At 35.5% G+C, this 140,578-nt stretch overlaps 16 protein-coding genes, 1 long non-coding RNA gene and 1 pseudogene across 22 annotated transcripts; 11 read left to right on the top strand and 7 right to left on the bottom strand.

Moving 5' to 3' along the window:
- Positions 1–6,452: 6,452 nt before the first annotated feature.
- Positions 6,453–14,000, top strand: LOC132621514 (U-box domain-containing protein 5-like). 2 transcript variants are annotated; one of them, XM_060335812.1, is made up of 6 exons: positions 6,453–6,906; positions 7,858–7,920; positions 10,031–10,216; positions 10,624–10,731; positions 11,172–12,316; positions 12,752–14,000. In XM_060335812.1, the coding sequence occupies exons 2-6, from the start codon at positions 7,867–7,869 to the stop codon at positions 13,500–13,502; spliced, it is 2,244 nt and encodes a 747-aa protein (XP_060191795.1). In that variant the 5' UTR covers positions 6,453–6,906; positions 7,858–7,866; the 3' UTR covers positions 13,503–14,000. The 2 variants fall into 2 exon arrangements, with proteins under 2 accessions (XP_060191795.1, XP_060191796.1); XM_060335813.1 differs by having other exon boundaries at positions 7,855–7,920.
- Positions 14,001–18,609: 4,609 nt separating this feature from the next.
- On the bottom strand, positions 18,610–19,839 carry LOC132624660 (uncharacterized). The gene has a single exon (XM_060339403.1). The coding sequence runs from the start codon at positions 19,837–19,839 to the stop codon at positions 18,610–18,612; it is 1,230 nt and encodes a 409-aa protein (XP_060195386.1).
- Positions 19,840–22,476: 2,637 nt separating this feature from the next.
- On the bottom strand, positions 22,477–25,444 carry LOC132623286 (tubby-like F-box protein 5). Of its 2 annotated transcripts, none has more exons than XM_060338021.1 (5): positions 25,139–25,444; positions 24,198–24,565; positions 24,020–24,107; positions 23,561–23,690; positions 22,477–23,436 (listed from the first exon to the last, which is right to left on the bottom strand). In XM_060338021.1, exons 2-5 carry the CDS (start codon positions 24,534–24,536, stop codon positions 22,767–22,769), a joined length of 1,227 nt encoding a protein of 408 aa, XP_060194004.1. In that variant the 5' UTR covers positions 24,537–24,565; positions 25,139–25,444; the 3' UTR covers positions 22,477–22,766. The 2 variants fall into 2 exon arrangements, with proteins under 2 accessions (XP_060194004.1, XP_060194005.1); XM_060338022.1 differs by having other exon boundaries at positions 24,198–24,560.
- An 8,984-nt stretch (positions 25,445–34,428) lies between these two features.
- LOC132623823 (laccase-11-like) lies at positions 34,429–37,016 on the top strand. Its single transcript, XM_060338637.1, has 6 exons — positions 34,429–34,583; positions 34,692–34,843; positions 34,942–35,186; positions 35,293–35,421; positions 35,556–36,479; positions 36,567–37,016. The coding sequence occupies exons 1-6, from the start codon at positions 34,485–34,487 to the stop codon at positions 36,695–36,697; spliced, it is 1,680 nt and encodes a 559-aa protein (XP_060194620.1). The 5' UTR covers positions 34,429–34,484; the 3' UTR covers positions 36,698–37,016.
- Positions 37,017–45,228: 8,212 nt separating this feature from the next.
- On the top strand, positions 45,229–47,739 carry LOC132624949 (laccase-11-like; annotated as a pseudogene).
- An 859-nt stretch (positions 47,740–48,598) lies between these two features.
- Positions 48,599–56,379, top strand: LOC132622340 (putative glucose-6-phosphate 1-epimerase). The gene is made up of 10 exons (XM_060336945.1): positions 48,599–48,820; positions 49,081–49,167; positions 49,744–49,854; positions 50,105–50,156; positions 50,446–50,583; positions 51,094–51,192; positions 51,502–51,599; positions 55,455–55,562; positions 55,670–55,751; positions 56,012–56,379. Exons 1-10 carry the CDS (start codon positions 48,753–48,755, stop codon positions 56,075–56,077), a joined length of 909 nt encoding a protein of 302 aa, XP_060192928.1. The 5' UTR covers positions 48,599–48,752; the 3' UTR covers positions 56,078–56,379.
- On the bottom strand, positions 51,806–55,448 carry LOC132622342 (uncharacterized). Its single transcript, XR_009575865.1, has 3 exons — positions 54,748–55,448; positions 53,565–53,631; positions 51,806–52,629 (listed from the first exon to the last, which is right to left on the bottom strand). It is a non-coding gene; the product is annotated as an uncharacterized LOC132622342 (long non-coding RNA).
- A 129-nt stretch (positions 56,380–56,508) lies between the features above and the next one.
- On the bottom strand, positions 56,509–57,515 carry LOC132622341 (syntaxin-112). Its single transcript, XM_060336946.1, has one exon. The coding sequence runs from the start codon at positions 57,508–57,510 to the stop codon at positions 56,611–56,613; it is 900 nt and encodes a 299-aa protein (XP_060192929.1). The 5' UTR covers positions 57,511–57,515; the 3' UTR covers positions 56,509–56,610.
- Positions 57,516–58,912: 1,397 nt separating this feature from the next.
- LOC132622616 (uncharacterized) lies at positions 58,913–62,468 on the bottom strand. Of its 2 annotated transcripts, none has more exons than XM_060337245.1 (4): positions 61,825–62,468; positions 61,584–61,686; positions 59,580–59,788; positions 58,913–59,426 (listed from the first exon to the last, which is right to left on the bottom strand). In XM_060337245.1, the coding sequence occupies exons 1-4, from the start codon at positions 62,370–62,372 to the stop codon at positions 59,135–59,137; spliced, it is 1,152 nt and encodes a 383-aa protein (XP_060193228.1). In that variant the 5' UTR covers positions 62,373–62,468; the 3' UTR covers positions 58,913–59,134. The 2 variants fall into 2 exon arrangements, with proteins under 2 accessions (XP_060193228.1, XP_060193227.1); XM_060337244.1 differs by having other exon boundaries at positions 61,783–62,467.
- Positions 62,469–63,389: 921 nt separating this feature from the next.
- LOC132624659 (pheophytinase, chloroplastic-like) lies at positions 63,390–66,260 on the bottom strand. The gene is made up of 6 exons (XM_060339402.1): positions 66,225–66,260; positions 66,062–66,143; positions 65,789–65,921; positions 64,821–65,100; positions 64,253–64,344; positions 63,390–63,781 (listed from the first exon to the last, which is right to left on the bottom strand). The coding sequence occupies exons 1-6, from the start codon at positions 66,258–66,260 to the stop codon at positions 63,484–63,486; spliced, it is 921 nt and encodes a 306-aa protein (XP_060195385.1). The 3' UTR covers positions 63,390–63,483.
- Positions 66,261–67,160: 900 nt separating this feature from the next.
- Positions 67,161–71,139, top strand: LOC132624658 (uncharacterized). Its single transcript, XM_060339401.1, has 10 exons — positions 67,161–68,462; positions 68,570–68,683; positions 69,253–69,430; positions 69,521–69,702; positions 69,816–69,952; positions 70,022–70,117; positions 70,200–70,269; positions 70,360–70,434; positions 70,509–70,554; positions 70,717–71,139. The coding sequence occupies exons 1-10, from the start codon at positions 67,161–67,163 to the stop codon at positions 70,779–70,781; spliced, it is 2,265 nt and encodes a 754-aa protein (XP_060195384.1). The 3' UTR covers positions 70,782–71,139.
- A 2,952-nt stretch (positions 71,140–74,091) lies between these two features.
- LOC132622558 (soluble inorganic pyrophosphatase 4-like) lies at positions 74,092–78,152 on the top strand. 2 transcript variants are annotated; one of them, XM_060337172.1, is made up of 9 exons: positions 74,092–74,249; positions 74,835–74,970; positions 75,162–75,190; positions 75,623–75,688; positions 76,317–76,424; positions 76,532–76,597; positions 77,310–77,430; positions 77,675–77,756; positions 77,856–78,152. In XM_060337172.1, exons 2-9 carry the CDS (start codon positions 74,841–74,843, stop codon positions 77,896–77,898), a joined length of 645 nt encoding a protein of 214 aa, XP_060193155.1. In that variant the 5' UTR covers positions 74,092–74,249; positions 74,835–74,840; the 3' UTR covers positions 77,899–78,152. The 2 variants fall into 2 exon arrangements, with proteins under 2 accessions (XP_060193155.1, XP_060193156.1); XM_060337173.1 differs by lacking the exon at positions 74,092–74,249 and adding an exon at positions 74,270–74,321.
- A 1,538-nt stretch (positions 78,153–79,690) lies between these two features.
- On the top strand, positions 79,691–84,112 carry LOC132622778 (gamma carbonic anhydrase 1, mitochondrial-like). The gene is made up of 5 exons (XM_060337442.1): positions 79,691–79,982; positions 81,519–81,662; positions 82,845–82,970; positions 83,062–83,213; positions 83,581–84,112. Exons 1-5 carry the CDS (start codon positions 79,868–79,870, stop codon positions 83,842–83,844), a joined length of 801 nt encoding a protein of 266 aa, XP_060193425.1. The 5' UTR covers positions 79,691–79,867; the 3' UTR covers positions 83,845–84,112.
- A 7,935-nt stretch (positions 84,113–92,047) lies between these two features.
- On the top strand, positions 92,048–100,716 carry LOC132625195 (auxilin-like protein 1). Its single transcript, XM_060340023.1, has 8 exons — positions 92,048–92,724; positions 93,683–97,151; positions 97,221–97,287; positions 97,462–97,532; positions 97,616–97,681; positions 97,764–97,853; positions 98,542–98,718; positions 100,457–100,716. Exons 1-8 carry the CDS (start codon positions 92,351–92,353, stop codon positions 100,490–100,492), a joined length of 4,350 nt encoding a protein of 1,449 aa, XP_060196006.1. The 5' UTR covers positions 92,048–92,350; the 3' UTR covers positions 100,493–100,716.
- Positions 100,717–100,870: 154 nt separating this feature from the next.
- On the bottom strand, positions 100,871–102,774 carry LOC132625196 (dihydroflavonol 4-reductase). The gene is made up of 6 exons (XM_060340024.1): positions 102,554–102,774; positions 102,204–102,373; positions 101,902–102,096; positions 101,660–101,819; positions 101,353–101,545; positions 100,871–101,271 (listed from the first exon to the last, which is right to left on the bottom strand). The coding sequence occupies exons 1-6, from the start codon at positions 102,696–102,698 to the stop codon at positions 100,995–100,997; spliced, it is 1,140 nt and encodes a 379-aa protein (XP_060196007.1). The 5' UTR covers positions 102,699–102,774; the 3' UTR covers positions 100,871–100,994.
- Positions 102,775–105,630: 2,856 nt separating this feature from the next.
- LOC132622224 (uncharacterized) lies at positions 105,631–106,448 on the top strand. Its single transcript, XM_060336789.1, has one exon. It carries the CDS (start codon positions 105,846–105,848, stop codon positions 106,224–106,226), a length of 381 nt encoding a protein of 126 aa, XP_060192772.1. The 5' UTR covers positions 105,631–105,845; the 3' UTR covers positions 106,227–106,448.
- A 2,027-nt stretch (positions 106,449–108,475) lies between these two features.
- On the top strand, positions 108,476–109,183 carry LOC132622105 (uncharacterized). Its single transcript, XM_060336639.1, has one exon. The coding sequence runs from the start codon at positions 108,611–108,613 to the stop codon at positions 108,995–108,997; it is 387 nt and encodes a 128-aa protein (XP_060192622.1). The 5' UTR covers positions 108,476–108,610; the 3' UTR covers positions 108,998–109,183.
- A 13,515-nt stretch (positions 109,184–122,698) lies between these two features.
- On the top strand, positions 122,699–127,047 carry LOC132621207 (uncharacterized). 2 transcript variants are annotated; one of them, XM_060335383.1, is made up of 4 exons: positions 122,699–123,244; positions 123,724–124,558; positions 124,917–125,354; positions 125,929–126,718. In XM_060335383.1, exons 2-4 carry the CDS (start codon positions 123,745–123,747, stop codon positions 126,084–126,086), a joined length of 1,410 nt encoding a protein of 469 aa, XP_060191366.1. In that variant the 5' UTR covers positions 122,699–123,244; positions 123,724–123,744; the 3' UTR covers positions 126,087–126,718. The 2 variants fall into 2 exon arrangements, with proteins under 2 accessions (XP_060191366.1, XP_060191365.1); XM_060335382.1 differs by having other exon boundaries at positions 122,739–123,244; positions 126,653–127,047.
- The last annotated feature ends 13,531 nt before the right edge of the window (positions 127,048–140,578 follow it).

Genomic DNA, 140,578 nt, shown 5'->3' with positions numbered 1-140,578 from the left:
ATATTTTGCCAGTCTCACTTTTATAATAAAAATTATTATTAACAACATTTATAAATTTTTATTTTTAAGTGGATTACTATGCATTTCTTCAAGTCAGTTTAAATAGCATAATTATGTTTTTCCTTTAAAATCTCAATAATATTTATAACCTATTTTTCTTAAGAGTTAAGCATTATATTTAATCTGAATTAATTAACCTAAGTTTGGCCGGACAACCGTAGTTAGCGGATTCTAAAGGATGCCTAACCCCTTCCCTTTAGGATAATATAGAGCCCTTACCTAGAATCACATTGGTTAAACAGACTATTAATGGAGGTTTAGTTTTAACTTTACCTTAGTTAATATTTAGGTGGCCTAATTCACCGTTAAATTAATTAGGTGGCGACTCCTTAAAACAAAATAAATAGGAATCACCAATATGTTGTACTTTAATTTAACCCGGTTGAAATGGGGTATAACAACATTAACAAAATCAAGCAATATAAAAAAAAAAAAAAAAAAGTGAATCCCATATTAAAAAAATAAACAATGTCAAAAAAAAAAAAAAAACGTGCAGACTTTGTATTTGTAGCAAACACTAATATAATAAAGTTTTAGATACGGAGCACAAACTACAATGTTATATTAATCGTGTTTTGAACATAGTATGTATATATATATATATATATATATATATATATATATATATATATATATATATATATATATATATATATATATAAATATATTATATGCATAAAAATAGTGCAAACTAATAATGTCCAAAAGGATGGGCCCCATACTAAACAACACCAAGCAATATAAAAAATGGACCCCATATGAACAAAATCAAGCAATATACAAAAAAAAAAAAAAGTGAACCCCATATTAAAAAAAATAATGTCAAGAAAAAAGAGTAGACTTTGTATTCGTAGTAAACACTAATTTCCAAAGTATCTCATTAAGTCAATAATGATGTATTCATTGCCACGTGTGTATCAATCCATTAGTGGGAGCAAATGGAATTGTTTTTCTTCAAAAAGTTAAGTAGTCAAACCATACAGTTTTTTTTTTTTTTTTTTTTTTTTTATATTAGCCTGAGATCTAATCTAAATATTAAACTGTTGTATTTGCTATTCCGCTATTTCATTTATTTGTTATGTTCACTAAAATAAATATACTTAAAATATTTATATTTTAAAATAAGATAGAATAATGTGAAAAGAGATTAATGTCGTAAAAAAAAATCAAATAGAGATCAACTAATGAATAAGGTAAATTAGTCAAATTATAATTCTAATCAACGTTTTCTTAAAAAACATGCAAAAGACAACATGACAAGTAAAATGAGCTAAACCGAGAATATTTACCAAAAATTAAAAAATATTATTTCGTCATTTAAATAGAAAATCAATTTCTACTTTGTTTCGTTTTAAACATGTAAATTAATTTAATAATTTGAATTAGAATTATCCAAATCAAAATTTGATAAAAAATAACAAGTATTTTACACCTTTAAATTAATCGAATTAAAATTGAAAGTATCAACTGATGCTTAAATATTGCTATTGTTTTATCTCAAAGAGAGGAAAATAGTTTCCTTTTAAATAAGTTTTTTATTTTATAAAATATTAATAAATTTGCCGATTTTGTATTCGTAGCAAACATTAATATAATATAGATACGAAACACAAATTATAATGTTATATTAATCGTGTTTTAAACATAATATATAGTGTATATATATATAATCACTATGAAAAAATAACTATATATACATAGATGCACTATAATCTAAAGTGTTGGGCCCGTGCGCACGGCCTAGGCCATCTAGCAGAGAAAGAGGAAACAAAATAATGGTCAAACTTTAACTTATACCACTAGAATGTAAAGGTAAAAGCTCTATTATAAAAATTATTTTGTTTTCTTAAACGACATTTACTAGGAATTAAAAAAAAATGACGTCGATTTGCCATCTTTTTGGTTATGGTATTAATTAATACCCACAAATCACAATCTCCACACCATTTGCTCATGACAAAGTCAGTCGCCTTTTGTGATTTGTGGTCATCAAAATCTAAACACGCCCCTACCATCTATATATAATATAAAGCTATACAATCCTATGTGGCACCTCTCTATGGCCTAGAATATCATTTATCTTTTTTCTCCTTTTTTTGAAATTTTCCCCCTCATTTTGTACTATTAAAAAATCAATAAAAGTTACTCTATTAATTCTCTTAATTGCACCTCTTAATCAATACTCTTAATTACATCTTTCCCTCTTCTTCCATAACTGTTCAAGAAGAAATCCTTATAGATCTAAATAACTCAGAATTGAGAGCATTGATATGTGATAATGTTATGCCAATTCCTTTCTTTGTCTTACGAACTTTTTGCTTGTATAGAGATTCTTTGTTTCAGAAGTTTCGCAATTGCTGTTGTTGTAATGTGACGGCTTGAACATTTTGCTTTTACCAAAATATACAACATGCTAAGGTATCTTCTTTTTCTTAAATTTAGATATTTATACGGCTTGATTTCTCTTCATATACATATACATCATATATGTGCTCCTTTTGAGTTTTTGCTTTTTATTTCTTATTTCCTTATTACTCCTATTAATGTATGAGATTGTTTTTTTGTTTATCTTTATTTTTTCGTGCATGATCGTGAGGATGATAAATTGTCCACAGATATAAATGTTATAATGAAAATTCTATCATCATGTAAATATTTGTTGATGCTTTAATTTAAGGTAATGTTCATATTTGCAAATTCTTATCTAGATATAATTTTTGTAATATGTTTACTGAATTTAATTTGTAATAAATTATTACAGATTGTACTGAAAATGGCTGAAAAATCATAACAAGAAGAATGTAACTATTCCAATGCATCTACTCTCGGTGGTTAATGTTAGGGAATTGAGAAAGCTCCTTGTTATAGTGATCTCTACATATGCGGTGTTTTTTCTTTCCCTTCCTTTTTTTTGGTCCAACGGTATTTTTTTTTCAAATATTGATCCAGTTTCATTGCTTAAGAAAACTTTTTATTGTTAATCAAATTCTTTTATATTAAATTTTATCTCCTCAATGTAGAACTAATAATATTTCTTATTATTTATATCGAAATTAAGAGTTTCAATTCAAATATTGACCCGGTTTGTTAACCATATTCTTTTATATAAACTTTTATCTTCTCAGTGTACAAGTTAAAAAACAATAATTATTTATATGGCAATTAATAAGAGTTCCAGGATGAAGTTTTATACAATTTCAAATTTGATTTTAGTTTTACTTTTTATTCTTTAGTGGAGTACTAATTCAATCGTCGTTAACTACCTAAAATTTGAATGTATTTCTTTGGTAATACACGGGGTATATATATACTACGTAAATTTCAACCATATAATCTACACGCATATATATATATATATATATATATATAAGCTAGACATTAGAAATGTGATGTGACACCTCTATTAGGTCAAGAAACTAGTTTACCTCTTTTCTCCTTTTTTTTTTTTGCAGTTTTTTTTCTAAATATATGTTTAATTATTTCTTCTTTCTTAAAATGAAGAATATAACACCTTCAGCAATAATAATAGTGCAATTACAATTTCGTAAATAATCTCCTGAAATTTTAGGTTCACACAATTAATGAAATAAATGATCTCTTTAACTGTAGCCAATTAACCGGTTGGTATGGAATTATTCATATTCCTTTTGTCCATATTTTTTTAGACTTGATCTAACTAAACCTATTCAACTTTTATACACGAGTATATATAAACTTGTAATTTATTCTTCATGTATTTATTTATTTTTAAGCTTTTTTTTTCCTACCGGTTCTTCCATAAAGGTCTCAAGGCCTCATTTCTGGCCTATATTACGACACTATGTTGTCGTGTAATTGCCTTTTTTTTAAAAAATAATTGTTGATTAGAATACACTAATATATATATATATATATATATATATATATATATATATATATATATATATATATATATATAATGAATGATGATAATGATAAATATGCAGATACTGTGCAATATAAGGAGGACAAAATTGCAAGTCGAGTGGATCATGAACTTCTCAGGTTAATGGCAGGTTATTGAATCATTTGGTTAATTGCAGGTTATTGAAACATTTGGTTATTTTAGAAATAGAGAAGGGTTCGAGGCTAGCAAACACGTGTTATATTCTTATTCGCCCCCACCCCCCTTCCCTTTTTTTTTTTGGTTAACCCCTTTTGTTTTTCTTTTCAGAAAGTCTACTGTTTTATGCTTATTATCATGGTAGTTCTTTTTTTTTTTTTTTTTTTTTTTTTGTTGTTGTTGTTGTTGTTGTTAGGTTTCATTTGCTTGATAGAAACAATATTTTAAATTACATGTAGGCTTAATGCATATACCTTTAATTTACTTATTTACGATAATTTTTTAAATTCAATTTTGTATATATTTGTAAGAAATAATATTAATAACCGCGCGAAGCGCGGACATATTCACTAGTTACCAATAAACAGAACAAACAAATTAAGAATAAAGTACTAAATCCTGTCCTTTTCTCTTTTACTTTCCGCCACTATAGAAAAAGGATAATAGACCGTGGAAAATAAAAGAGAGTTATGGATTCTGTTTATGAATAAAAAAATAATAATTAAAGAGAGATAAATGAAATCTTACTCCCACATTAGTAGTTTGAAAGTCGTGTAGCGTCTTCACTCCTCTAGAGACTATGAGCCTGTTTGGATGGGCTTATGCCTATAAACTGCAAACAGCTTATAAGCTAAAAAAAAAATAAGTTGGAGTAGTTTAACTTATTTTTTTTGGCTTATAAGTTGTTTTCAGCTTATAAGCTGCTTTAGATAAGCTAAGTCAAATGGGTCCAATTATTTTTTTGAGCTTATTTTAAGCATAAAATGACTTTAAACTGGCCAGCCAAACACTCAAAAAAAACTGAAAACAGCTTATAAGCCAATCCAAATGGGCTCTATATGTCAGCGAATAGAGAATTAGAGAGACTAGACATTGATAAGGTTATTAGAAATATCTAAAGTAAATAGAGTAATCTTTATTTTTGTAACGAGATAATTAATCTATGTTTTCTAAAAAGGATAAAGTAATCTATGAATTACACAAAGGGGAAAGGAAATCTATTTTTGCTCCAAAAAAAGAAAAGAAACTATCAATTTTCTTGGACTATTTGAATTTGCACAGAATGATCTTTTTAGATCATTTTTTAAATTATATTGTCAGCTTGGTAGGCTAAATTTTGGCTTTAAAAATAGATGGATGAAGTTTTATTCTTTTTAGCAAACAAATTTAGCTTACTTATTTGCTAATCGTTGACATAATTTAAATGCACCTCATAAAATGTCATTTGTGAAAATTATGGATATATCATGAATAATAAAGATAGAAATATTACATTGATCGTGCTTAAATAAGTTTACATCGTCCATCAAAGAAGGCCAAAAAATACAGCTGGAAGCAGACCCCATACACTTTGGAATTTACTGCGAGATTACGATATCGAGCCTCGTATTGAACTTCTGGGCCTTATTATTTGGCTCCCAGTGGTCACATCAGTATTTCCTGTTTTAGAGGTTAAAACGACAGCGAATTGCAAACGAGATTGAATTTTATAATCAACTTGAGGCTATTGGCTAATGCAAGGAAGGTAAATAGAAAATGACTTGTGTCTTTACCCTCAAAGTATACTCCCTGTTGGCTGCTCTGCCTTTTCCATTACTTAATTCTTACTTCTTCTACACTTTTGCTTGTCTTCATATTTTATGTACGTAACATTAGACCAATTCTATTATATTCCTTAAAGAATTAAGGGTCGTTTGGTTTAAAATATACAGAAGACTTATATAGGTACACATTACCATGGCAATTTTAGCTACTTTTTTAAGAGTTGTTAAAGTGATAACTTTTTTCACTCACAAAATTTAAAAAAAAATTCAAGTGAAATGTATGTCCTGAAACAACGTTCAACTTCTAAATACCATTTTTCAACTTCAACTTAAATACTACATTTTTTCGAATATTATTCAATTCATGTCCAAACGCCAACTAATATTACTCCATAATTTTTGTATAACCAATACGTAAGTATATAGAGTTTAATACCAAAAAAATATTGTACTTCTTACTTTTATACGAGAATCTATGAATTACTATATACAAATATGATGGGATAAGAATATGTGTATTACATGATAAGAGTATCTAAAGTCAAAATGAGCTTTAATTAGACACTTCCAATTCATTTAATATTGTTCATCTCATAACAAAATATGCATTATTATTCATCAAAGTACTTGTATAATTATTTTACTGCTTAAACAATCCATCCATTATGTCACTGTAAACGAAACATCCCTTAGTGACAGTTTTAGTATATACTAAAATAAATAAATAAATAAAAAGCAGTGGTGGTTAAGCTTTCATAGACTTGACAAAGGTGAAAGATTGTCAGTTTGTGTAAAGTGCGGTCTTCTTTGGAGTTCTTAGATTATTATGTGTTGACTCTAGACAGAATTGCCTCTCTCCGTGATCTTTCCCAAGGCATTCAAGAAAGTCTCCGACCAACTTCCTTCCACGCCTGCTTTTATCTACAACATAATCATCATAAATTCATATTACCGCAGATTGTCTCCTTAATGTTTGGTTTATCAAAAGCAAATAATTACGAGTATGATGATGATGTTCCAGTCTTGAGGAGAGAGAATTGAGTTTTCTTTTTTGACCATTTCACTTGACCGCCAAGTTTTGAACTCTTGCTAGTAATTTGAAGGCGAACTTCAGTTTTCTTAGTTTCTTTAGCGTGTCCAGTTGAAAGAAACAATTGCAACTTTACAGAATTTCGGTTTTCATCTTAAACAGAGCAGGGGTTTTGCTTTACGCTCCTCTAGGTAATGATATCTGCATCTTATTTGTTTAGTTTCTTTCTTATGAATTTTAAGTCTCAATTGCTTGTTAAGTATTATAGTCTTTTTACTCTTTGCCTTTTCAATGTCAAATTCCCTGTTTTAGGGTTTTCCTCTATGCATTTTCTCAATCATTTGAAAGTTGAATGGAGAGGAGAAATTGGGTATTCATGCGGTAGCATGTTTGAACCTTTATAGCCTGAGATCATAGTAAAGTTTTCATTCTTTCTCCCTTTTCTGCCCAATCCCACCTTTTCTTGCTTGGTCTTTCTTTACTTTTAAGATGAAGACAATAGATGGCTCAACCATCTTCATGAAGCCTTACTAGTGCACTTGCTAAGATTGATGTTGTTGAATGACAGATCTGCCTTTTGAATGTGCGAATAGCTAATCTTTTACTTGATCGGACTATGTCTCAACCCGACAACACGTCCCTCCATTCTTTTTATGGCCCTAACACATGGAAATAGTTTTTTGCTTATTGGATGGCCGTGAGATTTGAACCTAATAACTCTTGCCAGCAGCTGTTTAATTGTGTGACTATCTCATTTAAAATTATCTAAAAGCTTAGAGAGAGCACCACTTTTGATTAAATTATATTATGTCTCAACAATTTTCTTCTTGGTTTTTCCTCTTTCCCAAATTAGTTTAAGTTCAGGATACTGCAATTGTCTCCTCTAAAATAGATTACTTAATGTGTAAACTCAAGGCTGTTGTAGTCAATTTATGCTAATGAAGCCATGAATTCATGATATCAAATCATTGCCAAATTGTATGACTGAAGGATTTTCTTGGATATTACTCTTTCTCATGAATTTTTTCCTTCCTTTCGTATGGATTTTCTTGTCTTGGTTTTTCCTCTGTTATATGCTGAGTAGCTACTAGTATTTACCACTCAAAATTAAAAATTAAGTTTTTTCTGCTCTTTTTTAGCAGAATTTCCTTATGGGGAGTGATGCTGCTTCAGTTGTTGAGATACCATCTCCTCGTGACATTAAGGTTAGAAAGCTGTGCTCTTTCATCTGTTTTCTTCTTTAGCTCCTGATATTTAATTAATTTACTCTAGAGTCATTCTTCTAATCACAAATGAGATGTCTCAAAACTTCCGGATTTGACCTCATCTCTGAAGCAACATTCCTCTTAATCATGGTGCCTTCACATTAAGAATGAGTAAGAGCAGTCACTAGTCCTTTTTTCGCTATATATAAAGAGAAAGGAAAAAAAAGCTTTATGGTAATGTAGTTTTGCACGTCTCAGCTCTAGCTCCTAATGGACTATAAAAGAGTTATTTAATTCTTGGAGTTTCAAGAATCTTCATTGAGAATGCTATAATTCAAATCTGAAATTTATCCGAAATTAAAAGTGGTTGACTCATTTGCACCTGTCAAATTTCATGGTTTCCTTTTCATTATCGAGTATCATTGTGCTATTTATTTTCAGCTATACAATCCTTTTTACAACAACAACAACAACAACAACCCAGTGAAGTCCCACACCGTGGGGTCTGGGGAGGGTAGAGTCTACGCAGACCTGACTCCTACCAAGGTAGGACGGCTGTTTCCGAAAGACTCTTGGCTCAATAGCAAGCATAAAAGAGATCAGATAAGGCCAAGAAAATTCAAAGCGATATGGAAATGAAAATAACGAAAGCGACTAAGCCATGGTGAAGCAGTTTGCAAAGGGGCAGTAGCTATCACAGATAAAATAAGATAATCAAAGTACATAATAACAGATAGTAAAAGAAATCAAAGCATAAGAACTTATATCGCGATAATGTGACTACTAATATGAAAGGATAAACGATACTATCTACTAGCTTTCTACCCTAATCTGAGTCCTCCATACCCTCCTATCTAAGGTCATGTTGCTGTAACTGCGCCATGTCCTGTCTAATCACCTCTCCCCAATAATTTTTGGCCTACCCCTACCTCTTCTGAAACCATCCATGGCCAACCTCTCACACCTCCGCACTGGGACATCTGTGTCTCTCCTCTTCACATGTCCAAACCATCTCAGTCTCGCTTCCCGCATCTTGTCTTCCACCGAGGCCACTCCCACCTTGTCCCAGATAGCCTCATTCCTAATCCTGTCACTTTTGGTGTGCCCACACATCCATCTCAACATTCTCATCTCGGCAACTTTCATCTTTTGAACGTGAGAGATCTTAATTGGCCAACACTCCGCCTCGTACAACATAGTCGGTCTAACCACCACTTTGTAGAACTTGCCCTTAAGTTGTGGTGGCACCTTCTTATCACATAGCACTCCGGAAGCGAGCCTCCATTTCATCCACCCTGCCCCAATACGATGTGTGACATCATCGTCAATCTCCCCACTGCCTTGCATAATAGACCCAAGATACTTGAAATTACTTTTCTTCTGGATGACCTGGGTACCAAGCCTCACTTTCACGCCAGCCTCTTGAAGTGCTTCACTGAACTTGCACTCCAAGTACTCTGTTTTGGTCCTACTCAGCTTGAACCCTTTGGACTCTAGAGTCTGTCGCCAATCCTCCAGCTTAGCGTTAACTCCGCTACGAGTCTCGTCGGTCAGGACTATGTCATCCGCAAAAAGCATACACCATGGCACCTCACCTTGAATATGCCGCGTCAGTTCATCCATCACCAAGGCAAATAAAAACGGACTAAGAGCTGATCCTTGATGCAACCCCATCACAACTGGGAAGTGCTCTGAATCTCCTCTTACTGTCCTTACCCTGGCCTTGGCTCCTTCATACATGTCTTTGATTACCCTAATGTACGCCACAAGTACACCTTTAGCCTCCAAGCATCTCCATAGGATCTCCCTTGGGACTTTGTTGTAAGCCTTTTCTAGGTCGATGAATACCATGTGTAAGTCACTCTTCCTCTCCCTATACTGCTCCACCAGTCTCCTTACAAGATGGATGGCTTTTGTAGTTGAGCGTCCCGGCATGAATCCAAACTGGTTCTCTGAAATAGATACACGCCTCCTCACCCTCATCTCCACCACCCTTTCCCACACTTTCATAGTATGGCTTAGCAGCTTGATGCCTCTATAGTTGTTGCAACTCTGGATATCGCCCTGGATTTTATGACTAAATTTTTCCTCTATTTTATGATGACTACAGGTGCATCGCCTAATGTGCATGGAACTAATTAAATTTGTAAGTAGAGTTTCAATGTTACTTCCAGCCATCGAAAAAGCCCGTCCTGGATGCAACTCAGGAATACAGGTACTTTGCCAGTTAACCAGAGCACTTGACAAAGCCAAGGACATCCTTCAGCATTGCAGTGAATCCAGTAAATTATACTTGGTATGTATCTTATCTTAGAAAACTAGTTATGTCTTAACTCTTCTTTTGTGAAACATATCTCCCATTAACATTCCTTGTAGAAACTTAGTTGAAAAGAGTGTTTAACATTGACCAGCGGGTGATATCATCGACCACCAACATTTATTGGTTTTTCCAGTTTATCAAAAAAATTACACTTCTATAGGTAATTGCAGCTTAAATATATCGTAGGTAGGGAGGGAAAATCCATGTAGTTCCAACTTCTAGCACACTTGATCAGTTTACGCAATTAAGTGTAAAAATGTAAATGCTGCAAGTGCAATCCTTCTTTAAGTTATCAACCTACCTGTTGTAATAAACTAATAATTAGTGTGTTCATTCACATTATGGAATATTAATCTTGATAAAAATTTGCGCCATATGTTCAGGCACTAACTGGAGGTGTTATACTTTCAAGATGTAAGAAATCAAGAAACTTGCTTGAGCAAAGCTTGAAGTCTGTGCAGAATATGGTTCCTGTAATGTTGGCTACAGAGGTGAGTCAGAAACTTCCTTCTGAGAGATTTATCTGTGTTTATTTGCTTTAATTTCCTGTCCATCTTGATGGCAAAGAGATTGTTGATGTGTCTTGATTATTACTTTTACATCCAAGTCTGTGGTGGTGAGTGCTCTTTAATTGAAAATAATTTTTCTGTTTCGGATTAACTGACAATGTCTGCACTGTGTTTATTAGGCTATCCATTTACTGTTGCCAAAGCTTTTTGTTTCTTAATCCTTCGAGCTCATTCAATTTAGTCCCTTCATCTCTTTGATTTCTTTCAATATGAAGCTTTGTTTCCAATCAAAGAGAAGGAAGAAAGATCATTCTTTGACTATGGTTTCTCTCTTTCCCTTTTTTTCCTCTACCTGGTCGGTTTCTATTTCCATGTGATTGATGGCTTTGGCAATGCACTTCAATTTACACTATTGGCTGCAGATATCGCAACTGGTTGATGACCTGAGGGCTGGGATATTCAGCTTGGACCCATCTGAAGCGGAGGCAAGTAAGGTGTTAAGCGAACTACTTCATCAGTATACATCTACAACACATTCAGGGGAAGAACATGTCTTTCAGGCTATTCGAATTGCAATGCGGAGCCTGCGTATCACATCTCCAAAAGATCTTTTGATAGAGAAAAGATCCATAAAAAAACAGCTGGAGAAAGTTGGGGAGGATAGTCCAGCAAAAAGGAAAATCTTATTGTTCTTTCTCAATCTTCTCAACAAAAATGGCAAATGTATTGTGGCAGAGCACGCAGAGAATGGATCTCTGCGGCATGAAGACTCCCTCGCATTGGAAAATCAATTTGAAGTGGAATCTCGTCTGACATTTCATCATAATGATGCTCAAAGGGATATCTTTAACTGCTCTCTAGTCCCAGATGAGTTCAAATGTCCTTTATCGTCGAGACTAATGTATGATCCCGTTGTCATTGCTTCTGGACAAACATATGAAAGATATTGGATTGCAAAATGGTTTACTGAAGGTAATGATACATGTCCAAGAACTAAACAGAAATTGGTCCATTTGTCGTTAACCCCAAACAACACAATGAGGGACCTAATATCAAGGTGGACTACAGCACATGGAGTTAGCGTTCTTGACCCTAGTGTACAAGCAGCAGTAGGTCACTCATGGGAATCATCTTCCACTTCAATTGCTAGCTTAAGCAACTCAATGATGGATCTATCTCTACCTATAGACTTCAGCAATTTATCACTGGGATATTCAGAAGCTGGTCCTGGATCACACTCTTCGCATGCTAAGACACGAAATGACTTCAGTGTCGTGTCACTGGAAAGCAGTGGCAATTTTCATAAAGTTCAATCTGATGAAAGCTTTAATGAAATAGAACTGGACCGTTTAGCGAGGCTCAATTCGCTTTCTTGGGAGTCTCAATGCAACTTGGTTGGAAATATCAGAAACATGTTGAAACAAAATGGTGAAGCTCGTGATTGGATGTTGTCGGAGAAATTTATTCAAAAACTTATTAGATTCTTGGAAGATGCACATAAATTTCATTATCAGGATGCTCAATTATTGGGATGCCAGTCATTATTAGCAGTTCTTGATGAATGCGGGTATTTGCTCTCTCTCTCTCTGTATGTGTCTGTGATTCTTTATTGTAGATTGTCCCCCACCTAAGCGGATTAGTAAAAGAGTAACTGCTCAAACTCAAAGAACCTCTGTGGCGACAACTTAATCTAACAAATCTCTGAGGAGAAGAAATCCATGTAACAAAATTTTGAAATCCTTTCAAGTAATTACAATTTCTGATGAAATGTGAGTTTGTCGACTTCTTCCCCTTCGATAGAATTTCTTGTTTTTCCCCTCAAAATCCAGTTTTGATTTCAATGAATTATATTGATATGCTCAATGTTATAATGCTTCTGTGCCTTTTTGAAATACTAGAATGTGAGGTCTTCTATATTTGATGGTATAGTTTCTATCATTATGGTTTTTATTATCTTATTCGTCTTCCACATACTGATCCTTCTATGATTCGTTCATCTCAGAAGCAGTTTGCCATACTTGAACGATGATGCATTTGCGCTTTTGACCTTATTGCTTAGTTCGGAGGTTTCTAAAGAAGCTCTTGTTATATTCGAGGTACTGTCCCGCGACCATAACTGCCACCATAAATTTGCCGCGTCTGGTGCACTCAGTATGATCCTGGAGATTCTTGATGCCCAGAGTAGAGAATTGCAGGAACCAGCCATCAAAATATTATGTAACATGTCAGGAAGTTGCAAAATAGGTTCCTGGATTGCACCTTCAGAGTTGGTTCCTAAGTTGGTTCCTTTTCTTGAGGATACAGCTCTGGCAAGATCTTGTGTTATCATTTTGGATAATTTGTGCATCAAAGAAGATGCTAGAATTGCTATAGCTGAAACTGCTGGATGCATTACGTCAATTGTGAAACTGCTGCAGTGTGACAATCGCAAGGACCAGGAGCATGCAGTGGCTCTTCTTCTTTCTTTATGCTCCCAACGGGCTCAATATTGTCAACTGGTGATGGATGAGGAGGTCTTTTTTTCTGAACTTCTTGCTGTATCTGTTAATGGAAACAACAAAGCAAAGGGAATGGCTTTGGAGTTGCTGAGACTGCTGAAGAGTGATATTGGAGAATCTTATGAATCGGATATTGACATTCCTAAAACCCCCGCCGTTGACTCTACTCAGCAGAAATCTTACTCCAAAGCAACGGGAATTTTTGGAAAAATTTTCAAAAAACGCAGTTCACCTGCTAACAAACGGATAAAATAGAAATAATGCTGTCTGGTTTTACCTCTTTTAGCTATTGATATCGTAGAATGAAACAGTTTGAAGATGCCACTTAGCTGAATTTTCCATTTCAGTAGTGTCAACTATGGCTGTTGGCTTGCACTGATTTGTTGTAGATAGTAAGACATATTTTTGCATGGTAGGATGTGTACTATTTCACAGGTTCGTATTATCGTATAGATTTTGTTAATGAGACAGCTTAAATGGAGCGGCATAGACAGAAAGGATTCATGCCGTAGCCGAGAATGCTTGGGGATAGAAGGTGTAATTATTGTTGTATCTAGTTTTTGTTTGTATCTAAATGATCATATTCAGGTGTATAGTATTTTATTCGTCTGTATAAATACAATAACTTTTCAATGAATCTCACTTTCCAGTATGACCATTTAGCACCATAGCACAGTTAATGCTAGCTGTTATGTACCTGACAGACTCTTTGCCACTTTGTATTAGTTAATAAAACATCATGTCTTCTATTTCTCTGTTGGGTTTTATTTTATCAATTTTGCTCCTAATTTATACTAGAAGAGTTTGTTGAATTCTAGAAATATGCCACTACAATTATCCTTTTGTGTCCATAACGCCTCAAAATTGAATTATGGTATATAGCCTACTTTGGGAAAGATTGAGAAAAGGAGATCATCATTGTCGTGTAAGTAATTTATGTTTAATAAGCAAAGCAATATGGCCATTTTTCTACTGGACATTGTTTCCTACTGTTTAGACTTGAACACCATCATGATGAATGAGATTTGCGAACATATCACTCCAATAGACCTACAAATAGAGGAAATAAAGAAGGAAATAAATGTTTGGATATATACAAGACTTGTAGTTCGTATATTAATTGAGTCCACTAGACTTTCCCTAATAGTTGAAGAAACACATCTGTGGGCGGAGATGATGTATGTTAGGCAAATGGTTTGCTGTTTGAAAAACGGTATTAGATTATTTAGATGTGGATGTACATTCGATTAGTTAACATGAACATTTAGAAGAAAAACAAGAGGGTATAACGAAACACATGAGCATTATTGAATATTGATTAGAAGTAGCAACAATAATAGGTAGGAAAAGACGTTTTCCGCTATTGTACTTTTCTGTTATTCCAATTTTGACATAACATGCATATTACATGTGTGTCATATTTGTTTTTTGTTCAATTTGACGAGTGAGTTAGTTCTGGACATTGACGAATAATTTGGGATTTCTAGGTTAAAGTTGCTTCCGAGTTTGCTATAGTTGTTTGTATTTCCATTTTGTTTTGGCTCTATCTTAGTAGAAAAGTAAACTTATTGCCTGGAAAGGCAGAAAAAAAAAAGGGAATAATTCCCAGTCTCTTTTTTGTTTTTTCCCCTTCTCCTCAAACCTCAATGCAAAATTCACACACAACATAACATGTGAAATTTGCTTGTGTTTTGTTTCTTTTGTCCTTTAAAAGAAATATTTATTTCAAAAATCTTTTTTGAACTTTAAAAACGATTTTGTGGAAATTTTCTTTTTTAAAAAGTGAGGATATAAGAAAAACATGTATATAAACACATTTTGCTTTCACCAAACTTTTTGTCATAGTTTCTGGATCAATAATGTTGTCTTTGAAGTTGCTCAAACAAGGTGATGACAAGCTATTTGCATGTACTTCAGAAATAAAATTGCATGCAGATTTAAATGGCCATAATAGCCTGGTAAATTGTGCAAGTTCTCCCTTGACATAGTAGCAACTTTTACATGATTCAAGAAAATGTGGAAGTTCCGAACATATTTGATGTTGTAGTACGTCTATTGTCAAAGAACTTCGAGATAGTAAAAAGAGAAGAAAGGACTTCGAAATCTTCGCAAAACAAAGAACATGTGTACACGCGTTGCCAAATACTAGCTAGTATTATTATTATTTTTTTTTTTGTTTCAATTTATGCTTTTATTACTGATTTTTCATCAATCAAGATACATTCTTTATGGAAATAATTGGCACCCCAATACTAATTTATTATTGCTCCACTACTTCTTGCTCCTCTGCTCTATCTCTTGGCTCTTTCTTTCTTGATATCACCAAAAGCCCAAGCAACCGAACTACACAAAATCTTTTTTCTTTGATTCTGTTTGCCTCCTTGCTCCTTTCTTCGCATCCTTCCCTTATGTCTGTCCTTCATCTTCCTCTTGCCTTCAGAATCCTGAAGTTTGCCATTTGAGCCTTATCCATTCTCAATGCTCCTCTTGCTTGTCTTGGAATTTCTTGCATTGAAGAATATAGATTAGCAATCAAACTATACTGTGCATTGCTTCCAAATTTAGCTAAAGAATCAGCTGCTGTGTTTGCTTCCCTAAAACAGTGCTGGATTTTGATGTTTCTCTTATCGATGATCCTCTTCATAGCTAACACTTCCTTTGAAAGTTCCCAAGGGATATTATATGTGCCATCTAGCCACTTCACCACCAGCATTGAATCGACTTCAATGATGCTGTTGTTGATATCATTATGATCAATCCAGCTGATTCCAAAATTTGCAGCCTGGATTTCTGCACTGTTGTTGGAACAAAATTGTACAGATTTAGAGAAAGCCATGATGATATTTCCTCTAGAGTCTCTGGCAATTCCTCCTATTCCTGCTTTGTTGCTATGTGTCATGCTACTTCCATCAGTGTTAATCTTGATGACATTTTCTGTAGGTTTGCTCCAAATAATAGGCATGCTTGTTAAAACAGCTCTATGTGCTTCCATAGTATCACACAATCTATCCCAACTATGACACAAGTCAACTTTGTACCCTTTCTTTTTAATGATACACATTACATGCTGAGCCACTTCATACTTGATTTTGGCCACAGAGTTCTTCTTGTTTCCATATTTCCAAGAACTCCAAGCTTTCCATAATTCCCAACAAATAAAGATAGGAATGCATTGGTATGCCACTCTTAGCATAGAGTTCTTTGTATTGAAATTCCACCATGTTATAAATCTGGCATGGATGCTCTGATTTTGCGTAATGATTCCCAAAGAATCACCAAAGAATTTCTAGATTTTTTTTGCTATTTCCCCTTCAATAAAGACATGGTTGATGGTTTCCTCCTTAGTTTGAGTACAACAGATGCACCTAGGATCAGCATTTCTTGAGAAGTTCTTGATTCTATCATACATAGGCATCTTGTTCTTGATAATTCTCCAACTGATAAATGCCATTTTGAATGGGATTCCCTTATTCCATATGCACTTCCATATAGGAGCTTCAGGTAGTCTCTTCCTTAGAACTTGAAATGCACTGGCACAGGTGAAATTTCCAGAAGAATTAACAGTCCAAATGGCCTGGTCCTTCTTGTTTCTCTGCCCAATTTCTACCCTCTGAATGATGTAGCAAACTTCAGGTGGCAGCAACTTTGATATGTAGTCCATATCCCAATTGTTTCCTTCTAGACAGTCTGACACCATGAGAGTACCTGGGTTATTTCCAGATTGGTGATGCATAGCTAGAGGACCAATGCCTGTCCAATTATCCCACCAAAAGGATATTTTAGCTTCATTTATCCTCCATAATATATGAGGTTCTATATCAGCTTTGCTTCTTAATAATTCCTTCCAGACAAAAGATTGACAACCTTGAATTTTCCTGGCCACTACATGACTTCTTTGACAATACTTGGCCATCATAAACTGAGACCATAGATTATCTTCAGCTCTTATTCTCCACCATCTTTTGGAAGCAAACACTTTACATATGTCCTCAATGCTTTTGAAACCTGTACCCCCCTCATGTTGAGGGTAGCACATATTTGCCCAAGAACTCCAATGGTACCTCTTTTTGTTATCAGTCTGCCCCCAGAAGAAATTTGCAAAGTATCTTTCCATTTGTTTTATGATGGCCTTAGGAGGGGACATTGCTGCAAGAATATGCAGGGTTTGAGACTGAAGTACATGTTTAATGATGATTGCTCTGCCCCCAGAGGATAGCAAGTTGCCTTGCCATCCTTGAGCTTTGTTCATGACACTCTTTACAATATCAGCAAAATAAGACAGTCTTTTCCTTCCAGGAAATATTGGACAGCCTAGATACTTCATAGGAAAGAATTGGTGCTTGTAGCCAGTAATTCTACTAATCATCCTTCTCCTATTTTCAGAAGAGTTAGTAGCAGTCAAAAAGAAACTTTTCTCAATGTTGATCTCTTGTCCAGACTCCTTTTCATATTGTTTCAACACCTTGATGATCATTTTAATAGTTCTCTTATTTCCTGAGGAGAATATAACAATATCATCTGCATAACATAAATGATTGATTAGAGGACCCTTTTGCTGCATAGTGTAGCCAATATATCTCTCATTGTTGTGCAGTTGGTTCATAGCCTTAGAAAATGTTTCAGCAGGCAAAACAAATAAGCCTGGTGATAGAGGATCACCCTGCTTAAGACCTCTGGTAGAATGAAAGAAGCCATGCCTCATGCCATTGATCATAACTGAGTACCAAACATTAGCTATGAGCCTATGTATGAGATCAATAAATATCTCAGAGAAACCCATTTGCCTGATAACAGTTTTGAGAAATAACCAAGACACCTTGTCATATGCCTTGGCCATGTCCAACTTCATTACCATGTTCCCATATTTGTTGTTCTTTTTGATGTCCTGTACCAACTCTTGTGTGAGTAAAACATTCTCAGTAATCAACCTGCCTTTGATGAAGCCAGTTTGATTTTGAGAGATCATTCTAGGCAAGATGTTAGTAAGTCTGTTGGAGATGATCTTGGAGAGGATCTTGTTTGAGAAGTTGCTCAAACTGATTGGTCTCATCTGAGAGAAGTTGTTTGGATATTCCACCTTTGGAAGCAATATTAAACAAGTGTGAGTATAAAACTTGGTGAGCTTGGCCCCTCTGAAGAAGTCTGTAACCATGTTGTATACATCATATTTGATGATCTCCCAAGTAGTTTGGTAGAATTTTCCACAGTACCCATCAGGCCCAGGAGCACTATCAGGGTCTAGGGACATAATAGCCTGATAAGTTTCCTCCGTACTAGGGATTTTAGTAAGGATCTCATTATCTTTAGCTGTAACATTCTTCTCAATGTTCTCCACTATTCTGAATTCAGATTGCTGCTCAGGCTAAGAAAACAATTTGCTAAAATGTCTAGTGGCAGCATCAGCAATTTTATCATCCCCTTGAATCCATTGATCCTGCTCATTTTTATTTCTGTACAGCTGTGCTTTTTTCCTTTTTTGTCTAATGACACTGTGAAAGTATCTAGTGTTACTGTCTCCCTCCTCTTGCCATTTGATCCTGGCTTTTTGCCTCAGCATAGAAGTCTCCTTATTAACCCAATAAATTTGCTCAACATACTTAGAATGAAGAAGACTTCTGTTTAGATCAGTGTTGTAAGTAGTATACCGGGCTTCAGCCTTTTCCACTTGTTCTTCCAGCTCTTTCACTTTCTCAAACACATTACAAATGCTGTTTTTTGACCAGTGGCTTAGGCAGTTGCTCAGCCTTTTTAATTTTTGTTGTAGAATCCACATGGGATTACCCCTCACATCAGAATGCCAGGAATTTTTCACCATATCCATGAAATCATCTTGTTCAGTCCAGAAATTTAAGAATTTGAAATATTTAGTCCTTGGAGGTTCCTTACTGTCACATTTCATAAGAAGTACCCTGTGATCTGAACCTGTTCTTGGGAGATGCCTGGTATTGACAATAGGGAATTTCTGAGACCAATGATCATTATACATGACTCTATCCAGCCTCATCAGGATCCTTCCTCTCAATCTTCTGGCATTAGTCCAAGTGAATTTATCCCCAGAATATCCAGCATCCATCATGTTGCAATCATCCATACAACCAACAAACTCCAAACTTCTGCTTAGTCTATGTTGTCTTCCCCCTTGCTTCTCCTCAGCTTCTATGATGTTATTGAAATCCCCCATTATAGACCATGGTTTGTTTATATGACTATTCAAGGTCCTCAAGTTTTCCCACAGTCTCTTCCTCTTCCTAGAGGAAGTTTTAGCATAGACTATTGTTACAACAAAACCTTCATTGTGACTACTATGCTGAATTTCCAGAGTGAGCTGTTGATTGTGATCACTGATCACCTTACATTTGAAATCATCATCCCATAAGCACCATATCTTGCCATTCTTGTTTGTGACAGCATTAGTAAATCCCAGCTTTCTTTTGTATTTCTGTATTTTGTTCTTGTTGATGACAGCATTGTGAACAAAAGGTTCTTGAAGTGCCACAAAAGTGGCCTTGTGAATATGAGTGATTTTTTTGAGTCTATCAAAGGCTCCTCTAGAGCCTATCCCTCTTATATTCCATATGATTGTATTAATCATAGGAACTGTTCAAAGGTGTTTCTTTGATCCTCTTCCCTTGCCTCTGGTGACCATTGCAGGGGTTGAAGTATTTGATGTTTGTTGTTGCTTTTTTTTTTTTGGAACTTCAGTTCCTCTGGGGGATATATTCCCTTTCTCCACAACTTCCATGACCTGGTTCTGCACCTCACATTCAAGAATAATTTCTGGTGCAAATGCATTGATTAGGCTATCAGCAACTTCTTCATCTGATAGGCTATCAACATTTTCTTGTTCACTTTTTCTGTCTTTTTTGTCATCACTAGAGTCAGTTTCTGATTTCTCCTGAGGTTCCTTGTTTACATCAATGTCACCATGTTTCCCATTTATCTTTTTCTTCTGATTAGTACCTGGGACCATATCTGCAGATATAGTATTCTCACTGGTTTGCTCTTGTTCTTCCTCCTCTACAGGTTGCCCAGTATCATCAGCTATGCTCTGAAATGCATTCTGAATTCTGAGTGGAGGATTGACAGGTACACTTATCTCATGTGTACTGTTTTCCTCCTGTTCACTGGTGGTGATAACTACCACAGTTTTAGGAGTCTGATTTTCCTTTATGTTGCCTTGTTGCTCCTCAAGTGTTCCTGCTCCCTTGGTATTTCCAATCTTCTCTATAATAGTATCATTCTTCTGAGCCAGTACTTCATCAGCAATTTGTTGTTCCTTGCTAGCAATTTGGTTACTGTCATGGTCATTGCTATTTCCCTTGGCTTGGTCTTTTTCCACTTTTTCCTTTTCCTCCATCTGATTCTTATCTTCATTCTTATGATTTCCTCTGCCTTTATTTCTTACTACTTTTAAAGCATTCCTTCTTCTTCTTTGCTTTATCTTCTCCCTGTGCTTTTCCCCTCTGGTCTTAGCCGCCTGAGTTTCCACTGCTATTTCCTCTATCTGTCTATTGTTTACTTCTACTTCAAAAGTGCCCTTTCCATTAGTGTCTCCATTTTTACTAGTCTCAGCTTGATCTACCACTTCCCGAGTCTCTTCATTCTTATTGTCATCATCTTTTTTCTTTTTAGCAAATCTACATTGCACTAGAGAGTGTCCTAGCTTCCTGCAGTGGGTGCAAAATCTTGGTACACTCTCATACTCTATTTTTTGGTAGAAACCTTTGAGAGGGTGTGATTCATCCTCCAAACCTACCCAAATTTTATCAATTTGTGGTTTCGTTAAGTCTACTTCAACCCGGACTTTAGCCATACTAGGTCGTGTTCTACTACATGTAGCAGCATCCATAATCAAAGGGGTTCCTATCGGTGCTAGTATTTGTCTCACATAGTTCCATGCGTGACAATGAAAAGGGAGTTTAGGAAGAAGTACCCAAATTGGAGCCATTGGTGAGTCTTCTTCCGGCGTGAAATCTGGGTGCCACATTTGGAGCCACATCTGTGCTCCATTGATTTCAATTGATCTCTTGAAGTACGTTCTTTTACAATCTTCCTCGTTGGTGAAATCTATGAACACAGAATTGTGGTCATATGCCCCAATTACAGTTGTTTCCTTCAAAGTAATTTTTTCCAGAAACATAGATCGAACTACATCGATCTGTGGTCGCCCCTTAGGAATTTTTCAATTAAAGTGAATTTACACTCGTTAGCCATGACTCCGTAGTAGTCTTTGGATTTGAAAATGACCGCAGCTACCCCGTTGTGTTGAGTTCTTCTGGTTTTTACCGATGGGCATCCGAGCCTCTTGTTTGTCGGTGGTGGTGGTTTTGGTGTTGAAATTGTGGTCGCATAGGTTGGTTTTTGCATGGGATCTTCACAATTTGTTGTCGTCCCAGTGATAGGGATCTGTTCCCCCGCCGCACGCGCCATTTGGTGGCCGCCGGGAGGTTCCATTCAGCCGCGCGTGGGGTTCACGCGGTAGTTTTGTTGAGAGAGAAGCTGTCGTTTTTTGTTATATCATTTTGTCCATTACCTATTTTTTACTTCTCAAACTAATCTACCTCCTCCTTTTCTTCACTAGCTAGTATTATTGACAATAGAGCTTTGGGACAAAAGTCACCCAACTTTTTTTTTTTTTTTCATTAAGGACAAAGTCACCAAACTATGTATCCAAGCTAGAAGTGGTCCAAAATATCAGCTTCAACCAGATGCCAATTCACCACAAAAAATCTGAAATTCCAATGCATCTTTGGAATATATGATCACCAAGGTTCCGGCAGGTCCAAGGATGAACTGTCTCAAACTAAAGAGACAACATCCTCTCTATTTTGAGAGTCTCTCTAACTCTCTCAATCAACAATAATTAGACGAATGGAACGACAAGTTAACGAGACATTTGGGCATATAGCTGCACAACCTAGGAAAAAATAGTTGTAAATAGTAGGAGGGATATGCTCTAAAAATAGTTCAATCCGAGGGATTCATAGTAATTAAGTAGGTGATTAATCTGTCAATTTCTCCACCATTTTTCTTATATCTAACCAGGGAGTACATCTGCCAATCGAACGGTAGGAACAAGCCAATTAATTGATTATGGATTTATGATGACCCAAGACTCGTCATTGAAGTAATGAAAACTTGTGTCTTCCAGAGTACAAATGTAAATGCAGCTTTGGAGACTCAGAAAATACAGAAAGTAGAATCAAGGGTCTGGATTGAGAACTTATGCTCATGAAAAAAGATTGTATGGGTCATATATAGATCAACAAAATTTTCTTAATTAGCTGGAATAAAGCTGAATGATAATTTACAAGCTTAAGGATAATTTTAGATCAAGGAAACAGTAAGCATGAGAAATCCTACTATGAGAGAAACTACACCGGGCACAACTGACATTCTCATTTTTATAAAGGGCCGTGCAGTGAGAACTTTCTCAGAGATTGAACATGAACTCGGAACATTTTGAAGCAGCCCAAAAAGAGGAAAGGAAGTTTATCCTGATTTACAATCTGCATGAAATCATTCGCATGCCGGTTTGGTGTCAAAGCTGCTCAAGCAGATTGCAAAAGCTTGGAAAGCAGAAAGTGGATAGCGGTAGTCCATGGTGAAGATGTCTTTTCCAATTTTGCCGAACTGTAAAATTACTTTTTCTTGTTCTGCGACTGGTATATTGTGAGACGGATCAACTGCTGCCACTAGCTGAAAATTTTTCACAGAAGCCACAGTTACACGGCCTTTAAAATTTAAGCACCAGCACTGCAATTGTTCATGCCACCTAGGAGCCTTGTTTTTTAGCACAAGCGGCTCTTGAGAAGTCACTGTCACTGCTGACCTTGAAAGGCCAGATGAGCTGATATCCGTAGCTGACTCCTTTGCTTTTGAGAGTGGTGCCGAAAATGACTTGTCATCAAAAGATTGTGGGAATGATATAGGTGTTGGAGCAGTGCCTCCTTCCTGGATTGAAGACAAAGGGATAGAGTGCATGGCGCAATGCATTCTCCGAGGTCCTCTTGTACGAAGAACATTGAGTTCATATGAAATGGTAGCTACTCTGTAGTTGCACGCAGGTACTCTTGGAGAAACTTGCTTTGCATGAAATCTCCGACTGAGTCTACCAGGTTGCTGAATGGCTGCATCACTTGGAGGTTGGCTATCATATATGGAAAACTTGGTCCCAAGAAAGTTAGACCTGGTCAAATCATTTTCAACTATTATTAACATAAGGAAGTTGAAGCTCTTTCTTAGCTTCCTGCTATTTTGAAGGGTGGGGGAGTGAGTGAGGGAAATGTAATTGGAAACTTGGTAGAACTTGCCTCAGCTTGCCAGCATATGTTTTGCTAGCCCGAGAAAAATCATCTGCAACCAGTGATATCACAAAGTCTGTGCTTGTTGCCCTTCTGATCTTTTTTGCGGCCAACAATAGTTTATCCCTCTCATCCTCAGCTGTCATGAAGTAAGATATCAGTTATGCATCTTTCATTTACTAGGACGAATTTCGGACAAGAAACATAGACCACTAACATTACTAGAAGTTATAAAAGGTTCTGAATTTCCGATCTGGTGTACTAACTTGAATGTCAGATAGAATACATCAGCCTAGGTTTAAGTTCCCCGTCAAAGTAGGATCTTAAGATCTTTACAAGACAAATTCAGTTAATTAATCGAATACAAAAAAAAAAAAAAAAGCTTGAAGCTGGTTCAGAGAATATCCATCTCGCATTTCAAGTGTTAAAAGAAGAGAAGTTTAGGATAGGCAGACGATATTTACTTACATGGAGTCATGCCAAAGTAGAGGCGATAAACTGAATTAGCTCTGTCCCGTTTGATAAAGCACTGGATTGGGGATTCACGGGGACCCGGCTGGTTTAAAGATGGAAACAAAAAAGATAAATCACAGAAGGAGCAATAGAAATAGAAAGGAAACTGAAATATATTAAGGAGATAAACTACCTGCTTGAGTGAAATGGGAAAGGTAAGCCTACCACATTCCTCAGGAGTCTTAACAGTCTCCTTTGTAATTTCCCTCCATGATTTGCAAACAGATGCACAAAAGACAATGACAGAACGAGCCGGCCATGATGCCTCGCTCTCTTCAACCCTGCGGATAATATCCAAAAGAAGTTCAGGTGGTAAATTAGCCCATTGCCCTTGTTCAATGGGATCAGAAAGGGCCACATCAGGGACTATATGTGACCGGGTTCTGTTGCTCCAATGCTTTCTTTCTGCTCCCCTCCTCGATATATTTCCTATCCCATCTTTCATCTCACGAACAATGCTCTTGAAAGACATTTCTATCAATCACATCAACTCCACCTTCCCTTCAAATGGCAGGGCAAATCAATTAGAACAATGAAACAAAGAGGAGTTGAGTAAACAATTTCACCATTTAACCACAACATCAATCAATTAACTAACCCTCAATTCAAACTTTCTGGTTCTACTATATGATTTTTCTTTTTAGGTTGTAAACATTCTGCTCCACTCGGACCCATTTAATTCAAATCCAAATATGTCTTTTAAGACAAACTACAAATAGATGTTAGGTTTATCCTCTATAGTTTCATCAAAAGATACACCTTTTGCTTTTGTGAGGGAGAAAAAAAAAAAAAGATCTGCAAAAATTTGAACTTTATGTCATTTCTAGCACAACCCACGTTTCAAAATCAAAACTTGAGCACTCCGCAACATTAAAATAAACCAGAAATTTAAAATGTGAGTTTCTTTACAAAGGCAAAATAATACCCAAGGAAATAAAAGAACCAAAACAAACTTTAAGCAGAAATGGAAATGCAAGCCGACATGCAGGTAAGAAAGATAAGAAAAGAACAAGAAACAAAAAAAGAAAAAAGAAAGCAGAAATGTACAAAGCAGAGAAAAGAGTAGAAGAAAACCTGAACAAAAAGCGATAAAGAAGATGAAATCGATGCAGAGATGAAAGAAGGAAAGCTTTATTTTTATTAAGAAGATAGAAAGGCGGGCAATGAGGTTGATATATCTTTACTCCTTAGGTGGAACCCTGGATCGGCAACGCTATAGACCTTATGTCATATCGCCGGCAACCACCAGTGGCACCACCGTCAAAAACCACCGTTATTTCCGCCAACAAATTTAAAGAAAAAATGTCACCAGCTAGGAAGAAGAAAGGGCCTCCTCTCTCTGTGTATCTATTAAAGTTTTCCCACACCCAAATGTGAGGAAATGACAAATATGGTCCCTTATATTTTAGGGTAATATTTTTTTAAGTATTCATTGAATAATTTTCGCTCTTTAAATTTGTCAAAAGTTAATATTTCTAATCTCCATCAACAACAACAATAACATATCTTGTGTAATCTTATAAGTAGGTCTTGAGAGAGTAGAGTGCACGCAGATCTTACTCTTGTATTGGGATAGAGAAGTTGTTTCCGATGAACCTCTGCTACTTCTAGTCTCCATCAAATTTCTTAAATATTTATATTCATTATATTTGACAAAAATAATAAATATTTTTTTTTCCACGGAATCAAGAAAGTCCTACCAAATCTTAAAATATGTAATACACAAGAACTACATTAGGCTCTAAAAAGATTTAAAAATAGAAAAATTTACACCTCATAAGACTGCGCAAACTCCAGAATAAATTGAAGATTGCAGAAACTATAAAAATTATAACTCAAAATGTGCATTCTTGCTAAAGCTTTTGTCATAATAATTCCCGTTAAATCTAACCGACGAAATTTAATAAATATTTATTCAAACAATAAGAATGTTAACTTTTAACAAATTTAAGAAATCAAAACTGTATAGTGGATCCTCAAAAGACTATTTTGTACACTCTCAAACATAAGGGACTATTTTTTGCCATCTTCTCCCAAATATCTTCACGCCCCTAATTTGGACACCGATACCGAGTGTAGGCCCCACCCTCTTGTTCAATCTTTGCAAATTATTTTCCTTTGTTTTCCTAATGAGATTTAACCAAAAAAAAAAGAGAGTTCAAAATCTAAACAAAATTCTTGGCTACTATTAGATGTGTGCCAGAAAAGATACTACTCCTATCACATTTACATTAACATTAATTTTATCTAATGACGTTAAACGATTTGACAATAATTATTCATGTAATTTTGATATTTTTCAATTCAAATTTATTTAATTTGACTTTAATATTAAAGTGATGTTTTCTTCGTCAACTACCCTAAACAGTTGAGGAGTATATTTCAGATATAATTAATCATAACACAAAGAAAAAAGAAAAATAATCACATTCACTATTTACACCATATCAATGAATATATAATGTACTTTTGATATATGCTCTATCATTTATCATGACTATATAATTTGATTTATAATAAATATCATATATGAGTAAGTTTGTTTTTAATTTTTTTATTTTGCATCATCCACGTCAATTGTTAAGCTTAGAGCCTAGAGTAATGCTTCTTCCTTTCTATATATCTTCTTTTTTTCTCTTTTAAAATCTTTTTATTTTGGATAGGGGAAGGTGCATGGCCAGCATGGGGTTGGGGGATAGTGACAAGTGACTTATGGTCTTATGGATGAAATAATATGATGGTCCTTATAACTCGATCATGGTATTTTAAGAGGATACATATACAATAATGATAAGTGATAAAGTATGTAAGCATGCAACGTGACAAAATCATGTCTCAAAAGTGATTTGGTTGGAATATCTAATCTAGTAATCTAACTTCCAAAAAGTAGTCTGAGATTCCATTTCCTTATTGTTTACTTTTTCGTTATGAAATATGAATTTGTTATAGAGTCATAAAAGGTCTCATTTCAAATTTTGAGTAGCACAATAAATGGTTTTCGGTTTGTTTAGGAAGATCTGGAATCAGATAACTTTTTAAATTCAAAATTCTAAGCATTAGGTTTTACAGTACTCTTTTAAGGAATATGTCTTAAATTAATAACAATCCTACAAATAAACTTAAAAAAAATATCTTTTGCACTTTCCAATATAAGCGGAGCTAGCTAATTAAGCGATTTTTTCATCGTAGAAGAGACCATATTACATTTTTTCTTCACAAGAGAACCTTATTGTGAGCATATTTTAGATACTTATATTTCTTATTTACTTAAAATTCTCAATTTAGAATTTACCTAAGATCAATAACGTTTCCCCTTCTTTCCGTTGCCGTAACACCCATAGTGAGAGGTAAGTAAAATGGTAGAAACTTAATTACCTGCACTCGGTATCTACACCAAGATGATGGTTTGTACTTAACCCTTTAGCGCTTAATCATGATTAATTAACATGCATTCTCACTTTATTAAATCACTTAACTATTACACGGTTTGGTGTAAACACGGGATGAGAATAATATTGACAAGTAAGAATGCATATAGTTCCATTTTTTTTTAAAACGAAGCTCTTGTGAATAGGTGCACATGCCGCCTCATAAACCAAGGGAAACATATCAATAGGTGCGCATGCCACCTCAAAAACCAAGGAAAACATATCAATTCCAATCGGGATAATAAATATTTTCTCTTTTTCCCTTACAATGTGGAATCCTATAATTGTTTCTTTGAGAAGACTAAAAATCTAATCAAGCAATTTCCCACAAAGCGCAACATAATAAGTGAAGTTTGTACAAAAATATACTCTATCAGACTTAAAGTATGTACCTCATAGATCGATAAATCTATACTCGTGTAAACAAGTGCATGTATTTTTAAATATCTCGTAGATAAAAATAGAAAATATCTTGAAAGTTTTTTAGTGGCCCGCAAAATTAATTAGCCGTTACATTCAGAGCTGGGAGCCTTAAACATAACGTATTTTAGTGGTCATGCACAAAGAGTCAAATACACCAATCTAACTACTAATGTATTGAGTGTCACGAGGGGGGTCTGCTTTTTCATCACTTTTTAGAGACGCGTGTGTGTGCGCCATGTCATTACCTTGTTCAAGTGTCTCTTTCACCATATATATGTATGAGATCCTATTTCCTCTGTATGCTTCCCAAGCACGGACTGATAGTGACACAGATGACAGATCTAATCCTTCTAACCATTGGACCAGTGTTTTAATATATTGAATTTATTTTACTAAATTTTTTGATGTATTAGAAAAATAAAAGATATTTATTACTCCTCTTTTTTCCAAATTCACTTATATTTCAATTAATTAGTGGGGAGTTAATTAACTGAGATATTTAAGAGGGAGATAATTAAAATTCAGACAAATATTTTCATGATTAAAGCTATTAAATATTTTCTCAACTAAAGGATTATACAAAACTATTAAAAGATAGATAATATATGAACCTAGTGTAGTATTATTTTTTAAATCACCAAATTCAAGAGTATCAGTACATCTAATTGTACATTTTGTTTTCTATTAATAGGCGCATCTATTATGGAAAAGATTATAAATTCTTGCATGTATTTGCTGAGAATGATTATATTAACAGACAATTTGTGTCACTATCGCTCTCATTTTCCTGGTTTTGTGTTGACAAATGGTCCTTATCAGGTGTCTGCTGATCGATTATTTCAAGAACCACATTTAAGTTCAGACTTTGTTGTTTGTAATGAATCGCACAAACAGATGAAAAATACAATCACCAAACGATAAAAATAACATGAAAAAAAGGTACTTAAGATATTTATATGCATGGCCAAGGGCGGATTGCACTGTTACGACAACTACGGATGCAGACGCTTTCATTTTCTTCAATTCGAAGTATATATATATATATATATATATATATAACATTCATGGTCAGTTTATCACAAAAAAGAGAATTAAGTGTGTGTAGTGTCAGCATATAATTTTTTTTACACCATTAAGTAAAATTCATTTAGAATAATAGTTGTAAATCTTCATATATAGCAAGTCTGATATACCTGAAAAACAAAAAAAGTAGGAGTAATATGCTATAACCGGTTAAATAAAGATCATAGCATAAAAATTATTTATCCATAGTAAATGACTTTAGCAATATTCCGTATTCTTTTACATCAATAATTGATTCCTCCGTGGGCTTAACTTTCGTTTAACTCCATGCCACGGAAGTGGGAATACCTAATTGGACATAGTATATGTCAGGTTTTGTTTGTCTCCTTATTTTCAGTTTTTGAAAGCTTGGAAAGTGGTATTAGCTGGAACGTTTGTTGTTATTTGAATTGCAATCAGTTTTTGAAAGCTTGGAAAGTGGTATTAGCTGGAACGTTTGTTGTTATTTGAATTGCAATGACTACTGAGAACTGACCCTAGGGAAGCAAGTTTCGCTGTTATGAGTTATGACGTATAGGTCGATGCTGACCACAACCATACTAGATTTGCATAGGCCATTATTATTATTTTTTTAATTTTATTTTTTGTTGACAAGGAAACTCACAACCAGTGGCGGAGCCACATAGAGCCGAGGGGGTTCGGATATTATTTTTACAATGTTAAAATTATTTTTCATGTATCTATAGTAGATGTTGAACTGCCTTAGACTTCTTCATATGTTTATTTTTTTATATTTTGAACCCTCTCGGCGGAAATCCTGGCTTCGCCACTGCTCACAACCGCCATTCTTCGGGTGCGCACAAGGTGAATTCCACCCGATGTAATAGCCTGAAAACCACATAATAGAGGTAATAAACCGTACTAGGCAAGTCTCATACAAGGAGTTTCGAACTTGAGACCCCCCATTTGGGAGATCACCTGGTCACCTAACCCGACCACCTTTGCGGGTACCGCTATTATTATTATTATTATTAGGAAAGTAAATTAAATTTGTCTTGTACTATCTGAAAATGAGAAGTTTTATCACTCGTTAAATTTTTAATTAACAATTACTCTATCCTTTTTGACAAAGTCTCACTTTTGTCCTTGATGTCTAATGAAGCTTTAAGCAGAGGGAGGGCAATTTCAAATTATAACTGAAAGTTGAAGGATAAATTTAGATTTCTATTATTTATTTATTTTTTGCTTGAAGAATTTGAATACGTGAAGTGCAATCTTTTCATGCTAAAGCTACGTCAAATAAGAGAGTACTTACCACCGTCAAAGGTAGCACCAAAAGTGTAATAGATGATAAAATTGAGCTATTCCCAAAGATATTAGTGCAATCTAGACTTTGTTTTTCCTTATTAGTATTATTGAGTCTGAAATCATCGAGATGTTGATGATTTTTAGATAACCGCCGTCACTTCCATCTCCGACGACCTCCGGGTAGATCGGAAGTTTCGAGACATCATAGAATTGATTTAGGAAGTCCGTTTGGTTCTGGTTAGAAGGAATTAGGCAACTTTACTCTTTTCTATTTTGCCCTTTGGCTTTTCAGATGTTTGGTTTTTTTTCTGTTTTCTTTTTCCTTTTCTTTGATATGTACTTATTTATTTATTTAATAAAATATCAACCACTAAGTTTCACTTAGTGGCACTTATTTTTTAAAAAAATAATAAAAAAAAAAAAAAGTTGAAACCAGAGAAAGGCCATTCTGACACTAGATCTGCTTCTAAAAAATCTCATCGTACGTGTAAATATTTGTTAAATCATGTTCGACAGGGATAAGGTATCTCATGTGGATATAAGTTTGGGCATCCATTCCTACTCATCATGTCTTGCCAGCTCACAACCTTACACTACAAGAAAAAATATATTTTGCAACAAAATTATTTTTGTTGTCATAAATTGATTATTATTGTAAAAAGTATTTTTGATTTTTTTTTGTTGTATAGACTTTTTCCAACGGCTGTTATTGCAACAATGTGCAATAATTTTTTTTTTGTTGCCAAAAGTGCTTTTTGCAACAATAATTAATACTATGGCAACAAAATTAAATTCTTTGGCAACAAAAAAGTTCTTTGTCAATAATAAAATTAAGTTGTTGTCAAATATTAAATTTTTTATTGCCATTTCTATACTTTCTTGTAGTAATTTGATGTTTCCTATTTTGTGTATTCCTCAGACCCCTCCAAATCAAGTGCCTATGACTGGATATCCATTCTTTTGTTCATCAGCTACCTTTGTAACTTATTAATTCCCTTCATTGGTTAGTGGAGTGAATTTCAATGTAGCCGAGTACTTAATTTTCAAATCCTCAATTAATGCTGATTATATACAATTATATGTAGTTAGGTAGAAAATTGTAGTTTCATTGTTTATTTGTAATTATTTTTGATTGGTTTTAGTTGAAAAAATTAAAGGATACTATTATTGAGTTTTATAATAAGGCTTGTTTAGAGAAGACGTCAATGTGTGTCTATTAATTTTTGAAGGTTTGATTTGAATCTAACAATTGAAACTCGTTGGGAGTGTTAATAGAAGGCCGAATATCAAATCTGGAGTCATTTGGATAGATTTTGAAGCAAAAATGTATTGCATACGGAACAATTACATAGGGATAGGAGAAGGGAAAATGGACGAGGGGATTACAATGTAGGATTCAAACTCTCACCAACAAGGTGAAAGTTCAAATAGCCATCCAACTGAGCTACTAAGATCCCTATTTGCTACGGAACAAGTTAAGGTGATCGTCAAGAATTTGGTCGCAAATGCTGACGAATCGCCCGGATTTCAGCCACAAGTGTTGAAAAGATTCTGGTTACCCATCAGCATGTATGGTCAAAATCCTAATGATCACCATAACTTGTTGTTAAGTCTTGCCAATATCAAATAAGAATTTATGGTGACTTGTCATAATTTTGTTCCAGATTCTAGCGAAACTGTTATTCTTGCACAATTTCTTGACAAGAACAATTTAAACGGGGTACCTAAAGATCCGATTTATGCAATTCACCCTTAATAAATCGAGATTAGACTTTCGACCCATGTGACTGTTTTCTAAGAATTTCCATCATTGTCCCTTTTTGGGACAACTTTTTGGCAAATGATTCTATTTATATATTTCTTTGTAATTTATGGATATTTTAGACCACAGTCTAAAGATCCCCAATGAGCAAATTGGAATCTAATAGAAAATGTTAGCGCACGATTTAAAATGTTGTGAGGTATTACAAATCTTAGACGATAGTTTGCGGTCTTATTTATAAGGTTGAGCAATATATAAACAAATATTAGACCCGAACTAACATTATAAGAATAATTTTCCAAGGGCTATGTTTGTACAACAACTTAAAAAAGGACATTTGTGTAGATCAGCCGATTACTTCTCTAGTTGGGCTAGAAATTGGTTCTTGTTAGTCCAAGCTAGGTACAGTGTGAAAGTGGGCTGCATCCTCCTTTGCTGCTGGAAAGCCCAAATAGCTGCTACTTACCAACACCATTCTCTATTACTCAATTTACTGGATATGATTTAAGTCATCTAAGGAAAAAGGCAAATATATAGTGCGAAACTTCTCCAGCATCTTAATGTATTTCTATTATGAAAATGCTTTGATTAGTTGCATAAAGTTCACAAAATTAATCCGTAATATATTACAACTTTTTATGAAGTATTTAAGTCAACTATCACAACTCACCCGACTCACCTGCTGATTCTTCAACATAAGTTAGACCTTGTATGTTTTGATTTGAGAATGTATGAATCAAATGATATTAATATTTGCATTTTGTTTAATTTGTAAAGTAACATTAAATAAATCACTTAAGGTTCACTCTAAACTTTTGAGGTGATGGGTTATTTACATTAGTCTGTTACAGTTCCACTTCATAAAAAATGGGAATTAATTTATGTATACCGATAGTGTAGATAATTTTTATATAATATATTAATTATACCAGGTATTTTAGTAGTGTCTTTTTTCTTTCATGTTACTAATTTCACTTTTTACAAAGAGTTACTTGTAACTATCTTTTAAGTGATCGAATAATGTTAATTTTGTCATGTATATAAATTGAACTCTTTTAAAATAACATTACGATGACCAAAGAATGGAAGTTTGGTATCATGAAGGGTGTCATTTCAGAGTCACTGATAACCAAAATACCCTTCAAAAAGTACCTAACGAATACTGATACTCATATTACATATAGTAGGCGTACATGATTATTTATACAAGCATAATGAGCACTTATAATTTATTTTAGCAATTTCCTTCCTTTTTTATGTCTAAATCAATCGCTACGACTGAGCAGCATATGAAGCTGAGTCTTCAACTACCATTCGTTTCTAGTATTTCCCATGAGCTCGTTGGGGAAGTTCGAATGGATCCCTATCAATAAACTTTATCTATTTTGTAATTTCACAGAGTAATAATAATGTTCTATAATTTTTCCTACCAAAATACGCCATTCCTGAAAAAATACGCCATTCCTTTTATGTACGCCTACTTCACCCCAGTTTTGTTTAATATTTATTTTATACTCACTCACCAACCCCGTTAGTTAACACGTGCAATACATCTGATTCTCAAGTGATATTCCCTTTTTGTTTATTTTCTGTTATTCCCTTTCCTTAAATAACACAATTAGTAGTAAAAGAGCTGAGCATGTAATTAAGGAAACCTTAACCGAATATTTTAAGTGAAATCTAAGGCTTCCCGAAGCAAAATGTGGCCAAGAATTCTACGAAATGAAGAAAAGCAACTAAACCTTAGAAGTAAAACCGGCACTTAAAAGTCTGTGCAGAATCTTAAGTACTTTACTCCTTTTTGTGTGTGTTTATCCTTCAGTTATAGAGGTGACATGAATGAATTTGCATACACAAACAGTGTAGTAAGTAGTAATTTTTTTAAGGCTATCAGTAATTCCAACCTGTGGCAGAGGTAGCCTGCGTGTTTCTCATGTTACTAATCCCACTTTCAATGAACGTTTACTAGTAATTATCTTTAGTTGACCTCGGGGCTTGGTGTATGTAAGTTAAAATCCATAGAATTAGTAGTATTGTCAGAAAGAAAAGTCTGATGCTAGAGAAACGGTCCTTAAGGAGTTAAGGGGTGTGTCTCGTTTTACATGCTAATTAACGTCCACCACCAAATGCAATGGCACCAAACAGTGAACTTACTTCTTTCTTTACGTTAAGGTAAGTTCATACACTATTTTATATTCTTCTCCTCCTTTTTAGATTGAGTGTGTTCGCCTTTTGATTTTAGCCTTTACGCCAGTCAATGGCTCACAAAATGTCTTCATCAGTATTTGCTTCAAAGCTTTGCAGTGCCCATTGAAATTCTTTTCTACCTAATCTCTGTTACAACATCTTCTCCCCTTAACAAACTGAAAAACTCAAAGTATCTTTGCCATTTCACTTGTATAAATATGCATCTTATTTGCACCTTTGTCTCATCCATACACACAATTCTCTCAGAGCTTGTGGCCAATTAAGAAAAATGGCAAAGCAGACAAGTTTCTTAGGCTTCCTTGTCTTTGGATTTCTCTGTTTCATTTGTCTACCTGCTGAAGCTGCCCTTAAAAAATATCAATTTGATGTTAGTGCTTCATAATGTGCTTTTGTTACTCTTGTTCATAAATGTTGTTTGTTTTATACACTCATTTGGTTCCTTTTTTCATCATGGCCAACTTTCTGTCTTTTACAGGTTAAAGTGTCAAATGTGAGCAGATTGTGCCATGCAAAACAAATGGTAACAGTAAATGGGAGATTTCCGGGGCCAAATATATATGCTAGAGAAGGAGATAGAGTTCAAATCAATGTTACTAACTATGCACAATATAACTTGTCTATCCATTGGTAAGAACATCAAATTCAGATGATAATTGCTAAACCCATTTTAAGGCTCTAATTTCTGGGGCACAAAGTCAAACACTTTCCTATTCGGATTCTTGCAGGCATGGTTTGAAACAATATCGTAATGGTTGGGCAGACGGACCGGCTTACATAACTCAGTGCCCTATCCAGACAGGAAATAGTTATGTTTATGACTTCAATGTAACAGGACAAAGAGGAACCTTATGGTGGCATGCACATATTCTTTGGCTAAGGGCAACCGTCTATGGTGCAATAGTCATCCTCCCACAGCAAGGAACTCCCTTCCCTTTTCCACAACCAGATAGGGAAGAAGTACTCGTACTAGGTGAGTGTTGGCACTCTTTAATATATATAGAATTCACCCCCAGAATTCCTTGAAGTTCTGTTACGGAAAAGCATGAACGAAACATGACATCGCTTATGTTTGATAGGAGAATGGTGGAATTCTGATGTTGAACAAGTCGAGAAACAAGGAAATGCATTGGGTATTCCTCCTAATATGTCTGATGCTCACACGATTAATGGAAAGCCAGGGCCTCTTTTTCCATGTTCTGAGAAACGTAAGAATTAAGATATTGATGCTTATTAAAGTAGTCAAACCCGATCGTATCAAAATAAATATGGTTGTCAGAACTTTTGTATCCAAACAATACACATTCTAACCATAATTCAATTATTTGAATTTCTTTCTCAGATACATTTGCCATGGAAGTTGAAAAAGGAAAGACATACATGTTGAGAATTGTCAACGCTGCTCTTAATGATGAGCTCTTTTTGGCCCTGGCTAATCATACCTTCACAGTGGTGGAAATTGATGCAGTCTACACGAAACCATTCACCACAGAGGCCATTCTGATTGCACCAGGCCAGACTACAAACGTTCTGGTTCGTGCAAACCAAGTTCCAGGAAGATACTTCATGGCCGCAAGGGCCTTCATGGATGCTCCAATCAGTGTGGATAACAAGACTGCTACTGCTATATTTCAGTACAAGGGAATCCCAGAAATTGTTCTGCCAAAACTTCCAACCTTGCCTGCACAAAATGACTCAGACTTTGCCTTGAGCTATAGCTCTAAACTCAAAAGCCTTAATACACCCAAATATCCAGCAAACGTTCCCCTAAAAGTTGATCGACACCTCTTGTTTACAGTTGGCCTAGGGATAAATCCTTGTCCCACCTGTATAAATGGAACTCGGCTAACAGCTTCTCTGAACAACATTTCCTTTACAATGCCACAAACTGCACTTCTTCAATCTCATTACTTCAACATTAAGGGTGTGTACACTCCAGACTTCCCCGACAAACCACCTACTCCGTTCAATTTTACAGGAGCTCCCCTTACAGCCAACCTAAGGACAAATCTAGGCACAAGAATCAGTAAAATTGCTTTCAATTCCACTGTTGAATTAGTAATCCAAGACACCAATTTGTTGTCGGTGGAATCACATCCTTTCCATCTCCATGGCTATAATTTCTTCGTGGTTGGAACTGGCCTCGGAAACTTTAACCCCAAAAAGGATCCAGCAAAATATAACTTGATTGATCCTATAGAAAGAAATACTGTTGGCGTTCCAACTGGTGGTTGGACTGCTATTCGGTTCAGAGCTGATAATCCAGGTGCCTAGTTTTCAAACTAAGTCACGTTGATGAACTTTTCTTTATTATTTCAAAATTTATACTTGACATATCCAACTTTTTGTGAAGGGGTCTGGTTCTTCCACTGTCATCTGGAGTTGCATACTGGTTGGGGACTAAAAACAGCATTTTTAGTGGAAGATGGGCCAGGATCAGATCAAAATATTCTGCCTCCACCAAAGGACCTTCCACGCTGCTAAGTTCTCAAGGCTTTCTTTGAATGTGTATAAATGGATTTCTTGTGCAAGTTTAATACAATCTGTTTCGTGCCCCATAAGGAAGCACAAGGCTTCGAAGATCTTTAGACAGTGTGCGTAGGAAAAATGTGCAAAATTAAGAAAAGGAGTTTCTATCCAGGAAATTAAAGGGATTCCTTTGGATTGGTTTGTAATGTGAGTTGTAATAAAGGTCCACACAAAAAAAATGTGATTTTGGACTGTTGTTTTTTATTGAACTTCCCTGCTTAATCTAGCGTAAACTCGTTGGATTGAAATACAATATGTTGATACTTGCTTTGGACTTGACAGATTTATCAATTATACGAAACCTGAATTAATCTAGTTAGTACCTGTTTTCTTAAGAAAAGTCCTAAAATTTGAGTTCAATCATCCATGTAAAAAATATGCCAAGACGCCAACAAAGCTGTTGTGCCCCGTAAATTTAGAGAAAAACCTCAAAATAATCCCTTAAGTTTGAGTACAAACTAAAATCATCAGTTAAATTTACACGTGAGCACTAACGGTTCTTTGAGTATTCAAAATTGGTGCCAATTCAATCTGTGGTTACTGTTTACCTCTATAACAGCCGAAGCCCTCATGGTCTAGCAATAAAACAATTTTTGCTGGTTGTGGCACACCAATGGTGTCGATTCCTTCTTCCTTCACTTTACTGTTATAACTCTCTCTTTCAGGTTTTCAATCAAACTAAGAAAGAGAAGTCGCAGGATTGAAATATAGTAAATACAAGAGTTAAGTGATATAAATGTAAAGCAGAACAAATCTCATTAATGATTTTACAATAATCTGACTTAAACATATGCAGCATCACCGCTAGACGTTGGTGTTGAAGTTCCCAGTAATCAAAACCTAGATGCATCTATGGCACCTATATAAGAAAAATAATTTTTAAAAATAATTTTTCAATTTTCTCATATTCGATAGGTCCAAGATCACATAATCATTAAAAAGTTGGAAAATAACTTCTGCTATTACTGTTCATATAATTTGTATTTTTCATGTGATTAGGCTCCTTCATGAACGATGAAGACAGAAGCTTGTCAAGGAATAGCTACACACAGCGGCTAGGTTAGTTAAGTTTGATTCTAACAGGAAAAGTAGTTTGTTCTTGAAGGAGTGATAACCAACCGACGTTGGACATTCAGCAAAGTCCTAAATTTGTTGAGTTCAATCACCTATGTACAATATTGCCAAGACACCAATAAAATATTATTGTACGCTGTAAATTAGAGAAAAAGCCCAAAATATTCCCTCAGGTTTGCACTCAAACCCAAAATAGTCCCTTAAATATTACTCCTACTAATAATCCTTTGACTATTCAAAATTGGTGCACGTAGTATGTGGTTACTGTTCTTTTGCTAATAGTGGCACACCATGCTTTCTTCTTTCACGTTATCTGTCATAATTCCTCTGTTTCTAGTTTTCACTCCCTGATTTGAATTCAAGAATGTAGTTATGTTGCATGGTCACGTTGTTAGGATTTGAATCCCAAATCCGACCTTTGTAAGCAGGTTCCCAAGAAAGATTGGAGGGTCACAGCTGGACCACTTAAATACCAACCTCCTTAGACAGAACCTACTTACGCCGTGATGTAAGCGAAGAATAAATAGCACACACAGATTTATAGTGGTTCACCTTCAATGTGAGAGCTACGTCCACGTTGCTGCTGCAGATCTTATTAAAGAAGAAATATTACAAGTGTTTACAACACTCAACCTCACAACCCCAATCCCAATTACACTCAAGAATTTTTACCACAGAAAATTCTCTCAAAGACCTTCTCTTACTTAGGCCTTTCACTAAGAGTATTTCTCTTAGATTTTTCTCTCTTTGGGATGTGTTTAGCAAATGATCTTGATGATATCTTACAAATGAACCATAAGCTACCTATTTATAGGAATGAATTTCCTATGATGAGGTAAGCGCTTACATCACGACTATCATGAGGTAAGCGCTTACATCACGACTATGTGAACAAAAGAATTGACTTGTTTGGCCAATTCCACACCCAACAAATCTCCCACTTGAAGACTAATTTTAATTTGTCTTCACACTTTGATCGATGCAGCAGCTCTTTCCTAGTTTCATACTTCGTGCAGGCCAACTGAAGCTGAGCATAGCTTCAGTTTGTCTATCGTCACTGCCTTTGTCAGCATGTCTGCTGGATTCTGACTCCCTGCGATCTTCTCAAGCACTAGCGCTCCATCTTCCAAAGCTGATCTAATGAAATGGTACCGGAGTTGTATGTGCTTCGTTCGAGCATGGTAGACCGGGTTCTTTGCCAAATGAATGGCACTTTGGCTATCACAATATAGCACACTTCCCTCGTGGTCCTGATCCAATTCCCGCAGAAAAGATTGTAGCCACATCATTTCCTTTGTGGCCTCCGTCACAGCAACGTACTCAGCCTCACAACTAGAGAGAGCTACTATCTTTTGCAACTTGGAAACCCAAGAGATTGCAGTACCTCCAAAGGTGTAAACATACCCGGATGTGCTCTTTCTGCTATCAATATCACCACTGTTGTCAACATCAACATACCCTTGCAATCTTGTTTTTGATTTTCGGAAATACAGAGCTGAACTCGAGCTGCCTTTCAGATATCTGAATATCCACTTCACAGCCTCCCAGTGTTGCTTTCCCGGATTGCTCATAAATCGGCTGACAACTCCCACTGCATGTGCAATGTCTGGCCTTGTACATATCATTGCATACATAAGACTACCGATTGCAGATGCATAAGGTATCTTGTCCATCTGCTTCTTCTCATCCTCGGTAGTCGGCGACTGATCCTTAGACAACCGAAAGTGTCCAGCCAAGGGAGTGCTGACTGGCTTGGCATCATGCATGTTAAACCTTTTGATAACTTTCCTCACATATTCTTCTTGTGAGAGTTTGATGCCCTCCTTGCTTCGGTCGATTCTCCTCCCAAGGATTTGCTTTGCAGCTCCCAAATCCTTCATTGCAAACTCTTCCGATAACCTTTTTTTCAACCGATCAATCTCCTGTAGGTTTGCTCCTACGATTAGCATGTCGTCGACATAGAGTAGCAGTATCATGTACGAGTCTTCAAATTTTTTGAAGTAACAGCAGTGATCTGCCTCGCACCTTGAAAAATCAGCTTTCTTCATAAAGCTGTCAAACTTTAAATACCACTGTCTTGGAGCCTGTTTTAGTCCGTACAGACTCTTTTGAAGTTTTCACACCAGATTCTCCTTTCCTTTGACTTTGAATCCCTCTGGCTGTCGCATGTAGATTTCCTCGTCTAGATCACCGTGAAGAAATGCAGTTTTCACGTCCATCTGTTGCAGATGTAGATTTTCCTTTGCTACCAGTCCAAGAACAGTTTTGATAGTCACCATCTTGACTACGGGAGAGAAGATCTCCGTATAGTCGATGCCTTCTTTCTGTTGAAATCCCTTTGCAACCAGCCTTGCTTTATAACGCTTGCTTCCATTGGGTTCTTCCTTTATTCGATAAACCCATTTGTTTTGCAATGCCTTCTTATCCTTTGGCAACTCGGCTAACTCCCATGTATGATTTGCCGATAGTGAATCCATCTCATCCTTCATTGCCAGCTCCCACTTAGTCGATTCATCGACTTGCATTGCTTCTTCATAACATTCCGGCTCCCCTCTGTCAGTGAGTAGAATGTAGTTGAGGGATGGAGAGTACCTGTGAAGCGGCTTCCTGATCCTGGATGATCTACGCAGTTCTGTGATTGGCGTCTGTTCATTTGTTTCAGAATCAGCATTTTCATCAGCACCTTCTCGGATTGTTTGTTCCTCTGCCTCGGTTGTACCTGGCTGCGGCTCAGGTGTCGGAAAGTCCCTCAAATCGACTATTTCCGATTCCTTGTCCTGACATTCTGAATTCTTTTGCAACTTGTCTTTGTACAGCACCTCTTCGTTGATAACAACATTCCTGCTTCGGATGATCTTCCGATTTTGTTCATCCCAAAATCGGTAACCAAGCTCGGTGTCACCATAGCCAATAAAGTAACACTTCTTTGATTTTGGATCAAGCTTGCTTCTAGCCGTATCATCATTATGAACATATGATAAGCAGCCGAACACTTTCAGAAATGAAAGATTTACCTTCTTGCCACTCCAGACTTCTTCTGGAATTCTGTAATCCAAGGGAACTGACGGTCCTCGGTTAATTAAGAAGGCCGCGGTATTGACTGCATCTGCCCAGAATGTCTTGGGCAGTCCAGAGTGTATTCTCATACTCCGAGCACGCTCGTTCAACGTTCGGTTCATTCTTTCGGCTATTCCATTTTGTTGCGGCGTTCCAGGAATAGTCTTCATCATCTTGATTCCATTATCGGCACAGTACCGTTTGAAATCACCATCAGTGTATTCTGCGCCGTTGTCGGACCTCAAACACTTCAACTTGAGGTTTGTTTCATTCTCGACCATGGCTTTCCATCTTTTGAATACACTAAACACATCGGATTTATTTTTCATAAAATAAACCCATACCTTCCTGGTTGAATCATCAATGAAGGTCACGTAGTAGTGTGATCCTCCAAGGGAGGGGACAGTGGTAGGTCCCCACACGTCTGTGTGCACCAATTCCAACTTCTCGACCTTCAACTCCCTGTCTGCATTTGAGAAGCTTACTCGCTTTTGTTTTCCGAGAATGCAGCTCTCACACGTATGAAGGTCCACCGTCTTCAGCTCCGGAATTAAGCCATTTGTCACCAATAGCTTCATCCCCTTCTGGTTGATATGTCCCAGGCGACAATGCCACAAATCTGTCTTCTTTGTGTTGTCAACCACAGCAACAGTATCACGACAGCTAGCCGTCATGTAGAGAGTGTCAATCTTCTTTCCTCGGCCAACTACCATAGCACCTTTCGCCACCTTCCAAGACCCATTACCAAAGTTGAGATCATATCCCTCATCATCAAGCTGACCTACTGAGATCAGGTTTCGCATCAGCTTTGGAACATGTCTAACTTTTGTAATCTTCCACGAGGATCCATTTGACATCTTCAAATTAATGTCTCCCGTGCCAACAACATCTAGCGGCTCTCCATCGGCTAAATAAACTTTGCCGAGATTCCCAGCCACGTAGTTTGTCATTATATCATGATGTGGGGTGGTATGAAAGGACGCTCCTGAGTCAAGCACCCAAGAGTCTATCGGGCTGTCAACCGATAGCAACAACGCATCGCCAATGTCTTCCGTAGCAGCGTTGATTCCAGCCCCCTTGTTGTCCTCCTTCTTTGGCGCCCTGCAGTTCTTCTTGAAGTGACCTGGTTTTCCACAGTTCCAACAATCAAATGTTCGTCCTGGTCTGGATTGACCCCTGCCATTCCTTGACTTCGATCTGCCCCTATTTCGGTTGTAGTTTCTGTCATAATTTCTGCTTCTGTTTTCAACATTAAAAGCAGAACTCGTCGATGCCTCACCAGAATCTGTCCTGCGCACCTCCTCAGCAAGGATACGATCCCTAACATCGTTGAACTTTAGTTTGTCACTGCCGACAGAATTACTAACCGCTGCTCTCATTGGCTCCCAGCTATTTGGTAGGGATGCCAACAAAATTAGAGCTTGCACTTCATCATCGAAGTCAATTTTTACCGATGACAATTGATTTACAATGGTATTGAATTCATTTACGTGTGCAGCAACATGAGCATTTTCCATCATCGTTAGATGAAATAGTTTCTTCATGAGAAATACCTTATTATTTGCCGAAGGTTTCTCATACATGTCAGACAATACCTTCATCATATCTGCGGTGGTCTTCTCCTTTGCCACGTTGTGAGTAACGTTCTTCGATAGCGTCAGCCAAATGACTCCCAGAACTTGTCTGTCGAGGAGATTCCAATCTGCTTGTTTCATCTCCTCTGGTTTCGAACTCAGAGGTTCATGAAGCTTTCTGCCATATAAATAATTTTCAATTTGCATTCTCCAGAACGCAAAATCTGTACCATCGAATTTACCGATGCCGTGCGTCGTACCATCTTCGCCTCCCATCGTTTCTAAATCACAACACAACCTGTTGCTTTGATACCAGTTGTTAGGATTTGAATCCCAAATCCGACCTTTGTAAGCAGGTTCCCAGGAAAGATTGGAGAGTCACAGCTGGACCACTTAAATACCAACCTCCTTAGACAGAACCTACTTACGCCGTGATGTAAGCGAAGAATAAATAGCATACACAGATTTATAGTGGTTCACCCTCAATGTGAGAGCTACGTCCACGTTGCTGCTGCAGATCTTATTAAAGAAGAAATATTACAAGTGTTTACAACACTCAACCTCACAACCCCAATCCCAATTACACTCAAGAATTTTTACCACAGAAAATTCTCTCAAAGACCTTCTCTTACTTAGGCCTTTCACTAAGAGTATCTCTCTTAGATTTTTCTCTCTTTGGGATGTGTTTAGCAAATGATCTTGATGATATCTTACAAATGAACCATAAGCTACCTATTTATAGGAATGAATTTCCTATGATGAGGTAAGCGCTTACATCACGACTATCATGAGGTAAGCGCTTACATCACGACTATGTGAACAAAAGAATTGACTTGTTTGGCCAATTCCACACCCAACACACGTGAATAAACAGATTGCAACCACTGTTACATAGAAGTTAGTCGGACACTCCTGGATTTCAAGAAGATCTGTTAGTTAAAGGGTTAAACTTAGTCTAGCCATATTCATAAGAAAGAAATACAGAGAAGAAGCATAGCAGAGCAAATGCATGTGGAAAATCTGTACCATATATAAGATGTGGCTATCAAACTAAGGAAGAAAAATCACAGGATCAAATTATTGGAAGTATAAGTAACGCAATTGTAAAGCAAAAGCTACCTCAGCAAAGCTTCAGCAAAAATCTGAGAGAAAAATATTCATCATCACCGTTAGACATCAGTGTTCAAGTTCCTCCCAGCTAATCAAAACATAAATGTTGTGTAAATTCTGAATGCTCAAAAGGGTTATTGGTGCTATAATAGTGTATCTAAGGGACGTTTTTGAGTTTGAGCCCAAACTTGTGGGATTAATGCTCAACAAGTTTTAAACTCGTTTTTGTGTCCATGTTGCCCAAATTACTTAATTTATATGATAAGAAGAGTAAAATATTTGATTTGATGTGTTAGAATGTTTGGAAATTGTGTTCAACGAAATTCCATTAAAATTGTACTCGTCGTAATTATTCCTAGCGGACTTTCTATCGGAAATTCTAATTTTTCTAGCACTGAGAGTTGGAAAGTAATCAAGGGTCTATACTTTCTAATAAGTGAAATAGGGATTAACTTCAAAGATATATAACACTAGTTATATGAAGAATACGACCATGTTTTCCTGAGAAAAATTAGACTAGCACTTTGAAGTCTAGTTTCAAAACGATTCAAAATGGTAGTCATTTGAACTTTTCTATACAAAGTTACAATAATTTTATTGAAGTTACGCACTGCTGAAAATGGAGTTGATGCGACACGTCAAATTTAACTCTAGTTTCAAAGTTGGCCGTTTTAATGAAAACTGTAGTAAATTTCTAATTGCTCCTCCGGAAACTATTCAAATAAAACTTATTCTCAAATTTCAATGTTCTGGTGGATGTCTTTACAGAACTCATGTCATGGATATTTATCTGGTGAAATAACAAATAAAATTGAAAAAATTAATAGCGTAGAACATTCTTTAAATGGAAGTGTACTATATTAAGTTTACTGAATTTTGTCATATCTATTGGAATTACTTATATATATTTTAAAATGTTAAATGAATTTCACATATCTATTAGTGGTTCATTTTACTTGTAAAATACCACTAAAATATTGACGGTGATTTTACCCAAAAAAATAAATTAAGTGCAGGGTTGCAGTTCTATTAAAGGTTTCAATCTTTTATTTTCCCCTCCCTCACTAAATACTGGCATGTTACAGTTCCAATCCATCATTTTTTATTTTTATTTTAAATAACCCGAAGGCAAGAAGAAAAATGTGAAGCATCTAGTTGAGAGAAAGTAAAGACGTCTGAAGGTGCTATTTCAATGTCATAGATGATAAAATTAACCATAAAAAAAAAAAATCTAAAAATGGTGATACATGGTAGGTTTACATGACTACAAAAGCACAACGAACACTTACTTATTTTAGTAATTTCTTTCCTTCCTATGTCTAAATCAATATGCTATGATTGACCAGCTAATGAAACTGCCGTCAAATATTCTTCAATTTTTTGTACATGCTAATTATAAACATGAACCTTCTTATATTATAGCACCAAACAATCTAGGCAAACTTCTTTTCTTTACCGTTAAGGTAAAGTTCATTATCTAATGTATATTTTTCTACTCCTTTCTTAGCTTGAGTGTGGTAGATTTTGAATTTAGCCTCTACGTTAGTCAATGGCTTTAAAAATGTCAACATCTGTGTTTTGCTTAAAGCTTTGCTGTACAGCCAATTGAAATCCTTTTCTACCTAATATGTATCTGTCACAACCTCCTCTCCTCTTAGCAAACTGTAAAACTCATATGCCATTTCAGTTGTATAAATATGCCTTTTACTTACACCTTTGTCTCATCCATACACACTCAGAGCTTGTGGCCAATTAAGAAAATGGCAAAGCAGACAAGTTTCTTAGGCTTCCTTGTCTTTGGATTTCTCAGTTTCATTTGTCTACCTGCTGAGGCTGCCCTTAAGAAATATCAATTTGATGTTAGTGCTTTCAGTTTTCGTAATGCGCTTTTGCTTACTTCGGGTCTTAGTTATTGTTTGTTTTGTACACTCATATCATGGCCAACTTTCTATTTTTTACAGGTTCAATTGTCAAATGTGAGCAGACTGTGCCATGCAAAACAAATGGTAACAGTAAATGGGAGATTTCCGGGGCCAACTATATATGCTAGAGAAGGAGACAGAGTTCAAATCAATGTTACTAACTATGCACAATATAACTTGTCCATCCATTGGTAAGAACATCACACTCAGATTATAATTGAAGTCTTCCAACTTTCAGGGGCTAAAACAGAATGTTTTTGTTCTGATTCTTGCAGGCATGGTTTGAAACAAATCGCAATGGCTGGGCTGATGAACCAGCTTACATAACTCAGTGCCCTATCCAGACAGGAAATAGTTATGTTTATGACTTCAATGTAACAGGACAAAGAGGAACCCTATGGTGGCATGCACATATTCTTTGGCTACGGGCAACAGTCTATGGTGCAATAGTTATCCTGCCACAACAAGGAACTCCGTTCCCTTTTCCTCAGCCAGATAGGGAAGAAGAACTCATACTAGGTGAGCGTTGGTACTCATTAATATATATAGAATTCACCCCCAAAGTTTCTTGAAGTTCTCTTATAGAAAATCATGAATGAAACATGACATCGCTTATGTTTGATAGGAGAATGGTGGAATGCTGATGTTGAACAAGTTGAGAAACAGGGAAATGCATTGGGTATACCTCCTAATATGTCTGATGCTCATACAATCAACGGAAAGCCAGGACCTCTTTTCCCATGTTCAGAGAAATGTAAGAATTAAGAGACTCATATTGACTAGAGTACTTCAAACCGGTTTGATCAAAACAACTGTATATAGTTGTTAAGAATACATATCTGCTTCCAACATCATTCAATATTTGAATTTCTTTTTCAGATACTTTTGCCATGGAAGTTGAAAGAGGAAAGACATACATGTTGAGAATCGTGAATGCTGCTCTCAATGATGACCTCTTCTTTGCCCTAGCTAATCATACCTTCACAGTGGTAGAAATTGATGCAGTCTACACAAAACCATTCTCCACGGAGGCAATTCTGATAGCGCCAGGCCAAACTACAAACGTTCTGGTTCGTGCCAACCAAGTTCCAGGAAGATATTTCATGGCTGCAAGGGCTTTCATGGATGCTCCAATCAGTGTGGATAACAAGACTGCCACTGCTATATTCCAGTACAAGGGAATCCCAGAAACTGTTCTGCCAAAACTTCCAACCTTGCCTGCACAAAATGACACGAACTTTGCTTTGAGCTATAACTCTAAACTCAAAAGCCTAAATACTCCCAAATATCCAGCAAACGTTCCCCTAAATGTTGATAGACACCTTTTGTTTACTGTTGGCCTAGGAGTAAATCCTTGTCCAACCTGTATAAATGGAACTCGGCTAACAGCTTCTCTGAACAACATCTCCTTCACCATGCCACAAACTGCCCTTCTTCAATCTCATTACTTCAATATTAAGGGTGTGTATACTCCAGATTTCCCAGACAAACCACCTACTCGGTTCAATTTTACAGGGGCACCTCTTACAGCCAACCTAAGGACAAATCTAGGCACGAGAATCAGTAAAATTGCTTTCAATTCAGCTGTTGAATTAGTAATCCAAGACACCAACTTATTATCAGTGGAATCACATCCTTTCCATCTCCATGGCTATAACTTCTTTGTGGTTGGAACTGGCGTTGGGAATTTTGACACCAAAAAGGATCCAGCAAAATACAACTTAATTGATCCTATTGAAAGAAATACTGTAGGTGTTCCAACTGGTGGTTGGACTGCTATTCGGTTCAGAGCTGATAATCCAGGTACCTAGTTTTCAAACTAAGTTTTGTTGATGAGCTTTTCTTTATTGTTTCAAAATTTATTCTTAACATATCCAAATTTTTGTGAAGGGGTCTGGTTTTTCCATTGTCATCTGGAGTTGCACACAGGTTGGGGACTGAAGACAGCATTTCTAGTGGAAAATGGACCAGGATTAGATCAAAATATTTTGCCTCCACCGAAAGACCTTCCACCTTGCTAATTAATTTCACAAGGCTTTCTTTCTTTTTTAAATCTGCGCAGATGGTTTGTGTGCAAGCTTACAATTTGCTTCGCGCACATAAGGAAGCAAAAGGCCTCGAGGATCATACACATTTAAGAAAGAGTTTCTACCTAGAAAATCAACAGGATTCCTTTGTAATTTGAGTTGTAATAAAAGTCCACACATAAGAATGTGATTTTGGACTATTGTTCTTCTATGAACTTTCCTGATTCATTTAATATCGTTGGATTGAAACATGCCTGTTGATACTTGCTTTTTGACTTGGTAGTTTGATCAACTACTATATAAAAGGGAGCCTTGGAGCAACATAAAGTTGACTCCGTGTGACCTATAGATTACAGGTCCGATGCGTCAGGATACACTACCTACATCACACCTTCACAAGATAGAGCCTGCGTGAACGCAAAATGCTTCGTACACTGAGCTGCCTTTTAGATTTATCAACTATAGCAAACCTGAATTAATCTAGTTAAGCACCTGGAATCCAATGGCTAACGAAAAATCCTAAAATAGTTCAATCATCCCATCCCATGTAAGAAAATGCCAAGACGGCGACAAAACCAAGAAAACACTTTGAAGAAATTTTCTATACTGCAAGAAAACCAACATCCTAGCTACATACTTTTTAATAGAACATCAGCAGAAAAGGACATTTTAATTTCCTAGGTGGCATTTAATGGGTTTGGGATTTGATTTATGTTTGGTTTTGGGAGAATTAGTTTTGACTTTGGCTTTTGAAAAATTGTACATAGTTGGACTTATAAAAATTGTTTATGTTTGGGACTTGGAAGTATCATCAAATCTTAAAGAAAATATCACTCTATCCTAAACTCATTAAAATGGGAAAATCATTACACCAAACTAAACAAATACTTATTCAATTATAAAAGAAATGGTTTAAAAAAATATGGTTATTTTATTTTGCTACTTGTGAATCGCCATAAATTATATTGCTACTTATAGGTGCAATTTTAAGATCTCAATCTCATGCCCTCATATAGTAGTAGGGTGCAGGAATTTCTTCAATAAACATACAAAACTATAAAAGGAAAAGGAAAAAAGAAAAAAGGAATATTCGAACTTATGGAATAGACACGATATCCAGTTAAACTAGTTCAGTGGACAACATGGAACTGCCCACAGACATAAAAACAGAACAATTTTTCAGTTGAATACAAAAAAGACAACTTACTTTCTGCAAATCCCTTGTAATTTTGCCATAAAAAAGAAGATGGCAGCACTTTCTATGACTTGGTCTTGTTCTCCTTTAACCTCCTCAAAAATTCGGCGAGTCAACCGGTGAGTTTCACCTTCATTTTTCATATCTCTATCAAATTCCATTTTTGATTTTAATTATAGTTTTTGGGTATGTCTTAATCATTTTCTTCTTTCATTTCACCCATTTATCAATTAATTTTCTGCTCCCCAGATAGTGATTCATTCTTCAAAAACACAATCTTTTTCTGCTTTGTAAGTCTTGAAAAATGCAATCTTTTTAAGTGGGGTGTTTGTGTTTTGATGAGAAATTGGTTGAATTGACGTGTTGCGGTTGGTTACAGATACTCAGGGATGGCATTTGCAAGTGTGAAATCTACTGAAGGGTTAGGGAATTTACCCAAGGTCGTTTTGACTTCTCCTCATGGAAGGTACATTCTTAGTATTTAGCTTAGTGGTACATAATTTATGTTACTTTAATTGCGGATTCTGGAGCTATGATGGTAAATTTGTTGGCTAACAAGTAAGATTGTAAGAAATAGTTGCGGCAAAAGAAATCGGCAGTTTGATTCTGAACCTGGAAGAAAAGATCTAATCTTGAAGGATTAAATATTATCAGTAAGAGGGATAAGGAAAAAACAATGTAATGACAAGTGTGGGATAAGATCTTCAAAGTTCTTCATGTTGAACTGACCACAATCTGTTCCAAAAATTAGTTCTAAATAATGGCAGATGTCAAAGAAAAGTGATATCTAGTGATGCTATCGGCTGTTTACCAGTTATAAGAATGGATCTCTATTAGTCATTCCTGTAGCAATATTATTTTGTTGAGTAATGCAGTAATGTTTACTTCCTTTAGCTTCACCACAAGTCCAAAACACGGGGTCTGTACCTTTGTAGAGATATCAAATAGGCACAACAAAAATCTTCTGTTTACCGTCATTGAAAAGCTGGTTTATGTGGTTGATTGGCTGGAAATCGAGACTTTTTCTTTTCCTTATTTGCAGTGAGGCAGAGCTATATCTATTTGGAGCTTGTGTCACATCTTGGAAAGTAGACAGTAAAGATCTACTTTTTGTTCGACCAGATGCTGTATTCAATGGTCAGAAACCAATCAGGTCAGCAGCCAGTTTTCAAGTTCACATCTCCCAATTATATGGACTCTTTTAAATGGCTAAAGTTTTCTTCTTCGTCAACACAGTGAAGCACGTTTATGATGAGCAATTCACCAGACTAGAAGCATTTTTCTTTACTTTTGTTGAAGCTGCAGTATCATCAATTTTTTACTATCTGTACATTTAAAATTGAAATTCTAAATAACTAAAGAGGCTATGTCACCTTCCTTACTGACTATTATACATTGTACAGTGGAGGAATACCACATTGTTTCCCACAATTTGGACCTGGCCCAATCCAGCAGGTAAATTACTTCAAATTTCTCGATGTATATAGTCTAGACTTCTTAAAGTTACAGTGCTAGCATTTCTTAATGAAGAAGCTACTCTTTTACAAAAGCATCAAGTGTCAGTTTCTGCTGCGAATGCACTCTAGGCCTTAGCTAGATGCTAGAAATATAGTTAAAGCTCCACTTAGAGTTCTATTGGTAATTGTGTCATGCAGTATCATAACTTATTCTTCAATATTTCATGCTATCTGATCAGTTTCTGAATGCTGGTTTTGACTCTTAAATTTGCTCATCTGGTTGACAGCACGGATTTGGAAGGAACATGAATTGGTCTCTTGTTAGCTCTGAAAATGTGGAAGAGAAACCTACTGTTACTCTGGAGCTAAAGGATGGCCCTTACAGCCGTGCGATGTGGGACTATAGTTTCCATGCTCTTTACAAGGTTCAAGTAGTAGTTATTTAGCATCTTTCACTTTACCAACCAAAATTTTCATGTTGTTTATCCTTATATTCCTAGATCATTTCTGTAGCTAATTAGCCAGTCACAGACAGCTAAATTGAAACCTGCTTGAGTATACAGAAGGGTGAAAGCTAATGGCAGAGCTGTGGGGGAAATGTGCTACCTTTGCATTTCCAAATGATGTTTGCCTATGTTAATTTGTAATTATTTTAAAGTAACTACATAGAATGTGCTAAGCACAACCCCCCCCCCCCCCCCCACCCGGGAAGTTATATTACCATCTTCCCTACATTTATGGGGCCACAACTCTCAAATCCAAGCCCTATAATTGGTATGTGACCTTTTGTTGTAAAGGAATTTGATAAAGGATTCTCATTTACATACTTTGGTGTGATACCTATTTGATTTGATAGATGTCTATACAAAGATTCTTTTGGTCAAGCGTGATACATGATAAAACTTCTAACTTCGCGTTTTTGCAATTGCTTGCAGATCACTCTTGATAAGAAGACCCTTTCAACGGAATTCACAGTTAAAAATACTGACAACAAACCATTTTCATTCACTACTGCTCTTCATACTTACTTCCACGTAAGTATTCTCTGGCAACTTACGAGTAGAAATTCTAGTTGGGGTGCGTCTCCTGAAAGTTTTAAACTTTATCAGGAATTCAAGGCCCGTCAAATTATATCTTCGGGAAATGGAATAATATGATATTTTTTCTCCCTACGGAATTAATAATACGTCAGATACTAAATAATCCTGCTTTGCTGTCTCCCTCTTCAAGTCAAACAAGCCTCTCTTTTCTTTCTTTTACCCTCAAGCTTTTTGGCTCCAGGGGTGATTGATCATTCCCTTAGAATTTCATATTCTTTATCTATCTAAAATTTTCTTCTCCAGGCTTCTGTAACAGGTGCAGCAGTTAGTGGCTTAAAAGGTTGCAAAACTCTAAACAAAGTTCCTGATCCCACAAATCCTGTGGAGGGAAAGGAGGAAAGGTCAGTGTCAGAATAATAGATCAAGAAAGCTTCATTCTCTTCTACCATAATATACTTATTAATTATTATCTTAAAGAATTCATGACTGCTAATAAGAACTTACACTCTGTGAGCGTATGTTTCTCCGAGAAATAGTCTGGTTGGCTTTTATTATTTTTACCACCACAAGCCAGGTTAATACTCTTCTTAATGGTAGGGATCTTAGTAGCTCAGTTGGTTGGCTACCTGAACTTTCACCTTGTTGGTGAGGGTTCGGATCTCCACATTGTAACCCCCTTCTCCATTCTCCCCCCACCCCCCTACCCCCCCCCCCCCCCCCCCAAAAAAAAAAAAATACTCTTCTTAATGGTAAACCACAGTAATCACAGATGCACATACAAAACTCACATATTGCCTAAAACCAATTCGGGTTTTTAGAATTCTGCAGTACTTGTACTTTAGCATCAATTTGTCATCAAGGACATTTATAAAATTACACGATACTTGTACATGCATATTGGTCATATTTGTCACGACCCAATCCCGTAGGCCGTGACTAGTGCCCTACTTGGGCACCCTGACATACCTGTACATATCGAATCACATCCAAATAGTATATGCGGCAAAAATGCTATATGCCGTCTCAACACGAATATATACATATACATATATCGAAGAGCCGACAAGGCTATCAAATACGTCAAAAGCCGACAAGGCTGTCAATTATATCAAAAGCCGACAAAGCTATCAAAAGGCACAACGGCCCAAAAACATATACAAAATGCACGCCGACAAGGCTGCCATAACGAAAGAGATCATATGGACACAGTTGTACAGAAGTAGGCACACACACCCACAAATAAGTCTACAGACCTCTAAACAGACCAAACGAATCATATGGCGGGACAGGGCCCCGCCGTACCCCTGAACGAATATATACAAACATAGCGAACAAAAGATATACCAAAAGGTATGCTCTGAAAGGAGAAGAGCACTCCAACAGCAAAAGGGGTGTCCTAAAGCGGTGGATCACCAAACTGTGCGTCGGTACCTGCGGGCATGAAACGCAGCCCCCGAAGAAAGGGGGGTCAGTACGAAATATGTACTGAGTATGCAAAGCAGAATGTACAGAAAGCAAATCTGAGACATAAACAAAAAGGAAGTATCAAACATAAGTGCAAATCCAACATATCAAAATTTGTTTACTGTCAAAAATATGCAAGTCATGCATAGGGTACAGAAGAATATGGTCGCCCGCCCGTCGATGGCGCCATAACACAGCATAACACCAGAAAGTCTTAAATCTCCGTACCCCCGTCACATATCACATCACAACATAACGCCATATACAACACATCACCAAACATAAGTGGAACCCGACCCTCATTAGCGAGTAGCTCGGAGAACCATAACACAGCATAACTCCGGAGTATATCAAAGCGCGCACGATAACAGAACCGGCCCGGGACTCGGCGAAGGGAATAACAAAATGCACGAATAGAGTCTTGAGTAGTCATATGCATAAAATCAATATCATAAATTCAAACATAAGCAAAACGATCATATTTGAAAATTGAATAATAGTCTTAACATATTCTTTCAAAATCTCCCGAATTTCATAAAAGGAAGTCGCGGGACCCACGGATGGGAATTTACCCAAGTCGGGCCTGCTTATGGAAAACATACTCGTTATACGTAATGCAAACTTTTATAAAAATATATTGGAGCAATCCGAGCATTTATGTGAAAGATATGGCATTCGGATATTTCGAAGTTCCTTAAAGGGAAACCTTTTTGCGCAAAGTTCGAAAAGCGATTTTTCAAATACATAAAGGTTCATATTTCATCAGATCATACATAAGAGTGCCAAAGAACATATACGGATCATAACATGCTCGGATTTCGGATTTGAAAGTTTCCTTGAGGCTCTAATTTAGCCTATAAAAACTAAGACATGCCAAAAAGAAAGGAAGTTGCCTTACATACCTCGAACGCACTTCCAAGATAGCCAATCTAAAGCTAACCCGAATTTACGCCTCGGGCTCCCCAAGGTCTACAATTACGCCACGAATACCAAACATTAGCTAAGGGCACTAAGGCCATTCATTCCAAACTAATCATTAAATTCTACAGAAAATTCGGCAGCACTTCCCCTGTAAATAGGTCATCCCGAGAATTTATCTCGCTCAAAATAACAACAACAACAACCACAATAACCAACCTAGCAACATCAATAATCAATTTGAAAGGCAAAACAACATTAATAGCTCTCTTTTACATCTTTCAATCAACTTTCCAAATATTCGTTTCAACGGTTTACATTCAAGCCACATTATCGCTCGTACATTCGATTACTAACCCGAATCCTTTCCCACAATATTAGAGGACTTCTAAACCATTTACATAATTTTTCCAACGATCCAACATTTTTTTCTCCAAGCTGGCCGAAACCAGCCCCCTAACCGAGAGCAGCCCTCTTTTAATTTTTCCTCAATTTCAAGTCATGTTTTGTCTCAACAATTCACAATATAACGATGTTATTCTCATATAATATACCAATTACATCAACGCACGATAAGCCTCAAAACAGCCCGCACAATCTCACATCAATCATAAGTCATCAAATGTTCATTTCAAGACTAGAATTCATGACGACGACAACTAAAATACTAAGCGGTAGTAATGCGATCTTCGACACATTATAAAACTCACATTCGTCCACACCACACATATACATATGTTAATGATTCTTATATATACGAATTTCATTCAATACACAAAGTTCCCCAAATCAGTCCGCAACGCTTACTATGTCAATTTGGGACATTAAATTCTCATTTCCAACCTCCAAGTCATCACAATAACCATTACGACGCTAAGCGATATAAATTCATTCTTTGCCAAACATTTAAGGCTACACACGGCTACATTACATCCATGTATACATATATTGACGATTTGTGTTCTCTTCTCCACTCTACAACAAATAACAAGCTACAAGGAATCAATTTATCAACTCAATCCCACAACACACACATACACCCCACACGGCCCACATACCAAACACAAGACCCAACTTCAACATTCTATATTTCATGATTTTCTTCCATATTAGCATACTACAACATGAAATAAACGTTCACAACACAAAAACAAGAGCAAGACATACCTCTCTTCTTCAATCCACCAAATAGCTAGGGTTTGCAAATGGGTACAACTAATGGTTGGATGACCCAAACAACTCTTCCACGCTACTTAGGGACCTCAATATAGTGGGTTAACACCAAGGAAATAATTTTTAGGGAAGTTAAAAATGGGGTTGGTTTTCCCTTGGTTCAGCCGAGAGCCTCCATGGCTTGGTGCTCTCTCTCTCTCTTTTATTTTCTAAGTGTTAAAATGAGCCAAATGATAAAAGAAGACTTGGTCTTCATCTTTTAAAAGTATACCAAAATATCTCTTAGTGACTTTGGCCCACACAATGTGTTGGACCAATTAAAATTGGCCACACAATGTGTGGGACCCCTTTTTAATTCACACGGCCACCAAGGCATTTGCACCACATTTTAAATTCCAATTTTATGAATTGTGGTCCCAATTTCTCCTAAGTGTTCAAATACCAACAATTTCATATATAACTTATGTCTCCGAATAAAATCAAATGGTCAAAAGTCCCGACTTCAAATCCCGGAATAACCTTGGCCTTAAATTATCATAGTTAATCCGGGTTGTCCCAATGTATAAAAATACGGGACGTAACAATATTCTCTCAAGGGCTTCCATAGCAAACATTCTATGCTTACTTTATGATATTCTCTCAGCGTAATGGATGCATTCTGCAGGACCTAATCCTCATTCTGATAATTTTATCTGTCTCAGGGATGTGGTGACATTTCCAGGATTTGTGGACTGTGTTTATCTTGATGCACCTAATGAGTTACAACTAGATAATGGTTTGGGTGATAAGATATCTATCAAAAACAGCAAGTGAGTTGCTAATTCCCAGCCATCTTGCTGTCATGGAGTTTATTAAAGAACTAACTAGCTCCCTTAGTTTTCTAATATACTATGTCACTTGTGTTTTATACGTGCAGTTGGTCTGATGCTGTTGTATGGAACCCTCATCTGACCATGGAACAAAGCTATAAAGATTTTGTTTGCGTTGAAAATGCCAAGGTACTTATAGGATCTCTCTGTATTTCTCAATTGGCGTGTGTAACTAGATTTCTGTGTCCCGTTTCCTTTGAGGTGCTGCATGTGATTTCTTCATACATTTGATCGAATTGCAAATAAGTAACCTGTTGCCTATCCAATTGTGTGATCTTTCCTCTTATTTATGGTTGAAAGGATTCAAAAGCTCTACCTAATATATATATATATATATTTTTTATTTTTTTTTGTGTGTGTGTGTGTATGTTTTCCCTCGTTCATATCAGATTGGACAAGTTCAGCTGGAACCAGAGCAATCTTGGACGGCTGTACAACATCTAACTGTTGCTTAAAGATGGCCAGGCAGAGAAATCAACTTTTTGGAGACATTTTCCCTGCTTTTCAATTTAAAAGACTCAACTCGAGACAAAGCTGGAGAATGGCAATACAAAATAAAAAGAAATAATGTTGTATCTTGCATGACATGCAATTTCATGGCAATTAGAGTGTTCAACTGATATTTTCATATTCTTTCCTCTGTTCTCTTCCTTCGATTTCCTCTGTATTTGCGAAATCCTCATTGTACAAAGATAAATGATACTGTAACAAGTAGTTATGAGATGAAGCTGCAAAACACATGAGTTGAATTCTCCAAGTTTTATTGATCTAAGGGGAAAAAGTACTAGGTAAAATGAAAAGAAATGCTAGTTCCTTTTTTTGATTCAATATGAAATGAATCGTACATCATGATTGTTGCATTCACAACATTTCCAACTATCTCTTAAGAATGAAAAATATCATCGAGCTCAAAAGGGCCAAATGAGAGGAACTAACCTAATCCTAAAACCAAATTACATTGTGTTTCCAAGTCTAGTAGAAAATATTATCAAGAGATCAAAGTAGCAATTAAGCAGACAATCGTAATGATCAACACCACAGCCCATACCCAACATAACCATGTCCTTCCCTTCTTCTGGTGCTGCTTAGCATAGAAAAGACTGTTGGTTCCACCACTGATGAAGCTTCCAGCAATGGCCACATTATGCTCAATGTCATCAATATGTTCACTTTGAGTCTCAACTAGAACAGCCATATCAAGAAAAACTTGATGAAGTTTATCCAGGCTCCTTTTTATGTCCATTACAGCCTCATGCCTATCTTTGTCCTCAAGATTCATCTCTCCTTTTTCTGAAAATATTTCAACTTTCCCACTTCCTTCCGACACCATCTTCTCAATCACTTCCTCTGTTGGCTCGTTACCTGTGTCATTAAAATATCTTCTTTTAAGGCAGTCTTTGTAATCTGATAAGATTTTTTCCCTCAAAGCCTGAAAATCATTCATGATATCCCTTAGCTTGATCCTCAATCCATTAGTCATGTTAACTCTCGTTCGATCAACAACAGTCCCTTCTGCATACGCCATTGATAGTTTCCGATTAGCAACATTTGATTTGTCAAGTGCTTCAAGTTTTGCCTTGACAATCTTGGCTTTGCGAAGGACAGATACCATATCAGAATCCATTCGGTCTCTAAGGCCACGAAGGATTTTCGGACCATGAGTAGTTTTTGTTTCTTCATTCAGTTTTTGAAGATCAATCAAGAGATTAGTAATCTCTTCAATGTTACCCTTCACTGCCTGGATTTCAGGGAAGAAGTTGGAAAGATTTTCTTCATCTGTACGGCTGAGTTGGCCCATCTCTAAGTCCCTTTCAGTTTCAAGATCCAAATGGGCTTGTTTTTTCAGTTCAACATAACTTAAGAACGATTTTGTCATGAGATCGTTCATCTTTACTCCAGTTAATGAAGATTCTGCAAATAATCAAGAACAACTTAATAAACAGACCAGGAAAACAAGAGAACAAAGGAAGTAACTGCATGCAAGAAAAGATTTCTACCCTAGATGGCAATTTTGATAAGAAATACTCTGATTGAAAATGAAATTCAACACCACGAGAACATTAATGAAACAGGAAGAGAGAAAATAAGAAATAAGAAACAAGAGAACGAGAAGTAAAAAATAAAAATAGCCTCTTGAAAACAAAGAATGAATTCAAGAAGAAAATTTCAGTGAAGTGGGATATTACCGAATTTCGAAGAGCTTTGTGTTCTTCTTTGAGATGATGATGATGATAATGGTGCCTGTCTCCTTCTTCTTGGAACTGTTTGGCAAGAGAATGGGATAGAATTCTCAGGAGTTTCAAATATTTGAAAGTTTCACAAGGCAGAAGTGACAAGTAGCCGTTAAATAGTTTTTCCGCTTAAGTCGCTTGCGGTTAGTGACTCAATTAATAACCCCATTAAGGAAGAAACAAAGGTTATTTGAAAAGAAAGAAAAGGTGGGAAAGGTCGCTAAATAAGTCCCACTCATTTTAACACCAAAGTAAATTCACGTTAATTTTTTTTTCTTAAAAAAAAATTAAAATTAATTTCAATCGAAGATTAATGCTTTTTTTTTCCCCGACCCCATGTCATGCTCGAGGTTGAGGGCTTAAAAAGTAGTCGATAAATTTTTGTGTCATACAAAAAGGAACTGAATTTTTTTGACCTTACCTTTATATGCATTTGTGTGTTTCACATCAAGAAGGACTCTAGATTTCTAAATTCACACGATTATCTTCTTAGAAATACAAACTTGTTATGACCTATATCCGTGAAGTATTAACCATAATATGATTCAATATCTTGTGCTTAAGATTGGCTTTTCTTAATTTTATCTATTTTGAGTTTGTTATTAATTCTTACTTGTAATTTTTAAGTGATCTAATTGTATAAAATTCTTTTTTTACAATATATATAAAAGTAAAACTCAATAATAAATAAGTAGGACATATGAAGTCTATGGTATTGTGTTGGTATATGCACCGAAGTCAAAACAACATACTATAAGAATGTGTAAGAGAAGAGAAATAGAGCATAGTACAGGTTTAATTCTGGTATTGTGGAGGGCAAGAGGAGAAGAGTGGTTGGATCAAGAGCACTCAATGTCTGCTCTTAGGACTCGTTTGTTGCATATGAGGTGTTATACTAGCAAAAAATTTAACATTAGTTATCCAGTGTTTAGTTACCTTTTTATACTTGCATAAAACTTATCATTGCTAATACATTGTATGGTTATTATTATTTTTTGCTGCATGACAACTTCTAAAAGATACATTGTAAATAAAAGAAACATAAAAAAGAAAAACTGATCGGTGGAATTTGGACGCTTGCATTGAGATGAATTGCATTCACAAAGACATTAAATCCAAGGATGGATGAATTTAAAGGCAGGCAGAATGTTATTGCCTGAGTAGCAATTGACAAGCCACTTCACACAAGACTAATTTGCAACTCCTAACATACATCATCCCAGTTAAAGCAGTTCAATAATGACTACAACGAAAGGTTTACCACCCTCAACATCCTTTGATCTATTGATGTGGCTGGCTTTTCACTTTGTGCACTTCGTTTGGTATGAGCATACATTCTTGGAGAAATTTCTGTAATACAGATACATAATTGTCTGGGAAAGTTCGGTAATGATCTACATGAGGAGAAGAGCCAAAGTTGAAAGCGTGAACCTCTCTTCCACTTTTCCTCTGCTCTTCAATAAAAGTTTCAACTGACTGAAATGGAATCACCCTGTCAGCTGTACTGTAAAGATAAAGTTGAGGACATGAAGGCTGGTTGTTAACAAGGACAGAAAGTATCTTCGTCAGCCGCCTGTAAATTGGAAATAGCTAATAATTAGAAGCAGCTATAAACTTTTTTAATTGACCTTCTAATCAAAAGCTAAATAATGCAAACCATATTCTCTGACTTATTTCCACTAAATGATAGGTAACAAAAAGAACCATAAAATGTTGAAGTGCTTACTCATTAACGTCAGGCAAACTAAGAAGAACCGAGAAGAGTTTCTCAAGTGCTGCAAAAAGAAGGATTTCCATCAACATCGCTCCCTTCATTTGAACTTTTCCTAAGGTTAATGGACTTCCCACTTCATTTCCTTCTCCAGCTTCTTCTGAAGAATATGCAAAAGAGCTACGCTTCTTCAGCATGGCTGCAGTAAATCCTGCTGCCCAGACCTGTAAACGACTTTCCTCTTACTCAATTTTGTAGAATCAGAATCAACAGTGTACAACCAGACAGGAAATAATGTCGTGCATTTTTAATAAGAAAGAATGAAAAAGCGCCCGAGAAGAACAAAGAGTCTCCCAAAATTTAAATTATAATAATAATAAAAAAAAAACAGAATTCCCCCACAAAACAATTGCCACACAATCTATGCGTGGAATTTCCCCCAAGTTGTGAGAAAACTTCCATTAAAGGCAACATAAAACCCTCAATGGCAAAGAGAAGCACTGAAATATCAAAGAACATTTAAAGAGATTTGCATCCTGCTGTGCCTCCACAAGAGGTTATCATAGAAACCAACATCTAGCAATTGAAATTTATGGGATAGCTTTAAAGCCCTTCAACAGTTTGAAACACATCCCATACCCAACCAGTTTCCTTTCCCCCTCTGTTCCATAATTCTTCAAAATTGGTAGTAGGTACAGCTTAATAAACTCATGATTCTAGGAAAAATAGTCGGTGGCTACCAATTGGTAAGAACAATTCACTTCCTACCAATTGATAGGATAGTTGACACACAGGAAAAACGTCATATCAAATCAAACCCTCCATAGATACTACGTCAGCTGGTATCTTTACTTGTTTATTTCCTTCCATGAAAACAGAAAGAATTCGACAACTGCTTTTATCTTCTTTTTTTTTTTTTCGGTGTGTGTGTGTGTGTGAGGGCCCGCGGGGGGGGGGGGGGGGGGGGGGGTATGTAAGCATAAAGTTGCTGATGTTAGAATTTCCACCAGTGTACAGAAGTACATGAAATAAACACACTCAGAAAATTAAAATATGCTTGTGGAAGTGAAAGCTCATAGTCTAAGTCTAAGACACTAAACTATAAAAGATGAAATTAACTGACGATATACAGCTGATAAAAGCTAAATGGCCTACTGCCAAATGATACTATTATAAATTCGCATATATAAATCTCATTGTTATAGCAGAAAACAGTGATTGAAATGAATCGCCCACATAAATATCAATGTGTGTTTTTCTATTGGGAGATAGTGTCAAGCACCAAACCGATGACTTTTGATAGGTGCGGCACATGCCTTACGTATTCAGGATATTCATTCCTACAAGCTAGTCAAATTGTGAAGAAAGGTATGAACCCCGTCTTAAAAAACAGCTAGTACTCATTTTTTGTTTGCATTAAACTACTCAGTATCATAACAGCAGTTGCCATAGTAGAAATAAACTAGAAAAACGCATATGCAGAGACAGCAACTAGAGACACATAAAGGGACAGAGCAAACACACTTCAGAAATTCGTGCAAAGAAATCCATTAACTCTAAAATGCAAAGAATGACCATTTTGGAATAAACATTTCCCAACGAGAAAAGTCATTTCTTTGGCAGCAGAGAGTAAAATCGTTTCAGTTATTATACCTATGTTGATACAATGAAAGGGAAACAACATTGAAGTCCAAAAACCCTTCGTACATGTCAATCATCCTGGTCCTAGTGGTGGAGCTAGGATTTTCACTGAGGAGATTCAATAACGTAAAAAGTAATTTTGACTTGTATATACAATGTAGGGAGTTGGGATGAACCCTTGTGGTACCCTACCTCCGCCCATGCCTGGTACTCCAACAATATGATGAAGCCATAATTACATTTTACTAAACAATAATCAATTTAGAGAAAAAAGTACTTAAACTCAAACAAATTCACAGCATCAGAAGCAGCTCAATATTATCCTATAAAGCATCAGACCAAAGGAAGTGATAATAGGGTGAAGGGGAATCAAACAACCTTGGGGCTTATAACTGGATCACCACCTGAATCAACAACACATCCTTTGATCTTTTCCAACAAATCCTGTCTGTTTTTCAAATTCTCAAGAATAGCACCATAACTGCACAAAAAACAAATACCAACAAAAAATAAAACAGCTAAAATAACAAACAACCTTATCATAATCAAAATTCAAAGTCCCATTAACCAAACCTACGCAAGCCATCCAGTATTGCTAAACGTGTGAAAAAACAAACACCTTTCACGACCATCCTCGTCGGATTCCGACAACCACAAAGCAAGTTCATTTGCCAACACAGCAATCCTCTGTTCTAATTTCTTGCCCAAGTCAAAAGAAAGAACATCTTTCACAGAAGCAACAAACGTTACAGCATGAATACCCTTAGAGTTATACAACTCAATATACCTCCTTAAATGCTTAGGCTCTGACCCAAGCCAGCCCAACATCACAACCGTAACAATTGGTCCTTCTTTGGGTGTCACCCCAATTTCACTACCCTTTTCATTGTCATCAGCAAAATGCCAATCGAATAATCTTTCTTGGGTTCCTGATGCAAAACGATTGCTTGATATAAAGGGATTCAAGAATTGAGATGTGAAGGGAGTTTTTGAAAGTGGGTAGGATGGATTGCGATGTGATAAGAAAATGTTGGGGCGAATTTTTGAGGGAGATGGAAGTGAAGATGGTGATAAAGGAAGGGGTTTGTGATTGAGTTTTTTGAGGAAGAGAGAAGTGGGGAGATGGTGGCGATTTGAAATAGTGAGTAGTCTGACTGAGGCTCCCATTGGATGGGAACTTTTTTGTGAGTTGTGGTTTTCTGCTTACATGTGATGATGATGTTATTTATACTGGTGTGGTGGACTGTTGGGAATAATGAATTGGGCAATGGCTTTTATACAACTGAGCTTCTTTAGCTTTAGTGCTTAGCGTCTGAAACAAGTAAGGTTAATATTCCTAACCTGATGATGTTTGCAAAGAGAGGCAAATAATTTCTTGTTTTTCACATGGTATAAGCAAATTATACTCTTGAGGGATCCAAATTGCTCTTTTTCTTTTGTGTCACGCCTAGAGCTATTAACGGGTGAATCACTTCCTATAATGATTTTTTTCGTTTTCAAAGCTCGAACATGATATCTCTAGTTAAGGTTGGAAAGACCCTATCGATTCAAATTGCTCTTACTCAGTAAAAAATGATAAGAATTTTGTACGTCCCTTACTTCCCTTTAAAAATCAATTTTTATATCAAGTGGACTCTCCAAATCATGCTTATAAGGATAAAAAAAAAAAAATTGTTCAGATTAAATGTGTTTGCAAAAAATAAGAAAATTAATATCAGTCTCCTTGGAGTAAACAAAAGATTCAAGTCTTACATAAAATATTTGAGTATCTCAATTATTGCTGCCTTACGCCGTTGTGTGAAGAATTTTACACTATCAATGTGTTTTTACTAGAACTTAGAACTATACGTGAAATTTGAAATGCTTGAGCCCTGTTGGATAGAATAAATTCATTGAATAGCCAACTATCAAAGTCCAAGTTCAATCTTTCATCAAAAGACACGATTCTTATTTTCTTTGTGATGTACATTATGTAGTGGGAAGGGAACCAGTATAGTAGGAACTTCGTGAAGCATATATAGAAGTTTGCCAGAGAGGAAGAATTTCAGTCTTTCATCATTTCATGGCTTACTGAGTGTGATCTTCGCTAGAGCTCAGTCTAATCAACTCTCCAATCTTCAATGTCTTAAAGCGACCTGCTGCTATGCAATCTTATTCAGGAAAAGGAAAAAAAAAAGAAGCAAGTTTTAATTATCTGATCTCGTAGGATCACTAAAATTTCATATTGGAGAGCTGTACACAATAAAAACAAAGCTCATTGCATTTCTTAGCAACGAGGCTAAATTTCTGATGCTCCTTCCAGAGAATGTGCTGATATATCCAAGGCTGACAACCAATCTAATAAAGCTTTATTCACTTGTTCTGGGACTTCATCCTGGGGGTAATGCCCTGCCTGCAAGTTTACAAGGGATGTGTTCGGGTAGAAATCCTTAATTCTATTTGCCTTTGTACGATCATGATCAGGAAGTACCAAAGGGTCTAGGTCACCCCACAACAACAACAATGGGCAAGAGAGTTGGCTCAACACACTGTCAAGTGTATACTTTGTTGGGTTTGACATGAGTTGTTTTACCAGTCTGCAGAATGCAAAGTAGACAACATTAATTAACTTTCTTAACCTAAAGTTTTGATACAACAACAGCAGTTGGAACTTTCGCATGAATGAAAGACAATAAAACTGACATTAGAAACAACCTACATCTGCTAGTCCATGCTGATCAGGAACTTAAAAGTATATATATGTGATAAAGAAGATGTAAAACTTTTTTGCACACTTCTAAATGTTAGTATCTCAACATTGTCTTTGAACTTTGATAAATTTGCAAAACTCTCTTGGCATATGCTGAAAAAGTCCAAACCATCTCAGTTTTAAAGTTCGAAAGACAAAATTCGTCAAACAGTCCAGGACTTCAATATGAATGACGGGAAGATTTCTATTAAGATTATAGACTAATAAAGCAGATAATAATATTCCAAGCGAGATAAAATTTATGTTTTTTAGCTGCCAAAAGGAGGCAAAAACCTATAGGCTATAGCTGCGTTCATACCGGTAATAAACTTCCCATGCATATGGGTCGGCTGCAGGCCTAACAATTGAATTGATGAGGTCTTCATCCACATTTGAATGGTTTTTATAGACCTTAAAACAACAAACATAAAGAAAGTTAGTTCTTCTGTCTGATAATAGTTCCTGAAGATTATCAGTGGCAGTGGCTAAATAACAAACGAAATGCAAATGCAGAAACCAGCCATCTGTTTCTGATGCATCGTGCAATAGCAAAAAGAAATATCATTCTGTGACAGTTCAATCAACCATTAAATTTGAAGTAAAATAAACAATATTATAGAAAATAGCCTCCTATTAGTGTTCCATCCCAACATGATTGTCAAATTTCACTTTTAGAGAGTCAGATAAACATTCCAAGAGTGAGATGCATTGATTAAAGTGATCTTTGTGAAAGAGAGCAAGAAAAGCTAACAGCTACTACTATTTACTAATTATATGAGTTAAGATACACATGTGTGCAAACTAAAAGGTAAGAGCACTCGTGAGCAAAAATTTAAGTTCATTATTGAGAAGTTCATAGAAGAAAATTTAGCTAGGAAGGAGCATACACAACTCTTCAGCTGAGCTTCAATATGGTCTGGTCGCATGGTTAGCCAGAACGCCAATCTGACAACAACACGCTGAAAATTTTCTTCCACTGGCATTACAATGAACTTATGCAAGGCTGTCTCTTCAGTTTTATCAGTTGTACTAATGTCATCCCCAAATCGTCCTGCACTATTTAATAAGGAAACTCCCTTGACTTGATCTAGCAGTGCTGCTGCTGCTAACAAAGTAGTAAACCCTCCAAGACTGTAAAATAATACAAGATCATTAGTATAACGTATATATTACTGAAACCAATTAAAGCTGCTAATTGCATCTTGGAGATTCATTGCAATAACAAGTTGGTAAACGATAGAAGTCACTTCCCAACTAAAACAGAGGGTTCTTTAACTATCTCCTTTAAGAAGTCGACAACCTGATCTCTCCAAATCAAGGCATCATAGTCTATTCGTGCCTTTTCGCTCCAGCCAATTCCTAGCAAATCCACAGCATAAACCTTCTATCTTTTAGCCAATTGGTGTATGTTATACCTAATTAAGAAAGGAAAAAAGATAGTTTCTGGAGATCAGAAAAGATAGTACTGTGCCAAATGAATTTGACTATACATCAACTACTATATTATGTGTCTTTAGAAAACTCAATGCACCATGCATGAACAGCACATAGAAAATGGAATTCCTGAACAAAGATCAATATAGCATAATCCCATTTTTGGAGTGACAACAAAGAGTTTTTGTTTTTTGCAATTTTTGTTAGAGAACAAATGTATGTTAAACAGATCACTGGACTGCTATGAATTCCTCCAAAGATGAGGTCCTAGGTTCAATGGTAACATTTACAATCTTAGCGTCTATTATGCGAATGATCCCACTAAATCTTGTGAACACCTTGTCAACTTAGCTATTATGATGTGAATAAGCCCGCTAAATCTTATAAACTCAATGTCATACAAACATAAAGAAAGAATTACCTCCAATGAAAAGAGGAAGAAGCAAATCCATGAATCAGAACAATTGGAAACCCTTCTCCTTCCTCCACATAATGAATTTTGTATCCTCGCCATGCCCAATAGTTGTCTGGTTTAAATGGTAATTGCTGCAAGCCTATATTATCATTTCTTTGTTAAGTAAGAAACCCCTTTCAAAAGGAAAAATGAAAACAGTAATTCTCCATCATGGCAGTAGACATACCCAGACTAAACAGACACCCAGAAATTCAAAGGTACAAATGGTGATGAACTGACCTTGAGAGGATTCAGCAACTACAGAAGGGGTCATAACTGGAGTACCAGAAGAAACAATTCTATTAGCAGCAAAGTTCTTGGACTGGTTTAAGGTTAAACGAAAAGCTTACTGAAATGACTACTTCTTCCGGGTACAGCTAACCTGTTACCTATCAGATTCAACCAGTCTGTCCTTGCCCGTGGCACAAGAAGTTGACATTGATTATACTTACCAACTGGAAGGATTCAAGAATCTATATGGACTTTGCGAACAGTTGAAGTACTTAGAAGTTGATGGCAGTTTAGAAGATTCTCATGTGTTTCTTTTTTTCTGAGAAGACAAAATTATTTCTTTCTCAGAAACAATGTAAGACCAGGATAGGGATTTAGGGAATCCTTTTGTCATGCAGAGAGGACAAAAACAATGTGCTTAGAAGTTTCAGAACATCCTAGTAATAAACAAATGCTGCACACAATGATCAACAGCTTGCTGTATGCTAAATTAGCTGGTTTTAATTCCCCTTCAGCTCATCGTTTTCACCAATGTTTCTGCTTTGTGTTCATCATTCTTTCATATTTTACTATGACATTTTTCCAACCTTTGTTGTCTGGCCTTGTTCTCTTCACCCAGTTTGTACCCACGTCAGAATATTCCCATTCCACTCAATGTGAAATCATATGTTGAATTATGGTGATCATTTTATCCAAGAAGCTTAAACTATTATAGAGACCACTTTTTTATTTTCTTAATTATATCTTCAATATGCCCTTAAAGTACGGCAGGACTTGAACTCATGAAATCTGTCTATTTTAATACCATGTTAAAAACTATGTAACCACTTTGTCTAAAAAAAATTAAGCCAGTAAAGAGAGCACATTTTTATTTTTTTATTTTTAATTACATCTCCGGCATCATAGCTGTTGTTTTCCTTGTGCTTTTCACAAAAAAGTTACAGTAATTGGTTTAATATAATTCTTGTCACCATTCTATGTATCTTGCTGTCTTCATGAATATGTTGGATGCTAATTCCCACCTATGATTATCTTTTTCCTTTTAGACCAACAAATTGTTTGAATTTCGAGTGTTCAAATCATAGCTAAGGGAGAAAACTCCTACTAAATGGAGAGAGCTTCAAGGTATAACAGAGCTCTACAACTAAATATCTCATCGACCATGAGGCAGAGAAGAAGTGGTTACGAGCCATCAGATACGGAGACAGACTGGACGTTGGAGAAGAGTCCACACCGGGAAGCAAATGCAAAGAACGAAAGAAACATGGATTCTGAAGAACCTGAATTGGAAGAGCCATATTTAGCATTGGAGAAATCAAAGAACAATAATTCTTTTAATTTAAGCCGGAGGACTAACGGACCTGCTCGAAGGAGAACTACTAAGTCTCCTTATAAGCCTGGCAGAGATATCGATGATGGTGAACTTCATTCTCCTGAAAAGGCTTTACCAAGAAGTGTTAGCACATTTTCACGTAGGCCTGATCATTCATATTCTCGTAGAAATGTTAGTCCTTTTTCAAAATCTGAGTACGGTAAACACATTTCTCCATATAAATATGCGGGAGAGGATCATCAATTGGATAAGGATGGTCTTTTTGATGATTCAAATAGGAAGCAAAATCTATCACAAGGTAATTATAATGTTCATAGTAGACTAGGGGAGAAATCAAATTATAGTCGCAGGTATGCTTCTGCACCTAGACCTGACAGACAACACAAGTTTGATGCTTCCAAGGAGCGAAGGAAAGCAGATAAGACACCAAGGAGCTTGTCTCGAAAAGAGAGGGAAGCTCCGAATAAATATGGACCTACAGGAGGTGAACTTAATGAAATGATTGCCGAAGCAAAAATTTCTGGAAGCACTACTGGTGCTAATAATATGTTTGAAAGCACAGAAACCATTTCACCTGGTGATATTTTCTTTTCTCGGGACTATGCAGCCTTGAACATGCAGAAGATTACTGAAAGGAAAGTCGATAAAAAGTCTCAGGTGCTGATTGATAGAAATGTTGAATCTGTGAAGACACCGGCCAATTTCAATCAAAGTGGAAAAGGGAATTTATCTAGTAATACTATGTGTCAAACAACTATAAGCGCCAGCACTTTCATAAGTAGGCAAAGCGGTAATTTGAGTGATGCTAGTGGAAGGACAACAGCAAGCATGAAAAAGTTCACTGCGAACAGGCAAAAGAAGCAATCAGAAGCATGGTTTTCTTGTATCAAGAAGGGACCTTGTAGAACCTCAAGAAGAGAATCTCCGGAAAGAGGGCGACCGATCGATGAAGCTTTAGTTATTGCCAAATCATCTATAGTTGAAAGCCTGAGACCCTTCTGGGCTGATAAGCATCAACCTGCTTCACTAGAAGGATTCACTTGCCACAAACAAGAAGCTTTACTGCTTAAAGACCTGGTAAATATGATCTAAACTCCTTTTTTCTGATGAATCAAAGGATATTTTGTTATTACATTTTTCTGCTATCACAAGTTTCTTTGGTTTTCTAATGACTTCTCTTTCAGGTTTCTTCAAATGAAATCCTTCCACAGATCTTATTCAAGGGTCCTCCTGGTTCTGGGAGGAGAGCGCTCACGATGGCTCTTTTGCGTGAAATATATGGAAATGCTATCTGCAATGTAAGTAAACCGAGACTTAGAAGAGGCAGAGATATGCTACAATTTTTATGCTTCATCAGTAGAAAAATTACATTTTTTTTCTTTGTTTTCCCGTTTTGCAGATATCCCATGATTTGAGATACTTCCAAATTAAGGTACCTTAGGCTTGATTTAGTTTCTGATATTTATTCATTTATGCAAGTCTCTCTTGATCATGGAAATCAGGGCTCTAAGTCTGTAATATTTCTCACCTTCCATTTTCCAATCAAACAAAAAAACCTTTTGGTGTGCTTCGACAGAAGCACCATTCCCTTGATCAAATTGTAAGCTAATTGGCACAATTGCTACAGTTTTACATTAAACAAAATACTATAAAGGATAAAATCGGCTATAAGCTCATGATTTTCAATTGAATCTAGATTCATCTGTTTGGTGGTTGATTTTTGTAGACAAGAAATTGTTAATTAGCACGCATTATTTGGTAAATTGGCAGCATTGAGTTGTAAAGGCAGTTTAATTTGAATCCATGCTTGTAGAATGTCATTATAATTGCATAACTACTACCAACCTTTTCCGTGATTTGCTGATAGGAAACAAGGCCAGTGCAAGTTGTAGTACCAGTAAGCTCAAGTCCTCACCATATCGAGCTCAACCTTCAGTTGGAGCCTAACGCTAGATATGCACTCATGGCTTTAGTTAAGCAAATAACTTCAGAGTATCCACTGACCCCTGAAGTCAGCAGAGTAAATAAGAAGGCTGATTACAAAGGTGATCATATATATCAATGCCAAATATATTTTAGTATTTGTATAACTTTAGTCTTATATCTAATTAAGAAATACAAATTGCTGCTTACAGTAATAGTTCTTTATAATGTGGACAAAGCCGAGGAGAACATGCAGCACTTAATAAAATGGATAATGGACTGCTATTCAGATGCTTGCAAACTCATTCTCTGCTGTGAAGATGATGTGGCCATACTTGACTCAGTTAAAAGTCGCAGCAAAGTTGTTGAAGTTTCAGCTCCTATAACTCATGAAGTAAGTGTAAAAATAGTACAATCTAATATAATTTGCATGAACATTAACTATAAATGTAACATGTCATTTTGGCCATCATATATCCTTCTAACTTTAGCTTTTTCATTGCTTAGATCATGGAGGTTCTTATTCAGATAGCAAGAAAGGAGGATTTTGAACTATCAATGGGCTTCGCCGCTAAGATAGCCGCCAAATCAAAGCAAAATCTGCGGAGAGCAATTATGGCTCTTGAAGCCTGCAACGCGCACAAGTAAGACTATACTACTTACAGATAATGCCATTGCTAGTTATTGATTACTGATCCACATACTTTATGCAGCTATCCCTTTGCTGAAGACCAACCAATTTCAATAGGATGGGAAGAAGTAGTAATAGAACTTGCAGCAGAAATTCTCGCAGATCCCAACCAAACAAGGTATTAAAAATTCTAAATAGAAAAGTTATTCTTCTAATTAAAGAAATATCAAAGTTAACAGTAAGATGTATGATTTAATCAGGTTATTTTCGGTTCGGGGAAAGTTCCAAAAACTTTTGGTGGAGTTTGTGCATCCAAAACTTATTCTCCTGGTAAAGTACATATACTTTAATGAAGATGGTTAAAGAGGTACTAATACTTAAAAGGAAGATCATGAGATGATTATGTTCAATGCAATGCAGAAACTAGTTGAGGAATTCCTTAAGAGGGCTGATGCTGGTATAAGAAGGGAAATTTATTATTGGCATGCTTATTATGTAAGTTCTATCCTTCTAAATTAAGATACTTGTTTGAGAAAAGTTCATCAGAGTAACGATAAGACGATCTGCAGGAGAAAAGGCTCCCTGTTGGAACGACTGCTTTGTTAAAATTAGAAGGTAATTCGTTAAAGGGCAGTATTCATCTAACTCAAATTTGTGTCTACAGCCTTGTGCTATATATCCAAGCTATATGCTATGTGTATATAATATATATATGACTTTTAAGTGCCATCAGTTTTCTTCACCTGGATTCTTATTGATTCATATTTATGGTTACAGAATTTGTAGCCAAATTTATGAGTATATACAGGAAAAATTTGAGCAACCGCCAGCAGTTTTTATAATTCAAGACTACATCTGAACTGATTGAGTGAAGGCTCAACTTTTGGTGCTACAAGTCTTCCCCTTTTATCAAAACTCTGCATCCATAATAGGATAACAGACATTCTTGGCAACTATGGCAGATTGTAAAGATAATCTTGTGTTTATGTGATTGATGCAAGACTTGTATACATTTGGTCCTTTATGTGATATCTGGAATTCATTACATATCAAAATCAATTATATAGTGATGGTAAAAAAAAAAAAAATCAATAACAAAGTGATGGTCGACTCACTTTATTTTTAGTCTCTTGTTGTGCTGACTGTGTGCATTGTCTTAAGCTTGTCAGAAAGTGCAACAGCTATTATTTCTACTTTCTACGAATCAGGCAATCCTAACAAAAAGTACAACGTATTAAAAATTTTAATATTAGCACTAGGGCATCTGTTTCTAAGAAAGTAAAATAATGTTCGTCGTTTTCATTTCTAAGTTATTATACTTTACCTCTATATTTGTTATTTAAATGAAGAATACGACAAATCACCTACTGGATACAAACTTGAATAATAGACCTAATAATTTTTATAGGTTCCATCCAAAAACATGTGGGATGACTACAAATTTCATCATTTAAGATGAGCCTTATGAGGCCTCCTGTAAGCTCTGAATGCAATTAAAGAATTCAGAACAACTACAATAGTACTTAAAAAGTATTGAGACTTGATGAGAGAATTTTATTTTTAAAGAACAATACGGTATATGAAACAAAGAACGCTACATACCTTTCATGGTTCGAATTTCATTATAAAAAACACCGAACTAACAAAATTTTGGTTTTTCAGTCTGTTCAATTTTGGCGATTATTCTTCAACTTTTTGTCTTGACACAAAAAATACAAATTCAATCATTCGACATAATAGAGTTATGGATGAACTTTCCATAAGTCAATATATGTTCAGGAAGAAGTGCACAAATTGACAACTTATGATCAATTGAAATATCTTTATGTGAGAAAGTTTCTTCTTAATACATGATAATTATTCATTTTTAATTAATCTAACAAAAAACTTAATATTGTACTGTCAAGCTTAAACAACATTTAATAATTCAAAGAATAAACAAAATACTCCCAAGAAAGTTCAGTATAGAACACAACACTCAATGTTAAACCTAAATAAAGATATGCTTCATTTACTTTTAAGAATTTTTGATTAAAAAAAAAAGGAGAGGGTGGGGGGAGGGGGGTTATATGAGCTTAATACTATGACAATGAAAGAACAAAGAAATTCAAGTATTTAAAATCAATGCATTTAATTACACAGAAATGAGTTCTCAATAATAATCATATTAAATATTACTCTCTCCATTTCCAAATAAATGGTGTTTTAGATTTTTCACTTTGTTTCAAAATAAGTGATGCTTTAGAATTTCAAGAAAAAATTGATCTTATTCTTCCAAAGTTACCCTTATAGTCATAATTACTAATGAAGAATCATTAAGTAGTTTTTCTTTCTCTAGGCATGTTTACCTTAAAAAAGAGTACAATTAAATTTGTTTGTGGTCTAAAGGATATATGATTTGATTTGTTATAAAAAATGAATAAAAGTGCTAATAATGACTAGAGAAATCAAATGAATAAATCAATAAAGAATTATAGGCAATAATGAATTAAATAAGCCTGGGCTTTGTTAATCCTGGGAGAGAATTCTTTGATAGGTTTTCTCCAGTGGAACTATTGTATGCATTGGCCTTGCAAAATTAATGTTAAATCGGTACAAAAGAATGATAAAGTAAGTTTAATTGCGAAAGATTGAATAGTGTGAATGTATGTAAGTAGCTGTTATTGGCTGATCCTTTTTTTAGGGACCTTTAGTCTCCTTTTATAGTACTGATACATCAGCAATTGTGGTTAAATTCTACTCCCTCCTTCTCAATTTATATGTCACTTTTCGCTTTTCGAGAGTCAATTTGACTAAACTTTAAAGCTCAATTGGATTAGATTAACTTAATATTTTAAGATTAATATTTATATATTAGAAAACTACATGAAAAGTACTATAATTTGCAACTTTTCTCATATCAATTTGGTGAAAAAATACACCTTAAAATATTGGTCAAAATTGGTACAGTTTGAATCTCGGGAAACAAAAAGTGTCACATTAATTGGGACAGAGGGAGTAATAATAGACAATAAATGTTGCTTTAATTCTAAATCGTAGCGTTCGCTTCGAATCTGGATCGGCCACACAACGTTAACCTTTCTTTAATGACCCGAGACAACTTCCTCGGACAGTCCGCTCCGAGCTAATCCGGGGATCCTTATCCCGATCAAATAAAGCGACTAAGTGACGTTTCACCTTCAACGGCCACGTGTTCCATTCCCTTTGTGAATGTGTCGAGTTGTACTTTGTTATGTATGCAAGACATTTAATTAGGGGTAAGTTAATAAAAACACTTTTAATTTTCTATGAGTAAGTACTTTCTCGAGGGGTGTGCATAAGCTAAAAAAATCACATAAACGGAGGGAGTACATCACATGCAAGAACAGCGAATTTGTTTAGATTAAATTTTAATTAAAGCAAAAACTACATAAACTTCTACGTTATCTATAAAAATAAATATATTAATATGTCGATTAAGTCGATTTTTCCCAACTCAATATTAAACCTGCAATCAAGCAAACATATATCGGTTATATTAGTCTTTTCGGTTCGGTTGGGTTATTTTTATTGTTGAACACCCTCCACCAAACTGTAGAACCCAAATATTAGGCATGTTAAGGAAAGAACATTAATTGTCATAGATCCTTCTTTATTTAAGTATCTATGTTGATGAGAAGATTTTGTTTAAATCCATCTTATGATTAACAAAAAGGAAATACTTGAATTAATGATCATATTTATTTAAGTCGATAAAAAGATTTAGATTGAGGTAGATTATACTGGATGTTCAAAATCTGAATAAATAAATTAAAATAAGGAATGAGTTTGATGGAAAAAGGTAATGCATTTATGTTATTTCCTTCCAAAACTTAAACGTAGATATTTGCATTAACTTCACTTTTCCATTTCTCAATCCAAGAAAATTTTGGAATATTCTTTTTGATAGCAAACCCTGGAGTGCCACAACCGTTACATCAGTGTAGAAATTGCGTGGCGCTCACTGATTGGCTTTCCTGTGAAACCGTTCCTTTGCTTTTACTACTAGTACTACTAATAAAAAATCCATTTCCCAAGAAGGAAATAAAATATACGGTTCAGCGCTATGAAACCATATCAACCGTTGGATGAATGCAAATTGACGATCTGACGACGCATGTTGACTTTTGCTAGAAAGGAAAAATGGCATAAGTAAGACGCACCACAAAAGCTCTATATATATATATATTGCCGCTAACTAAAGAAGAAAATAGTGAGCAGCTGAGTGTAGTGGCTAGTGCTATCACCGTCAATCGAAAAGCTTGTGCTTCTCATTCACCCATTCTCTTTCTGTAAGTTAATTCATTATTTTCCCTTCTTCCATTTCATTGTTTTAATCCATTTTTACTAGACTTGCTTTTTGGGTACGATTTAATTTCAGTTTCTGACTTTTTTCTTTTTAAGACTTTTGTTTCTGGGTCGATTTTTTTCCTGTTTGATTGCTTTAATCTACAAGTATATAAATTTTAATTTTTTATATGAACCTTTTTTTTGTTTAATCTTACACCTTTTTCAATCTACACTCCATATATCAATTGCTTCATCTTCTTCTCTTCTTGCATTTTTTTGGGGGTTATACGCATACAATACATTTAAGGAAAGTGGCATTTAATACACTAGTAAAACTGATTTAACCGACCGAACTGTACCATACCGAACCGATTATTAGGTTTCTTTTAATCTTACAGGAGAAAAGAACATGCTTGTTTGCTAGTGAAAAGTTAATTTGTTCATGTGAATTGTATTGCTAGTAACCATGGTCTGGAAATTTATGTCCTGTGATTATCTGATTGTAATTGTTACTATTACATTATTACATTGAATTTTTTGGAGACTATATATATGCTAATTCTTGGCTTTCCTTTTCTCTTGTTAAGTTTACTATGGCTGAAAATAGTGGACATGGGTTTGGAAGAAACTCAGGAACCCCTCGTGTTGCGCTCAATGAAAGAATTCTCTCCTCCATGTCACACAGATCTGTTGCTGCTCATCCTTGGCATGACTTAGAGATTGGTAACTAATAACTATTCAATTTGACTTGTAACAAGAGAAACGAAAGAAAAGAAGTAGAAAAGCTATTCAGTTTTTAATCAACACATCAGTATATCACGTGTATCCATTTCAGTGTCTAGTTCTTGTTATACATTGCATAGTGTGGGACTTGGTGTCTTTTTCTACTTATGCTTGATGTTCTGCACATGCAGGGCCAGGTGCACCCACAACCTTCAACTGCGTAAGTGGTTATGCCACTAATTCTTTTCTGAATATTGCTCCAACAACCGGAACCTTGTTATCTGGCTGTACTTGTGAATTTTTTGCTTATGTGGTGCATAGGAATTTTCATTCTTTCCAATCCTTTATTAAGTGCTGACGTTTATCGAATGTGGTAAGGTGTTTCAATGTATGGGTACTGACATATCTTTTTGAGTATTTAGTCATTTGTGATCTTTGAATTAGCTTCCATTCTCTACTGGAAAAATATAACAAAGGTTGACAGTTGTTACATACAGGAAAAGAATTCAAATGATATCATCTTAATTCCTACCTACTCTCACAGGGGCTTGCATGCCCATTTTATCTACCCAATAGCTGTCAGGATAGTCCCAAGTACCTCACAGATGGTGTTAAGTTTCAAGCAAACTAAAATCTTAGACTTATGTTGCAGGTGGTTGAAATAGGCAAAGGCAGCAAAGTGAAGTATGAGCTTGACAAAGCAAGTGGCCTTATAAAGGTGCTATCCTGACTAGTGATCTTTATTTCTCTTTAGGCAGGAAAAATGTGTCTCTTTGTATTTGACGGTGATTTCTATTTTTCTTTTTATAATATCCCCATTCCATGGGCTAGAAGAATGTCTTTTACAATGTGAAACTTGTATTAAGATCATTTCCTTTGTCCTCTTTTTGTTATTGGGATTTGCAATGCATCCATGCATGACACTATTAATGACTTTGTAGTGCAGGAATAATTTGTAATCATTGTTTGATTGCCATTGAGTAGTACAATAGAATAATGAAACTTGTGTTGTACTAAAAATTTAATGCGGCAATAGGCTTGTTTCCGTAAGATTTTATTGTTTGCTATCTATTCTATAAGATGTGATTCGGAAATGATATCTTTAGGACTCAATAAATGCACATCTATATTCATTCTAAACCGAATAGCTTCATTTCATATCTGGAAAGAATGGTGTGGTATCTTCTTTGCTCATCTTATCTGCTTTTTGCATGACGCGCTAAATCAATTTACTCTTAGTTCATGTTACATGAACTATGCAGTTCTTGCTGCAAAGTTGTTAACATTGTGGACTTATTAAGACTTTGATAATCATTCGACTGAATTGCTGCACTTGTGTCGAAAAGGTTGACCGAATTCTGTACTCATCAGTTGTTTATCCACACAACTACGGTTTCATCCCCAGAACCCTTTGTGAAGACAGTGATCCAATGGATGTCCTGGTACTGATGCAGGTGAGCCTCCTTTTACACACATCTTCCTTTAGGCCCAATCTTGCATTACTTGTCTCAGTGTAAGCTTAATCCTGCGTACTCTTACATCCATCATGTATGTTGTATAGGAACCTGTGCTACCTAGCACCTTTCTTCGTGCTCGTGCAATTGGTTTGATGCCTATGATTGATCAGGTAAGGTTTTTCAGTAAACGTAAACACTTAGGACATGGTGAAAAATGCTGCAAAAAGAACGTTTTTTATAATGTTTTCAACAGTTAATGTCTATTTTTTTTGTTTCCTAAATTTTGGTGTGTACCTCTTTTAACCTTAAGAGCTCAATAATAATTGAGTCTGTAAAATATCATTGTTAACTTCTCATCAGCACAGTTGATAGTAAAGCTAAGAGAGGAAACAGTGAAACAGGAGTTAAATTTTTAATAGACGGGACCAAATACCTTGGTGGTGTGTGACACAGTGGCACCACAGTTTGATGCCTATGATTGATCAGGTAAGGTTTTTCAGTAAACGTAAACACTTAGGACATGGTGAAAAATGCTGCAAAAAGAACGTTTTTTATAATGTTTTCAACAGTTAATGTCTATTTTTTTTGTTTCCTAAATTTTGGTGTGTACCTCTTTTAACCTTAAGAGCTCAATAATAATTGAGTCTGTAAAATATCATTGTTAACTTCTCATCAGCACAGTTGATAGTAAAGCTAAGAGAGGAAACAGTGAAACAGGAGTTAAATTTTTAATAGACGGGACCAAATACCTTGGTGGTGTGTGACACAGTGGCACCACAGTTATATTTCCCTTTTATGTGACTGCATTACAATAACTGTAGCGTAATGCTAGTCCTTTAGCAAAATGTGGAATAATTGATTGATGTTAGTACTCTGTTACAGGGTGAGAAAGATGACAAGATAATAGCAGTGTGTGCTGATGATCCTGAGTTTCGCCACTACAAAGACATCAAGGAGCTTCCTCCTCATCGTCTTGCTGAAATTCGTCGCTTTTTTGAAGACTGTATCCTCGCATTTGGGTGTGTAATTGGTTAAATAGAGAAATAAATTGCATATTCATCCTGGCAGGTCTCTGAGCCTGCTGGATGCGGGAGATTCTGGCTTCATATGCATCCCCAATGGATTCTCAAAATTCTTTAAACGTCTAGAATATATTTGAGTAAAACAATGTCCACGTGTCGTAAGGTTTGACAACCTTTACTAGGTTCTACTTTTCTTTCTATACATCCTTGACTCTCTATCAACAGATAAAAAGAATGAGAACAAGTCAGTTGCTGTTGAGGACTTTCTTCCTGCTGAAGCAGCTGTTGAAGCCATCCAGTATTCCATGTCAGTGCTTTTGAGTTCTCTCATGTTCTGGGACAGTTTGCTTTTTGTGTTACCAGAAAGGCTAACTAAAAAATTTCATCTCCTTGGTTGTCATTGCAGGGACCTGTATGCTTCTTACATTGTGGAAAGTTTGAGGCAGTGATCTCGGTGATGACATGCTGTTTTCAGGACTGAAAGTAGAGAAGCCGGTTGACTTGTTGAAGATGGCTCTCCGAACTTCATATGCGTACTTTAGTTTAATGTGGTGTTTTCAGATATTTTCAAATATAGGTAGAACTTTTAATTTTCATGAATTCAGAAATGTTGTGAGGAAAAAACCACGGGTAATGTGCAGTGGTAGTGTAGAAAGAATGCTTACCCAACGTCTAATAAAGCATACAATATATTGACGTGTTAGCTATCTTGTTTTGATTGGATTGGATTTTGTTGTTCTTCTGCTCGGTCTTAATTAATATCCACCCCAAAATCTTAAAGCAGTGCGTGAGTTGCTCATGATATCATGGAATCTATGGGATACTAACTCAACGATGAGAAAAAACTGTTCTGCTTTCTATGAGATATATAATCACATGAAAATTTGCAAAACTAATGATCTACATAACAAAGAAGCTATGCTGTAAGGCTTCTTCAAAATAGAATGATAGCAACTTGATTAACTTACTGTTGAATTTCAAATATTATTGCACTGCTATTATAACGGCATATAATTTATTATCCGAGTATTAGTAATTGCACATTTTATATTAAGTAATTTAAATTGGTCTTTTATTTAAATGTAGTAGCCCAATCAACTCATAAACATTTTTTACCAGCCCATATTTTGATCCCAATTTTTAGACCAGTCCATGTTTTATTGCACTAGCCCATTCATTTAATACCCAGTCCAAAATAAACTGATCCATCCCATCCTAAATTATACCCGACCCGTCCTTTTTCATTTAACAAGGAACGTTGGAGTAGTCTAACCCTGGAAAGAAGACTAATCGCCATCGAGAATAAGCATGGAAATGTTTTCGGCAAAGAAAGTACCATGGCTCGATTTAAAGACTTCTCACTTGAATTATGAATTATATCCAGGTGGTTGTTTTTATTTCGATATTCATACAGAATTGTAGTTAATTGGAATTAAAAAGTGAATTTTGCAAGTTGTCAGAGTTTTAACAAATTTATATTTCTTTTATCACAGAATGGGAGATGAAAATGAGAAAAAGAAACATTTACAAACTATCCAGACGCATGAAATTATACTCTTACCTCACAAAAATACAATAAAACTAAAATAAAATGTCTTCACTAACAGTGAGAATTTAGCATCAATTCTTTTTTTTTTTTGTGGGTCAAAGAACTAATAAATAAATACTGAAAGTTTAAACTCTTTGGGAGCTCCATTTTAAACCATAGAAAATCATTTCTTTGGCTTCCTAGAGCGCTTACAATTTTTCCTACACAAATTAGCTAAATGGTACAGTCAAGAATGTAGTGAAATAAGAAATGAATGAGATCCCTCTATCTCTAACGAGAAGCGTTTTTTTCTTTAAATGATTTTTATGTGACGGAAATTCAAGTTAATCGAACCAATAAGTTTTAGATGTAGACAATTAATAATGGCAAATTGTACATGTATAGTAGCGGCAATTGATAAGCTTTACAAACACAATATCAGTGATAAAAGACTATGAAGCTTGTGCTTTAGAATGATTATTATCTTTTCTGAAATTTATTATCATTTCCAAACATAGTTAACGTGAACAAATATGTGGAAGTATAAATTAATTTTCTTACGATGATGTCAACTAAAATTCTAATTGGAATGAAAGTAGTCAAGACTATTATGTTACAGGCAAATGAATAAATCACAAAGCCAATGACATTTAAGTTTTCAATAATTCCTTTTCATTGCAATAATTTAGCATTGGAAATAATAACTACTAGTAAGTAATTTATTTCATAAAAACTGGATAGAAAAAGAAAAAGAAAGAAGAGAGAGGCGAGTTAAACTCAGTTCAATTTTCACCCTTTACTGCTCATTTGTGAGCTAAACCCAACACTCATTTCCACAGAAAGAAGGGAAATACAATTGAGGGCTGTTGTAATCAGTAAATTGGAGAAAGATGGGTTCGGTGGGGAAAGCAATCTACAGCGTGGGATTCTGGATCCGTGAGACAGGACAAGCCCTTGATCGATTGGGCTGCCGCCTCCAGGGCAACTATTACTTCCATGAACACCGTATGTCTTTCCCTTCATTTCTATGACGAGGTTTAAATGTGCTGACAACTAGGGCTTATGTATTTGATTATTTGAATACACTTTGAATTGTTATAAATTATTTGTGCCACTTCCTTTTAGCTGCGTGTGTTGTCTGCGCATTAATTTGATTAGCTCAGCCTCTTATAGATAGCGCGGTGAAAGTGCTTTTGCAATGTTTGATGAAATACTCAACTTTGGTATTGTTTTTTTTTTTTTTTTTTTCAGTGCATAATAAAGCTATTAGTATCTGATTAGCTCTTATTTAAGGAGGTAATTTCCTCCTGATAACAGTTGGCTTCTGTTAAGTAATTTTTTTCAAAAAAGAATGGTTTTTATATTGATACATAAAGTATGATAACACATTGTGTTTGTGTTATATATTTTCTTCCATTCTAAACAGACATCCAATTCTCTAACTTTGAAACTGTAGTTTCCAATGCATTTTACTCCCTCTGTCCACTTTTAGTTGTCCAGTTTGGACTTTGCACATCCTTTAAGAAACAATAATTGATATGGGTATTTTACCACAATACCCATATTAATTGATGTTTAGTCTTAGGTCTTGAGAAATGATTTGGGGAATAAGTAATTAATGCTAATAAGGGTAAAACATGAAAAAGTATGTTTTTCTCATGATATGCTAAAAGTGACATGAAAATGTATTTTTAGTATAGTGGACAAGTAAAAGTGAACGTAGGGAGTACTGGTTATCATTCTTAAGGAGATGGTTTAGTGGTTGCGGCGTAGGATACCAACGTGGAGATCATATAGGGGTGAATTCTCGCTATAACACTCAGTATGAGCCTATTGCACAGCCGTGGTAGACAGGATTATTTGACACCTGTGCTTGTGGGCTGTAATTCACTGTCTAATGAATTAGTTGGGCTGTAGTCGAAGTTAATATGGCTAACAATAATCTTAAGAGCAAGATTAAAACTTCGGATCTCACCCAGTTCTACATATGTACGAGTAAAAGTTTGTGACTAACATAAGTAGGGCCAATTGTGATAAGAGTTTATCTTGTCTATAGATATTTTCGCCCATAGGTATGAAGCTGATGGCTTGGAATCTTTGGCGAGCATTTTGCCATTGTCAATTGTGATAATCTTATTTACTCTCATATTTGCTCACAATCAAGCAATCTCACCATCTGAGGTTTTCATTTCTGTTCTCCATGTTTGGCTATTCAGTTGCTTGCCTTGAGTCGATGGTCTACTGGAAATAGCCACTCCTCCCAAGGTAGGGGTTAGGTCTGCCTACACTCTACCTTCTTAGGCCCCACTTGTGGGATTACAGTGCTAATGTTGTTGTTGTATGTTTGGCTATACTTCTAGAATTACGTCCTATTCTGTTTCTCTTTCCTTTGTTCTGTTATTATATGCTTTTCCCCTCTAGGTCGTACCACATATTTGTTATTTCATGTCTAAACATTTTGGTTGTTGATGTGCTATCTACAATATGCAGCATGCCTTCATCATTTAACAATTTTCATTCTCTACCTCCTTTTTATTCCAGTGTCGAGGCATAGAACTTTGATGAACCTGTTTGACAAAGTACCAGTTGTTGCTAAAGACGCATTTGTGGCACCAAGTGCCTCTATAACTGGTGATGTTCACATTGGCCGTAGTGCTTCTATTTGGTATGGGTGTGTTATACGAGGTAAGTTGCGCTTCTGCATATGATGGTAGTGTCAGCGCTTGAAAAGATCTTCTGGTAGACTTAGTCGTTGAATTATGCTGCCGTTATACTGAGTCATTTTGAAGAATACATTTTTCATCCGTTGTGAAATTTTCCTGGAAACATTCGAGGAGGGGGTGAGAAAAGCATTCCTTCTTGTCTCATAAAAGCTTTGCCTTTTCTTGAATTATGTTAATGGGTAGACACTTAGAAGACAATTGCATTATGGATCCTCAAACTTTGTAGTTGAACCAACACTACGTCTTATACCAAATACTTATTTATAAAACGCTGTTTGTTGAAGGTTGAAGGGGAGCCTTGGCGTTACTGGTAAAGTTGCTGCCATGTGACCAGGAGGTCAGGGGTTCGAGCCGTGGAAACAGCTTCTTGCAGAAATGCAAGGTAAGGCTGCGTACAAAAGACCCTTGTGGTCCGGCCCTTCCCCGGACCCCGCGCATAGCGGGAGCTTTAGTGCACCGGGCTGCCCTTTTGCTGTTTGTTGAAGGTTAGTTAGTTCAGCAAATTAGAGATTTCTTAATTCTTGAAATACAGCATTATGCGGTTACGTGTTTCTCAGAACTGATAGAGTTTGAAATATATCTTGCACTGGTACTTATCTGTAAGACAAGGACAGTAGATATTGCTAATTTCTTGAAATACAGCATTATAAGGTCACATGTCTTACAGAACCTTGTAGTTCTGATGTGTATGTCATCCAGTGGTTCTTATTTGTAAGACAAGGGCTAGTAGGTTTGCGTGTACAATCTTTTATGCACATTATAGGTAATCTAATGGACTTTAGTCTAATTTAGTTACAATGGATTGTGCCGAAGGTCTACCGGAACAACCTCTCTACCTCCCAAGGCAGGGGGTAAGGATTGTGGGATTTCACTGGGTATGTTGTTGTTGTTGTAGGTGTTCCCAAACACCAATTGTGAACAATAATATTGAGCTTTATAGAAGATACAAGACTCAATTAATTTAAACTATTCCGAACCCAATAAATCTGTAGTATTGGAATATGAAAAAAGTTAAGAAGTTCGGGCTTCAATCAACTATGATTGCATGGTGTTTTTGCTTTTTTCTCTTTTTTTTTTTCGTGTGTGCAGAGTGCCCTGGATATTTATTTTTTCTTGTTCTTGCTCAACATGAAATCCCGTGCAGGTGATGTGAACAGTGTCAGCATTGGAGCCGGAACCAATGTCCAGGACAATTCTCTAATTCATGTAGCTAAATCAAATATCAGTGGAAAGGTTTTGCCTACGATAATTGGCAAAAATGTTACTGTAGGTGAGAAATATCTGGCAATTTAGAGCATAATATACACCTGCCATTATTTTGAGTAAGCTTAATGGTTGACTTTTGATTATCAAATATAAAGGTCATAGCGCTGTGTTACATGGATGTACCGTTGAAGACGAGGCATTTATTGGTATGGGTGCAACCGTGCTTGATGGGGCGGTTATAGAGAAAAATGCCATGGTTGCTGCTGGTGCCCTTGTAAGGCAGAACACAAAGATTCCATTCGGAGAGGTTCGTGGCAGACTTTAAGTCATTCCTTTTGCCATTATCGGGTATTTTGCATGCGTATACGGGTTCCTACATGGGTTTTTACCAATTGGTGAAAAAGTAATTATTTGTACATACTGATGCTAGTTTCCATGTCAATCTTTAGTAAGTCGTTTAACTTCTCGATTATCCACTTGTGAAACTGTGCATGTGACTGTTGACGATTAGGCAGAGATGGGTTAGGATGGGGACTGATACACGGGAATTCTTAGGGCAAAATCCTTTCCAAGTTCTGTCTTGCTTTCTCGGGCTGTCATGATAAATGTAGAAAACTTTTTTGCTGTGAAATTCAAGTTGCTAACACGTGTAATTATGACACCAAAAATCACAGGTCTGGGGAGGAAATCCAGCGAGGTTCTTGAGGAAGCTCACAGAAGAAGAGATAGCGTTCATCTCAGGGTCAGCCACAAACTATTCCAATTTAGCGCAAGCTCATGCAGCTGAAAATGCAAAAGAGTTGGATCAGACTGAATTTGAGAAGGTGCTGCGGAAGAAATTAGCTCGTAAGGATGAGGAATATGACTCTATGTTGGGTGTTGTTGGTGAAACACCTCCAGAGCTTGTCCTGGCAGACAAGGCACCAAAGGCATCCTAAGTGTAGGTTCGGACTGGGGTGTCCCTGGGGTTTCGTGATGTTATTGGATAATTCTTTTTGTTTTGGGCGGATTAACGTGGCGATGCATGCGTTTAGTTTCCAATAATCAAGGTCAGGCTGAAATATCAAAGGTTAATACTGGTATGAAGCTCTAGCATTTTTCTACTCATCATGTCTGGCTGATCAGAGCCTTTTGACTGTTTATGAAAACCAAAGTTACTGTAGAGCTTATATTTGACTGTTTATGCAATTTGAGAAACTTCAAAGATTTTCCTCCTCGACCTCAATTTCTTGATGCGCATTTCCTATAGTAGACGCTTTAGGAAAACACTCCAACTGCAAGCCACGCTCTCCGGATCAAGCATTTCCTATAGTAGACGAAAAACACTTAAAACGGCTAGCCACACGCTCTAGATCAAGAAAACGAGAACTGGATGTACTAATAGTCTTGGTTGTGCAGGAATTCAAGTTGCGGAAAATATTGCCGACTATGGACGTATACGTATTAAGAAATGGCTTTTCTTTGAATATAGAAATGGGGGGGGGCAGTGTGGAAACTGCAGGATTGTAATCAAATTCGATAAGATGCAGTGTCCAATTAAGACATCAAACAAAATGAAATTAAATTTTTGATCGTATGGATATTCTATCTTGAATAAGTTGCGTAAAGGGGATACCCCTCAAAACTTCATACGTCTGTGCAGACAGCGTGAGTATTTCTCTTTAAGGTTTGAATACAACTCAACATTAAAATTCTGTTCTTGGGAGGAGTCAAATTGGCCGCTATATAAGTTCTCTATTTAGGTAGATAGTTGAATTGCATAAAATTTGTGAAGTGGTAATTAAGGTAATATATGCCCTTCTCTATGTGTTCACTTAGCTTTTTGGTTAGCAAGGTATGAGTAGGATTTTATAATGCAGAATTATGCTCAAAAAGCCATGATCCAATGGAAGGGAATGCTAAGCTGATAATGGATGATAACTTTTTGACGGCTAACCTCGTCTGAGGTTACTTTCTAAGAGGCATATATACTAGTCATTTATCTTAAGTGGCATAATATATCTTCTTTGATTGTAAATGCATTGTCCCAATAGCAACTAGGGATCAACACTATTCAGTAATTGATATGCTCTCTTGATTTCTTTTGTGCTTTTAGCATTGTTATATTGATTGGACGTAGCTAGTCTTAACTTTTTTTATTGCCTTATCAGGTTACTGTATTTTAGTCTACAACGGATCTACTACCATGATGCTATAAGTGAAAATTTCGAAAAGTTGAAAAAGCAATTTGATTTGACGTGAGAAAATCTTAATAATAAGTACCTAAGTGACAAAGATCAATAAAGAAATACCCAAGTGATAATATCATGAAGAGAGGGACTAAAGAGTGGATGCAGGCGATTTGTATATTATGTTGAGGACAAAGGGCTGCATGCTTGTGTTTTATTTGCAGTTCCTGTCCATGCAATCATACTAACTTCTTGCAGATTAATTAAATGTACATATGGAGCCTTAATCTACAAGATTAGATTAATAAGTACACACTGTAGTCTGTATCCATACATGATTAAGTTTACAGACAATGATTGAAATGAGTATTTGGCTTTAGCAAGATGTGACTTTGAATAAAGTTAGCCAACATATTGGACCCAGAGGCACACACTCTTTAGCCTTTAGGAGCCTTTTTTTCTTCATGGTCTCAATTGCACAATGCTATAATTCACAAATGTCTTCCTTTTCCTATATTTTTTTCAATATAAGGAATTTGCAAAAGCATTCATCATTTGCTCTCTTGTCAATTCATAATTGGTCGGTTGATGCAAAGAGTAACCAAGAAGAAGAGCCTATCTCTTCTTTATTAGACATATTAAAGTAGTAGAATAATGACGTGTTTTAGATCTAAATCTTGTCTTTCCTATGTTACAATTCTTTGAATCTTTGAACAAAACATAAGTAATGCTGAGAATAAAGAGAAAACATCTCTGTATTTAGCTAATTGTGTGCTGTTAGAGGATTAAATGTTAAAAGTAATCCAAAGTAGAGATCCTTGTTGTCCTGGTAACAGCACTAAAAGAAGGCATACCAAATAAAAAGGTCTCGCTTCATGTTCTAACTTCTAACTTATTTCTATATGGACATTTTTTTTTTTTTTGAAATGTATTGCTATATTTTATATATAAATAAAAAATTGCATCTCTTCGTTGCCCTATGGAAAGTAAATTGGCTCTTGTTTTTTACATCTTGAATTGTTCTTCCAAGTATGTAACACTTGTGTTTTGGCACATTTTTCCAGTATGGTTCTTGATCTTTATGAATAATTTCAACAGCGTCATGTGATGTTACCTGTTTAACGTACATAGTATCCCAAGATTTTATTTAGTGTGTTCTATATCTACAATAATCAATCTAAATCTTATCCAATTTGTGAGCAATTGCAATTAAGATATGTCACGGTCACATAAATTTCGGATAACAATGCCTGGCGAAATACTCATTTGCAATTATGATGACAATTGTGTTGCTGATTCCGACGTTGTGTTTATAAGACAATCTGTGGTTTTTGTAGTTGTCAATAAGGCTGGTGGTCCCAGCTGTGACCAATTCATCAAGTGGATTATAGAGCATATTAGTTGATGTTAGTAGTACAATATAGGTTAGTGTTGGTACATATTTTATAAGGGACAGAGCATAACCTAATTAGAACCATCATTTTCCCTCAATTTATTTTGCTGCAATGGTCATGTCCACATCAAGAACAGTTGTGAGAAGGCTATCAAAATTCCACCCCAAAAGTATTTAAAGCACTTAGATAAGCACCGTTTTGGTTCTTATCTCATGTAGTATATATTTGTCTATTTAATTAAACGTGATGCATGTTGTCCATCTACCAAATCATACTCTCTTAGTTGTGTGGATTTCAGTAGTTCTGTTATTAGAATTCTAATCCTCACGAAAATAATTCAGTGATCAAAAGATCACAATTCGGATCGCTTTCATTTTCAAATTTTTCCGTTGTTCCAATATTTGTGTTTATTTTAACTTATATTAATTTCACAATTTCAAATTCAGGGGAGAATGCTTTCGAAACATGTCTTTCTTAATTGTATATATTTACTCGGCAAAATAATAATAATAATAATATGTGATACTTGACATGATAAACAACTTCAGATTGTTGTACTTCATTCTTTTGTAAAGAATAGAAGAATCATATATATATAATCTCCACTTTAAGGGAATTCGCTCTTGGATTGTGCAATGTTTTTCACCTTCAGGTTAGTTAGATGTATATAATAGAGTAGTAGAAATTGAACAAAAGAAATTAAACAAGGAAAACAAGGGTGTAAAATCTTGTCTGTATTGTGTGAAATAGTTGACAAAATAGGCAATGGCGTGGCCTACAAATTAAAGAGGGAATCACAGGACACACAGGTATTTTGTATTCTTCTTAACAAACTAATAATGCTTTACAACTTCGAATCAGTGGACGGTCTACAAATCGAGCTTCATGTGCATTTTAAATCGAACCTTATAGTGTGAAAAGAAATAAAGATAAGTATATTAAAAATAAAATTTACGGATTTTAATTTCTAAATCTGCTATAGGTTGAATATACAAGTCTGTCCATTTCTACCATTTCTGTTGTGAATACTCATAGTTCGTATAAAACTAGACATTACTATGGTTCTCTCATCTCTGTTCTTCAAATCTCTTCTATTATTAATTTATATTTGTTTCAAATTACGTCTCTTCAATTTTTTTTTTCTGACGTACATTTTTTTATAATAAAGAAGGTAGTACCTATATTATAAAAGGAACTTTGGGAGCAGTTATATGATTAGTTGTTTGAAAATTGAAATACATGGAATGGGGCCAATTAAGTCCTACGTGCAATCCACAAAGTTTGAGTTGTTTTGAATTTTGCAGTATCCAGAAACTCACCAATAATGCTGACCATGACAGTTGCTAAATTTAGAGATTTTTCAAATTAGTTTAAGTTGAACAACTCCTTAATAATCTATCTTTTCACTTGTAATTAGGCGTACTCACTCTGCTCCATATTATGTTATTATATGTATGATTTTAAGGTTTTATTTTACATTTTTTTGCGCGGATTGTCCTTCATTTGGGGTGGTCTTTAATTTTACCCTTCAAATTGGTGGTCTTTAAGTTTTGTCCTTCGCCTAATACCCCGAGGTTATGAGTTTGAACCCCAACTCAGTAAAAAAATAAATTGAAAGGCAGATGTTTAGATTCGCACGGCAGAATTTTGCAAAATTCTGCCTTAAGGGCAAAACTCTGCCTTGCGAGTTCAACCTCTATCTTGTGATTTTTTTAAAAAAAAATTGACTGAGTGGGGTTCGAACCCGAGACCAAGGGGTTTTTTAGCGAAGGACAAAAGTTAAAGACCACCAATTTGAGGGGCAAAAATTAAGGACCACCCGCATAGAAGGGCAATCCTGCAAATTGCCTACGCTCTTTAAGAAAGATATATACAGTCAAACCTCTCTATAATGGCAGCGTTTGTCCGGAAATTTCATGGATGCTATAGTGAGGTGTTGTTATGTTTGTATACTGGCATTTGATGTTTAGATCTCATTTAGCTGTTATAAACAAAAGTACGCAAACAATTATATGTTATAAACGAAAACAATTTACTTGTTAATTTTAAAATCTCAATTGATTTTCATATCTCATTAATTAAAAATTGAAAAGACTAATGAATTCATAACTAGTTGTAGGTTGTTTCGTAAATTCAAGTCTCTTAGTGATAATATAACGCTTAAATTGACGAAAAATTTTGTCCAAACTTTCAGCAAAGGAATTCAATAGCTTTCCCTTGAACACTGTCTAAGATCTTAACAGCTGACTCTTCTATCTCACCCCAAGTAGCAATAGGTTGAGGCTCCTCATCAACGCTATCGTTGTCACCTTCTGCATCCTTCGATGTCTCTCGTTCTTCCACTCCAATCACTTGTGCAATAATCTCTTCATCAGTGTAAGTTTCAAGGATTGCAAGTGTTGTGTCAAACTCCATATAAGTGGTAGTATCCTTTGCTTGATTGGTGTTATGAGATGGGATTTAGAATATAAGTGATGGCTGTAACACCCCGTACCTTTAACCTAAGCTTTGACCATGATCCTAGACTTAGAAAATCAGATAAAGAATGTGGGAATTGAAAATTTCCTCTTCAGCTGTAAGATGGTGGTTTACGCCCATGAACAGTGACCGTATTTCAGTTTACGGGCCGTAAATCAAATCGTAAACTGGTAGTTGAATGTCATATGGTTAAATACGGACCGTATTTCACAATACGGTCCGTATTTCAAATCGTAAACTGAAACTAAGGATTTCTGAGCATTCTGGAATTTGGCAATTTGATGTCAAATGGTTAAATACGGACCATATTTCAAAATATGGCCCGTATTTCAAAATGTATTTGGAATTTGGGAAAACTTCCTTCATGAAAGTTGTAGAGTTTTGAAATACCTTTCCAACAGTATATTATGGGCGTCAAACGGACATCTTTGCAAAGAGTTATGACCATTTTACTAAAGAGACGCAGTGCAGTCCATATGTCAAAATACGGACCGTATTTCAAAATACGGCCCGTATTTCAAAATACGGCCAGTATTTAACTGGGCCGAAAAATGAATTTTTCCAGAGCAGTATATATTCGTCCATATCAGTTCAAATCATTATTTTTCATTCCTTCAAGCCCTAGAACGACTTCCTACCCTCTTGCATCATCAAGAACACCAAGGTAAGCCTACTCTAATTATTCCAAATCAATTCTAATACCTATCCTTGTAATCTAAACAAGAAATTATCATTCCTAAACTAGGGTTTTCAAGAAAACCCATCTCAAGGTTCAAGAATTCAAGATTTTGGAAATCTTCTTCAAAGCTCAAGTCTTTAATTCAAGTTTTGGAGCAATTAAGGTATGTAGAACTTCCATCCACATGTGGGAATCTCTACGTTCTTCCCCATGCTCCGTTTCTTGATATCCATGAAGTTCAAACCCTAGGGCATTAAACCCAACATATTGGTAGCCCGTATTTATGTACATGAATTTTGTATCTATATTCGTTATTGTATTCCTAATCTTCCATTACGGTTATTAGGAACCCTAGCTTAATCCATGAATCATGAATTCTTCCTCATGTATTCTCATTATGTTTATATGAAACTTTATGATTTTATGTAGCGAGTTACAAGCATGTTTTCAAGTCAATTATATATATATATATATATAATTATGAACTATTGTTATTACTCATGAATCAAGAACATGTTTGCAAAACTATGACAAGTTATCTCATGAAACCATATTACAAGATATTTCATGAAACCATGTTTACAAGTTATTTCATGAAATCATGATTACAAGTTATTTACAAGTTATTTCACGAAAATCATGGGCTTCTTAGCCAACTATATCATGTTCAGTTGTGCTTTCATGTTTGCAGACTATTATGTTTTCATGATATTTCATGCTATGAGAAAATTTCAAGACTTTATTCCGCAAATTACATTTTCTTGATTCATTTAAATTGCATCATATAGATTATGTTGTTTTGATGCCCATGTTGACAAGCAAGCCATGAGGTTCGCTCGGACACATGCAAGCAAGGCCCGAGTGCCGTGTTACTCCCAGGCCATGGTTCGGGGCGTGACAATGGCACACTCCCAACACCCTCAAAAAGTTCTAAATTTTCACTATTGACATTGGGGTTGTCATTTGTAGGTAGAATTCCAGTATTCTCCAACAATTGAGAATGGTAGAGGTCTTAACATCATTCCATGCTTCTACAAGAGTGTTAATTGCTTGTCGTATTCTATTGCGCTCATATTTACTATGTGCATGATATTATGATGAATAACATAAATATTTTAACGTTTTATATTTACACATAATATATTTCTTATAAAATATTACATAATATTTGAGTATGGCCGTTATAGAAAAATAATTTTATAAAGAGGGTACCGTTATAATGAATGTCACTGCTATTATAGGTAGAATGATGTTATAGAGAAGTAAAGTATAATATGAAAAATCGATTCTGGAGAAAATCAGGCCGTGATAATGAAATATTGTTATAACGAATGACAATTATAGAGAGGTTTGACTGTAATAACATCTTTCTAAATTATTATTTTATCTCCCCTTAAACGTCTCACTTAATTAATACAACTAATTAAAAACAATAGATTTGAAAAAAATATATAACTTACTTAGTGTTTTTCTATAAAGTCAAACATTTTCAAACGAATGCATTTCACCAAAATAACTACTCTTCATATTGGACTAGAGTTAGTAATATCCAAATCACGATGAACCATTCCAATAATTCCGAGATTCCAGTTTTACATTAAAAATTTAATTTTGTTTAATTTTTGACCAAGTCTTCCTTGTTGATTAGTATTTTCAGTTGCTATAATGTTTTTAATTTTCTTATATTGAGTTACCAGGAGAGGAGGAAATATAGTATTAGTACGTTACAGCTTAATAACTGTGACGTGCTAGGCACTAAACTGTCTCTGAGGAACAGTTAGTTCAGTTGTGGTACTAGTAATTTTTTTTTAAAAGACTGTTTATGCTTCCTGGATTGGTCGGAGAATCAAACGGCTTTTGCCATTAAAAAAAAAAAAAAAAAAAAAAAAAAAAAAAAAAAAAAAACTTCATATCAAATTTTGTATCAATTAGCAATGTCCGAAAACAAACAAAACTAGATAAATTGATTTCATGATCTAATCTGCACAAGAGGGTGTAACTTCCTTTTTTATGAAAATGATGTCTGGTCAAATGGTATAATCTGGACTATGAATAATTATTTATATTCTAATTTTTCTTTCTTTGACTCATTGGCAAAATCAAAAGGTTATTTAATAGTTTGTATCAAATTCAATAACTTTAGTTCAAACTCGATAAATATATTAAGAAGTTTGTTAAATAGTGTAAATCTTAAATCTAAAACTTAATTACTACTTACGTATTTAATATCAATGTCAAAAGATTTACTTCTTATGCATGCTCTAATCAAGAGATAAAAGTAATTTGTTTTTATTATATTGCATTATTGGTTTCTTAATATGCGTTTGTTTGACTATGGTGACACTTATTATGGGACGGAAGGAGTATTATTGAAAGAAAAAACACTGAATGGTCCAATATTCACTTTAAAAAAAAAACCATTTCCGCCTTGGTTTGTGTAAACGAGAGTAAAACAAAGAAGAAAACAAAATGAAAAAGAAGCTACAGTTGAAGTTGATGAGCTCATAAGCAGCAATCCCAGAAAAGGTGCCGGAGTTATATCCAATGGGCGTCTCTTTTACTGTCTTCTCTTTTCCTTTTTCCCACTAACGTTAATCGCCAAAACATACTTATTTTACTAAACAAAAAAGTTTCCTCGATATTCAAAATGTGCTCAAAAAGCAACTTCTTCCCCTTGAGACTTCATTCTTCACACTGAAAACTGTTTTTCTCTGTCACATTTTCCATGGAAAATCTGTCACATTCATTTGCTAAAAAGAGTTACCATGGAAGTAGTGGGTTTATTACAACACCAAGCAAGTCTATATACGACGACGTGTTTGGTGGTCCACCTAAGTTCGGTGTTCCAACATTAGCTCCTCGTTACGAGGATTATACTGAGATTTTTGGTGGTTTTCACTCTTCAAGAGCTTCCTCTATTCCCATTTTGGATCTTCCTGTTGTTGATGATAACGATGATCAACTGTCCTTTGATGTCCTGAGTTGTCATTTTGATTATTCTGAGATTTTTGGTGGGTTTAATGTTTTTGATTTTGCCCTTCCTTACGAGGATTTGGTTCGTCAATCTACTTCTGGTTATGATTCTTCTGACGAGGCCTGGTATGACCATTTCCTTTTGTATATTTGCAAGTTTTTTTTTTTTTCTTTGAAAATGTGTGCTAATGTATGTTAGTAGTAGTTTTCCCTTCACTGCATTTTTTTTTTTGTATTAGACTTTAGAAATGGTTAGTTGCTTTTTGACAAATTGAGATAGATAAAGTTTTTTTTTTTTTTTTTGGCTGCAAAGGTTCGGGATATAGAATGCAAATTCTTCATTTTTTGAAATTTGAAATTAAAGCACTGGTATCATGGCCAGCTTCATGTTCATGTTCATGTTCTGGTAACTCTATGTAGCCCCATTTAGATAAATCGTCTAATTTTTCTGATTTATTGACCGCTAGGCCATGGTTTTGCGTATGTCTGGCCTTAATTTCTGTAATTTGAGCTTGTTTATGTTTCACCTTCTGTTGTGCTTTTCCAAACATAGTCGTGTAAAGCTTTGGTTATATTGGAATTCTAACGAGTTGAGAAAATGAGGTTTCTCTTTGGACCCAACAGCAAAGAGGGCAAGAATTTGTAATTGTCAGGGTTTGATTCATGCATTTCCAACATCAGCCAAGTTGACAAAAGGGGGTCAATGCTGGATTTTCATCTTTCAAACAAGTTTATATGATTCTCTAGGTGAAGAGCTAATTTCTTTAATCAAAGGTCAAAAACACTTCTTTTTTCCGGAAAAGTTAGTAAAAATCATAGATATCTTTTACAGGTCTATGTCTGAACTGAACCAAACCAAAAGAATGTATCAATCAATTTTCTTTAGTCAAATCTCATTTCACTTAGTAGGTTGTTGGGGTGGTAAGTTTTTTCTTCAGTTAACCTGTTTAAATTAGTAGGTTCAGTTTTATCCTTTTCAGTGCTCCCAATATGAAAAGGTGGCAAGATTTTTTTATTTTTTTTTCTGTTCAAAGGGGTTTGTAGTTTTATGTTTAATTTTTTTTTTTCCTTTTCCTGATAAAAGGAGTCCAGCTCAAAGTGAGACCCTGTCAAATGAGTCAGAACCTTCTGCTTTTTCTGAAAGGAGTCAGAGCTCTTCTAGTGCTGATGTTCATCATTCATCTGATGATACCAAGCAGTTCAACATTTCATATCACATGACTTCCCAGAGTAGCGATGGAGTTGTATCAAATGGCATGACACATGTTGCTCATCTGCATGCTATTCCTGGATACACTTACACGGTCAGTGGAACTCAGGCTTCTCGAAATACAGAAGATGAGGAGCCACCTAGACAGCCAACTCTTGGTCTTAACTACAATGTGGACGTGACTGGACCGGTTTTAGAAGACAAGCAATCCAAAAGAAGCACATCACGTAATATGAGCAGCAGTTATATCATGCATGGAAGTGATTCAAAACTTCCAGAGAAATGTAGTGAAGCTAGTCGTACTCCAGATAAGCCATTCTTCAGTGTGTCAGATATCAGCTTAAGAACTAGGCCTTCAGGGTTACCGCCACCATCAAGACCGCCACCTGCTCTGGCTTCCAAGAAAGAAGGCTTTGATAGACTTAATTCAAGACTCAAAGCTTCTAACAATTGCGCTTCTGAGCCAAAACAAAGTGATAGTTCACAAGCTTTCTTTGATATGGATGTATATGCAAGTTCATCTGCAGCAGCGTCTTCTGCAGCTATAAAAGAAGCAATGGAGAAGGCTCAAGCAAAGCTTAGAAGTGCAAAAGAGCTAATGGAGAGAAAGAAGCAAGATCTAAAATGTTATTCAAAACTCCATTTGGAGAATGGTATGTTGGAGGAAAGACCAAGCAATACATTTGACAAAGATGACATGGAACAAAACATGTGTGAAGGAAAAATGGAAGAAGTCTTTAAGAACAGTGAGGTTAATTCAGGTAATATTGAAGGAGGACATTTCAAATGTACTGGAAAAAGTGAAGAAAGTGAGCAAGATAAGCTTAATATGTCATCTCAACAACCATATAAAGCTGATGGAAGAGTTGCTTGGAGGGAAGGTGCGGAATTTTTTGAAGTAGTTGAAACCTACCCATCTTGTGGGTCTCCTGAGAAAGTCAAGAATGAATTTGGTGTGCTGCATAATAAGGAAACACATGAATACAGACAATCCGAAGTAGCCACTGACAGACTTGACCGTCTAGAAACTTGCAAAAATGTTGTGGCAAAGGAGGATCCAGATGGCAAAGAGGAAAGTGAAGAAAAAGTGGGTAAATGGTCCTATCAATGGGCTAATACACATCAAAGGTCAAAAGAAGAAGATTTGTGTGGTCAATTGGAGCATAAGGAGACAGTAATAGCAGAAGAAAACTTATCGGATGTTAGTCTGAGTGAGAAACATGTTAAAGTCCAGCAAGAGAGAACAAGTGAGAAGCTAAGCAGCAGTTCTCATAAAAGTGTGGAGTACATTGGAGGAGGTGGCCAGAATGTGAGTGAACATAAAGCGACGGTGAAACTAAGTGGTGGCAGGAGAAGATTAGATGATCAAAAGGGATTCATAAATACTGATGCTAGGCATATTGATATAGAGCTGATGTCTGAGATTGAAGAATATGAGGGAGGACTTAGGCATGTTATTGACGAAACAGGAAATGGACAGAGAGTAAATGAGATACTCAAACAGGAAATGAAGAAGAAACCTGATGCAGTTTCTGAAAGAGAAGAAGGCGTTATTCATTGGGAGGAGAACGCAAATAAACCAAAAGAGGATTTTAAAACAGAAAAGAACAATGAAAAGTCAGAGGTAGCTTGCAAACAAGAGAACAATGAGAGGGACAAAGAAGTGGACTTCAAGATGGACCTAAAGGATCAGGATGTAAAGGATCAGGATGCAAATGGTGCTTTTGAGTGGGAGCAAGAAGACAGCCAATTTAGAGTGGCTCTCAAGAAGAAAGAGCATGAAGGAGAAAAAAATGAGGCTGATGAAGGAGAAAAAAATGAGGCTGAAAAAGGAGAAGAAATTGAGGGAAGATCGAGTGGCGCTTGCGAAGGAGAAGATGGTGATATGGAAATGACCGAGGTTTTGGAGCAGCAAGAAAACAATATAGAATCTCTCCTGGCTCCCAAATTAGATTTTGAGAACGTATCTGAAGGGGCCAGTGAGCTTGAAGAAACTGAGCAAACAAATGTTTGTGATGTTAAGTGGGACGAATTGCGCGAACAGACCGAAGATAGCCCCCCAATTGAATTGGTTGGGTTTGGTTTGAAGCAGAACACTAATGTTGAAGTTCGCAAGGATGCTACGGCATTGGAGGCTTGCCAACCAAACTATGAGACTCTATTTGCGAACAAAATGTCCGAGAAGCCGGAAGAAAACCCCGTAAATCTGGACACAACTCAATCTGCCCTTTCCTGCAAAGAAAATGAGAGATTAGAAACTGAGCTGCAAAATTGTGAAAAAGAATCAGAAGTTGAACTGACCAATCTGCTGCCTAAAGATGGATGCAGCTCTGTTTACAAGAGACAAGATCTCTTGGAGCATGGAAAAGATCCAAGTAAAAGAGCAGATGCAATAGGGTCTACTTCTTCGAATGAGCATTTAACCGATTCAAATGGAACTGGTATCTACATAAGTAAAGCGTCAGATAGACTGAAGAAGACTGCTTCTGAAATTGGAAATCAGTCTGATCAAAGAAATGGAAAGCCTCTTGAATGTCTGACAGTTAACGCCAAGAGATTTCAGTCTGGCACTAACCAGGAAGTTACAGAGGAAAAGTTTACAGCTAATCACTCTAACGATAGAAATGGAACAAATGCTGAAAGGCCAAGAGTGAACACCAAGGTTGTTCAGTCTGGAACTAATCAGAAAGTTACCGGTGAAAAGTTTACAGCTCATCAGGTTGCCAGGGAATGGGCCACAAATGCTAAGAAAATTGGAGATGCTTTGGCTGCTGTGCTAGAGGATGTTGAGATCCTGTCAAGTACAGACCAGAGAGCCGCAATTGGAAGTCCCCAAAAGAAAGAGAGAAATTCAAACAAAATCATTACTCCTGAAGCCCAAAAAACGGATGGAAGACTGAAAAAAGAAAGAGAACTGGAGGAAGAATATATGAGAAAGTTAGAAGAAGAAAGGGAGAGAGAAAGGGAAAGAGAAAAGGATCGGATGTCTGTAACTCGTGAAGCTCTGGAAAGGTCATATCTTGAAGCCCGTGGGAGAGTAGAAAGAGCTGCCATGGAGAAAGCTGCAACTGAAATGCGTCAAAGAGCTATGGCGGAGGCCCGAGAAAGATCAGAGAAGGTATCTGCAGAGGCTAGGGAGAGATCTTCAGCAGAGCAAGCAGCTAGGCTCAGGGCGGAGCGGGCTGCAGTAGAACGAGCAACTGCAGAGGCTCGAAAACGAGCTTTTGAGAAAGCGATGGCTGAGAAGGCTACCCTGGAATCATGCGAACGAGTGGAAAGATCATCTTCTGAAAAGTTTTCTGCTTATTCTAGGAGCACTGAAATGAGACAGAGCTCTTCCTCTGTGAGTATCTCTTCCTTCTTAAAAGTAGAAATGCATGCCAGCTGCTTACTTATTGGGATTTGTTGACAGGAGAAGCATGCACATCAGAGCACAGAGACCTCAAAATTGAGATACTCGTATTCTTCAGCTCATGCTGGTACGTATATGGCACCAAGACCTTTTTTACCCCCTTTATTTGGTTTATAGTCTAGTTTTCCTCATGTTTCCTGATATTAGGCATTCTGAATTTCATATTTGTTTAGTTGCACAAGTAACTTTTCAAGATTAAATTTTTCTTGTGAAGGCTCGACTAAGATTAAATGCTTTGCAGGCATTGAAGGTGAATCACCTCAAAGATGTAAAGCTCGCTTGGAGAGGTATCGCAGAACATCAGAGCGCGCTGTATGTGCTTCCTAACCATCTGTTCCCTGTTAAAAGTTGTTTTTCTTTTATTTATATAGAACTTTTTTTTGTCCTGATTTCAGGCTAAGGCCCTGGCAGAGAAAAATATGCGTGATCTTCAAGCTCAGAGGGAGCAAACGGAGAGAAATGTATGTATCCATCTCTTTGTATAACACAGTATATCATGAATCATCTACATTTCATATTGTCTTACTTGAGGGATTCCTGCAGAGGTTGGCTGACACTCTGGATGCTGAAGTGAAAAGGTGGTCAAGCGGGAAAGAAGGCAATCTACGTGCATTGCTTTCAACTTTGCAATATGTATGCTTTCTATTCTAATGCTTTATTTGGATAAATGCTTTTCTTTGGCTAATCAATATTAAGTGCTTTTTGAATAGTGCCAAGTTCATCTTAATTCTGTACCAAATAGATATTCATCAAGATAGATGTAACAGTACTTGATTTATGTATTACAGATTAACCTTTGCTTAGTCATTTGACTGCTTAAGTGAAGGTGTTTCATTCTCATTTAATAGGTCTTTTCAACCAAAACAAGTTAGTGTCTTGAGGCATATATCTTAAGCTAAAATTAGCTGCTCAATCTAGCCTTTACTTGGTCTCTTCATTTAATTACCTCTATCAAATAATTGGAGTGAGTAAGTGCGTCTATGGAAACAAACATTCCTAACATTTGCTGACAGGACAGTGGTGCAGTTTGAAACAGAAATGTAAAAGAATGTCACATCCATTTTTCGTAACTCTTACGTGCTTCTTGGTCACTTTATCGAGGATTTTACTTGTCGAATTGTTACATATGGGCTGTATAATCAATCATAGCAGTGAGAAAGCTCTGGCTGACACCAGAACGTGACCGCATGACATGTCAATAGTAAAAATTACTTTTGAGTTTTTAGTAGTGACATATGGCAGTCTTTTCACACTTGTCATCATACGATTTTTGGTCAACCTCCACAACATTGAAACTCAATGTATCTATTCCTAATTGCAGATTCTTGGGCCTAATAGCGGTTGGCAGCCAATTCCACTAACAGAAGTAATAACTTCTGCAGCAGTGAAGAAAGCTTATAGGAAAGCAACTCTTTGTGTGCATCCTGATAAATTACAACAGCGAGGTGCTAGTATTCATCATAAGTATATATGCGAGAAGGTCTTTGATCTTTTAAAGGTGTGTTTTCTGATTTAGCTTTCTTTACTTGTCTAAATTTATCCAGTCTGTCCCCTTTCGGTATACCAATTTAAGCTTCTAGTACTTCCTATTGGTGACTGGTTTGTCTCTTAGTTTGACTTAGCCAGCAACGAGATCATTCTTTGTGGACCTATTCATTGTTTATCAGGACCTTGTTACAATTGATCAAAAATGTCTGTGATGTGGCCAATTTCTGCATCACAACTTTCGCTTAACTTGACATATATCTTATAGGTGATCGTACTGGTTATCAAAAGACTTTGCTTGTTCCATTTTTGCTTTTGATGGAAAGCTCTGTTAGATGTGCCGAAAACTGCACGACATGCAGGTTTCAAATATTATTGCTCTTTACCATGGTGATTGCCTGTGGAAACATGACACAATATTATCAAGCAGAATGACTGCTCTGTTATATTTGTTTTTGATAACCGTGGTGTTCGGGCCTGCTTGTGCGCACCTCGACTAATTTCACGGGGTACCTGCAACTTTTTTGATAACCGTGGTGCCCATGCCAGCTTGTGCGCAGCCCGACTAATTTCACGGGGTACCTGCTACCGTTTGTTTTTTATATAACCATGGTGTCCAGGCCAACTTATGTGCACCTCAACTAATGTGGTAAACTACCTCCCACCAGCACATGTACCGGTTAACTCCATCCATCAAGGCTTGGACAGATGGAAAGAAATCTCCTAGTGTTTTATCTCGTTGGGATTTGAATCTGAGACTTCATGGTTCTCAACCCACTTTATTGACCACTAGGCCATGCCCTGGGATAGATGACTACTCTATTATAATAGTTGTTAACTGACCTTTAACCCACTAGTATATTCGGAATTTGTCATAAGTTTTGTGCCTCAAGTTCAAAAGTACATCGTTAGCATCTGTTGTTACTCCCTCCGTTCCACTTCATGCAACAAGATTAGGAGCACGAGGATCAAAGTACTTAATTTTCAGTGAGAATTTGAATGTAGATTCTTCAAGTTTTTGGAAATAAAATTTGCATTTTTGAAAAACTACATAAAAAGTAGTATTAGTCATGATAGTTAATCTTTTGAAACTTAAGAAAAACGTGTTCAAGGAAGAACGAACCTATTTGACTTCTCGAATATTACTTTGCCACATAAATTGGGAGACAGGAAGTACTTTGGAATTGTACCAGTTGTCATGTCAATCATTCAACCCCAACCCCAAACTATTGGCTGGCTCAATGAATCCTCTATATCAATTCACTCTATTCAAGTCCATTTTAGTAGTTGTAAGATGACAAACAGAAACTGTTTTACAGTGTCTAGTTAGTTATAGAATAAACAGGGTGACATATATTAGTATGTTAGCTATCACGACAGCAGAATATCATTTGATGACTTACTAATCGGTAAAATAAAAATAAAAAAGAACTCCATTAAGTAATATGTAATGTGATGATCTACGTGCTTCTTTGTTTCTCTTGTTCCCCCTTCCCACTCGTCTTTTTTAAGTCTATTATTCTTAAATGTCTGTTCTGTATGAATGTGTAACTCTAAATCAGAATGGCCTTATTTTTGGGGTGAGATAAAGAAAATCATCTGTGACCTTATAGAATTTACCTCAACTTCCTTACTCTAAAGTTTGTTTTCTTCCTGCCAGCTTCACCTCTGCCCTTCTTCCCATGGCCCTTTCCCTTTGTCTTATCTATTTTTGAATTCTCTTAGTGGTTATCATTCTTCTGTGTCTACAGGAAGCATGGAGTAGGTTCAACTCTGAGGAGAGGTAGTTGAAGACTTGTCTGCTCGCTTGAACATATAATTTGCACAGTAGTGAGTAGATTCTCTTTCTTATTATTTTTAGTTTCTGCATGTAAGCGCAAGCTTTAGAAATCTGCCCTGAAAGAAAATGGGCTAACATGGCTATTCATTGAAATGAAACTTTTCCGTGAAAGGGCTGTATTATTGCATTACGATGTTACTGTTTGTATTATTATTATTATTATTATTATTATCTCTCGTTTCCCTCCAATGATTAAGAAAAATGATAATTTCTTTTTTGGCAAATGGTATGCAAGAGCCGTGAAGACAAGCTTTTCTAGGCAAAATATACCTAGGATTATTTGATATCCTACTGTGCAACTGCCTGTAACTTAGCAAGACGAGAATTTCCATATAGTCATTGACCATTTTACGCATTTAGTATTGGAAAACCTCAAACAGATATCAGGGAACCAAGAAGCAAACATATTGCTAGGCAAGCTCGCCTCTTTATTTTGTAAGGTTACAGTTCTAGATTTCATCATTGGTTAACTTTCTTGTACCATTTGCAACTCGTGCATTCTCCTTGCCACTTGCATAGTTTTCAGCAGAAATTGGAATGGCTTCTTTGTCTTGTCCATTGTCTGCAGTGCTTCGGGTAGATAAGGGAAGCAACTGCTTCTGTCGGCAAGTCTCGATGGCTCCTTTATACATATCCTCCAATGTGTATTTGAATTGAAACCCCATGTCCATTAGCTTCTTTGACGAAAAAGATATTATGGGCAAGTCCTTATCGATGCCTTTAAACCTGTTATTTAACCAGACTGAGTTACCAAGCCATCACTCAACGAAGGAGTCAATTATACTTAGGAATACAGCGGAGGCTTACTCAGTAGGAACGTAGTACTCTGGCCATTTTTGTCGAACCATCTTAGCCACATCATATATGATTGCATGATGGGAAGAGCAAATGTATCTTCCCTCTGCCTTGGGGTGCTCGTAAAGGAATATATGAGCCTCACAAAGATCATCTAAATGCACATATTGACCTTGTTTAATGATGCAGTAGTGAGCTTCATTCCCTGCACATCTCAATCTGGTTAAACCCGTGATTGTGTTGTGGAAAGCTGTTTACTAAAGTAATTGTTGGGATCAAAGGAAGCGACTGTCTTCTGTACATTGTGATTACATCATACCGGTAATTAGTGAAAGGGCAGTGATTAAGCTAGGTGGGAACGTAGGTGTGATGAACGGACCCACAACCAGTGGTGGTATGATGCTAATGAAATCAATGTTGTTCTTCTTAGCTTCTTCCATTGCAGCCTTCTCTGCCAGTATCTTGGAAACAAAATACATCTGCAATGAAATTATATTCACAAGGCAATATTGATGACAATACTGTTATTTATTTGTAATAGAAAAGAATAGCCAAACGAACCCATCCTGTCATCTTCTTAGCATAGATGAAATCCAAGTCACTCCAGCTGCTCTCGTCATAGAAGAGTTTTTGGTGCTCTTGGACATCAAGAGTTCCAGCAGATGAAGTGAAAACCAGTCTCCTTACCGTGTTTGCCTTAACACATGATTCTATGATACTCAACATTCCCCTGACTGTTGGTTTTATTACTTCATTCTGTTACGTATATCGATGTGATAAGAGTTACATTAGAATTGATCATCCAGAAATGTAAGAAGGTAATAAGTATAGATTTGTTACTTTTCTAGCTTGATATATAGTACCTCGGGGTCCTTCGACTCGAAATCCATAGGTGTTGCCACATGAAATACTCCTTGACAGCCTTGAATGGCTTCATCAAAGCTTCCTTCCACTGTCAAGTCTGCTTTCCACAGCGTTAAGTTGGTATCAGCTTTCGGCAATTCTAACAGATGCTTCACCTTCTTCTTGTTCTCTACAAATTCATGCATCTTTACATAAGGATATATCATTGACATGCAGAAGGCTTTTAGCACTGTCATATTCCTCTCTGGATTCTCATAATGCAATTTATTTTAAACTGTCAATGTGTAGAAGTTATTTATTTTAAACTGTCAATGTGTAGAAGTTAAAACTCTTAAAAGAGACAACCTACCAGGATCACGAACGGTAGCATGGACATTGTAACCTCGTTCAAGGAGTCTCATGACAAGCCAAGAACCAATAAATCCAGATGCTCCAGTGACACAAACAGTCGGCGCCGCCGGAGCATTAATAGCTGCATGAGCTTCACTTGCCATTTTCAGAGATGAAAAGTAAAAAGAGTCGGAAAATGAATCTTAATTGACCGGACTAAATTTCAACAAGATGAGCTTTCATTTATGTTTATGTCTGTCTTTATACTGCTTGCACGTAGGTTGTGTTAGGAGTGGTACGTAGTGTTAGATGGTAAGCACGTGCTCAACGCACCGTTAAGTAACTTCATTGGATTAACCAAATATGACTGGTTGGTGAGAGAGGAAGAAAATGGGTTCTGGCCATCTGGCAGCCACTTTCTCATCTGCATATAGAATTAAGTGTACCTTGCTGAAGAAACATTTCTATGTGTGACTTTGCAAATTGAATGATTGTTGTGAAAATATTGGTTAGTGTGTCCTTCATTTGACCAAATTCTCAAAATAGTTTAACAAATTAGAGGAACAGATTTAAGGTTCATCACACCTAAAGTTAGTGAATCGATTGAGTTTATCTACATTTCAACTTAAGTGGGTAAATGACATTTATAGCCTTCAAATTTTCATTTGTACACAAACACCGGTGACTTAGTGTTCCTAATGCTTCTAATATTAGGATGCCTATTACTAGTACTCTTTTGTCAAAGGACCTAGCTTAATTTAACAATTTGAGTAATCTAGTACGTAACTATTTGAGTAATCTAGTACGTAACTCAAGACAGAGGCAGACCCAAGATTTTAAGACGCCGGGAGGCACTATTATCTTAACATAAACGCCAATAAAAAATTTAATGATGACTGATGGATAATACTGTATCGGATCGGTCACTAATAGTGTAGCAACGGCGAAAATACAAGTATGTAGGTCAAATATGTGTAATAAATAAAATTTAACATAGTGAAGCAAATGAAAGAGATAGCTCAGTGGCTAAGGCTGTGCAACATGTGGTGACAGTGCAGGTTCGAATCTAGGCGAGCTCATTTAATGCTTATTGTTTTCGTAAAAATAGGCTCAGAAAAATAATTAAAAGTGACATTCGGATTCAATCTAGAGTGACATGCAAGGGAAGCAGCAGTTGCAACCAACGTGTCCCAATGACACTTTCGTTTGTTAAAGTTTGTTAAAGTGCACAATTAAATATATACTAATTTCTCAACATATATACATATATATATATATGTATATACATAATTTTTTCCGAAGGGTGGGAGTGCATTCTCACCATTCCATGGACATTTAGGTCCGCCTTTGATTTATTGTCTCAAGATCTTTATAAATTATTGTTGGTGTTTTATATACCTGACGCGAAACATTCTATATTCTTAGACATTCTTCTTCATGTGCAACACAATTTTGGAGATCATATGTGAATTTTCGAACCTAAATGTGTGTAAGAGTTTGTCAAAAGTTGACTTTGTTACCATATTGAATTATACCTGAGTAGTTGGGAAGAGAGTTTTGTTAATCTATTCTTCAACATTTGTTGAAGAATGCGAGCATAGAACTTTTTCTAGGGCAAAACATTTAATTTTATCTGTTGATAAGTATTGATTAAATGAAATAGTCAATAGGAAAAGTGAATTTATAATTGAAATATAATTTGATATTAAACTTTTTGACAATTTTAAAACAATTATAAACATGTACTACTCTATTTTAACTGTCTTTTGCAAGATGATAAACAATTTTTGTTGTTTAAATATTTCAATTTGAAATCGTTTAGAGATGCTTATCGGTACCTGCTATACAGGACCCAAATAGGAATGAAGGTCATAAGCTTTAACAAGGGCTTCAAATTCTTAAAAGAGAAAAGAAAATAGTGTTTAACAGTTCTGATGAAAACTTTTAAGTAGAATAATTGCCTATATTTCGCCGACTAATTAAGACTTTAAATAGAAAATAAACAGAAACTATTTTGACAGGATATACCAATTACTAGGACTAATTAAGACTTTTAAATAGAAAATAAACAGAAAATATTTGACAAGATATACCAATTACTAGTGATAATATTATTACATTTGGACACATAAGTGTTTATCTTTTACTTTAAAATTTCATAATATTAATTATGTAATATTTTACATTTAATTTAACAATTTTCTTTTAATTAGTTAGTTCAGTTACAAATCGACCTTCTATTCTTCAAGATAGACCCGTTAAACCCTCTATACTAATGAAGATTTATATCAATGGTTTAAGTGTTTGATATGATTTTGAAATATAAAGATAACTACGATATTTATTCTGGTCCTTGGAGATGATTGATTGCAGAGGTATTGACCTCGCAAACCCAGAGTGTAAAATAAGGAGTGGATGACAATTATCTCTGTCAACATTTTAATTATGTTAAATCTTTAATCTATCTTATATGAGCTAACGTTCTATCACGTTTCCTGCTTTCTCTAAAATGGACCGTATCCGTTCAAACACGTTGGTCTTTTACTAATCATATATCCAAATTGATTTGTTTTCAACAAAACGAAAGATCATATAAAATTTTGTCATCATGGCCCGGCAAAAATACTAATAGCCCTACATGTGGTTGCTTCAATATCTAATATCCACACTTCCATAGCATATTTCATAGGATGCCTAATTGGAACTTGGAAGCTCCATAGTCACACTTCCATTACTATTGTTGTTGGCCAGATACGGTCAGTCTTTCATTAAATTAAATAATTTGATTCTGCTGTTAGCTATTCTTTAAGCACGCTGGTTTACACTAATCCAATAGTTTGTCCAAATTGATTTATTTTCAACCAGAAGAAAGATATAACAACAAAAAGTAAAGAGCCTGTCCTTAACATCTAGTGATATTCATAGCATGCCTTATTGGAATCTAGAAGCTTCCGTTGTCACTTTTCCATTATTATTATTATTATTATTATTGTTTTCAGACTTGCCATTATATTAATTGAATTTTGCACGAGAAAGTCAAGCAAACTCTGCTCAGCCATGTACTTTCAAACCCTTACAACTATACATTGAAAATATAATTGAGCCGCACACGTGTTACTAAAATACCTCTAATGGTAGGCATTAAACAACTCTCTTAGCTACTAGCCAAACCTAACTATACTAGTATATAACATATCTTTCGTTCTCTCCATCTCTCAATCTCTTCCATCATTTTAAGTCTAGCTAGTTCAAGAAATTTGAGATCTGTTTTATTTTTCAAAACTTGTGAGTACTATTAATTAATTAAAGCGATGTTTAGAGCAATGAGTACACGAAGGGACTATAGAGGATATGAAGAATTGATTAAAGAGGAGGCACCTTCTGCTCCATTGATAATATTGGAGCCAAAGTTGAGTAAAAGCAGAACCGTTCCCCCTGCTGCTAACTTCTTTAGCTCTTCGTCCAGGAAGGTGACGTCTGAGGAAAATTTCCAGGCGAATGCTCAGTTAAAGGAAGCTAAAAAGGCGAGCAAGATTCATCCAATATTCAGTCTATTCGAAACGAAGAAGAAAAAGAAGGCAACTGCTAGGCCTGAATTTTCGAGGTACATTCAGTATGTTAGAGAGGGAGGTTTTGGTGATGTTTTGCAGACCACTTCCTCCAAATCCAACAATATGGCTGCAGTAAAGTGAGATTGAACTTGCGAGGTTTCTTAATTTTGGTTCTTTGGAATATTCGAAGATCATAGATTACACAATTTTTTATCATATTATGCGGTTCTCCGTAGAGGTTTGGAGGGGATCATGCTGAGCATGCTGTTCTTCTCGAAGTGTACATGTATACATAATAGATTTAGGAATATATGTTGGTTTGTTTTTCTCTATTTCTTCGTTCTCACTTCTATTTATCAGAGATTCTGTGATTAAGTGTTCGTTGTTATGGGAATATGTTCTTAGACGAGTAAGAAACAAAGGACTTGAAATGGTTCAAGCTGATTGTACAGGTTCAAGGCATGCAGTGCATGATTTTTGGAAAGGGTACTTCAACTTAATTATAATTCATCATGATGTCATTGTTTAATAAGTTTCTTATTATCCTTTTACTTATTTCACATTAACATAGTGCACCGTCTCATTTGCACTCATAGACTATATCTGCAATATTCAATACTTACTATATTTCTTACATTTCGATCGGATATATCATCTAACTTTTTATTTTTTTTTATTTTTTTTATCATATGAAATCTATATTTTGACAGCTGAAATTCCGTAAGGAGTAGACATTTGCATAGGCGTAATCTTTTTTAATAAGGTTAAATCCCAGCTCTAGTTTAAGTAGTATTATATCAAGGAAGATTATAAATAGAGGGACTAGGCTCCTGACCTCGTACAAAAACTGTGTGCTGCTAATTACTGGATACATACACACAGCAAAAATTATCACGTCTTAGCTTACAAAGAAACTCATCTCATATCTTATCCTTAAGCTAGGTGGTTACCACTTTTCTAGCTGATACGGTCCTTTAGCATCTTTAGGAAGATCCTGATAGTTAAACAGAAGAGAAGAATCTTGAAGAGTTGAAACATATTTAGCAAAATCATATTCACCTGATGGTTTCTCTAAAAGAATGTTTGATCTCAAAATTTGTTTGCATTAAAATCTTTGTGGTATTCGATATGACTGACCTAAGTTTGTAGTTCTCAACTTATACACTCTTGAGCATGTTTGCAACTATGAGTGAGTCCAGTTCAAGCTCCACTCTCGTGTAACCATATTTGTAGCGCATATGATAACATGTTTTTCCTTTTCCTATTAGCTAATTGAATATTATTTTCTCGACATTTACGGATCTCGTTCACCCTTTTTGTTTTTAATTAATAACGACGGAACATCATTCACTTAAATGGAACAAAATGATCTAATCTTTTTCCTCGTGATTGAAAAGTGTTCGCTTGAGCTGAAGAAATACTTTGATAATTAAACAAATTTGGTCTTGACCGATTCGATTAAGGTAGCAATATTTGTTTCTACTATATAATAAAGATAGCATTTTTATCACTTTGTACAGATAATAGTTTTATATACCTATACAGAATTCTTCTGCTTTTGTTTATTCAGTTATGAATAACTCTCTATTCTTCAAAATTCGCTAAAATCCCCTATAAGTACGTAAAATTCTCATTATATACGTATAACTACATGTTAATCAGTATACGTATTAATTTAACTTCTATTATATATACAGGAAGGAAGGTTTAGGATTTGATTTTTAAATATAAAAGGATCATCTAAAGCTTAAATAGTCATGTTATAAAAGTGTTACTGTACAATAATTCAATCAAAAATTAAGAAACGCTGATATTCGAATAATTGTTTCACCAACAAAATAGGTGGTCCTTGTGAAATAAGGGCGAATGATAATATATGATGCAAGCTAACAAACTTTCTATCAATATTTTTTGGTTTAGAGAATATCAGTACTCGTTCAAACATATGGAAGTTGGTGTTCACTAATCAAATAGCTAGTTTATCCAACTTGATTCTTTTCAACAAAAAGAAAGATACAAAAACTAAAAATAAAAAATATTATCTTTAACATAGTCATATATATTCATAGCATGCCTTGTTGGAATTCTGAAGCTCCATAGTCACACTTCCATTATTATCAGCGTTCACTAATCAACTAGTTTATCCAAATAGATTATTATTGTTGTTTTTTCGGCCATATACGGTCAGAGTTCCTTTATATTTAGCACGAGAAGTCAAAACAAGGAAAGTTGCCGCTTTATTCCGCAATTAAACTTTCAAAGCCTTACAACCACGTGGAGCACGCAATTTTGGAAGAAAAAAAAAAGAGGCTACAGCTGCAATAAAATAGTAATAGGAACTAAATATCTCCCTTAGCTATTAGCCGCCAACCTAACCACCACTACTACTACTATATAACATATGCTTTGTTCTCTTCATCATTCAATATCTTCTTCGCTTCAATCTCTTCCTTCATTTTAAGCCTATAGTTCAAGAAATTTGGGAGCTGTAGTGTTATTTTTGGTACTAGTAATTAATTAAAACCATGTTTAGAGCAATGAGTACACGAAGAGACTATAGAGGATACGGAGTATTGAATAAGGAGATCGAGGAGGAGGAACCTTGTGCTCCAATAATATTGGGGAAGCCTAAGTTGAGCAGGAACAGAACAGTTCCAGCTGCTGCTAAATTCTTTAGCTCTTCCTCCAAGAAGGTCACGTCCGAGGATAATTTTCGCGCGAATGCTCAGTTAAAGGAAGCAAAAAAAGCAAGCAAGATTCATCCAATATTCAGTTTATTTGAAACGAAGAAAAAGAAGAAGGCAACTGCTAGGCCTGAATTCTCGAGGTACATTCAGTATGTTAGAGAGGGAGGTTTTGGTGATGTGTTGCAGACCACTTCCTCCAAATCCAACTTGGCTGCAGTAAATTAGTTATTTAAAACATGTTATAAGTTAATTTGGACTTTGTGATAGAGAAGACCATTGATTATATGTTATAAGTAGTTCTTCATCTGTGATTTTACGGTACCAAACAATTTGGAGTCGATGAGCATGATATTCAATTGTAATAAAGTGTGTATATATGCGTAACATGCAAACTTGTTATGGATTGGGAAATTGATGTCAAAACTTTCCTATTAATTAAACAGGTAAAAGTCATTTTCCCCCAAAATTTTCTCCTACTTTAATCTATAATCATTAAGGATGATACAAAATTTTAAAATTGAATTATTTTTAAATAACGGTGTCATATTTTTAAAAGACTATTCAAAAGTTAGATCGATATCAAATAAAATAAAACAGAGAGAGTATTTCTTTCTCTTTTTCAACTTAAAGTGTTTTATTTATAATTCAAACAGTGACATAACTTATTTCATATTATAATTTAACGGGCAATTGACCGGTGATTTTGTAATTGTAAGAGTACTAGTTTCTCTCTCAATTATTAAGTTATCCATCTATATATGTAAAAGCAAAAAAGTTATAAAATTCATTCATTAATAATAATTAAAGTAATTCCAAGCAAAAAATAAAATAAAATATATATATATATATATATATATATATATATATATATATATATATATAATTGCTCGTATCAATAAGGTTGTTAATGGCCAAAAATTAAATCTATAAAAATTGCTGATAAAAGACGGGGATTCAAACTCGATATGATTAAAATAAAATTTACTAAAAATATCTATTGATATCATAGAAAGTCATAAATTCACTCGACCTCTGTATCTAAGAATCATAATTTGGAATAAGCTATGTCAGTTATTTGTCTAATCAGTTACTATCAATTTAGAGCCTGGATGCGCTTATGCCTACAAGCTATTTGCAGCTTATAAGCTAAAAAAAATAAGTTGGGGTAGTTTAACTTATTTTTTTTGGCTTATAAGCTGTTTTCAGTTTATAAGCTGCTTTAGATAAGTTAAGTCAAATGGGCCCAATTATTTTTTTGAGTTTATTTTAAGCACAAAATGACTTTAAACTGGCCAGCCAAACACTCAAAAAAACTGAAAACAACTTATAAGTCAATCCAAACGGGCTCTTAGCAATCTTTCAGTTTCATACTTTCTCTGAAAAGAGCGTACTCATTCAAACATGTCTAGTTTTCGGCTAATCAATTAATATTACTATAAGTTATCATAACTTCTTCTTTTTTTATAAGTTATCATAACTAATTTTCTTTTAACAAAAAAAAAAAAATATAGTCCAAGCCTTAATCCAAGCACTAATAGCCGTCAGTTGGATCCAGATGCATGTGGTGGCAACATCTTGCTTAGCACGCGCGGTGGTTTAGATATGATTTCTTTATTTTTAATTAGAGGTATTTGGTCTCACTTCAAGAATTATGTATGAAAAATCTCGTAAGAAAGTGCTTCTCGTTTAAATGGCTTTACCCGGGTGCGTATCTAAATTTGTTAAGACCTAACGTGAATAAAAAAAAAGCACACCGCAAGCTAGCTCTATGGTTTTGCATTTCTCATATGGTCCCACTTCCTATTAAATTACTGGTTTAGGCACTAGAAAAGTCAAACATGGAAAGTTTCCAGTTAGCTGTTAGCTTGGCCAAGAAAACGAAATTTCAACCATCGCATAGCATATGGCGCACGCAATTTTTGAAAAATAAGGCCACAGACCATATTTGTGTCAGACTACCTCAGCTAATAGGAATTAAATAACTTCCCTTGCTGCCCAACCAAACTATTTAATGCATCCTTTGTTAGTTTTACACTAGGAATTCTCTAGTACTGGTTCTTCCTTTCTTCATCTTCAATCTCTCTACTCCGTTTTCTTCCATCATTTTAAGCCCTGATCAAGTGATCTAGGAGCTGCTTTTTCTCGTGTCTTTAATTTCTTTTTGTAAGTTAAAAATAATTTAGTCATGTTTAGAGCACTGAGCACACGAAGAGGCTATAGAGGATATGATGAATTGATTAAAGAGGAGGCACCATCAGCTCCATTAGTAGAGCCAAAATTGATGAGAAACAGAAGTGTTCCAGTAGCTAAAATGTTTAGTCCATCCAGGAAGGTGACGTCATCGGAGCAGAATTTTCCTATGAGTCCTCAGATTAATAAGGAAGCGAAAAAAGCGAGCAAGATTCATCCAATATTCAGTCTTTTTGAGACAAAGAAGAAGATATTGGAATTAGCGCCGACAAAACTCTTTATAGGGATTAAGCTATTATCTGGCTACCCGACCACCACAAGTACACACCATACTTCTTTATGAGCAAATGGGAACACTCACATCTGTATTTCAGGCTATTTATTTGTGCTTCTGGACCATAAGTGGCATGGGCGGACACTACAACACAGGGCATATATGGCATATATATATATAGCTACGAAATCTTAGCTATGAATTTATAAATCATAGCTAGTACCTAGTAATAGCCATAAAATTTTGAATTTCGTGGCTATTTACAAATTCATAAAAAAAATTAGCCACGAAAATTAAATTGGCAAAGCTAATTCTTCATTTTTGTCACAGTTGCTAAAAATCGTGGCAATTATTACTTAACTAGTGTACGTACCCGCGCGATGCGCGGATCGTTTCAAAAAAAAAAAAAAAAAAAAGAGGAGAGAGATAATAGAAATAGACGTGTCTAAACCATGTGTGGCATATTATAAATTTTATATTCTCATTTTTTTTTTTTTGGATCAGTCTTATTACAGACAAACATTTTCCTATAGTATATGTAGCTTCCATTGCTTCTTCACATATTATACGGTCTTTTATACTAGGAGCTAATATCACAATAAGAGGATGTATCACAAACCTGATGATTATTGTGGACGTTACTCCAAAAATGAAGGAATCTCTGGGAAGTAATATTGTTTATTGTCTTAGTTTCAAAGGAATTTTTGAAAGCAAATAATATCTCAATCTTCTAGCTGCAAAGCAAAATAGTACATAAAATTTTTTATTGCTAAAAGATCCAGTAGAAGAAATACAAAGAACAATTATTGAAAGAAATTGACTACACAAGTAAATACATAAAAATTCCAAAGTGGCTATTGACAATTGATTCCACGTACCACACAACCACAAAAACTCAACTTCCTGTGAATATGTTCACACATCACATTAGATTCAAATTTTATTTCAGCTCCTCAATGTTAGTGTAATGACCCGCACGTTGTGCGAATAATACTAAAAAACAAATTAACCACATCAAAATATGATGTTGCTCATTTGAGCATATTAAATTTAATTGTTATATCCACTTGCCAAATGCCATATTAATTTTCTAATGTATTATTTTAAATAACAACACAAATGATGGTCATGTTATTCACATCATGCTAATCAATTCAAAACAATATTTCTGATACAAAAGCTTTTTGCGATTTAGAATATCATTAGCCTTAATTTAGATATGTAACAAAATACATGATCAGGACTAAATGTACTCAAGAGTTGAATGTTAAAAAAAAATGGAAAATAAAGATTTTCAACATAGACTAAACAAAAAAATTTGAGTTAGTAAAACATGTGTTAAAACGACACAAGAACACCAATCAAACATTTGCACAATGTCGATTTTCACTCACAGGATAAAGGAACGCTAAAAATTTAACACACAACATTTTTATATGAACCAAAGAAAATATGTCTAGCAGAGAGAATCAAATTTATTAGTTCCTTAAATAAAGTCTAGGCCCAATTGATTTAGAAAGTCCCATTGACTATCTCATTTATTCATTATTAATTATTTAAGAAAACCATGCACATTCAAATTTCCCGAAGCTTGCAATGAAAAAAAATGTTAACATCAGCATACATGACTAAGAATACAGAGATTTAATTAATAAAAAAACGCAAGCTATATTGCATAATTGTTCTCACGAATTAACTACATGCAAAATCCTCAACCTAATATTCATTTTAAGACATTTAGCATTATATTAGAACGTATATGACAACTAAAAAAATATATATTTATGAAAGTTCCATTGGATATCCAAACCAGAACATGTATTAAATTTTAAGACAACTTTAGATGAAAGAACACCATTTATTTCGGGAAAAAAAAAGTTAAACTGCTAAACATTAAAAAAAAAAAAAACTTTGATTCATACAAAATATTGAAATAGAAATGTAATAACGGGAACGAACCTTCAAATTCTATTCATTTTTTTTTTTGTATTAAGTAACCTAATAAATATTGTATTATGGGAATGCTCTTACCATTAAAGCTTCAAACAATACTCCCGGTAGAGATGCCGTCAAATATTTGAACCCAGCTAGCATTGAGTAGAATGCGGAGGACAAATTTTTCATGAGATGCCTAAAGTTTGATTACTTCGAGCGTTGTGATTTTCAAGATTCTGGTTCTCATCTCAAGTTATAATAAGACGATTAGAAGTCAATTCTTTGCAATCTGAGCAGAATATTATCACCATATATTATTTTTCTCACAGCTTGTGTAACATAAGTTAACGAACAATATAAATGTGTAACTATTAGCTCATGTCAAAACTTTTACTCAGTGAATACACTGTTGGAAATAAAGCATTGATGGTATATATGAAGAGGAAAAGATATGATTTATCGTTAATTATACATGAAGAGAAAAAAGATTTATAGTTCATTATTTTTTAATTACCACCATTCAGAAGAGGACATGATTATCAGTGTTGATGGCAATAAATTGGATATCGTTTTCGGCTCCTTATAAATTTTATCTACTAAGTGTTCCTTCTCAACAACTCTGCATAAACTAAACTATGAAAATTTGAGTAGTTGTAATGCTTCATCTAGATAACTAATTTGATGTTCGTGTTCAATAATCAACTGAAAGACATGGGAGGAAGGACCATTACTCTTTATTTAGCTTTATAGTTAATTATAATTTAAAAGTAATTAGGACTCACAACCTCTCATACACCTAGTGATAATATTTAATCATATAAGCACAATATGTATATGGTGCTCATTCCTTGTAAATATTCAGGCAATTTTAACAATTATCAACCATAATAAAATTGTACTCTGCCTATCCACATACTAATTTCAAATATTTCAAAGTGGTCAAAACACAAACGTACATTTTAGCAATACTTGATATCATTTGTTTGTCGCTCTTCAAGGCTATAGGGAGATCCCAAGAGTTTCAGTTGCCTACTTTTCGTGAACAATATTCATCATCCAATAAATGAAATCTATAGAAAAACATGATTAGGAATCATCACAAAAATACTTTAGTAATTGACGTTGTAAAACATCTAATGAAAGAATTTCATAAAAACTTCAATTAGTTATTTGAAGGAACCATACAAAAGATACATATGAGCGCAAAGGATTATAATTAAAAAAAAAAAAAAAAAAAGGGACAGAAATATTGTGCTTACTGTATATTATGTGAGAGAGAAAAACCTCTGATTAGATATGCGTGATTTATGCATAGAGCTTACTTTTAAGAGTTCTTTGTTCCACTTGTTGGAAGTTAGCGCCTTCCGAGATGACAATATTTGAGCAGATGCATCTTTGACTGGTAGCGACTTAGTAACCGTGACAAATTATCTGTGCATCTAAAACCTACATACAACAAAGAAGAAAAGCAATATTATTAATTTTAATTAATCCAGTCGTGATAATTTCAGAAAATGAAATGCACAGTAGGAATAACAAATGGAATAAAAATCCATACCAATGTAATTTCGGAAAATGAAGTGCACTGTAAGTTATAACAATGGAATAAGAAGCCATATCGTAAAACTTCTTCTGAATTTTGTAGTGTCCAAAGGTACATATCAACAAAATACACAAAACAAATTATAAAGAAGAAAATGGGATGAAAGGTAAGATTGCACAAATGAGAGAGCAAGAGGGTTGCTATTTAATGAAGGATTGCTTCATATGTGAAGAGCCCTCGTTTCATGGACTGGAATTCAAAAAATTACATATTTGTTATGATGTAAGTAATTGCTCCATTATGTTAGACGTTACAATCTTCATTAGTGGAAGAAAGAATTAAACATATATTTAATAGGAGAAATTAAATAAGAAGAAAATGTCAAAGTTTATCACTTCCGATTCTTTGTTTGTGTGTAATAGCCTGTTTGGTCAAGCTTTTAAAAACAGTTTATTTTCAAAAGTACTTATTTTCAAAAGTACTTTTCAAAAAAGTACTTTTGGCTAAAAGCAGTTAGTGTTTGGCCAATTAATTTAAAAAGTACTTTTGAGCAGCAATTAATGTTTGGCCAAGCTTTTAAAAAGTGCTTTTATGTGTATTTTTCTCAAAAGTACTTTTCAAAAAAGTGCTTTTGGACAAAAGCTATTTTTTTTAGCTTCTGAAAAACTGTTTCTGCTACTTCCCAAAAGCACTTATTTTCTCCCAAAAGCTTGGCCAAACACCTCACTTTTTTTAAAATAAGCACTTATTGAAAAAATAAGTACTTTTGGGGAAAAAATAAGTTTGGCCAAACAAACTATAAGAAACGGTAAGAAAGAGAAGGAAGACGAATGATTTTAAGTGAAAGAAATTATTTTTGACATTAAGAATATGTACACAATGTTACATAGAGAGAATTAAATCACTCATTTACAAGTCATTTATTTTGAAGCATCCATTTACATAACACATAAATGACATTTTGAACTTTTTAATATAGCACATAAATGGAAAAAAATAGAAAAAAGGCCAAAAAAAGGAGAAAAAAGATAAATATCATTGGAGGCCATTGAGAGGTGCCACATAGGATTTTCTATGCCTAGTTTTATATTATATATAGATTAGCTACAACTTTATTACTATAACAAAATTTCGTAGCTAATTATTAATTTTTGCCACGAGTTGAAAGTAACTGTAGCAATAGTAACCTTGTAGCCACAATAAATTATTTGAAACAAAATGTTGTAGCTAAATAAATATTTTTGCCTCAAGTTATAAAACATTGTGGCAATAGTTAAATGATATAGCCACAGATTTTTTGCAATAACAAAATTGCAGTGCTAATTATTATTTTTTGCTACGAGGTAAAACTTATTGTAGCAATAGTCACCTTTTAGCCACAATAAATTATTTGAAATGTAGCTAATAAATATATTTGCTTCAAGTTATTAAATTTTGTGGCAATAGTTAAACGAAACAGCCATGGATATTTTGATGTGACAAAATTTCGTAGCTAATTATTAATTTTTGCTACGAGTTGAAACTAACTGTAGCAATACTAATCTTTTACCCATAATAAATTATTTGAAACAAGATATCATAGCTAAATACACATTTTTGCTTCAAGTTATAAAATATTATGGCAATAATTAAATGATATAACCACGGATTTTTTGCTAGAACAAAAATCCGTAGCTAATTATTAATTTTTGAGATAATGGTAAAACACACACCTCAAATATTATTTTTTTGTGAGTTTTCTACCTGAATTATCTTTGCGTTTCCTACCTAAACTATCACCAATTATTTATAAAAACACACATCGAAGCTATTCAATTGGGATAATTCCTTTATCGATCTAGTGTAAATAGCAGGGGCGGAGCTAGCTTATCAATCGTGGGTTCGATCAAACCCAATAACTTTGATCCAAATTATGTATTTGTATTATATAATTTATTAAATATGTACAATTTATTAATTTAGAACCCAAGTAACTTTAAAAGACTAGAATTCCAAACGTATACACTTCGAATCCTGATTCCGCCTCTGGTAATTAGGTGTTGATCATTCTATTTGATTTAATTTCACATGGTCTTATTGTAAATTTCAAATATAATTAAATAAATAGTTAGATTATATCTAATTAAATTTAATTGACTATTTATATTGGATTTAAAAAAAAATTCACTAAGCCTCGCTCAAACTTCATTCTGAACTAGCACTTCAAGAATTGTTATTTAGACTCAGACCTCTATTATTGAAACAATACTTGTTATTTAGACTCAAACCTCTATTATTGAAACAATACCTTACAACGATTTACTGTAATTAGACGTTCGTATATAGTTCGATTTAATTTAATTTTATGAAATCTTACTTGTATTTGTAAATTTTAAATATAATTTATTGTCTACATATCTAAGCGCAACTCAAGCTTCGTGCTGATCTAGTGCTTCGAGAGTCGTGCGTATGCAAACCCTCACAATTTAATAACAAATCTATCAGGACAATAACTTTATTATTTGTTACTAATTCAATTACTTAATAACTATTAAACATTTAGTTATAATTAGTTATATTAAGGATTAATAATTAATATAGCTAATATAGAAGTGAGCATATATCATAATTTATATCATATAAGTCAGATGTGTTGACCGTTTGGTTAAAAATCGATCCAAATTAAAAATCGAACCAAATTAATATTTTTTGGGTTTTGGTTTGGTTTGGAATTTCGATAATATTTGGTTTGATTTTATTTTATTAAACCAAATACACACACACACAAACACACACACAAAATATATTAACTTTTATAAATAATTTTAAATACCATGTATACTTTTTCACAAAAAAAATATTTAACTCTAATAGATTAATGGACTTTACACCTTAAGCTCATTTCTAAAAAGAAAATGATAATTCCAAACTCAATTATTCAAAGAAACAACTATGCCACTTATATTTTTTTGTATTTCTTGTAAACTTTATTCACTTGATTAAATCTTATATATCGATTTAAGATATTTTTCTCCATAATCCGAGAAAATTTGTAGCCACCACAACAAAAGGTTAGTAAAGGATTATAAGTTGGAAAAGAATTAATTCTTTTTTAATGGTAGGAAAAATGAAAGAGAGAAATACTATTAGGTTTCTTAAGACAGAAAAAATCGAAACAACCGATGAGTGTGAATTATATTTGATTTGGTGTGATTTGATTTTAATAATTAAAAAACCGATTAAATTGATTTGATTTTGATTTTAATAAAAAATCTACCCAAAACCGAGCCATGAACACCAAATAAGTATTAACCTCAAACATTAATGTTCAATGATTAACAAGTTATAAACTAAAATTGATAAATTTAATTCCTTTACATCTAATTACAATGTAATTAAGAAAAATTCTACCTAACCTTTTTTTATTGGTTTGATAATTAGAACTTAGGAGGGAAACATGATGACTTCCCAATAGTTTCCCTCTAATTATGAAATTAATATAAAAATCAAAAGTTGTGCTTAAATTTGAGAAGACGACGTAATGAACAACACTAAAAACGAAAACAAAAACGTTCCCTCCAATTATTTCTCCCTAAAATTTACACCCTCCCCCCCCCCCCCCCCCCCCCAACCCCCTTAAATCACGTCTTTCTTTTCCTATTAAAGATATCAGAGCTAAAACCCTAAAATAATAAGCACTCAAAAGAAAAAGAAAAAAATTGCCGTCATCTTCCCTGTCTCAATCCCCTAGTTTCAACTTTTGTTCTCAAGCCATAGCTAAAATAAATTTTATATCTTTTTTTTTTTAATTGCTTGCTTTTCTTATTATTTAAACAAGGTTTCTTTTTACCTTGTGAGATAGCATAAAACATCTACGTTCTTGTATATCTTTTTTTACTTCTTCTCTCATTCACAATTTTGTTTTAAATTTTTTTCACTCAATTATCAAATGTCATTTACAACAACATAATTTTGTTCTTTGAATTGTATGTCTTTTATTTTATTTGTAATTCTTATGTATCTCAGTATTATTTTCCTTTATAAATAATTATGGCTTGATAAACTTACGTTACCAAAAGATTGTGATATTGCTATGAGTACTCTTTTCATAAAAAATCAATTATGGAAGTACACAAATTTACGAATTCAACATATACTCTTTATCTTTTATTGATCTTTTTTACTTCTATTGGCATTACTACTTCACATTATCTGTTTGATATTCAATTTTAGGTTTCAACACCGACAAAGGAAAAATCGAAAACCCTACACGATGCATCTAATAATTAACTTACAGGAGGGACAAAAGGAAAGAAGTTAGAAGGAAGCCAAGGAATAGATTTAAGAAATGAGGTATGGAATTGATAAAGTTCAGTTTTCTATACAAATATTTTATTATATCATTTTCTTATTTATTTTTATTTGTTATTGCAACTTGTGGGGAGTGATGAAAGCATCAAAATCGAAGGGGACATGAATAATTATTTTTTCTCTTGTAAAAATATATTTATATGCTTGAATTTCATTAATATTGTTGAATCTTTGTTAAATTTTTTTCCTGATATATTGTATATATTACACTTTGTTACAATTGTCTATTAAATTCAAGTCAAAAATAAATTCTCAGCTACATTTATGAATTACTGTGGATAAAAATATTTGTGCCAAACATTTGCATTAGTAGTTATGAAAATTTTGAATTGGTAGCTAAACATACATATAACAGCCACACAAATGAGAACATGATTTCATTTCCATAGCAAATGAAAAAAATCTTTTGCTACAATTCTATCCCTCGTGACAAAAAAGTTATGAAATCTTAGCTATGGGTTTTGAATTCGTAGATATATACTCCTATAATTTCCACATATCAAAAACATGGCTATACATTTTTACTTTCTGTAGCACATGAAGATTTTTTTTAGCTACGATGCTATACATTTCATGGCTAAAGGTATGAACTTTTAGCTATAGTATAAAAGTTTTTGTGGCAAATACATTAATTCATAACTAAATATGAGCACCATTGTCACGAGATTAAGCTATAGAAATAGCCATAAAATTGAGTTTGCGTGACAAACAAATTAAATCTTTTGCTACAATAAAACACTTTGTGGCTAAAATATGAAGATAACTATAAATTTTAATCATCGTGGCAAAAGAATAAAATCACTTGCTATAAGTATATTTTTCGTGGCAGGAAATTTTTACCATCGCAGCTACAACACAAAATATTTCGCAGCAATAAGTATAAGTCATTAGCCACGGACCATGTAAAGTTTGTAGCTAACTTTTAGCTACGCTACATTTTGCTACGAATGCTACGGAAAGAAATATTATGGCTAAAGTGTTTAGCCACAAAAAAATTCATTTTTAGCTACGACATATTTTCTAGCATATATTAGCCACAAAAAATTTCATATTTAGCTAGGACATATTTTCTAGCAATATATGCCTTGTGTTGTAGTGGGGTACAATACAATAATATTGCATACAGATAAAAGTACATGCAAATAGATGTGCAGTCGTGCAAACACAACACTGCACTATATGTACGCAAGAATTTGAAAAGGCATATATGTGAAATATACCTAGAGAAATTTATTAAAGCAGTGTTCTCCAGAGAAAAGAATTAAATCTTTGAATCAGGCAACTATGGAAGAAATTGGAATATGGAGCGAAATGCTTACAATTATTTCATGACTCAAATGATTTATAGCATAGTCTAACCCTTATATATTCATGGTCTAATCGTTTCAATTTTTTTTTTATTGCTTCTCTGTATCAATCTAGTCAAGTCTGATAGTTGAGACTTCGGCCTTTCTATAAATATGAAGTTACGAATAAAAACACCGTTACCTACATTAGGCCTGCCAAATTCAGATTCGCGTCGGGAAGTCACACATTAGGGGCAAATCACTCTCTAACAAAGGCGACTTCGTACCAAGGAACTCAAACCCGAGACCTCTGATTAAGGATGAAGGAATAATTGTTACTACACTCCTAACCCTTGTTGGTTCAGCTCCTTTTCGTTTCTTACCAAAATATTCTTACTATTTTATTAAGCATAAACTTAGTACAAAAATGATGCAAGCCGAGCTTCATCAATAACATGCAAACCAAGCTGAGCTAGGTATCACTACTTTGGAGGTTTAGAAGATGCTTGGAATGAAGACTTGAGGCTCGAGAGTGTGCTAAAGTGGAAGTACAAGACTCCACTTGGAAGGAAGGAGAAGGTGACTATGCATGCAAAAGAGGCTGTTCTATAAATGCTAGCCATTTCATTTTTTTATCTCAAAGGAAGACCAACCAAACAAGACCCTTACTTCATTAGGAATATAATTGTAATGGAGTTAGTTGTCTTTCTTGTTTTTCTAGTACAAGTAGTAGGCTAAACATTTCATTACTGAGACTATTTTGATGAATGATATTTTTTATACTCTATTGAGAGTTTGAGGGCTTGTGGAAGCCATTGATTGAACCTGTTGATTTGTTGAGAGGATTGGTTGCTTGAAAACTTAGATTCCCTTATGATATCCTAAGAAATTAGGTGTTAGTTTATATGTCAATTGGAGGTTTTAGCTATTTGAAGAGCTTTAGTTACGTTGCCATTGGTGTCTCTCTTTGTGTCAATCTATCTATACTTTACTTTTTCTTGTTAATTTCTTGTTTTCCATATCCTTTATTGTATCAAAAAATTAGCTGATGGAACAAAAACGGAGAAACAAATGGAAGAGGTCTCTGTGAGAGTAACCCATTTATCAATAGGCAATAGCGGATTGCGTCACTAGTTCGAATCTAATTATTTTCATGTTTTCTCTGCTTAATTGGTGAATCAGAAGAAACGAACTTTTTTTTCTCCACTTTGAACCCATCCCTTTCCCACTTCTAAACGAGAGCACAAAAGAAAGTCAACTTAGAGCAGCGGTGAGGAAATGGGCATTCTAGAAATATTGAACTTGTTTATTATTTATTTATGACGGAAAGAAAAATACTCATAATAAATATGGAGTATAATAATTAGTACTAATAAACAAGTTCTACACGTATACTAAATTATTAGACTGGGTATTTATGACCGCGTGCCTTTTTTTCTTCTTTTGGTAGTAATGTCATCCCAACGCATGAATGATGCTACTATTTTTTTGACAATTGAATGATGCTACTATTAACTAATAAAAAATTTGTAAAAACAATCTAATAATCAAAATGTCAAAACTGAAGCTGTAATGTCACAAATACCAATTACATTGACGTTTTAATAGTCGAGCCCTTCCTTCTTTGTTCGACTCTTCCTCCTCAGTTCTCGCTATGCAAACTTATTTTAAAAAGAAAAAGAAAAGAGCCGTCAATTATATCTGCCGGTCCAGTCCTTACAGTTGGCATTAGCTCCAGTGCTTTTTTCGGCTAACGGTCCTATCTGGGCAAATATTTTCTTGAGCTTTCTAGCCCTTCGGTTGACTACGAAAAGAAATGTCCTTGTGATGACACACCTGGCAGGAATTCCAACAATTTCTGTAAAAATTGCATCCACTAACTTGGGTGGAGTATGAGGTCCTTCTAGCATCCCCTTGAACTTTCCAACACATCAATTGAGAAACAAAATTCATTTTGGCCTTCCCATGATTTTTCTCTTTTTAGGTTAGAGACTTCGACTAAAATAAAAGGGACTCACAACGCGAAATGTTTCAACGTTAGTTAAAGTCAACGAAAGTATAAGCTTTTGTAACTCAACGAATTTGGCCAAGTTAGCCAACCCACAAAACTTGTAATCTAATAGTCCTTCAATGAAGAACAAGTCCATATTAAAACTCTTTTTATTTCTTTCTATAAAAAAAAATTAAGTAATACTTCACTATGCATAATTAGCCTTTTTAAAATTTAATTGCCATCCCACAATTTTATAATTTTCAGAAGCAGAAAAGATAAGTACTTTGCATTTATTCACCTGTAAATAAATCTAATTGTAGCATCACCAATAGAAATTCTTTTTACGCATGTTAACTATCCTATGTACGTAATAAAAAAGAAAGAAAAGGACCTTTGGATGGTACGACAAAATAAGAATCTTATTTTTTGTTTTAGAATAAAGTGGGGGAGGTTCTGTTTGCATTTTGGCCTTTGATTCTAAGGGAGGCGAGGTGGTGCAAGGAGAAGCACGAGAAAGACAGAGAGAAATAAGGAACATAAACATACAACAACAGGCACACGAACTTTGTACTTAACAAACATACAGAGAAAGAAGGAAGGAAAGAAGCATTCCTCTTGGCTCGGTTTTTTTTTGGGGGGTGGGCTCTTTTGCCTTGTCCGAAAGGTCAGGGTCTGGGTCAGAGAGAGAGAGAGAGAGAGAGTCAAGGACACGAAACAAGAACAGGTCGTGTGCTTCAATGGAAACGTGTTCCACACTGAACCTTCACCTTCTCCTTCTTCCTTTAATCATAATGTCATGACCTTTCTCAATTTCTGAATCTCTTCCCTTACCTTCATGGTTTGAGTCCCCTTCCCTTCCCTTAGGGTTTCTTCATTTCTTCTGCTTCTTTCCCATCTTCAGGTTACTTTCTTATCTCTCTTTATTGGTGATTTGATGATCATATTTGGTTGTTATTATTAAGTGAGTTTGTTAAAAGCTTTTATGCGTTTAATTTGATCATTTGGACCTATAATTACCATTTGAATGAATGAATTTAAAGGTTAATGAACCATATTGATTTTAGCGGATAAGTAAAATTTAGGTGGATTATGATGTCGTCGTGATTTGACACATAAGAATTCAAACGTTGGTTTAACAAATACCAGCATTTCTAGATTTTGTGAACTTGCCTTCGCAATTCCATGGAATTTCTCCTTTAAAATCGGAGTTTGGAACAATTTCAATTACCTTTCATTTTTTCATTTCTTTCTTTTATGGATGCATCCAGGATCAGATTATTTGCTAGGACATGCTTTTATAGTTTTTATGTATTCTTAATGGAAAATGAATTTAATTGGTTGTTGTGTTATGTTTCTAAGTTTCTCTGTTATTTCGTACAGGTGTTGCTTGTATAGTAAGCCATGCCGACATATACAGCAATAGCTATGGATAGATTAATAGAAACCGGGGGCTCGAAATCCACGGCAACTTCCAAGAGCATTCATGACTCAAAGTTTGAGAGGAGGAACAACATTCCTAATTCAAGCTTTGATAGGAGCAAGAATGGTTCTAGTTCAAAACTAGAAAGGATATCCTTCGAGTCTAATGTAAAGTTGGATGATACCAATGGTAAGTCCTCTGTAATAGCAGGAACGAATGACCACTGGACTCAAATATCTCCTGCACTATACACAATTCCCAAGCCAACACCACTTCCAGATTCTCCTTCGTCATATCCAGATTCTTCTTCGTCATTTCCTCCATCACCCTACATAATCAATCACAAGCGCCGAGGTCCACGACTTTCAAAGAGTTTCACTGAAGATGATTTCGGCACTCAACAAGCTCTAGATGGAGAGAAGAAGATAGATGAGAATTTAAGAGACATGGAGAAGGAGCTCCCCAGTACATCTGTTGATGACCCTTCCATTTCTAGTGAGACAATTAATTGTGCAGAAGAGGATAATTTATTATTCCCTGCTGATAATGGTGAAGTGAGTGACCTTTGTGATAAGGAGCTTCTTCAACAAGATTTGCATAATGGTTCAGCTGGGCAAAATGGTACAATGAAGTCTGTTGCATTCAATTTGAGGAGAGGTGGTGAAGCTGACGATTTCTTTGACCCACAGGAATCTCTGAGTGTCAGGAGTTATGGTGAGAGTGAGAATAATGGTGGATTGCAGCGCTGTGTAAGTTCCATGACCCCGATGGGAGAATTTTATGATGCTTGGGAAGGTAGTCGCCTTTTCATAATTTGATTATTTTTATGGCTGTCTTTTTATGCTTACATTTGAATTTCACTTGAGGGGTTTATTTGTTCCTCTTCTCTAGTAATAATTTGAATGTTCTCTTTGCCATTTTCTTCCTTTGCTTTTTCGTAGCTGTCACATTGGCTTCCTTGTCTTTAACCTGATGCATAGTTGTAGGATTTACATTTTTCAGTCAACTATGCAAGCTTTGTTATTCTATGTGAATACCCAGTTACCATTGAGTGCTTTTTACTTTTTCTTATGATAAGTTATTGATATTCTATGTCATCACCGTGAGCTTATTATATTACTAGTGACATAATTTTTGGTTGTCCTCTCTTCAGAACTATCTTCAGAGAATGGGCCACAATTACCGACAAATGATCTTGAAAATGAGCTACGAGAAATAAGATTGAGCTTATTAATGGAAATTGAAAAGAGAAAGCAAGTGGAAGAAGCTCTAAGTACTATGCAAACCCAGTGGCAAAGCATTCGTGAACAATTATCTCTTGTGGGGTTGAACATCCCTCCTAATGTCGTTGCTGGAGAGGGATTGGACAATGAACAGCCAGTTGATCAGGTGGAAGATTTGTGTCAACAAGTCCACATTGTTCGGTTTGTATCAGATTCCATTGGAAGGGGAATAGCAAAGGCTGAGGTGGAGGCAGAAATGGAGGCTCAAATTGAGTCGAAGAACTTTGAGATAGCTCGACTATGGGACAGGTTGAATTATTACGAAGCTGTGAATCGAGAGATGTCACAGAGGAATCAGGAAGCTATAGGTGAGTTTATGTTACATGTTACTACTTATATTTTGAGGCTGATGTGTTGTTGCGCATTTAATGTAGGTATATGCATGTTCTTTCGGGGTTGTTTGGACAAATGATCATCTTTCACTTATTCTTTGTACGTCTGTGTCTGTCAATCTGACTTGTTGCTTCCACCAAATAGATAAGATATGTTGATAGGAACAACTAGGTCCTTAACCTTTATTACTTAGTCTCACTTATAGTTTCATTGGGATATTGGTCATAGCCGTGATGGCAACTGCCTCCTCTCTTATCTGAGAGAATTAGAACTCAAAGCATAAGCCAGATATGGTGTTTTCTTTTCTAACTGATGCATAAATTCATCATTCTGTATTCTCTGTACTGCAAATATCTTCCCCAGTATTCCATGCCAAATGTTTATGTTTCGTCTTTAGGGCATCCAGAATAATGTCTTGGGCTATCTGTGTATTTTACAACCAAACTTCATTGTGCACTTTTTCACTCATACATGCAGTTTTTTTTTAATAATATCTAAACATGGACTCTATCCTAATTCTCATATCTATGATCGTGTTAATCAATGTAGGACATTTAACCATGTGGGGGTCCTTAAGCCTAGGGTCTTCTGAAAACAGCCTCCCTACTTTCCAAGGTAGGGTAAGGTCTGCCTACACTCTACCCTCCCCATACCCCCACTTTGTGAGATTTCACTGGGTATCTTGTTTTTGTTGCAAGGCATATTGACTTCGTAATATCTGTGAAAATAGATTGTATGCATACAGGTAATCCTATTTGCAGAATTGTTTGAAAGACCAAATTGACGCTAGAAACTTCCTTGCTAACATACATCTTGCATCAGGAGTACATTCGGTTCATAGGCCATTTTGTATGTTAGTGTGTCATCGAAGGCCTCGCATGTAGTTTCCTTATCCTGAGCAGTGGCGGAGTCAGGATTTTCACTAAGGGGGTTCAAACTATGAAAAAGTAAACAAACGAAGAAGCCAAAGTGTGTTCAACGTGTATATATATTCATGAAAAATAATTTAATAATTTTAACCATATATAAACAGTGTAATTTTCCGCCAAAGGGGGTTCATGGCCCTTCCTCCCTCCGCCCCTGATCCTGAGTGACAACTGTTCAGGCTGCTTCTCTGATTATCTAATCTTGGCACCCGCAGTCTATCAGGGTAAATGCTAAGTAGTGATCCTTTTTTTGTGCTGAGTTGTTTTGTTGTTGGTTGAGAAGGAGATCTACCAGCAGATGCTGTTTTGCTTTAAAGAAAATGACGTTTTGTGTTTGGATTGTGTAGAGACAGCGCGGCGTCTTAGGCAAATAAGGAAGAGAAGGCAGAAGAAATGGATATGGGGTTCGATTGCTGCTACAATTACACTAGGCTCTGCTGTCTTAGCCTGGTCTTACTTTTCAACTGGAAGAGAAGCATCTTCTTTGAATCAATCTCATAGTCTTGAGGGTGACTCTGGATCAGAACTATGAGTTCTCAATAAATAGGTTAAGGTGTGCTTATTAATACAGGGAAATAAGGAAGCCGGAGATCAATCTTTCTGTCTTGTGAATATCATCATATATTCTTTTACTTTTTGATACATAAAGCATATTTCTGCTATTCCACATGTACAGTTCCTCGAAAAATAAATAAAGTATTTGCTCTGGGGTTGTTAGCACCACTGCGAAATGGTTCTTATAGTTGTTGGGCAAATTAAAGTGGATGTTCTTTGTGAACTTTGCAGGCCTTGAGGAGCAATTGCACTTTAGAGGCGACTTGCCTACGGAACCCTTGATTAGATTTCTTCAGCCAACGGACCAGTTGCTTAACACCAAATAACACTAATATATCCTTAAACCTCCATTTGGTATGGAAGTTTTTGGTGTTCGATGGTTGGACAAAGATTGGTGCAATGTCTTGGAAAGAGAAATTTACTGTATCCCGTCGTTTTGGTTGACTTTTGGGGCAGAAACTGTTAATATTTTTCAGATTGAACAAACTCAAACTGATATGAAATAGAGATGAAAACACACCAGAAGAAAATAAAGTATTGCAAAAACAGGGATGTTTTAAATAGCAACAAGGGGAAGCCGTTATATAGGCTTTTACAGAGACTTTTGTGCTGAGCATAAAACCCACAAACCCACGACTAAGTGAACATTAACTAGGACTCCTAACAGACTCCACTATCTCAACCACTTCCTAGTAACTAGGAGCTGACCAATTCAACTAAATAAAAGACCAAACAAACATTAAATAAATGACTCCTAAATACAAAGGATAATTCCAACAATGCCTCCCTTAAACTGATAAGTCTCAGACTTTCAGTTTAACTGACTTCACAAGCGATAGCCTCCTTCAAAGTGCAAACTCCCAGTAGCTTTCTCAATTTCATGAATGCTGCATATTTGAGAGGCTTGGTTAAAATATCAGCAGCTTGGTCTTCACTCTTGTAGTAGACAACATCAATGACCTTCTCCTTTGTGAGATCTCTCAGGAAGTGAAATTTCACATCGATGTGTTTGCTTCTGCCATGTAGCACTGGATTCTTGGATAGTTGGATTGCTGAATTATTGTCACAAAAGATCTTGGTAGCTACTGGTTGCTTGAATTTCAACTCCTCTAGAAGTCTCCTCAACCAAATAGCTTGACAAGCACAAGCAGTCGCAGCAACAAACTCGGCTTCCGTACTAGACAACGTGACAATTGGTTGCTTCTTAGCTGACCATGAAATAGCACCTGACCCGAACATAAAAGCATAACCTGTAGTGCTTTTTCTATCATCTTGATCACCAGCATAGTCGCTGTCAGTATAACCGAGCAACTTGGATTTTTCATTCTTCTTATAAAATATCCCAAAGTCTCTCGTTCCTTGCAAGTAACGGAGAATTCTCTTCGCTGCCAACAAGTGCATTTCTATGGGATTCTCCATATACCTACTGATTAAACTCACAGAGTACATTATGTCGGGCCTTGTTGCAGTGAGATACATCAAACTGCCCACAACCTGTTTGTAAAGTGTGCTGTCAACCTTCTTCCCAGTGGGATCTTTGTGTAGCTTCAAACCAAGCTCTGTAGGAGTGTTAACAGGATTACAATCCCTCATCTGAAATCTGTCTAGAATTTCTCCTATATATTTCTTCTGAGAAATGAAGATCCCGTCATCAGATTGCACTACTTCTATGCCAAGAAAGTAATGCATTAATCCGAGATCGGACATTTCAAACTCATCCATCATTGACCTCTTGAATTCTTCAATCATCACACCACAGTTTCCAGTAAATATAAGATCATCAACATACAAACAAATAATGAGTATTTTTCCTTGATCCCCAATCTTAACAAAAAGTGTATGCTCATAAGGACATTTCGAAAAACCAACTTTTAGAAAATACCCCTCAATGCGACTATACCAAGCTCGGGGAGCCTGTTTTAGTCCATAAAGGGCCTTTTTCAATTTGTAAACCTTATGCTCATTTCCAATTTTAACATAACCTGGGGGTTGTTCAACAAATACCTGTTCGTCCAAGTACCCATGTAAGAATGCCGACTTGACGTCTAACTGGAAAATAGGCCAAGATTTCTGAGCCGCCAACGCAATTACCAATCTGATTGTATCATGCCTCGCAACGGGAGAAAATACTTCTGTATAATCGATCCCGTATTCTTGCTTGTACCCCTTAGCCACTAAACGTGCCTTGTACTTGTCAACTTCACCGTTTTCCTTCAACTTTGTTTTGAAGACCCATTTTACTCCAATAGTTTTCTGTCCATTTGGAAGATCAGATAGCTCCTAAGTATCATTTCGTTCAATGGCATTAATTTCATCATCCATTGCTTTTCTCCATTTTTCTTCCTTCACGGCACTCTCAAAAGACGTAGGATCACAATCTGAAAACAAAGCAAAGTGAGTAATTGGATCTTCAATTCCAGTTACCTCATAATCTTCCATCCAAGCAGGCCTTCTTCTAATACGCCCAACAGACCGAGTTGCTTCTTCATTTTCTACAGCAACTGTTGCTGAAGTTGCTGAATTTTTCGGTGTGCAAGCTGCTGAAAATTTCTCTGGTTCAACGTCACTATCATAGAGTACTTGGGTAAGCTGCTGCCCATTCCAATCCCAAGTGTTCTCCTCATCAAAAACAACATCCCTACTGATAACAATCTTCCTTGTCAATAGATTGAACAATTTATATGCTTTGGAAAATTCACTTACACCAAGAAAAACACATTTTTCAGCCTTGTCATCAAGTTTCTTCCTCTTCTGATCTGCGACATGAGCATATGCGATGCATCCAAAAATTCTAAAATGATCTACTGTTGGTTTTCTCCCATTCCATGCCTCCTCCGGTGTCATATTTTGAACAGAAAAAGTTGGGCTTCTGTTAAAATATGAATACTCCAATTTACTGCCTCGGGCCAGAAATTTTTTGGAACGCTTCCTCTTGCCAACAAACTTCTCACCATGTTGAGGATGGTTCTATTTTTTCTCTCCGATACACCATTCTGTTGTGGTGTATACGCAGCTGTAAGCTCTCTCCGAATGCCATGATCTATACAAAAACCTTCAAATTCTTTCGAACAATATTCGCCACCACGATCTGTTCGGAGAGTCTTGATATTTTTTCCAGCTTCATTTTCCACACCAACTTTGAAGCTTTTAAATATTGAAAAAACTTCAGATTTCTCTTGCAAAAAATAAACCCAAGTTTTCCTTGAAAAATCGTCGGTAAAAGTGATTAAATATCTTTTACCTCCATTGGATGTTGGGTTTATTGGACCACAAAGATCTGAATGCACAAGCTCCAAAACATCCTTTGCTCTCCATGACTTTCCTTTAGGAAATTGAGAGCGAGGTTGTTTGCTAACAACACATTCTTCACAGATTTTGGAAGGAGCAGTGATTTGAGGAAGTCCTGTGACCATGTTTTTCTGGTGGAGTGTCTTCAATCCTCCAAAACTCAAATGACCATAACGAAAATGCCACAACCATGAGGAATCCTTGACTTCAGCCATCAAACAAGATTGAATATCATCAATCTTTAGCGGAAATAATCTGTTGGAGCTCATTTGAACTACTGCAATAGCTCCTCTCACAGGATCATAAATTTCACACTCACCCTTCTTAATAGTGATGACATAACCCTTCTCTTGCAACTGACCAGCACTAAGTAAGTTGCTTTTCAAGTCGGGAACATACAACACATTAGAGATTGTTTCAACAAAACCATTCTTGGTTTTAATCTTGATATCACCTTTCCCCATCACTTCAATAGTAGAAAAATCACCAAATGCCACAGTGGAATGGAAATTTTCATTTAGAGATGAAAAAGAAAATTTACTTCCACACATGTGATTACTACATCCAGTATCAATATACCAAATATCCGACTCATGTTTTATTCCATCTTGGACAGCCATTAACAAAGTTTCTACTTCCTTATTTTCGACAAAGTTGGCACTTTCTTCCTTTTCTTTATCATTAGGCAGTCTAGTATAACAATCTGATGCATAATGACCAAATCTGTGACATCTATAGCATTCTACCTTGGATTTGTCATGGTCTTGACCTCTGCCTTTGCCTTGAAATTGATCAGTGTTGGCTTTGAAATTTCTGCTGAAATCTCTGCCTCCACGATCTCCTCTTCCTCTTGCTCGGCCTCTACCTCTACCCCTTCCTCTATGGTTATTGGAATGAGTATTAGTAGAAGCCTTCAATGCTTGCTCCTGTACCGTGGAATTTTTGTTCATCTTCTGTTCATGAACCAGTAAAGAACTTTGCAATTCATCAAGAGATAGTGCATCTATATCTTTTGACTCTTCGATTGAGCAGAACACAAAATTATATTTTGGTGTCAGCGAGCGCAAAATCTTCTCCACAATGGCAACATCGTCTATCTTCTCACCGTGGAAACGCATTTTGTTGGTGATTTCCATTGTTCTAGCACAATAATTGGTGACAGATTCTCCTTCCTTCATCTCTAGTGTTTCAAAATCCTTTCTCAAAGCTTGAAGCTGTGCACGCTTCACCCTTGTAGAGCCTTGATACTTCTTCTTCATGGAATCCCAAATATCTTTGGAAGTTTCTTTGCAAAGAATTGTTTCCAAGATGGGATGATCAATTGCCTGAAAGAGATAGTTCTTTGCTTTCAGGTCTTTTAGCTTTCTAGCTTCGAGTTCTTCTTTTTGTGAATCTGTCAAAGTTGTGCCAGTTGCTGGCTGCTGAATTCCATTTTCGATGACCTGCCAATACTCCTTGGACCGCATGAAATTCTCCATTAACATGCTCCAATGATCATAGTGACCATCAAAGCGTGGAATAGCTGCTTGCACAAAATTATTTTATGTGGCCATTGGTTAAATGTAAAAGGAGATGAAAGAAATTTTGGCTGCCTCACTTGTTTTCCCTCTCAGGATAACCTAGCTCTGGATACCACTGTTAATATTTTTCAGATTGAACAAACTCAAACTGATATGAAATAGAGATGAAAACACACCAGAAGAAAATAAAGTATTGCAAAAACAGGGATGTTTTAAATAGCAACAAGGGGAAGCCGTTATATAGGCTTTTACAGAGACTTTTGTGCTGAGCATAAAACCCACAAACCCACGACTAAGTGAACATTAACTAGGACTCCTAACAGACTCCACTATCTCAACCACTTCCTAGTAACTAGGAGCTGACCAATTCAACTAAATAAAAGACCAAACAAACATTAAATAAATGACTCCTAAATACAAAGGATAATTCCAACAGAAACTAATGGGTTTTCACAGAACTAACAGTAGTTTCTATCGAAACGGTTACTGAACTATCCGTTGTCCTTCTATGCCTGTAATCTAAATGATCCTTCTGCGATTTCAGTGGGTGACTGTTTTAGTCCTACAGCTACAGAAGATCTATAACGAAAAAATAATGGTGTTATCACCAAGTGACCACCTGAACTTTCCAATTGCCTAAAATGGAGGCTCAGATAGCCAAATTCCATCATTTGGTTAACGGTTGTAATCTGTTAATGGTTGGACCAAGATGACAAAAAACCTATTTGCTTAATGGACCATATTAATTGGTCACAAGCGTATCACGACAAGTAAATTCAAAGATAATCAAGTTAGGGATAATCTTGGTTAAAAACTCAAATCAACAATTTGTTTCCTATGTATCATTCCAATAATAACATTTTGAAGATCACGTGCAATACTCTTTGACCCGACTAATCCAAGCTTTTGGGTTGTGAATTAGATTACTGAGGGGTCATTTGGTAAGAGGATAAATTATCCCATATAGATGGGATTGGGTGGGATAAGATGAGATTAGTTGGGATTACTAATCCCACCTTATCCCACCTTTTATCCCATCTACATGAGATTGGGTGGGATATCAAAAAAATTATCCAACCAACCAAACATAGGATTAATTCTAATCTCATTGGATTAATAATCCAGCCCATTCTATCCCTCCGACTCCTAATTATCTTTTAAAAGACCACCTGAATAGAAAGCACAAGATTAGAACCTAATGATGTAGGCCAACCAGGTACACAATGACCATTGACCAACCAAATCCAAGAGGGTCAAGGAGGTACAAGATTCTGTCTGTGGTTTTATTGATGAGTATGGTGCAAGTATGGGTATCACTCCACCTAGGGGTACTTGCTCTACAGCAGCTGCATCACCTACTGGTGAGATGTAGGCCACAAATTGGGACCCATGGCTCGATTTATCTTTGTGAATTTGTGATGATAGAGAGTCCGGAATCAAAATGATCAAAAAAAAACTTTTTGAATCAAAATATCCCAACAACAAAAAAAAGGTGACATAAGTACCTTTAACGCAGGAAAATACTGCATTATATTTTTAGTAAAAAAATCAGTACTTTTAAAAATAAAAAATATATGGAGTTTGGAATCAAAATGACCCAAAAAACCCCTTTTAAATCAAAATATTCCCAAAAAAAAAGGTGACATAAGTACCTTAACAGTAAAAAAAAATAAAAAAATTGCCCAACTTTATTTTTTGCAACACTTTAGTGTTTTTTTTCATACTTTGACCAACGATTAATCGTGTGTCAAGACTCCGAAACGTCAATATTTTATATAAAATCTGATATTTTTTTCTGCGTACAATAATGTTGGCTCAATCTATCAAGAATACGCAAACGTTCGGATCGTAATTTTAGGGGTTGAAAAGATGCCCGAAGTAAGTTTTGTTTGAAAACTTTAGATTTAGTGTTCTATTTTTATAAGGTTATTTTAGTCAACTTTATATGTCGAGAAAATTAGTTAGCTTTATTTTGAAAAATTGAAATCACAAAAGTGAAATTGACATTCAGAGCTACATTGCTCCAGGATTTTTACGTTGAAATCTATTACTTATCATCATATTATAAGTAAAGAAAATTAAAAACTTCAAGCCAATTTGGGGGAAAATTGAAATTGAATAGGATAACAAGTGTTTTTTTAAAAATCGGCTCGGCCAAATTTGTCCGCGTAGATCTCGAAAAAATACGCAAGATCAAAAAAAAAATCGCGTAAAACGGACATCTCAGCGCAAAGTTATGACCATCTAAAGTTTGACCACTTTATAATTAGTTTTTCTCCCTATATTTTTTAGAATTCGATTTATATTCAAAATAAAGTTATGTCTTAATTAAAAAATAACACGCTTAAATCAAAACCTTAAAAAATAAAACACTTAAACCTAAAATTTTCAAACAAAACTTACTTCGGGTACCTTTTCAACCCCTAAAACGATGATTCGAACGTTTATGTATCCTTGATGTATTGAGCCTACATTATAGTACGCAAAAAAAATATCAGGTTTTATATAAAATATTGACGTCTCGGAGTCTTGACACACGATTAATTGTTGGTCAAAGTATGGAAAAAACACTAAGTGTTGCAAAAAAAAAATTATTAAAATAAGATGTTGCGATCTTTTTATGAAAAAAAACACTAAGTGTTCTTTAAGTGTATTATTTTTTTATGCGTAACTTTCTTTCAAATATGTTGCAAAAAAAAAAAATCGCTTAAAGCGGACGTCCAAGCGCAAAAAATCACGGATATTCAAAATAAAGTTACACTTTAAAAAATAACACACTTAAATCTAAACCCTAAAAATAAAAAACTTTAAGCAGATGACAACAAGTCTTCAAACAAAAATAGACGTCTATATAAACACTTAAAACAAAACTTACTTTGGACACCTTTTCAACCCCTGAAATGATGATCCGAACGTTTACGTATTGTTGATGTATTGAGCCTATATTATTGTACGCAGAAAAAAAATCAGGTTCTATACAAAATATTAACATTTCGGAGTCTTAACACACGATTAATTATTGATCAAAGTATGAAAAAAAACACTAAAGTGTTGCAAAAAATAAAGTTGGCCAATTTTTTCTTTTACCGTTTCTATAACGCAGTAAAATACTGCGTTATAAAAAAAAAGTACTGATTCTATAACGCAGTATTTTATTGCGTTAAAGGACTTAACCGCACTGTTACGGTTAAGTCCTTTAGCCCAGTAAATTACTGCGCTAACGATATTTGTGTCACCTTTTTTTTTATTCAAATATTTTGGTTCAAATTTTTTTTTTTTTTTTTGTCATTTTAATTCCGGACTCGATGATAGATCGCTCGACACCCCCACTCGATATGTCTTTACCAAAAGTTGGGTAAATGATAAATCTCGCCGCAGATGTCGCCTCTAAATGCGTCCATTCATTCACCGCCAAATGTTTTTAACCAAACCAAGTAGGACCAACGAGCTCCTTCAAGAATTGTGTCTGAGAATAAAGGAGCTACTAATTTATACTGTTTCTAGCAATATCACATACCCAGTACCACAATTACTACGAGTCTGAGATGTTGAGATTCTTAATTTTCTAGGTGAATTTTGAATGTCAATTTCTAATTATCGTTAACAAATAAATTTTTCACATATGGAACTACTATATAAAAAGCGTTACACTTATCATCATCATCTCTCTAATATTGTCTTGACGTTATTTTCGGAAGAGAAGGAGTACGGAAAATCATATATCATAAGAGAAAGGAGAGTTGCTTGCTGTCTTCTTCTCACATGGGCTGTTGAAACTAGAAACCCTACCTTGATGTTCGTAAGTTGTAGCCACGTGGCTGTGTCACGGGCCTTAAAAATCTTCATAAGGACAGGGAAACCTTTTTAAATTAGGTCCAATTACGCTTTATCCAAAATTTGCAAAATACTTGCCCTATACGTAGTTTTCATATTCTCGTGAATTGGCTGTGGGAGGCAGATCTAGTCTAGCTTTAAAATGATAAGAATCGAGTTCTCAACCAGATGATCGTCAAAGAGATGCTTTTAAAAGTGCACCATAATAAATAATGTAGAAATCAGACAAAGACATCGCTCATAGATAGAGAGCTGTATCACAATTCACAATGCTTCCAGAAAAATATCGGCACATTAATTGTCCACAAAATTGTGGCTTTCTTTCTTAAAAGATTTCCCCTCTAATTAATTTTGTGGTTGGAAAGGATCGCTCTCTCTGTGGTTACATCTACTGCCTCTTTCCATAAACACAGTACTTGTAGTACTATAATGGATGGTTGATCACTATAGGTCTAAAAATTGGCGCGGTTTACAATTACTCTGTTACCACTTGACCTGTTGGTTTTAGTAGTAGTAAGTAGCAGTTGATGGCCATTAATCTGCGATGCATAACATATACAAATGGACGGTTGCGTAGGACGACAAAGCTAAAAGGAAAAGCTACTCACATATGGTCCCATACATTGTTCTTTCCACATTGGCCCAAGCCTTTTTTTTTTTTTTTTAACCAAAGTGTCGGCAGTCCCTGGTTCGCGCTTGGTTAATTCATAATCATACTTGCGTGCTCAAGTACATTTTTTTCCGCATGCAAATATTCGTTGTGTATCTCAGGAGAAGAAATCATGGAGACCTTTTGGCCTAGAAGGTTAATGTTGTAAGAGAAAGTTGTCCTTATGGAATATGGTTGATGACTTAAGCAACCTATGATTCCCTAAGTTAAAAGGGGAGCATGCTACTTTAATTAGGGAGCTAAGGAGTCTGGACCATGGACGAATATACACATATAGTTGAAAATCAGTTGTATATTTATAAGGCCTATTTACAAACATTGTTGCAAAAAAGTCTAAATTTTACATTTTTAATATACAACATATTTTATTTTTATCCTATGATTAACAAATTATTATAAGTCATATTTGTCCTTAATGCTAACGTTTCGGTATTACACACCGACGAACTTGACATTTTACCTTGACTTTGAAAATGAATGATTCCTGTCTTCAAAGATAATGGTGTTGGAATAAAATAGACCCACAAAAAATAATATTCACGGTATTAGTGATAAACGCGGAACACTAAGTTATGGTTAAATCAGCAAGAATAAAATGCAGCAATAATGACACCAAGATTTTACGTGGAAACCCTTCTGAATAAGGGAAAAATCACGGCCAAGAGGAGCAACTGATATCACTATAACAAGGAATTTTACATTGTGTAGTAAAGAGTATAAATACTCCTAAGACCACTACACACTCAAAAAGAAAAACACTCTTTTGATTTTTCCCACCTCACTACAATATCCCTCACACTCTATTTTTCTTCACATACTATTTTTCTTACACAGTCTATGGTATACCTCACTTTGCTCTCACTCAGATGTATTGTCTGAGATTTTTGGTGTGTATAGCAAATGATTTTGGTGTGTATAGCAAATGATTTTGGTGTATCTTCAAATGATAGAAGACTTCCCTATTTATAGGGATGAAATGAACCTATTGATGTCATTAGTGACTCAAGCAAGCACTTGACAATTTGCCAAATACAAGGAATATGTTTTCTTCCTCAAAACAAGGAATATGTTTTCTTTCTCAAAACAAGGGAGATGTTTTTCTTCCTCAAAATGAGGGAGATGTTTGCTTCCTTAAAATGAGGGGATGGACCCAACAAATCTCCCCCTCCAGACCCATACACCTGAAGGAGGCATCTTCGTCTTCTCAGATAGAGTTAATGTCGACAAGTTCTTTGCATAACTCGAACTTGTCTCTAAGAGTCACCTTGGTTAACATATATGCAGGATTTTCACTCGTGTGAATCTTCTTGACCTGGAACAATTCGTTCTCTACCTGGTTACGAATCCAATGATATCGGACATCAATGTATTTTGTTCTCGCATGGTACATGGAGTTCTTTCTCAAGTATATTGCACTCTGACTGTCACAATAAACAACATACTCCGCTTCAGTTGTAGACAGTGCAACACACTTCTGCAACTTCGACTGCCATGATATAGCTCCCCCTGAAAAAGTAAACAAATATCCAGTAGTGGATTTTCTGTTATCAAGGTCACCTGCCATATCAGAATCTGTATAGCCCTTCAAAATTGAATTTGATCCTCCAAAACACAAGCATTCATCTGAGCTTCCTCTTAGATACCTAAGTATCCACTTCACAGCTTTGTATCTGGGCTTCAAGTTATGTTCTTCGGCTTTAACTTTGAACACCCACTTGTTCTTCAAAGCTCTCATGCCCTTAGGCAATTTCACCAACTCATAAGTATGGTTCTCATGCAGAGATTTCATCTCATCTTGCATGGCTTCAATCCATTGATCCTTGTGCTCATCTTCCATGGCCTCCTCATAACATTCAGGTTCTCCCCCATTAGTGAGTAATACATACTCATTAGGTGAATAACGGGAAGAAGGAACATGTTGTCTAGTAAATCTTCTAAGTGGAATATCTGGCTCATCCACGACTTCATGAGTAGAAGCATCTACCTTATCAATAGCAGCATAGTTATCATCATCAACATGCTGATCTGGAACATGATTTTGGGCATCACCATCGTCATCGAGCCCACCAACTTCATCAACATTTGTATGAGGGACTTGATCAAGGTTAACTAAACCTTCAGAACTTGAAGATTTTATCTTCCCCGCTTTGTTAATATCTTCAATGGTTTGATCCTCTATGAAGATAACATCACGGCTTCTCACGAGCTTCTTCTTAATTGGATCATATAGCCTATAACCAAACTCATCAAGGCCATAACCAATCAAGATGCACTGCCTTGTCTGGCAGTTAATTTTGACCTCTCATCTTTAGGCACATGTACAAAAGCTTTGCAACCAAACACTTTCAAGTGGTCATAGGAAACATCCTTGTCATACCACACTCTGTTTGGAACATCACTTTGCAAAACAACCGCAGGGAATAGATTAATAACATATGTGGCGGTCAACAAAGTCTCACCCCAAAAGGAATTCGGCAACTTTGCTTCAGAAAGCAAACATCTAACTATTTCCATCAAGGTCCTGTTCATCCTCTCTGCTAAACCATTAAGTTGAGGAGTCTTAGGAGGAGTCTTCTGGTGTCTGATACCCTGTTGCTTGCAGTATTCGTCAAACGGTCCACAATATTCACCACCGTTATCAGTACGAATACACTTCAGCTTCTTTCCAGTTTCTCTCTCAACTGAAGCCTGAAACTGCTTAAAGACACACAATACTTGGTTTTTAGTCTTCAAGACGTAGACCCAAAGTTTCCTTGAGCAATCATCAATAAAGGTAGCGAAGTAAAGTGCACCACCCAAAGTCCTTGTCTTCATTGGACCACATAAATCTGAATACACCAACTCAAGTAACTCTGTCTTTCTTGAAGGGGGATGAGACTTGAAAGAAACTCTATTTTGTTTTCTAGTCAAGCAGTGCTCACACTTTTCTAGTTTAGCACTTTCGAAATTTGACAATAATTTCTTTTTGGCCAGAACATTTAGTCATTTCTCGCTACTGTGGCTAAGCCTCTTATGCCATAATGTTGAAGAGCTATTGCTCTCAACTGCATTCACCATATCAACACAGGAAGAGGTCGTAGTCCAGTATAGACCACGACGCTTTTCGCCACGAGCCACAATCATGGAACCTTTAGTAAGCTTCCACTTTCCAGCACCATTGGTACTGACATATCCATCATCATCCAAAGCACCAACAGAGATTAAGTGCAAACGAACATCAGGTGCATGCTTTACATTGTTTAAAACTAGTTTAGTTCCAGTAATAGTTTTCAAACAAATCGTTCCAACACCAGCCACCCTAGATACAGTCTCATTACCCATACTCAATGTTCTAAAGTCACCCGGAGTATAGGATGAGAAAAATTCCTTCCTTGATGTCACATGAGATGCGGCACCACTGTCCACAACCCAACTTGACTCATCACAAGCAATATTTATCAGATCTGCATCAAGGACAGTAACAAGATCTTCTGTAGTGACAGCGGCAACACGATTGCCATCTTCTTGCTTTTCCTCCTTATCTCTATTCTCCTTTTTCAAAATCCGGCAGAACTTCTTTGTGTGCCCTTTTTTCCCGCAATGATAGCACTCAATATCTTTAAGTCTGTTTCTGGATTTGCTTCTATGATGTCCTCTATTTTGAGAACCACGATTCTTGCCTCTCCCCCTAGTGTCAGTCACCAAGACATCTGATGAGGAGGAACCTTGAGATTTTCTTCTCATCTCTTCATTTAAAAGACTGCTCTTGGCAAGATCCATAGAGATCACACCATTCGGAGCAGAATTTGATAATGAAGTTCTAATAATTTCCCAAGAATCTGGTAGGGAGCCAAGTAGAAACAGACCTTGAATTTCTTCATCAAAATTAATGCCCATAGCAGATAACTGGTTCATGATCCCCTGAAAAATATTCAGATGATCTGTCATTGCGGAACCATCGTGGTATTTTAAACCCAACATTTGCTTTATCAAAAACATCTTGTTGTTACCAGTTTTCTGAGCATACAAACTTTCAAGATGCTCCCATAGGGTCCAAGCATGTGTCTCCCCAGAAATATGGTTCAACACATTATCGTCAACCCACTGTCTAATAAAGCCGCAAACCTGCCGATACAACAAATTCGACTCTTCATCTGATTTATTATCAGGCTTTTTATTTGCAAAGACAGGTTGATGAAAATTCTTGACATAGAGCAAATGTTCCATTTTGCCCTTCCAAATGGCATAATTTACGCCACTCAAAGTAACCATTCTACTAGTGTTGGCTTCCATCGTTTATCACAAAAACAAATACTATTTTATTCGAAGACCAAAGTAATTCTTTTCTGATGTGGAAGTTCAGACTGTGCTGCAACCACAGAGTATACTCAGACAGAACCTTGGCTCTGATACCACTTGTTGGGAAT

The sequence above is a fragment of the Lycium barbarum genome, chromosome 12 (genome assembly GCF_019175385.1).
Source record: "Lycium barbarum isolate Lr01 chromosome 12, ASM1917538v2, whole genome shotgun sequence".
Lineage (NCBI taxonomy): Eukaryota > Viridiplantae > Streptophyta > Magnoliopsida > Solanales > Solanaceae > Lycium > Lycium barbarum.
Note: the sequence above shows the minus strand (reverse complement) of the source record. Positions and strands in the feature narration are given on the sequence as shown.

Bases quoted from the DNA above. Each gene is read 5' to 3' on its own strand.
- LOC132623286 (XM_060338021.1), bottom strand. From the start codon at position 24,536: ATGTCTTTCAAGAGCATTGTTCGTGAGATGAAAGATGGGATAGGAAAT. The intron at 24,108-24,197 runs GTAGTTTATCTC...TCTTTAAACCAG, and splicing joins TTCCCATTTCACTCAAGCAG to CCGGGTCCCCGTGAATCCCC. The intron at 23,437-23,560 runs GCAAGTTCTACC...TGATTTGACCAG, and splicing joins ACATATGCTGGCAAGCTGAG to GTCTAACTTTCTTGGGACCA.
- LOC132622341 (XM_060336946.1), bottom strand. From the start codon at position 57,510: ATGAACGATCTCATGACAAAATCGTTCTTAAGTTATGTTGAACTGAAA.
- LOC132624659 (XM_060339402.1), bottom strand. From the start codon at position 66,260: ATGTCAACTTCTTGTGCCACGGGCAAGGACAGACTG. The intron at 65,922-66,061 runs GTCAGTTCATCA...ATGATAATATAG, and splicing joins AGTTGCTGAATCCTCTCAAG to GCTTGCAGCAATTACCATTT. The intron at 65,101-65,788 runs GTAATTCTTTCT...GTTTCAGTAATA, and splicing joins TCTTCCTCTTTTCATTGGAG to TATACGTTATACTAATGATC.
- LOC132622224 (XM_060336789.1), top strand. From the start codon at position 105,846: ATGTTTAGAGCAATGAGTACACGAAGGGACTATAGAGGATATGAAGAA.
- LOC132625195 (XM_060340023.1), top strand. From the start codon at position 92,351: ATGGAAAATCTGTCACATTCATTTGCTAAAAAGAGTTACCATGGAAGT. The intron at 97,288-97,461 runs GTACGTATATGG...AATGCTTTGCAG, and splicing joins GTATTCTTCAGCTCATGCTG to GCATTGAAGGTGAATCACCT. The intron at 97,533-97,615 runs GTATGTGCTTCC...TCCTGATTTCAG, and splicing joins GCAGAACATCAGAGCGCGCT to GCTAAGGCCCTGGCAGAGAA.
- LOC132623823 (XM_060338637.1), top strand. From the start codon at position 34,485: ATGGCAAAGCAGACAAGTTTCTTAGGCTTCCTTGTCTTTGGATTTCTC. The intron at 34,844-34,941 runs GTAAGAACATCA...GGATTCTTGCAG, and splicing joins TATAACTTGTCTATCCATTG to GCATGGTTTGAAACAATATC. The intron at 35,187-35,292 runs GTGAGTGTTGGC...TATGTTTGATAG, and splicing joins GGAAGAAGTACTCGTACTAG to GAGAATGGTGGAATTCTGAT.
- LOC132622616 (XM_060337244.1), bottom strand. From the start codon at position 62,372: ATGGGAGCCTCAGTCAGACTACTCACTATTTCAAATCGCCACCATCTC. The intron at 61,687-61,782 runs GTAGGTTTGGTT...TTTTTTGTGCAG, and splicing joins AGCAATACTGGATGGCTTGC to TTATGGTGCTATTCTTGAGA. The intron at 59,789-61,583 runs GTTGTTTGATTC...AGTCGTTTACAG, and splicing joins ATCCAGTTATAAGCCCCAAG to GTCTGGGCAGCAGGATTTAC.
- LOC132625196 (XM_060340024.1), bottom strand. From the start codon at position 102,698: ATGGCAAGTGAAGCTCATGCAGCTATTAATGCTCCGGCGGCGCCGACT. The intron at 102,097-102,203 runs GTACTATATATC...TATACGTAACAG, and splicing joins TCGAGTCGAAGGACCCCGAG to AATGAAGTAATAAAACCAAC. The intron at 101,820-101,901 runs GTTCGTTTGGCT...ATTTCATTGCAG, and splicing joins CTAAGAAGATGACAGGATGG to ATGTATTTTGTTTCCAAGAT.
- LOC132624658 (XM_060339401.1), top strand. From the start codon at position 67,161: ATGGAGAGAGCTTCAAGGTATAACAGAGCTCTACAACTAAATATCTCA. The intron at 69,431-69,520 runs GTGATCATATAT...TGCTGCTTACAG, and splicing joins TAAGAAGGCTGATTACAAAG to TAATAGTTCTTTATAATGTG. The intron at 69,703-69,815 runs GTAAGTGTAAAA...TTCATTGCTTAG, and splicing joins CAGCTCCTATAACTCATGAA to ATCATGGAGGTTCTTATTCA.
- LOC132622340 (XM_060336945.1), top strand. From the start codon at position 48,753: ATGGCAGCACTTTCTATGACTTGGTCTTGTTCTCCTTTAACCTCCTCA. The intron at 49,168-49,743 runs GTACATTCTTAG...CCTTATTTGCAG, and splicing joins TTGACTTCTCCTCATGGAAG to TGAGGCAGAGCTATATCTAT. The intron at 51,193-51,501 runs GTAAGTATTCTC...TTTCTTCTCCAG, and splicing joins CTCTTCATACTTACTTCCAC to GCTTCTGTAACAGGTGCAGC.
- LOC132622105 (XM_060336639.1), top strand. From the start codon at position 108,611: ATGTTTAGAGCAATGAGTACACGAAGAGACTATAGAGGATACGGAGTA.
- LOC132624660 (XM_060339403.1), bottom strand. From the start codon at position 19,839: ATGATTAATACAATCATATGGAATATAAGAGGGATAGGCTCTAGAGGA.
- LOC132621207 (XM_060335382.1), top strand. From the start codon at position 123,745: ATGCCGACATATACAGCAATAGCTATGGATAGATTAATAGAAACCGGG. The intron at 124,559-124,916 runs GTAGTCGCCTTT...TCCTCTCTTCAG, and splicing joins ATTTTATGATGCTTGGGAAG to AACTATCTTCAGAGAATGGG. The intron at 125,355-126,652 runs GTGAGTTTATGT...TGGATTGTGTAG, and splicing joins GAGGAATCAGGAAGCTATAG to AGACAGCGCGGCGTCTTAGG.
- LOC132622558 (XM_060337172.1), top strand. From the start codon at position 74,841: ATGGCTGAAAATAGTGGACATGGGTTTGGAAGAAACTCAGGAACCCCT. The intron at 75,191-75,622 runs GTAAGTGGTTAT...CTTATGTTGCAG, and splicing joins CACCCACAACCTTCAACTGC to GTGGTTGAAATAGGCAAAGG. The intron at 76,425-76,531 runs GTGAGCCTCCTT...TATGTTGTATAG, and splicing joins ATGTCCTGGTACTGATGCAG to GAACCTGTGCTACCTAGCAC.
- LOC132622778 (XM_060337442.1), top strand. From the start codon at position 79,868: ATGGGTTCGGTGGGGAAAGCAATCTACAGCGTGGGATTCTGGATCCGT. The intron at 82,971-83,061 runs GTGAGAAATATC...TCAAATATAAAG, and splicing joins TGGCAAAAATGTTACTGTAG to GTCATAGCGCTGTGTTACAT. The intron at 83,214-83,580 runs GTTCGTGGCAGA...CAAAAATCACAG, and splicing joins CAAAGATTCCATTCGGAGAG to GTCTGGGGAGGAAATCCAGC.
- LOC132621514 (XM_060335812.1), top strand. From the start codon at position 7,867: ATGGGGAGTGATGCTGCTTCAGTTGTTGAGATACCATCTCCTCGTGAC. The intron at 10,217-10,623 runs GTATGTATCTTA...CCATATGTTCAG, and splicing joins AATCCAGTAAATTATACTTG to GCACTAACTGGAGGTGTTAT. The intron at 10,732-11,171 runs GTGAGTCAGAAA...TATTGGCTGCAG, and splicing joins CTGTAATGTTGGCTACAGAG to ATATCGCAACTGGTTGATGA.